The sequence below is a fragment of the Somniosus microcephalus genome, chromosome 25 (assembly GCF_052327205.1).
Source record: "Somniosus microcephalus isolate GS21.2 chromosome 25, FLI_Smic_1.0, whole genome shotgun sequence".
NCBI classification, from domain to species: domain Eukaryota; kingdom Metazoa; phylum Chordata; class Chondrichthyes; order Squaliformes; family Somniosidae; genus Somniosus; species Somniosus microcephalus.
In genome coordinates, this window is record NC_141011.1 from 30,295,134 (window position 1) to 30,439,312 (window position 144,179).

At 46.6% G+C, this 144,179-nt stretch overlaps 2 protein-coding genes across 9 annotated transcripts; one reads left to right on the top strand and one right to left on the bottom strand.

The window, feature by feature from the left end:
* The first annotated feature begins 2,527 nt into the window (after window positions 1-2,527).
* Window positions 2,528-8,371, top strand: htr6 (5-hydroxytryptamine (serotonin) receptor 6). The gene is made up of 3 exons (XM_085967062.1): window positions 2,528-4,220; window positions 5,193-5,351; window positions 6,546-8,371. Exons 1-3 carry the CDS (start codon window positions 3,489-3,491, stop codon window positions 6,978-6,980), a joined length of 1,326 nt encoding a protein of 441 aa, XP_085823188.1. The 5' UTR covers window positions 2,528-3,488; the 3' UTR covers window positions 6,981-8,371.
* Window positions 8,372-10,272: 1,901 nt separating this feature from the next.
* Window positions 10,273-111,426, bottom strand: tmco4 (transmembrane and coiled-coil domains 4). 8 transcript variants are annotated; one of them, XR_015073524.1, is made up of 15 exons: window positions 111,299-111,381; window positions 107,017-107,200; window positions 102,780-102,954; window positions 102,574-102,601; window positions 90,156-90,288; window positions 81,013-81,110; window positions 78,601-78,744; window positions 74,918-75,037; window positions 71,213-71,377; window positions 69,475-69,611; window positions 57,874-57,958; window positions 40,152-40,269; window positions 38,811-38,928; window positions 25,324-25,444; window positions 10,858-10,926 (listed from the first exon to the last, which is right to left on the bottom strand). XR_015073524.1 is itself a non-coding variant. In XM_085967059.1 (15 exons), exons 2-14 carry the CDS (start codon window positions 107,145-107,147, stop codon window positions 25,330-25,332), a joined length of 1,563 nt encoding a protein of 520 aa, XP_085823185.1. In that variant the 5' UTR covers window positions 107,148-107,200; window positions 111,299-111,381; the 3' UTR covers window positions 10,858-10,926; window positions 25,324-25,329. The 8 variants fall into 8 exon arrangements, 7 of the variants coding, with proteins under 7 accessions (XP_085823187.1, XP_085823182.1, XP_085823181.1 ...); XM_085967059.1 differs by having other exon boundaries at window positions 25,324-25,440; XM_085967061.1 differs by lacking the exon at window positions 25,324-25,444 and having other exon boundaries at window positions 10,273-10,926; window positions 111,299-111,426.
* Window positions 111,427-144,179: the final 32,753 nt, after the last annotated feature.

A 144,179-nucleotide genomic window follows, 5' to 3' on the forward strand; every position in this document is an offset into this window, starting at 1 on the left:
GCTGTAAAGCGCGTTGGGGTTATGAAAGGCGCTATATAAATGCAATTCATTTTTTTCTTACTGGGTAGGAAATGGATGTGTAATTTTTATTATTCAGGCAGGGCAATTTTTTCAGTAAAGACAAAGCATTGTCTTTCTAATTAGTTTATAATCCATTGTGGTAATTGCAGTCAATTCAGAAACTCATACGTTGTTTCATAGCAAAACAATGTACTTAGATTGCATCATAGTGCCGGTCAATGACCGTCTCCTCTAGCTGTATGAGTGACCCTGAGCTGAGCTTCCAACTCTATATCCTCTCCGTCACCAAGACCACCTACTTTCACCTTCGTAATATCACCTTTCTCTGCCCTGCCTCAGCTCATCTGCAGCTGAAACTCTCATCCATGCTTTTGTTAACTCTAGACTCGACTATTCTAACGCTCTCCTGGCTGCTCTCCCACTTTGCACCCTCCGTAAACTTGTGCTCATCCAAAACTCCGCTGCCCGTATCCTAACTTGCTCCAAGTGCCATTTACCCATCATCCCTGACCAGCATTGGCTCCCAGTCCGACAACTCCTTGAGATGGGCAATATTACCAAGGTAGAACTAAGCAGTCTTTGTGATGATGAGGATATGGGGTCAGAAGCTCAGCTCAGGACCAAAAAGGATTCCGAAGTTGCGAACAGTCTGGTTCAGCCCGAGACTGTGGCCAGGGAGTGGAATGGGATTCGTGCCATGGGAGCAGTTTGTGGTGGGGGCCGGAGACAATGGTTTCTGCCTTCCCAATGTTTAATTGGAGGAAATTGTGACTCATCTAGTATTAGATGTCAGACAAGCAGTCTGCCAACACAGAGGCAGTGGAGGGGTCGAGAGATTTGGTGGTGAGATAGAGCTGGTTGTCATCAGCATACATGTGAAACCTGACGTCATATCTTCAGATGATGTTGTCGAAGGGCAGCATGTAAATGAGAAATAGGAAGGGGTCAAGGATAGTTCCTTGAAGGACTCCAGAGGTAATGGTGTAGGTGCGGGAAGTGAAGCCATTTTAGGAGATTCTCTGAGTATGACAGGATAGGTAAGAGTGGAATTAGTGGAGGGTAGTCCCACTCAGCTGGACAATGGAGGAGTTGGTGGTGGATGCCATGGTCAACTGTGTCAAAGGCTGCAGATAGGTCGAGAAAGAAAATGAGGGATAGTGCACCATGGTCACATTCACAGAGAATATTATTTGTCACTTTGATTAGGGCAATTTTAGTGCTGTGGCTGGGACAGAAACCTGATTGGAGAGATTCAAACATAGAGTTCCAGAAAAGATGAGCATGGATTTGAGAGGCAACAATTCATATACTCTGGAGAGGAGAAGGAGGTTGGAGATGTGGGTGGTAGTTTGCAAGGACAGAGGGATCAAATATTTTTTTTGAGGAGGGGTGATGACAGCAGATTTAAAGTATGAAGATACAAAATTGATGGGCAGGAAAAGACCAGCTGGTCCATCAAGCCTGCCTTACACCATGATGGCTGGATCATCATGGCTAAACACCTCTTCCCACCTCCCTACCTCCCAGCCACCCCTGCAGCCATGTCATCTCCTGGGAAACATTCCAGTACCAAAAAGGGGGAAAAGATCCTCGCCGACCCCCTCAGGCAATCAAAACCAGTCCAAGAGATCACATGGACCAAGTCTCATTGATAAAGACATTTTCGTTCTATATAATGCGATCTCTGCCCCAGTCTGGAACCAAACTCGCTCCCTCTTGAAGGCATACATAGAGTCAGCCCCCACCACACCAGCTGGCAATATATTCCAGAGGCTCACTACTGTCTGGGAAAAGAAGAACCATCTACATCCAGTGTTAAATGGAAGAGAACAGTGCCTGAAGAGAGGAAACAGTTTACTATATCAGCTAGCATGGGGGCCATGAAGGGGAATTGGGTTATCAACAATTTAGCGGGAATAGGGTTGAGAGAGCAGGTGGTGGGTCCCAGGGACATGTTGAGCTTGGAGAGTGCATGAGAGGAGATAGAAGAGATACTGGAGAAAGATGTGGGGTTGGGGCTAGGGCAAGAGGGAACCTTGGGGGTAGCTTGGCTTGGTGGGCAAGCGGAAGGGAGGCATGAAGCAGAGGCAGCTGAGCTGTGGTCTCAATCTCAGTAACTATCGAGTGAGGTCTAACGGCAAGTGTGGGTATTCGGAGGAAGGGTAAGGCAGGGCTGGACTCTGCTCTGATGACTCGAGGAGTTGAAAGCTCCTGATGCTCACTGTTTATACTCTAAAAAGAATAGTCACTTGGGCAAAGTACTGGTGTCCCTCCCCGAGCATGAACCAGTCTTCGGGGAAGGGGTGGGGCGAGAAATGAAAGGGGATGAGGTCTAATTAAATGGGAATTTTCTCTCCTGTTGTGGGCTAGGGAACGGTCAGTGGCATTCCTTTTATCTCCACTCTCCTCCCAACACTTAGCTTTTCCATTCCCATAATTTTCAAACTTCTCGCTTCACCTGGAGAGGTGAAATCTCTCAGGGACGCGTTAATGTGCTTCACAAACCCGCAGTGATGAAATGCCTGAACCCCGCCGGCAGCCAGAGGGAGGGCAGGTGAGTCGGTAACTGGGCAGGATTATTGCCGGTTAGTGAGACTGGCCGCAGATTTCATTTTCTGTGAGGGTGAGCATTCTGTTTAAAGTGCGGGAATCCTGAACATTTTTTGACAGCAGATCCAGAAACCATCTGCAACTTGACTTTCTGTTGGGCTGTTTTTTCTAGATTGTTGTGTTTGAGTATCCAGTTGGCTGTAGGGATCTCCTGGGACAGAGGTTGAGGTCGTTTCATCCCCTTTTCTGGTCCAATTGATGGTGGCTTTGCTCCTTCAGTGTTCGGGTGGGTTCATTGTCACAAACCAATCACTTCTACTTGTTCAGGTTTTTTTTTACGCTTGTGTCGATAGAAGAGCGGCCAGTCCCTCCCATCACTCACTCCTCCCCAGGACCAGTGAGACTGGAGACCTGAATTCACGGAGGCCCCAACCAGCTCCATTTAGCTATTTATTAAAGAAATTCTTTCAGTCTGGATGTGTCTCATTAATAGCCTCGATCCTTTGCCAATCTTTCTCTCCCATCCATCTATCTAACAATATAAAATGGCCGTAGTCAAGATCAAAACCTTTGGATAAGGAATTGCACAGGGGATTCTGAATTCTAGAGTCTGTTCTGTACATCGCTGCTCACAGACACACCGTAGGCTGTAGTATTTTGCGTGTTTTCTGTGGAACAACCATCGCTTTTCTGTCCACATTTATAAGCCGCGGTTACAATTGGAAAGCAAACACCGCGTGTAGCTTCATTCCAACCTGTGCCACCCTTGGCAGGTCGGGCGGTTGCATGTGTCTCCTCCGGCTACACACTCGCTGCCCGGCTCTGCACTCCTGCCAGATGTGAGAGACAATTCCCCAACCTGATTTTGTTTTTTTTGTTGTTCTTGTTGCATTCACCGTCTTCATTCGCCTCTCCACATGGAAAGGGGACTATCCGCCGAGGGGAACGCCACCGAGCCGGAGCAGCGGGAGGCTCAGGAGGGCAATGAGTGGATCGCAGCCTTTCTCTGTCTCATCATCATCCTGACCACCGCCGGCAATTTTCTGCTGATCCTGTTGATCTTTACACAGCGCTCTCTGCGCAACACCTCCAACTATTTCTTGGTCTCCCTCTTCATGTCCGACCTGATGGTCGGCTTGGTTGTGATGCCCCCGGCGATGCTGAACGAGCTGTACGGGAGATGGGTGTTGGAGAGTGGTTTCTGCTCCATCTGGTCCTCCTTTGATGTGATGTGCTGCAGCGCTTCCATCCTCAACCTGTGTGTGATCAGCCTGGACAGATACCTTCTCATCATCTCTCCCTTGAAATACAAGCTGCGGATGACCTCCTGCCGAGCTCTCTTTCTGATATTCACCAGCTGGACCCTGGCCGCCTTGGCCTCCTTCCTGCCCATTGAGATGGGATGGCATGAGATGGACTTTGATGTTCAGGCTTTCAACTCCACCCCTGCGGCGGAGGTGGAAGCGGCTCAGTGCCGGCTCTTGGTCAGCCTTCCCTACGCTCTCATCGCCTCGTGTCTCACCTTCTTCCTCCCGTCTGTAGCGATCTCCTTCACCTACTGCCGGATCCTGCTGGCCGCCAGGAAGCAAGCGGTGCAAGTGGCCTCTTTGACCACAAACGTGGCCACCACTTCCGATGACCCTGTGCAGGTAATGGAGCCTCTTCCAACAGTTCGCAAATAGCATGTGGTTTGCGCAGGTTGTCCTGACTGAGGACCCCCCGGGACAGCAGTAGGCAGGGAGAGGTGATGGGGTGCCGGGTATGGGCCATGGCCATCGCCCCACAGTGTTTAACCGGTGCAGGCAGGGCTCCCACCTCGTATACAGGATCTAAATAGACGATCACAATGGCGGATGATTAGGGGGATGAGAAGGTTGATATTGTTCAAATCCAGTCTCCAGTTTCCAGACCCGTTTCACTGCAGGTGACAGGACTTCAGTTGGGTTCAGTTTGTGGTGTATTCAACAGCTGGACCCCGAGGGTTAATGTATTGGCGGGCGGGAGTTACTCTGCGGACACTGCAATCGGATTTAGATCAATTCTAATCGGGAGTTTCGGACTGACCACTAGCGCCAGGCTGGAGCAAGAGCTTTACTTTCAGCACCTCAGACAGCGACCGGGTTCCGCCCTCAGACCGGCGGCTCCGGCTCCGGCACTGGAGCCACAATCAGCCGCGGTCCCGGAGGCCCCTTTAGCGGACACTCCAAGCGCAGGTTTCTCTGTATTTGAGAAAATGTTTTGTTTCCCCATCGCGTTCACAATTCAGTCTGACAACAACACAATTCAAACAGATTGAGCGAAATACCCAACACTTTACAAATCTATGCTTTGTATTTTTTTTGGCGGATCTGCCAACTTTTTAACACAATATTTAATTTTAAAAACTCCAAAGTAATTTTACTTTACAGAGTCGAGCAAACTACCCCGGTCATAGATTTAATCTCTAGACAAAGTGGCCGCATAAAACCCGCAGAACCGGGAATAGGATACGCTTAGAGAGAACCTTCGGGTTTTTATTGACTATTTTAATGCATTGTTTTATATATTCTCGGATTTCCCTTTGGAGATGTCCCTGTCCAAAGCATCTATCGCTCAGATTCTGCCGCTGTTCTTATCTCCAGGTCCGGGGAGCTCCGAATCCATCAGCGGCAACCAGCGACAGCAGAAAATTCACAAACAAACACAGTAAGAGGGCTTTGAAAGCCAGCCTGACTCTGGGAATTTTACTGGGAATGTTCTTCGGGGCCTGGCTGCCCTTCTTTGTGGCCAATGTTACGCAGGTGAGCATGTTTGGGAGCGGAGGACGCGAATCGTAGGTCTCCCGCCGGCTGGAATCGCTCTGCATCTAGAGAACCGGAGCGGAACATCTCCTTTCAAAGTTGTTCTGTGGCCTCTTTAACCAGCTGGTGTCCAGCCCACTCCATTCGACGGCCTCTTCACTGGCACAGCTGAAAGGGAAAGTCCTAAATGAAAAGAATTGGACCAATCTTAATCCAGTTCCTAATAAGTGTGGGTCCAGAGTGCAACACTGGCCAATCTCACTCAGAGAGCTCAACAAGAAACCCGACTGACCCACCAGCTAGTAACTATGGGAGGGTTGGATTAAAGTATAGCAGTGTGAACATCACACTCGCCCGCGCTGTACTTTACCTGGGATTAATTTATACTAACACTGGGGTCAAACATGGGAGAAATGTCATTCCCTAGCATTGAATAACACATTGCGCTCTGTATGTCTGTCAGTCTCTATATTTGTGTGTTCTGCCTCTCACGCTGTGTGTTTCTTGCTTTCTGTCTGTGTCTATGCTAATCTGTCTGTGTCCCTCCCTGTCTCCCTCAGCCTTTGTCTCTGTCTCGTTCTATCTTTCTCTGTGTCTTTCTCCCATACATACAAAACACATCTTCATTATCGTTTCTAAAAGCAAGGCGACATGTGACCCATGATAGTGGATTCTTAGTGTACCGAGCGATTTCCAAGTCTCAACAACCATGTCAAATCTCGAACCTCGATAATCATTAACAATTGTCATTTCAGCCGGAAATATGGAACAGGATCCCGGGATCTCAGGCTTCTTGTTGCAAAGAACAAAATATGAGATTTTCTGAAAAGACATTTCTAAATATCCCAAATCACAGCAATTGCAGCTCGGAAGGTTCTCAGTTTCCGGCATTCGTGGAGCTCGCTGGGTTTGAACAGTCTGCTGTAAGGAGGCTGCTCCCAGTCATACCCAGATCTGGATATTAGTAAGCAGCCCATTTCCATCGTTTGATTCACCTGATTAGAATGGGCAAACTTTCCTGAACTAATTATGTTGCGCTGATCCATACCAGGCTGGGTTTTACAAGTTTTGAATCACTGTACATTGTAATTTCAACGAGATCCCAGTTTTCTCTCAGGCTGAGGAGCTGAATCACTATTACTCTGTTGTATTTTGCCGTTATCTGCCCTTTAACAGTCTGTCTCTTACCTGCAGGCGGTTTGTGACTGTGTCCCAGCCCTGCTCTTTGATGTACTGACCTGGCTCGGCTACTGCAACAGCACCATGAATCCCATCATCTACCCTCTCTTCATGCGGGATTTCAAACGGGCCATGGCCAAGTACCTGCCCTGTTGCCGGCGATGGTGGGAGCGGCGGCCGAGTGTCGTGTCCTTCTCCATGAGAAACTCCAACAGCGCCCCTCGGTTGGGCCAGTCCCTCAGAAATATGCTGGCTCTCCGGCCAGAAACAGACTCTGTTGAGTCTGTTATCCAGGTGAACGACCACATCCTCCTCCCAGCCGGCAAGGAACACAAGGTGGCCGAGGACAAGTTCTTGGAGGCCACGGGGGCGGATTCACTGCATCTCCTTGATCTGGAGCAGACTGATCAGGAATTGCAGGTAAACCAGCTGAACACACCCATGGACTAGAGATATCGCCCTCCAAGGGGTAGAGTCAGATCTCACTCAATGGCCTGTAGACCCTTGTCCCCCATGGACTAGAGATATCACCCTCCAAGGGGTAGAGTTAGATCTCACTCAATGGCCTGGAGACCCTTGTCCCCCATGGACTAGAGATATCGCCCAAGGGGTAGAGTCAGATCTCAATGGCCTGTAGACCCTTGTCCCCCATGGACTAGAGATATCACCCAAGGGGTAGAGTCAGATCTCACTCAATGGACTGTAGACCCTTGTCCCTCATGGACTGGAGACAGCAGACCCTACATTGCTCCCTTTTGGATTAGAGACAAGGCTCCACATAGACTGCAGCCAATGGTTGTCCCCCCCCCCCCCCCAAACCCCTGGGCTGGGCACACAGCACCCCTCCTCGGCTAGAGAGACAGCCCCCCCCCCCGCCCCCACAAGGGATAGAGCTGGGAATCTTGGGAGTTGGTGAGTCAACCTCAGCTCCACATCTGGCAGTGAATATTGAGTGTTTATGTGAAAGCCATTACAATTCATTAATTCCTCAGATCTCCCGGAAAACTTAAAAACCCCCCCACAAAATTCCTTGTGTAAAAACCACAGGAATAAAGTGTAACCAGCATGAGGAAACACAGGAACGTGGGAACCTGAAATAAAGAGAAAACACTGGAAACATACAGCAAGTCTGAGAGAAAAAAGGCAGGTTAATGTTTGGGGTTTAACCCTTCACCAGATCGGATTTCTGTTGGACTGTGCGACACAAGGTGGTACCTCATTCTACAATAATCTGACGCTGACATTTTTCTGTGCAAAAGAATTCCCTGTTTTTTCCACAGTGGTTTTAAACACAATTAACATTTCACTCGCTCAATTTTTGAAATCCCAGCATCCCAGTTAGGTTCTTTCCGGACATATTAATAACTCACATTGATAGGTCAGGTAAAACCAGTTTATAAAGGACACTCTGCCCATTACCCATTCCAGCCTGGTCGCTCAGTAATATCCAGCAATCCACCATTAAAAAGTGGGAATAGGGAAAGTAAAGAGCCGCAGAGGGAGCCGAGAAAAGCCCAGTGGGTAGAAAGTGTCTTTTTCTATTCTTTAATGTAACATTTCCTCCATTGTCCAAACTTACCCATTCCTGATACTATACACAGAGAGACTATAGCCCAGAGAGAATATACACTTCTTAGAGAATATACCCCACTGAATTTGCTCCACTGAGCTGGGCCAAACTACAATGGTGAATCGTGTACATTATAGTAATGTTAACATGATTTTGTTTCTTGCTAGTACACTATGCTTCTTTGAATTGTGAAATGTTCACAATTTCAGTCCAATGTTCCTCTGTATGGTTTTTAAACCCATTTATTTAAACATCGCCATTAAAATATCAGACAAAAGACTGTCATATGAATGTGTTAAACATTTGTCAGCTTATCACCTAATTTCAAGGCTCTGGTTTCAAAATGAATCACTGATACTACAATAGCATACTGCAAAACATACCTGCTCATTACAGTAATTGCCAGTCAGCCGTACCATTTTCATCTCCTTGACCTCATCTTATCTGCCATCTTGTGCTTTTGAAGCCACATTTGATGTATTTTTTTGAATCCCACAATGGAAGAGGTGGTTCATTCACATTCACAACCTGAAACTGATCGTGCTTGAGGGGAGGAATGATCCTCTACCATCATTCCTCTTTATAATTTCTCATTATAATGCTTTCCCTTTATGCTTCATATCAGAATTATTCTGACCTTGCATTAATATGAAACTCTTCAAAATTAAAAGTGGATTAATGAGCTCACTGGGAAATGCTACACAGATTCCTCTGAAAAAATATGAAACGAGGGCTCTGCTTTCTGTGGAGGGCCGACAGTCAAGGGTGAGATGGGCCTAAACCATTAGTCAGATGTCAGGTTTGAGCAATGGGTAGAGATAAATCGATTTATAGGTCAGAAACAATTCATAATTATCCATCTATATAGTTCAGGTTGGTGCAGAGTTTTCAGTCTAGCTCAACAACACATCACAAATTTCACACACACTTCAAGGACTGTTAGGGAAATCATGGCAAGGATTTGCTCCGAGTGCACATCCTCACTGTACTATAGGCACTGAAGTCCGTGTGACTGGGGGAGCAGGGCTGAGGTAGAGACTTCACAGAATTGACAGGCTGCCCATGTCAATCAAACTGCCTCTAATAAATGTGCAAAGAGCCCTCCGAAGGTCAACCCAACCGTACAAATTGAGTCAAACTCTCTCCTCCAGCTGAATATTAATACAAACAATCGATGGAATTTCACAATGTGCATTGCTGGTAGCTTTCTCTTTCCTTAATAATCAAAAGTCCAAACATTCATTTTGCCACCTTTTGCAAATCAACACATCAGTTTCACTGATATTATAATCTTTTGTCCTTTCCACTCACTCAATGCAGTCTGCTGTCTTCGTACGGAATTAATGTGTTCTGTTCTCTCTTCCCTGATATCGCAATCTGCTGTCCCCTTTCTCACTAATATTACACTGTTGTTTTCTGTCTCACTGATAATAGTTTCCAGTCATCGGTTCGCATGCTATTTACAGTCTTCTGTCCTGTTTCACTGGTATCATAGTCTGTTACCAGTTTTCTGTGCTCTGTCACACTGATACGAGAGTTAACTTATTTCCTCTCTCTGATATTATTGTCTGCTGTCCTGTCAGATTCAATGTTATCACACATCTTTTGTAAACAGGAACTCTGCTTTCAGGCCATAAATTTATGATGTCAAAGGATCTTTTGTACCCCAGCACCTCCACTCCTTCAGAAAACACCAATTCATGGTGTATAGATTTACGGATGCTAGCTTGTTCCTTACCCAAGTGGTCATTCCTCATGTGAGCCTAGACAGTGTGTCAGCAGAATATTCAAACAGGAATATTACAGTCAAGCCTGATCCTGTTGTCCCCTGACATTCACAATACTTCCCTACATGACAGCAGTGATCACACTTCAAAACTAATTGGGTGTGAAGCACTTTGGGATATCCTGGTGATGTGATAAACCATTACAGAAATGCAATTTTCAGCAGAGGTTGCTGGTGAGTGATTAGGAACCATGCCTGATTTCCCCGCTTCTTAACCCAGGGCACCAAGGCTAACTGTAGAATCCTAACTGAGACCAGCTAACTCAGCACAGATCAGGGATCAAAGTGACTCAGAAATCAAGTAAGAATCAATGGAACAGGAAAACATGGGGTGACAGAGAACCCAGTGATCTCTTTTTGTTGACAGTTCACTTCTAATACACTGATATTATCAAGCTCTTTATTAAATATTATTTCAGGCCAATATTAAATTATATTAGTTAATTAACTCTAAGGTTTTCACAGCATATATGCACCAATCACCTATTGGTCCAATCTCTCATTACAACAAACATGATGCGTGCAGCAGCTCCTCAGTCTGACACTCATTCCCCAGATTCTCAGAAGTGCCTGTCCATTATACTTGAATTTGAATAAATTTGGTGAAAATATTTGCTGTCAGACCCCAACACTGTTAGATCATTGGCAATTTGTAGTTAACTCTCTTTGTCTTTGGAGATCTCAAAGGCTGTAGATACTAACCCATGAGCAGTTCTGTCTTTATCAGGACAAAGTGTGGATTGCACTGCTGGTGTCAAATCTTCTGTACCAGAAGAGTGCTGACTTGCTCCTGCTGTCTCCAAAAGATCATCACCCAACAAGGAATCAGAGGGCTGAGTATTGGCCGCTTGTGACTTGTTCTTTCCATTTATTTCAGTGTCACCTATAGGTGCCTCTCCTTCTTCTCTTGCACACTTCTCACCAGTGTTATACATGGGGCTAATATTCCATTTGTCCTCCAAGCGACATTCCTTAGTTTTCATGCCTACAGCCTTTAATATTGTGTCCATTTGCTTCATATAATCTAAATGTCCATTTACCTGCAAAACAAAAATAATACATTTTTCCACAGATGAAACAGTTGTGTCTGTGGACACTCTTTGCCCAATACAGAGTGCATACTCACTCCCCATTGGGACATGCGTCACTTATTTAAGCTTAGGTGCAGGTGGTACAACACAGGTTAGGGATCCCCACATACGTGCAGTGGTACTGCTAAAGTTTGAAACCATGCAGCTTACCAGCACAGAACACTAAGCTTCTTTCTGTTTGTCCAGCTCGGACTACCCTATTTGTTAGTGCACTGGGTCTGCAGGCTTACCTGGAGGCGAGTGAGAAGAATTCCAACCTCCAGTGACAGGTCTGTCTTTTCAGGTTCCATTAATGAGCCAGGCTAGTCAATCATCAACAGTGCCCTAGAGTACTGCAGATCTGCTGGCTCAGGTATAGCATTACCAGGCCCGACACAGAGGGTTGACTTAGTTTTGAATGTTCACCTGTGCTGTGTCATCTTGAAGCTGTGTTTTACATTGATCCGAAAGAGATCCTGCTTGCCTTCCCCCCCCCCACCCCTCCAGGAAGGTAGTATGTTCATATATTTGGGTATGTCTGCATTATAAGAAAATATTGAGCCATTTAAATAAAAACAATAGTCTTTTGTTGGTCTAAGAGCAGAATGATGACATTTGAATGTGGGCACATTCCAAGGTTACACCAGCTCTAATGTGACCAAATCACTGTTTAGCTGGAGGTTATACAAAGCTCCCTGGAAGAGCCTGCAAATTAATTGCTAGAAAAAAGGATAGGAAAAGAAAAGCATCAGGGATTTAATGAGGTCCGATCAGCTAGCGTTCTTATTCTTTTCTTCAGTCTCCTTTCCTCCCCTTGTATCCTGAAGCCCATCTCATCCTGGGGAACGTTCTCCTTTTCTAAAGCATCGACTTACCCTGGGATACGGTTCCGGGGCACTGGCTGGGCTCTGGTACCAAGAGTATGGAGCCAGCTTACAGATGTGAGTCCAGATATTGGGTGCCAGCAGGCTATTCCATTACAAGGGCATCACAGAGGAGCACAATGTTGTCCTCACGAGACGCCACACAAAAGCATTTTACAAATGGAGTCAATGGACAGTAATCAGCAGTGGGATCCCTGGCTCATTTTGACCTGGGGCAGTGAAGCCAATTGCAGTGGTCCTACTGTTGCCCTACCTTAAACCAGTTTTTTAAACTTGTTTTTTGAACCTGGGGCTGTCCTGGTCTTTATGGTTCACTACTACACCAGGGAATTAATTTATTCACCGAGCACCCTAATTGTTCCTCCTTGTGTTTATGTTTCAAGATAAAACATCTTTCTCTTTTAGTGGCCATTGACCAAAGTGACTATCTGGTGCTGACTGTGCAGTAGCAGCATATATATTTATTATAGTCATGGTATCTTCAGGTTGAATACCTGTGTCTGGTTAATTGACCCACATTACAATATTCACAACGTTAAAGGCAAAGTCTGCTGCGTTTGCTTCAAGAACACAAATAAGTTCCTTTACATTGCCGCTCCGGGTTTATACAGAAATAGCTTGTACTTATCCAGCACCATCAATGTGGAAAAACATCCCAAGGTGCGTCACATAGGGAAATGAACAGCCTTTGCTGTAGAGTTGAGAGGTGACCAATAGCTTGGTCAAAATGAAGGTGGCTTTTAAAGGCAGAGAGAAATGGACGGGGAGAGGTTTAAGGCGTAAATTCCAAAGTGTTGGCAGAGACAGCGGAAGACTCTACCACCAATGGTGGAGTGGGGTTAGGGGAGAATGCACAGAAGTTCAAAGACAGAGAACCAGAGGGCATGGGAAGGGATATAAAACTGGAAGAGGCTGCAGAAGTAAGATGGGACAAGTCTGCGGAGGAGTTTGCAGATGAGGGAGAGGTTTTGAATTTGACCAGTTGGGGAACGGGGGGGGGGCCAGTGAAGACGGAGGTGATGAGTGAGTGGGTCAGGATATAATAGGTGGATTTTATGGAGGTATATAGAGAGAAATAGAGTCAACGTTTCGGGTCAAACCCTTTGACAAGTCTTGACAAAGGGTTTGACCCGAAACGTGGACTCTTTTTTCTCTCCACGGATGTTGCCTGGCCTGCTGAGTTTTTCCAGCATTTTCTGTATATATATATAGGAACTTGATTTTGTTGAACACGCAGCATTTTGCCCGAGCTCACAGTTGCGTTACTAATTTAAACTGTTAGTAACAGACGACTTAACAAAATACTTGTGGCAGTGTTGAGTCATCAGTTCTGCTGTATGACATTAAATAGCTACCTCTTCCAATTTGTAATTAAATGCGGCACAGACAATAAAAAACAAATGTGTTTAACTAGAGCATGGTGCTACCTGCTGTCTGACTCCATGCAGGGATAATGGAACATGTCCCTCAGCAGTGCTGCTCCAGACACACACAACCCTAAGGACATTCTGAAGGAAGAGCCAATAATACATGAATTTCAATCAGTTGGCTGCCAACTTTTCAAGTGTCTTGAAAGTACTGGGAATTTCAAAACTTTGTACTGTTAATAAAGTTGTGCAAAAGGAAATAATGTTGAAAACAGAGTGTGCCTCATGTGGTAAGGAAAAAGAGTCCTAAACACAACTTTGTAAAGCAGTACCTGAACATTGTGTATTGTACTTTAAACTGCCAATATCAAACTGTATATGTTTCATTCAAATACCACACTCCAGAAAAATTTATACAAAGTATATCTATTACATCCTTTTATGTCAATGATGAAGGTGTCTGAAGAATATTATTTCATTACTTAAATAGCTATGAGGTTCAACATACACACTGTTGCATAAATCTTTGCCATGTTGTGATAATTATATGAATGTGACATCAAGCTCCTGTAAACCTCTGATAAACATTTTCTAATATATTAGTGAAAAACGGTAATCTGCTGAATTGTTTTGTTAGAGGACTGACTTGGGCTACAGCTGATGGGAAATACTGCACTGATCTCTATCAGATTTACAAATAAAAGCTAGAACAATCTCTGCTTGGGAATGGGATGGAGGTTATAGGGATACATACAGATTGAGGTGATCAAATAGCCATGGCATATACTGCTTCTGGTGTTGTTGGAAGAGGGAATGCTGTCTGCTGAGGGGAGAAGGCCAGGATTGAATTGTGCAAATGTGAGAATGGAGGAGCATTCTGGATGTTAGTGTGATTATCTTTGGGTACCAGGACATAACTTTCTCAGGATATTAAATGAGCAGGTTAGAGTGCATGAGAGGGTAGATTGTACATGCTATATGGAACAGATTAAATGGGTGGGTAGTGTCCATGATCAAGTAGCTTGTACATAGGCCGGAGAAGGATACTCAATGGGTGGGGTAGAGTCCATGATAGGGTAGATCGTACATGGGCTGTGGAAAGAGCAGGTCTGATGGGCCTAATGGCTTTTTCTCAGTCCGTATGTTCTATAAATTAGTTTTATAGAAAGACACTAAAGATTGCCACAGGGACTGAGAGATTGTGATGACAGTTTCAGTGATGTGTGCAGACAAGCTGTTCCACACGCAGACTGAATCCTATTTCCCCAAGCTGCCATATTCATTTCATTAACTAATTATTTCACTCGCAAAACAAACTGGCTGGAAAGTGCCTAAATTTTCCCTGTGTGTCTAAATATTTCTCAGATTCAATTTGTTTACTATAATTAATGCAACTCACACGTTAACACCTCACAAATACCTTACACCAAGGTTCATATGACTCAAGCGATTATGAGAAGGAACGATTGTGATTTTGTTGCTGTTTACTGACAGATTAAGTGACCAGCGGCAAAGGTTGAATGTTTTACTCACTCCATCACTTTTTGAAAACCAAAACTGTTGGAGTCTTTGACTTCTATCGTCAATCTTTGTATTTTTTTTCCGCCCTCTCCTGAAGCCATCAATTGTTGCTGAGGTACAGTGCCACAGACGCTGGCCAAACTCCTTCAAGTAGCCATTTTTCATGTGTGAGCCGAGGCACTCATTGTCAACTGGCTATTTTATTGAGGGAAGCATCATAACCAAGCCTGATCTTTTTCTAACTTATTGTCCATGATGGAATAAATGGCAAAACAACTTTAGCATTGATATAAGTAAATTTGGCTGTTAAAATTAAGAACCATTATTACTTTAGGAGTCCAGGTTAATTTAGGACAGAGTCAGAAGTGTGAGCAGCTACACATCCTTTTAAAGTTCTGGCACAGATTTCACTACTTTATCAAGGTATGGCCTTTCACCCGGTGTCCAGCACTGTTAGACTGGGCCTTTTACTTGATGCCCTACACTTGTGGGGCTTGGTCCTTCACTTGCTGTCCTGCACTGTGTGGTTGAGCTTTGACCTGCTGTCCTGCACTGTATAGCTCGGTCTGTCACATGGTGTCCTGCACTGTATGGCTCGGTCTGTCATGTGGTGTCCTGCACTGTATAGCTCGGTCTGTCATGTGGTGTCCTGCACTGTGTAGCTCGGTCTGTCATGTGGTGTCCTGCACTGTATAGCTCGGTCTGTCATGTGGTGTCCTGCACTGTGTAGTTCGGTCTGTCATGTGGTGTCCTGCACGGTGTAGTTCGGTCTGTCATGTGGTGTCCTGCACTGTGTAGCTCGGTCTGTCATGTGGTGTCCTGCACTGTGTAGTTCGGTCTGTCATGTGGTGTCCTGCACTGTGTAGTTCGGTCTGTCATGTGGTGTCCTGCATTGTGTAGTTCGGTCGGTCACGTGGTGTCCTGCATTGTGTAGCTCGGTCTGTCACGTGGTGTCCTGCACTGTATAGCTCGGTCTGTCACATGGTGTCCTGCATTGTGTAGCTCGGTCTGTCACGTGGTGTCCTGCACTGTATAGCTCGGTCTGTCATGTGGTGTCCTGCACTGTGTAGTTCGGCTGGTCACGTGGTGTCCTGCACTGTATAGCTCGGTCTGTCATGTGGTGTCCTGCACTGTATAGCTCGGTCTGTCACGTGGTGTCCTGCACTGTATAGCTCGGTCTGTCACATGGTGTCCTGCACTGTATAGCTCGGTCTGTCATGTGGTGTCCTGCACTGTGTAGTTCGGTCGGTCACGTGGTGTCCTGCATTGTGTAGCTCGGTCTGTCATGTGGTGTCCTGCACTGTATAGCTCGGTCTGTCATGTGGTGTCCTGCACTGTATAGCTCGGTCTGTCATGTGGTGTCCTGCACTGTATAGCTCGGTCTGTCATGTGGTGTCCTGCACTGTATAGCTCGGCCGGTCACGTGGTGTCCTGCACTGTATAGCTTGGTCTGTCATGTGGTGTCCTGCACTGTGTAGTTCGGTCTGTCACGTGGTGTCCTGCATTGTGTAGCTCGGTCTGTCATGTGGTGTCCTGCACGGTGTAGTTCGGTCTGTCATGTGGTGTCCTGCACTGTGTAGCTCGGTCTGTCATGTGGTGTCCTGCACTGTGTAGTTCGGTCTGTCATGTGGTGTCCTGCACTGTGTAGTTCGGTCTGTCATGTGGTGTCCTGCATTGTGTAGTTCGGTCGGTCACGTGGTGTCCTGCATTGTGTAGCTCGGTCTGTCACGTGGTGTCCTGCACTGTATAGCTCGGTGATGCACTATCAATTGCTACAAAAGACTGGAGATTGAGAAAGTAATAAACAGGCTTTTATTACCAAAGAACAGAGCATGCCTCTTGTGGTTGCCTGGTATCCAAAAGGGCCGGAGGCTTCTGAGCAGCGACCTTTATACCCAGCCATGAGGGTGGAGCCAGGGGCGGAGTCAGCTGAGGCATGCACAGACAAGTACAACAATATGCAAGAGTGAACAACAGTACTAACAGTGAACAACAATACTAACAACAGTGGTTTACCACATTCACCCCTTGTTTAGAATTGAGTCCGGCGGGGTGAAGTGCACTAAACATTCGTGTACTGAAGTCTATCAGGAGGCCATGTAAGCCGTCCTGAGCGTCGCAGCAGCGGCGGTGATGGTGCAGCATCCAACGGTGAACCCGGTGTCTCGTTCAGAGGAGGTGTAGCAGGTGGCGGACCCTGGGGCTGCTGCATGCCGTCTACAGGGGTCAGAGCATGGGTAATGGGAGGTAGCGATGGTGGTCTCTCAGAGGCACCCGAAGGTGCGAGGTCTCGTGCGGGGACTGTGTCCTGGGGGTAGGCAGGAGTAGCGGTGGGTGGCGAAGAGGGTGTTTCAGGAGCACCTGCAGGTGCGAGGTCTCGAATGGAGACTGTGTCCTCCCGCCCGTCCGGGTACACCACGTAAGCATACTGCGGGTTGGCGTGGAGGAGGCTCACCCTCTCGACCAGGGGGTCCGCCTTATGGGTCCTCACGTGCTTCCGCAGTAGGACGGGACCTGGAGAAGTCAGCCATGTTGGTAGCGAAATCCCCGACGTGGACTTCCTGGGGAAGGAGAACATTCTCTCGTGAGGAGTGGCATTGGTGGGTGTACAGAGCAGCGACCGAATGGAATGGAGCGCCGCAGGGAGGACCTCCTGCCAGCGGGAGGTCGGAAGGCCCTTAGATTTTAAGTTTAAAAGGACTGCCTTCCAGACTGTCGCATTCTCCCTTTCCACCTGGCCGTTACCCCGGGGGTTGTAGCTGGTGGTCCTGCTTGTAGCAATGCCTCTCGCGAGCAGGTACTGCCGAAGTTCGTCGCTCATAAAAGATGAGCCCCTGTCGCTATGGATATAGCTAGGGAAACCGAACAAGGCGAAGAGGTCATTCAGACATTTAATGACCGTGGTACTGGTCATGTCCGAGCAAGGGATGGCAAACGGGAAACGGGAGTACTCATCAATTATATTGAGGAAGTACACATTGCGGTCAGAGGAGGGGAGGGGCCCTTTAAAATCGATGCTCAGCCGCTCGAAGGGGCGCGTGGCTTTGATCAGGCTCGCTCTGTCTGGCCTATAAAAATGCGGCTTGCACTCGGCACAGATCTGGCAGTTCCTGGTCATGGTCCTGACCTCCTCGATGGAGTAGGGCAGGTTACGGGATTTGATAAAATGGAAGAACCTGGTGACCCCCGGGTGGCAGAGGTCATTGTGGAGGGTCTGTAGCCTATCAACCTGCGCGTTGGCGCACGTACCACGTGATAGGGCATCTGGGGGCTCATTGAGTTTCCCGGGCCGGTACAAGATATCGTAATTGTAGGTGGAGAGTTCGATTCTCCACCTTAAGATCTTGTCATTCTTGATTTTGCCCCGCTGCTTATTATGAAACATAAAAGCCACTGAACGCTGGTCAGTGAGCAGGGTAAATCGTTTTCCGGCCAGGTAATGCCGCCAATGTCGCACGGCTTCCACAATGGCCTGGGCCTCCTTTTCGACAGAGGAGTGTCGAATCTCGGGGCCCTGGAGGGTCCTTGAGAAAAAGGCCACGGGTCTCCCCGCCTGGTTAAGGGTTGCAGCTAGGGCAAAGTCGGATGCGTCGCTCTCCACTTGAAAAGGAAGGGACTCATCCACAGCGTGCATTGTGGCCTTCGCAATGTCTCCTTTTATGAGAGTGAAGGCTGCACAGGCCTCTGCTGTCAGGGGGAAGGAGGCGGACTTGATGAGGGGTCGGGCTTTATCCGCATAGTTGGGCACCCACTGAGCATAGTAAGAGAAAAACCCCAGGCATCTCTTCAGTGCTTTCTGGCAGTGGGGGAGGGGGAGCTCCATAAGGGGGCGCATTCTATCGGGGTCTGGGCCGATGACTCCGTTCTCCACTACGCAGCCAAGAATAGCAAGGCGCGTAGTACGAAACATACATTTGTCTTTGTTGTATGTGAGATTCAGCCGCTGGGCCGTCCGGAGGAATTTCTCTAGATTAACGTCGTGGTCCTGCTGGTCGTGGCCGCAGATGGTGACGTTGTCTAGATATGGGAAAGTGGCCTGGAGCGCGTTCTGGTCAACCATCCGGTCCATCTCCCGTTGGAAGACAGAAACTCCGTTGGTGACGCCGAAGGGAACTCTGAGAAAGTGATAGAGCCGACCGTCAGCTTCAAAAGCTGTGTACTGGCGGTCCTCAGCCCTGATGGGGAGCTGGTGGTATGCCGACTTCAGATCAATCGTCGAGAACACCCGGTATTGTGCTATCTGATTGACCATGTCAGATATGCGGGGGAGTGGGTATGCATCTAGTTGGGTGTAGCGATTGATCGTCTGGCTGTAGTCAATAACTAGGCGCTGTTTTTCGCCAGTCTTCACTACCACCACTTGTGCTCGCCATGGGCTGGTGCTACTTTCAATAATCCCTTCCTTCAGGAGTCTCGCTACCTCAGATTTAATGAAGCTCCTATCCCCAACACTGTAACGCCTGCTTTTGGTAGCGATGGGCTTACAGTCGCGGGTGAGGTTAGCGAACAAGGAGGGGGGGGGGACTTTAAGGGTGGAGAGGCTGCAAATGGTGCACGGCGGGCGATTTAAAAGCTGCTGGCTGCAGACTGTGAGTGGGGGGAGGGGTCCGTCATACGCTAATGTGACACTCTTAAGGTGGCACTGAAAATCCAACCCCAGTAGAACGGCAGCGCAGAGATGGGGCAGGACCAGAAGTTTAAAATTTTGTATTCTGTGCCCCTTACTGAAAGGGTCACTACACAGTAGCCACCGACGTCCGCTGACTGGGCTTTGGAAGCCAAAGAGATCCGATGGCGCGTCGGCAGGACCGGGAGAGAGTAACTGCGCACCGTGTCGGGGTGGATAAAGCTCTCCGTGCTCCCGCTGTCAAAAAGGCAGGTAGTGGCGCGGCCGTTTACCGTAATATCCATCATGGACCTGGACAGTTGATGAGGGAGAGATTGGTCCAGCGTCACGGAGGCCAGCGTATGGTCGAGCGAGTCGATGTGGTCGTCAGATGAGGCGGTGGTTGAGTCCGGGTCCCCCGTGGTTGAAGTCGGAGGCGTCCAAGATGGCGGACAAAATGGCGGCGCCCACGGTCCCAATCCCCACGCGGCTGGGGGAGCCCAAGATGGCGGACAAGATGGCTGCGCCCACGGTTCGCACGCAGCGCTGCTGGCGTTAGCGGTCTTCCCTTTGCAGGCGCTAACGTAGTGACCTTTCTTCCCGCAGCCGGAGCAGGTAGCATTCTTCGCGGGGCAGCGTGCTCTAGGGTGTTTAGCTTGGCCACAAAAATAGCATTTTGTGCCTTGGACATCGCTGCAGCAGTCGGAGGTGGCGGTCCCATGGCCCAAGATTGCGGCGTCCACGGCGCGGGGCGATGAGGGGAAAAAGCGTCCATATTTCTGTGGGCCGCGTCGAGCGAGAGCGCGAGGGACACTGCCTTTGTCAGGTCTATTTCACCCTTCTCCAGCAGCCTCTGCCGGGAGTAGTCGGACCTTAGACCCGCAACGAAAGCGTCTCGTATCAGTCCCTCCGCATGTGCCGCGGCCGATACTTCCTTGCAGTCGCAGCCGCGTCCGAGTACCCGCAGTGCCCGTAGGAAGGCTTCCACCGATTCCCCGGGCTGCTGTCTGCGAGATCTTAAAAGGTGCCTGGCATAGACCGTGTTAACCGGGCGTGCATACTGCCCTTTCAGTAGGTCGATAGCCGCCGCGTAGGTCGTCGCATCTTGGATTAAAGTATAGACTTGGTGGCTCACCTTCGAGGCCAGGATTTTCAGTTTATTTTCATCAAGAGTCACGGTCGAGGCTTCCAGATACGCCTCAAAGCAACGCAGCCATTGTGCGAATTTAGTCGACGAACCCGCTTCTTGGGGGTCTAGGTCCAGGCATGTTGGTCTGAGGGCTCGCAGCAGCGCCTGCTGCTCAGCGTTTTGCGCCATCGGTTGATCAGCATCCGCAGCCAACATTTAACTTTGGTAATAAAATTGATGCACTATCAATTGCTACAAAAGACTGGAGATTGAGAAAGTAATAAACAGGCTTTTATTACCAAAGAACAGAGCATGCCTCTTGTGGTTGCCTGGTATCCAAAAGGGCCGGAGGCTTCTGAGCAGCGACCTTTATACCCAGCCATGAGGGTGGAGCCAGGGGCGGAGTCAGCTGAGGCATGCACAGACAAGTACAACAATATGCAAGAGTGAACAACAGTACTAACAGTGAACAACAATACTAACAACAGTGGTTTACCACACTCGGTCTGTCACATGGTGTCCTGCATTGTGTAGCTCGGTCTGTCACGTGGTGTCCTGCACTGTATAGCTCGGTCTGTCATGTGGTGTCCTGCACTGTGTAGTTCGGCTGGTCACGTGGTGTCCTGCACTGTATAGCTCGGTCTGTCATGTGGTGTCCTGCACTGTATAGCTCGGTCTGTCACGTGGTGTCCTGCACTGTATAGCTCGGTCTGTCACATGGTGTCCTGCACTGTATAGCTCGGTCTGTCATGTGGTGTCCTGCACTGTGTAGTTCGGTCGGTCACGTGGTGTCCTGCATTGTGTAGCTCGGTCTGTCATGTGGTGTCCTGCACTGTATAGCTCGGTCTGTCATGTGGTGTCCTGCACTGTATAGCTCGGTCTGTCATGTGGTGTCCTGCACTGTATAGCTCGGTCTGTCATGTGGTGTCCTGCACTGTATAGCTCGGCCGGTCACGTGGTGTCCTGCACTGTATAGCTTGGTCTGTCATGTGGTGTCCTGCACTGTGTAGTTCGGTCTGTCACGTGGTGTCCTGCATTGTGTAGCTCGGTCTGTCATGTGGTGTCCTGCACTGTGTAGTTCGGTCTGTCACGTGGTGTCCTGCACTGTATAGCTCGGTCTGTCACGTGGTGTCCTGCACTGTGTAGCTCAGTCTGTCACGTGGTGTCCTGCACTGTATAGCTCGGTCTGTCATGTGGTGTCCTGCACTGTGTAGCTCAGTCTGTCATGTGGTGTCCTGCACTGTGTAGTTCGGTCGGTCACGTGGTGTCCTGCATTGTGTAGCTCGGTCTGTCATGTGGTGTCCTGCACTGTGTAGTTCGGTCTGTCATGTGGTGTCCTGCACTGTGTAGCTCAGTCTGTCACGTGGTGTCCTGCACTGTATAGCTCGGTCTGTCATGTGGTGTCCTGCATTGTGTAGCTCGGTCTGTCATGTGGTGTCCTGCACTGTGTAGTTCGGTCTGTCACGTGGTGTCCTGCATTGTGTAGCTCGGTCTGTCATGTGGTGTCCTGCACTGTGTAGTTCAGTCTGTCATGTGGTGTCCTGCACTGTGTAGTTCGGTCGGTCACGTGGTGTCCTGCACTGTGTAGTTCGGTCTGTCACGTGGTGTCCTGCACTGTATAGCTCGGTCTGTCATGTGGTGTCCTGCACTGTGTAGTTCAGTCTGTCACGTGGTGTCCTGCACTGTGTAGTTCGGTCGGTCACGTGGTGTCCTGCACTGTGTAGTTCGGTCGGTCACGTGGTGTCCTGCATTGTGTAGCTCGGTCTGTCACGTGGTGTCCTGCATTGTGTAGCTCGGTCTGTCACGTGGTGTCCTGCATTGTGTAGCTCAGTCTGTCACGTGGTGTCCTGCACTGTGTAGCTCAGTCTGTCATGTGGTGTCCTGCATTGTGTAGTTCGGTCGGTCACGTGGTGTCCTGCATTGTGTAGTTCGGTCTGTCACGTGGTGTCCTGCATTGTGTAGCTCAGTCTGTCATGTGGTGTCCTGCATTGTGTAGTTTGGTCTGGCACGTGGTGTCCTGCATTGTGTAGTTTGGTCTGTCACGTGGTGTCCTGCATTGTGTAGCTCAGTCTGTCATGTGGTGTCCTGCATTGTGTAGTTTGGTCTGTCACGTGGTGTCCTGCATTGTGTAGCTCGGTCTGTCATGTGGTGTCCCGTATTGTGAGCCTCTAAAAATTCCTTCCAACCTTCAAATAGCTCCATTGTACATGCTCTTCCAATTCCCTGCATTCTCACCGAGTTGAAATCCAGAATTATGCCACCACCTCCTAGTCTAACTCAATTTTTTCCCAGGAATTCAAAACTGTCAAACTCCTAACCCCATTTAGTCTTCCCTTCCTCCTATAATTGACAGGTTTCAAAAACCCAAGCTTGGTGTCACTTAATCACTACTTTCTGATTTACCTTATCTTCTTTCCTACTTTTTTGAACCTTGCTGGTGTCCTACACCGTGAGGCTTGGCCCTTCCCCTGGTGTCCTGCACCGTGAGGCTTGGCCCTTCCCCTGGTGTCCTGCACCGTGAGGCTTGGCCCTTCCCCTGGTGTCCTGCACCGTGAGGCTTGGCCCTTCCCCTGGTGTCCTGCACCGTGAGGCTTGGCCCTTCCCCTGGTGTCCTGCACCGTGAGGCTTGGCCCTTCCCCTGGTGTCCTGCACGGAGGGGCTTGGCCCTTCCCTGGTGTCCTGCACCGTGAGGCTGGGCCCTTCCCCCGGTGTCCTGCACTGTGAGGCTTGGCTCTTCCCCTGGTGTCCTGCACTGTGGGCCTTGATCTTTATATACATTACAATTTGGGTGCAGCCTTTCATCCAGTGCAGTGCACTGTGGGGCGTGGCACTCTACAATGATTTCTCAATTAAAAAAAAAATTGGCCTCCACGTCACTGGGTTCAGGAGGGGGAAACCAGCCTGAGTTCTTCTTGCTCACTGTACAATATCCCATATAAAGTCATGTGTGTGGACACTGGGTGAAGAAAGGATTGGCTTTGGTTGTGAGGTCCTTCACAGTTGAACAGCCTACTCATGAAGAATGTTCACTTGGGCAAGGTACTCCAGGGTGACTGGCACTTCTGGAACTGTACCCTATCAAGGGTCAGTGCCTGTGAAACCAGTACCCCAGAGAAGGCCAGCACTTTCAGGAGAGGAGGGGAGAAAAATGGAAAAAGAAAATCACAAGGAAAAAGGGGTGAATGAGTTGATGTGAGCTAGAAGAGCACTATTACTCGCATTAAGAGTGTAATACAACTTGCAATTATGATTCTTCATCAAGAGTTGAATTGTGAGAGAGATTAGCAAAGTGAGAAGGAACCCGAGTATAGTCTAGCCTGAACTGGAGTTTGGCACTGAAGTGCAGTTGGCTTGAAACTACATTAAGTTATTTGAGTCCTTTCAGTCCATTTATCATGGCAGCACAGTGGAAACCAGTGTTGTAAAATTTGCAAGATGTGCCATTTCTGGGAACCATAAGTGCCCAGGACAACCTGGAAATATCTTCAGGTGGATTCAAAAGTTATTGAACTTGAGGCACTCTGCTGTAAATGGGAGGATGAAAGGTCCTTAGAGCACACACTGTAGGAGGTGATGACCCCAAATCTAGAAAGGAATAGGGAGGCAGACAAAGGAAAATGGGTGACTATCTTCTGGGGTGGGGTGGGGGGCGAGAGGAGAGAGGGGAGAATGACTGGGGAAACTTTCAGGGGCTTGAAATTGCCTACAAGGATATAGTATTGGATATTATGACAGATGAGGCTAATGGCTCAAGGTGGGTGAGGGGAAGAAGTGATATTGTTGAGAAAAGGCAAATGTTAGTTAAAGGGGATTCTATCATTAGACAGATAGATAACTTTTTTTGCAGCCCTTTTCTGTTGCCTCCCAAGTGCCAGGGTAAATAACAGTATGGGCGGAAAAGATTCTGGAAAGGGAGGGTGAACAGCTCGAAGTTGTGGAACCAATAACATACGGAAGAGCAGGATGAATGGAGCTCTTGAAAACAGAGTTTGAGGAATTAAGATTTTCAGATTAAAAAGCAGAACCTCCAGGTCAATGATCTCAGGATTACTCCCGGTGCCACACCATGTTAGAGAGAAGCACATCATATTGTGGCTGGACAGATGGCGTAGAGGGAGGGTTTGAGATTTCTAAGGCACTGGATGCGTTACAGACAGAGGAAAGTTTTACAGATGGGATGGGCATCACCTAAACCAACATCATTGTACTAGTAGAGAGGGTAAATCGTGCAGGGAGAAGGATTTAAACTAGCAAAGCAGGGGAAGAGACAGATCTTAGAGCATATGGGCGGAGTGGCTAAGCAGTCTAAATGAATAAACTCTGGACAGAGCGCTGTGGAAAGATGGACTTTAGGGAGAAACAGTGAAAGAATGAAGAAAAAATAGAAAGGCGAAAATTTTATGACGCCTATGAATGTGTCAGGGTTGCAGTGTTTATATGTGAATGTGCAAAACATTAGAAAAAAAGTCAGGGAATTAGGGGCACCAGTTACGATGGAGGAACATGATGTAGCCTCGACAGGAACTTGGCTAAATATTTTCCGGAGAGATAGAGAAGGGAAAAAAAGGGAAGAGGGGTGGACTTATTAATTAAAAAGATACAGGAAACTCTTTATTATCCGGCACCAACGGGACCAGCGTGGTGCCGGTTTATCAGAAAGTCCGGATTACAGAGAGGTATAGTTTAAAAGGTACGAGAGCGCCGTACACAGCAACAAATCCAGGCTTCCCTGTTGCTTAGCAACATGTGCAGGAACTCCGGCCACAGACCAAGCGCCCCTGTTGCTTAGCAACAAGTGCACGAACCCCAGTTACACAGCCACAGATCCAGGAACTGCTACTAATATGAAGTAAAACTTACCTGAACCTACTCCTGAATTTTGCCGGTTAACAGAGGTTTCTGGTTATTTAGGTGCCGGTTAAAAGAGTTTCCTGTAATTGCAGCCACTGAAAGGAAAGTTTGTATTGATGGTGGTACCTGTCTGGTTAAAGTTAGGAAATAGTAAGGAATCTGCTACTATAAGAGGAGTATATTATAAAGAAATTTGTTGATGATTCTGCTATACCCATTTACACCTCTTCTAGACCCATCTTTTGTTTCTTTACTTGTCCCATTACCATCTCCTTTTGCTTTGTACAATCATACCTCGTCATTTAATCGCTCCTGCCTTCCACCGTCACAGACCTTCCCTTTTGTTCTTTCCTCCCCATCCCAACTTTCCCCGCCGCTGCACTTGCTTAAAATCTGTTATATCTCTAACTTTTTACAGTTCTGACAAAAGGTCATCGACCTGAAATGTTTCCCTCTCCACAGATGCTGCCTGACCTGCCGAGTATTTCCAGCATTTTCTGTTTTTATTTCAGATTTGCAGCATCCGCAGTATTTTACTTTTGTGATAATGAAATTTGTGGTTGGAAGAGAGTTGTAAATATGGGTGGAATTTATCTATCCCAAGGTAGACTTTGTGGTCAAAATGGGGGAGGGGTTCTTAGAATGCATCCAGGACTGTTTCCTTAATCAGTATGTTGCGTGCCCAACAAGGAAGTATGCAGTGTTAGATATGTTCTAGGTAACAAAGTAGGACAACCTGAAGCTTGGAGAACCCTTGGGAATCTCTTTTCTAGATAGATAGCAGGTGCAGTTCAATGCAGAAAAATGTGAAAAATGGGAAAAAAAGAGTGGGAGTAAGTTAACCTAAATGGTGAGACTCTTAACAGAGTGGAAGAAGAGAGCGATTTAGGGGTACAGTTACATAGATCTGAGGAGGGGCGGTTGGTGAGAAGGTCACGGAAGGAGGAGCGGCTGGTGAGCAGGCCCGGGCGTTGGGCTGAAGATTGTCGGACAGGAGGAATGGTGGAAATGGAATGGCGGCGCGCACCGACGCAGCGGCTTTGCTTCTCCCAGTCATGGGAGCTTGCAAGATCACATTTCGTTGTTCATGTACTTGTGCAATGACAATAAAGTTGAATTATTATTATTATTAAAAGTGGGAGCGCAGGTTAAAAAGGCAAGTTGAATTCTGGTATTTATATGTAGGGGCAAGCAAGTGATGCTGAATTTGTGCAAGGCATTGTTTAGGCCACAGCTGAAGTATTATATGCAGCTCCTTTGAATCCCATTACAGAAAGGATAATCGAGCCATGGAAAGGCTACAGCAAAGATTCACTGGAATTATACTAGGAATGTGAGATGATATTAAGAAAACCTCCAAAAAATTGGAGCTTTTTCCACTAGAACAAAGACTATTAAGAAGGGATCTAATAGAGGCTTTTAAAATTATAAAAGGTACCGAGAGAGTAAACCGTGAAAGATTGTTGGTACTGGTTGGCAAATCATTAACAAAGGGTGTAGACTCAGGATTATCACTAGGGGGAGTTAGAAGATTTTTTTCATATGGAGGGTTATTAAAACATGGAATGCTTTCCAACAAGTGGCTATTGAGGCTGAGACTATAACATAATATAAAAGGTAATTGGAGAAGTATTTGAAAAGGAAGAATATAAAAGCAGAATTAGACAGATCCAGTTGAAGAGCTAGTCCTGGCAGAGGCACAATTGGGTTAACGGACTCCTTCTGTCCTGTATATTCTTTGATTTTATGAAAAAGATCTATGTATGTGTTCTAACCACACGAGGAAACGAATTAAAATAAAATCAGGTGGAAATGAAATCATTCAACCACAAGCAATACAGAGACATTCTCCAGCAATGTCCTTGTGAAGGGCTTTATGTCACAATCCCATTTGGTCTCTGCCATGATATTCCTAGACAGTGGTGACATTACTCTATGTAAAACACTAATTTTAAAATGGGGTCCAAGCAGATTCAATAGTAACTTTCAAAAGGGAATTGGATTATATATTGGAAAGGAAAAAATTGCAGGACTATGGGGAAAGAGCAGGGGAGTGGGACTAATTGGAGAGCTCTTTCAAAGAGCCAGCACAGGCACAATGGGCCAAATGACCTCCTGTGTTGTAAAATTCTAGGACCCTGGGGGGTCTGCAAGGGGACCCCAGGAGTTCATTGCATTTCTGTATTTGCTGACTTACTAGTTCTCAAAGCCAAACTGGATTGCAAAGGATTTATTTTTTGCACTTTGTTGCCAATGTAACTGAAAATATTCCAACAGGAAATTAAAGCCCCCCCTATCTGCAGCCTTTCATCCAAACCCTTTACACATGTACAAAATCAAATACTTAAAGATAATTGGAACAATTTGCATGTGGTAAATATTCCTATCCTCAGTGTAATTAAGCCCTGTATATCTGCACAGCAAAAACATCCTTCAACATCTTTACAAGGAATAAAACTGCACTCTGATAAATGTTTTCCCTGTGACCCCTGAATGTTTGACTATGTATAGGGTGTTCCCTTTCTGCATTCTGTTCCTCGCCCAACTATATAGAACTTTCCACGGTTTTGTGGATTGTGCTCTGGGGTTTATTCAGTGAGAGACAAATTTTCCATTGGCACAGTGCAGCGAGGACCATCTCTCTACTGAGCATGGATGGACACCTGCTTGTCATTCTGAACTGGCCCAACTCATTAGTTGCTAATGATAAGCATGTGCGAGTGTTGGTCTCGACAGTAAGAGAGCAAAGCCAACTCTCTGACCTCACAGTAACAAGACATTGAAAGGCCACACTTTAACCTCACCATAACAGGATATTCAAAGCCAACACTTTAACCCTCACAGTTAACAGGACGCTTAAAGCCAACACACTAATCTCACAGTAAGAGAACACAAAGCTAATACACTAACTTCACTATAATAGGACACCCAGAGCCGACACACTGATTTCACAGTAACGACACTCAAAAGACAATACACTAATGTCATGGCAACAGGGGACTCAAAGCCAACACTATGATCAATAGTTATTTTTTCTGCGTTTTGAAAGACAGAGAACAAACTGCTTCCTTTTGCAGAGAAAAAAAAATTCAAACTAGGAGCTAAACCAAATCTTTACACATCTCATTACAAACAGATGGTTCATATATCCCATCTACAGCCAGTGTAAGCTTCTGCCTCTCCACAAATAAACAGGTTGGATCTGTTGCTCGGATGCATGTTTTATTTTCCGAGAATTAAAATAGAACAAAACAAAGCAGCTATGTCTTGGCATTTAATGATGGGGTCAAAAATGGACTCCATTTGCAAACATATAAGCACATCTAAGCACATAGAACGGCAATAGATTGGGAGAAGGGGAAGTGCAACGAGACCTGGGTGTCCTTGTGCACCAGTCGCTGAAGGTAAGCATGCAGGTGCAGCAGGCGGTTAAGAAGGCAAATGGTATGTTGGCCTTCGTAGCGAGAGGATTCCAGTACAGGAACAAGGATGTCTTGCTGCAGTTGTACAGGGCCTTGGTGAGACCACATCTTGAGTATTGTGTGCAGTTTTGGTCGCCTTATCGGAGGATGGATGTTCTTGCCATGGAGGGAGTGCAGCGAAGATTCACCAAACTGATACCTGGGATGGCAGGAATGACGTATGAGGAGAGATTGGGTCGATTGGGCTTATACTCGCTGGAGTTTAGAAGAATGAGAGGGGATCTCATTGAAACTTATAAAATTCTAACAGGACTAGACAGACTAGATGCAGGAAGGATGTTCCCGATGGCTGGGGAGTCCAGAACCAGGGGTCACAGTCTAAGGATAAGGGGTAAGCCATTTAGGACAGAGATGAGGAGGAATTACTTCACCCAGAGAGTGGTGAACCTGTGGAATTCTCTACCACAGAAGGCTGTGGAGGCCAATTCATTAAATATATTCAAGGAGTTAGATATATTTCTTAAAGGCTAAAGGGATCAAGGGATATGGGAAGGCAGGGACAGGGTACTGAATTTGGATGATCAGCCATGATCGCATTGAATGGCGGAGCAGGCTCGAGGGGCCGAATGGCCTACTCCTGCTCCTATCTTCTATGTTTCTATAATGTCTATCAATGTTTTGGGATATATGCTACATAGTGTAGAGTACATTAAATTGGACTTGGGCCATTTTATCACATCACTGTTTAAAATTTGATTTGATGCCAAGAAAGAATACATTTTGAGCAGTTTGATTAACAGATTTAGACAGTTGTGATTACCTCCCACCTACCCCCATAATCGAACATCCTGCCGACACTCACTGTCTAGACTCACACTAAGAGTGGCCACTTGGGTAAGGTCCTGGAGCACAGGCACCTGCTGTACAATATTACCCCAGTGAAGGACTTGTGCCTTCATGAGAAGGCAGGCTGGCAAAAAAAAACATTGAAGTGAAAATAATGAGCGCTGTGTAAGATTTAAAACAGCATACAATACTAACAGCAATTCTGCTATTGAGGTCAGCGTGAATTCGTATTAACAGTGAAAATCAGCATGACTGACTTAACAGTCTGGTACAGGAAACTTTCGATTTACCGGCACCTAAATAACCGGAAATCTCGGTTAACCGGCAAAATTCAGGAGTAGGTTCAGGTAACTTTTATTACTTGCCTTCCTCCATCTGTTGCTGTGCAAGGATGTGGCTGCAGCTGTTGCTAAGCTACAGAGACGCTTGCAACTTGTGGCCATTGTTCTGAACCTGACAGGGTTTGTTGCTTTACACGGAGCTCTCAGCTCTGTATCTTTTACTATAGCTTTCGGTTATCTGGAATTTTTGATGAACCGGCACCACGTCGGTCCCATCCGTGCCAGATAACAAAAAGTTTCCTGTAACAGGTTTAACATTTTTGTATCATGGTATTTCCTAATCAGACTTTCGTTTTGTGTCAGTTCATTCATTTATGACCCAGCGTCACAGCCTCTTCCCACCACATCAGACGGAGAACCATGTAACATTCAGCGCTGTTATGGTAAAATGCAGCAGTGAAACACAAGTGGTGTTGACGGAAATGAAAACTGTGATGTTAAAATGTGAACAGGAAGCATTAGAAACAGGAAAAGTGCTGAAAAAAACAGTGGTATCAAAACAATGAATGATGCCCAGGGTGTGTCAGAAATTACCACACACCGCCAGTCTATTTGGGCTTCAGTTAGCTCCCAACAATACTTCATTTTCAAACCAACATTTAAATTGTGTAGAAAACCCCCAGCAGAACAGCGTCTTACAGGGAACTATCTCTCCTTCTTGCTGTGTGGATTAACGGAGGTTATACACTCACTGCTAAAATGAGCACCCCGCACATTAACACATACTGGTGTGCACACAAGCTACACCTCAACACTGGCATATGCTGGTGGGCACAGTACACTGCAAGTACTGATGTGCACTCCCATTACACTAGTGGCCTGCGCTTGAGCACATGCTGAGTTTTTTGTTATTCGCTTATGGGATGTGGGCGTCGCTGGCAAGGCCAGCATTTATTGCCCATCCCTAATTGCCCTCGAGGTGGTGGTGGTGGTGAGCCACCTTCTTGAACCGCTGCAGTTCGTGTGGTGAAGGTACCCCCACAATGCTGTTAGGGAGGGAGCTCCAGGATTTTGACCCAGCGACGATGAAGGATCGGCGATATACTTCTAAGTCAGGATGGTGTGTGACTTGGAGGGGAACTTGGAGGGGGTGGTGTTCCCATGCTCCTGCTGCCCTTGTCCTTCTAGATGGAAGTGGTCATGGGTTTGGGAGGTATTGCCGAAGAAGCCTTGGCGAGTTGCTGCAGTGCATCTTGTAGATGGTACACACTGCAGCCACGGTGCGCCGGTGGCGGAGGGAGTGAATGTTTAAGGTGGTGGATGGGGTGCCAATCAAACAGGCTGCTTTGTCCTGGATGGTGTCGAGCTTCTTGAGTGTTGTTGCAGCTGCACTAATCCAGGCAAGTGGAGAGTATTCCATTACACTCCTTACTTGCACCTTGTAGATGGTGGAAAGGCTTTGGGGAGTCAGGAGGTGAGACACTCACCGCAGAATACCCAGCCTCTGACCTGCTCTTGTTGCCACAGTATTTATGTGGCTGGTCCAGTTAAATTTCTGGTCAATGGTGACCCCCAGGATGTCGATGGTGGGGGATTCAGCGATGGTAATGCCGTTGAATGTCAAGGGGAGGTGGTTAGACTCTCGCTTGTTGGAGATAGTCATTGCCTGGCACTTCTGTAGCGCGAATGTTACCTGCCACTTATCAGCCCAAGCCTGAACGTCGTCCAGGTCTTGTTGCATGCGGGCATGGAGTGCCTCATTATCTGAGGAGTTGTGAATGGCGCTGAACACGGTGCAGTCATCAGCGAACGTTCCCATTTCTGACCTTTGTTGGAGGGAAGGTCATTGATGAAGCAGCTGAAGATGGTTGGACCTAGGACACTGCCCTGAGGAACTCCTGCAGCGATGTCCAGGGGCTGTGATGATTGACCTTCAACCACCACAACCATCTTCCTTTGTGCTAGGTATGACTCCAGCCAGTGGAGCGTTTCCCCCCCCCCCCCCGATTCCCATTGACTTCAGTTTTACGAGGGCTCCTTGATGCCACACACGGTCAAATGCTGCCTTGATGTCAAGGGCAGTCACTCTCACCTCACCTCTGGAATTCAGCTCCTTTGTCAATGTTTGGACCAAGGCTGTAATGAGGTCGGGAGCCGAGTGGTCTTGCCGCACACTGCAGGCCGACACACGAACACATGCTGGCGTGTGCACACAGTACACTGGACACAAACAGCTGGTGACATGGCAGAACACCCCTTCATTGCTGCCACTAGCATTGCCTGGCTTATATAAAGATAAAAAGGAAATAAACCAACAACCTATCCCAGATCCAACTATCTGTCAGTGCATTTTGCCTGTAATTCAATCTCAGCTTCTGCTGACACTTATAAGCCACTTGTGAAGTGCTCTTGTACTTTAGGATGTCACCAGAAACACTCAGTTGAATTGTCACTGATTCATTTTCATATACTGCATTTTGTATAATAAATATATTTGTGAACTGCTGCATGCCTATTCATCTACTCAACATGGTTTCACTGCTGTTTACTCCAAGTAACTAAGGTCACTGAGCTGAATCATGGCTCACTCCACCCTCCCACAGATAGACTGCCACTTTGCCGCCTACTGTTAACTACCAAGATTTAAAAAAAAATTAAATTCCCTAGTTAATTTGGATAAAGGAGAGGGAAACAGTACACAGATTCATCTATTTATTTCCTATTTTATAATTGTCATCTAAAATTTATAAAAATTCGTCTGTGCTGATCGTAGTGATACAGCGCAATAATAATGGCCCAGAATCTGCTGGGAGTAAACGGGTAGTTTAATGCACACGCTGTTACTGGTGTGTAAACTGCCCAGCAACACTCTCCGTATCTGTTCCTCGCCACAAGGCACAAGTCAGGAGTGTGATGGAATACTCTCCACTTGCCTGGATGAGTGCAGCTCCAACAACACTCAAGAAGCTCGACACCATCCCGGACAATGCAGCCCGCTTGATTGGCACCCCATCCACCACCTTAAACATTCACTCCCTCCACCACCAGCGTACCGTGGCTGCAGTGTGTACCATCTACAAGATGCACTGCAGCAACTCGCCAAGACTTCTTCGGCAGCATCTCCCACACCTGCAACACACGGACTGCAGCGGTTCAAGAAGGCGGCTCACCACCACCTTCTCAAGGGCAATAAGGGATGGGCAATAAATGCTGGTCTTGCCAGCGACACCCACAACCAAATTTTAAAAAAATCTGGAGTTTTGAGAATGACAAAGTTAACACACATCAGGAAAGCAAAAGTTGAACCATAGGTTGGTGAAATTACACAGCAATAAAACCTCAAGAAGAGAACACATGTCAGGAATATCAAAGTAGGGCGTGCCGGGGATACCGAGGGAGGGCGTGCCGGGGATACCGAGGGAGGGCGTGCCGGGGATACCGAGGGAGGGCGTGCCGGGGATACCGAGGGAGGGCGTGCCGGGGATACCGAGGGCGACAGTAGCAGTGACAGAGAGGAAGCACATGTCAGGAATACAGTGGTAGCAATTATCTGGAATACGGAGGGCAAGAGTATCAGGAATACAGAGGAAGCGTGTGTCAGGTGTACTGAGGGTGCATACGTCAGGTGTACAGATGAACCATGTGGCAGGAATACCGAGGGAGAGTATGTCAGGAATACCAATGGAGCACGTGTCAGGAATACTGCGGAAGATTTGTTATGAATGATGAGGGAGTGTGTGTCAGGAAGATAGAGGGACCGTGCGCCAGTGATAGAGAGGGCGTATGTGCAACCAATATACTGAGAGAGAAAGAGAGCAACTACCGGTGACTGAGGGGGCGTGGGCCGGTGACGGAGGGGGCGTGGGCCGGTGACGGAGGGGGCGTGGGCCGGTGACGGAGGGACCGTGTGCCGGTGACGGAGGGACCGTGTGCCGGTGACGGAGGGACCGTGTGCCGGTGACGGAGGGACCGTGTGCCGGTGATGGAAGGAGCGTGTGCCGGTGATGGAGGGAGCGTGTGCCAGTGCAATTGTGCTTCGCTGTGGTCTGGAACCAGTGCCCCTGATTTTCTTATATATATGGTGAGAGAGGATGGTGAAGGATTCAGAGATATACAAAGATAATCAACACTCCAGAGAACACGGGGGTTCATGTGTTGTTGCGGGGTGGGAGGAAAACAACTTGCATTATACAACACTTTTAACATGGAAAAATGTCCATGGTGCTACACAGAGGCATAATCAGATGAAAATGGATACTGAGCCAAAGGAGCGATTAGGAGAGGAATCTTGGTCACATTGGTGGGTTTTTAGGAGAGGCTTAAAGGACGAGAGGGTTTTAGGGTTGAAATTTCAGAGAATGAGGCCTGGATGGCTAAAGGCACCAGAGGAACAGTGAGTTCTGGGTAGGGTGGTAAGGCAGGAATTGATTACAGAAGAGTGACCGTCAAGGCTATGAAGGCATTTAAACATGAGGATGAGAATTTTAAATTGGAGGCGTTGGGGGACCAGGAGCAATGTGCGAGTAGGACTTGGTGTGGGATAGCATATGGGCATCCAAATCTTGGGTGAACTGAAGTTTACAGGTGGAGGATAGGAAACTGGCCAAGGGAGCATTAGAATAGTCGAGTCTGGAAGTGACTAAAGAATGAATGAGAGTTCAGCAGCAGATGGGCTAAGGTGGGGCGGAGGTGCGTGATATAATGGTGGTATGAAGTAGGCATTTTTTATGATGGAGAAGATATGGGGTCGGAAGCTCATCACAGGGTTGAATAGGACACCAAGGTTCTGAACAGTCTGGTTCAACCTGAGACAATGATTGGGGAGGGGGGGCTTAATTGGTGTTTGTGGCCGGGCCTGAAGACCATGGTCCTCCTAATATTTAACTGGAGGAAACTGAAGCTCATTCAAAATTGGCAGTCTGACAACAAAAAGAGGCAGTGAAGGATTCAAGAAAGATGGTGGAGAGGTAGAGCTGGGTGTTGTCAGTGTACATCTGGAAGCTGACCCCATGTCTTCAGATGATGTCAGCAAGGGGTTCCATGTAGATGAGGAAGAGAAAAGGGCCAAGCACGGATCCTTGGGAGATTCCAGAGATAACAGTGTGGGGGCATGAAGAGAAACCATTGCTGGAGATGCTCTGGCTACGGTCGGAAAGGTAAGAGTGGAACCAAGCAAGGGCAGTCCCGGATGTAATTTATGACTTTGATTAGGGCGGTTTCATTTCTGTGGCAGGGATGAAACCTGATTGGAGAGATTCAAACATGGAGTTATGGGAAAGACGGGCACAGATTTGGGAGCCGACAACATGTTCAAGGACTTGAGAGGAAAAGGAGGTTGGAGATGGGCCCGTAGTTTGCAAGGACAGAGGGGTCGAGGGTCGGTTTTTGAGGAGGGGACTGATGACAGTGGTTTTGAAAAGCAGGATGACACTACCTGAGGAGAGGGAACCACTTAAAATGTCAGGAGAGATGTTACCTAGAAGGCAGCAGGCCAAAGCTGAATAGTGGAGACATGAAGATGGATGAATATTCTGGGATTTTGCTTAATTATCTTTGGGAATTAGGGAGTATTTATAGAGAACTGTGTCGCAGGAGAGTAAGTGTGGGGCCTATGATAGGCTAAGTTGTATGTAGTGTATGGAGTGACTGGGCTTGATGGGCAGAATGACCGTTTCTCATGCTGTGCTGCTATTATAGTGAAGTACGTTATAGAAATGTTATTCGAGTTGTTCGGTAGTGCAGTATAACTTATGTTATTGGTGTGCTACATTTTGTGGAATAACATTTGTATTAAATGTTTTGACACATGCTATGCTAGTCAGAATTTGCTAGTCAGCTTTTCAAGAGTCTACATCTAAATGCATGATCATAAGGTTAGACAGGGTACCAAATTTCATGTTTCAGGGGAACTCGGAGTGTGGTCATTGATAGGTTTCTTCAGATAACAAGGACAGTGGATCTATATATACCCCTCATGTCTGGCCTCTTTGGACTAATTTTTTGACAGAAGTTGCAGCAACAGTAACTTGAAGCAAGAGTATCAATTAAACCCTCTACATTTTTGGAAAAATTAGTTGTACAGTCTGTTCTCTGCGTCAGCGTAAACTTTAACTTGTGATTTAATCTCCTCTGAATCAGAAGTTTGAATTTACATGCCAGGTAGCTGGACTGCGACTGCAAATCCTGAATGACAAAGTTACTTAAAACACCAGGACTGAAAAGGTCTGATAAAAAAGAGAGAAAAACTTCAGATAACCCCCAACTGTGTCAGGCAATCATTGTCACCGTGTCTTTCATTACTTAGTGTGAGATTAGAACTGACCCCTGTTTCTATGCCTCCTATTCACAGATCTAGTGGCATACACCGCTTCTCGTCATCTCACAATAATTAGTCTCTCTTTTAACCTGTCTGTGTTTCTCTGTTTGACTTGTTCCCACTCCCTGTGTATGTTTCTTTTTCTTTGTCTATCTGTCTCTCTATCTGAACTGCCGCTGATTCTCAATCTTTAGCAGAACTCCCAATGTTGCTATAAATTAAGGTGATTGGCAAAAAAAAGAGGCAACATGAGGAAAAACGTGTTAATGCAACGAGTGGTGAGGATTTGGAATGCATTGCCTGATAGGGCGGTGGATACAGAGTCAATCGGAGCCTTCAAAAGGGAATTGGATAATTACTTGAAGGAGAAAAAATTGCAGAGGTATGGGGAAAGAGTGCGGGAATGGGACTAGCTGGATTGCTCTTCGAAAGAGCTGGCGCAGGCTCGATGGGCCGAATGGCCTCCTGTAGTACTCTATGATTTAATGCACTTCATGTTCACTTGCATATCAGACTAAAGTTAAAGTCACATTGCTATGAAGTACAGATTGCATCTAATTTTTCCCAAAACAATTGAGGTCTAAACTGCCATAAAAAACTTGTGGTAGCTGCATGTATTTTCAGCTTTATTAGTCACAGTGTCAAATTTTCATTACTGTACTACAATGACTGTGTAATGTGATGAGGCTTGACATTAACTGCACTCAGTCATACTTACTGTCACAACACGGATTCTAAAGAAAGAACCAGCATTTACATAGTACCTTTCAAAACCTCAGTACATCCCAAAGCATTTCACAGCCAATAATGTACATTTTGAAGTGTAGTCACTGTTGTAAAGTAAGGAAACTTGGCACTCATTTTGCACACAGCAGGTTCTCACAAATAGCGATGAGATAAATGATCAGATAATCCGTTTTTAGTGATGTTGTTTGAGGGATAAATGTTGGCCAGGATATTGGGAGAACTCCCCTGCTCTTCTTCGAATAGTGCCCTGGGATCGATTAGATCACCTGAGAGAATAGACAGGGCCCCAGTTTAGCTTCGCATCTGAAAGCATTAGAAACTTTACACGAGTACTTTCCAAACCAGCATCTAAGCTAAACTGGGGCACAGGGATGCCGGGTGGGGAAAGCATGTTGTGGTAACAATTGGCATTGGGAACGGCTCACGTTACAGAAAAGCTACAATATATTTTCTTGTGAGTACTGGCACGGTGATCTGTAGGCACCTATATTATGTTTGTGAATAATTCTGTGATTGGATTTGCTGTTTGTTCATTCCTATGTCTTTAGATACTTAATCTGTTCACTATAGAAATCCAGAAAGCCAGTGCAGTAATGAAAATGTAAGTAATTTTGAGGAATGCGGAACATGAACATATGACTGGACTAACGGCATATATGAGGTGAAATACAATACTTGGATAATTATCAGAAGCAATATTTTCTGAACGCCAGCTCTCCTTCCCATAAATATTATTTAGGTGCTGACTACAGTTACTCCACTGGGAAGAAATGCTTTAATTGGTATGTGTCAAATAAAGTAAATGCATTTAAAAGCAGCATGTTTCTGGTGTTGCTACACAACACACCCAGAGTTTCTTCTTCATGATGTGCAAGAGGTAAAACTTCCTTCAGCTTATTGACTGCCCAAAGGATCTAGAAACAAACTGTAAGCTCATCTGACAGCATTTACATAGTAACAGTTAGAATTTGTTGATAATACTTTTGTTTACAGCAATAAAATGTAACATTTCAAATACACTTTATTAAGATAAAACCAAATGTTGCAATTTTATCTCACCAGTTCTGGACATTAAAAGTGTAGAAGGATTTCAAATTGTTTCCTGTTGGGAATTAAACTGACAGGGTTACTGAAGGGTTAACTGATCTCAAACTATCACATTCACTTGGAGGAAGTAGTCAACTTTATATCGCTGGAGGAATAAAAAAAATGAGGGGGCTACCCAGGTTTGAAAAAGAGATCCAATAGGATTAAAGCCTCGTCTGTTTGCTGACTGCAATTTGGGTTAAACATTTGGGTAATCACACTCTCAATTCTAAAAAGGAGTCCTGATGCATCATTCTCGTAGCAGTCCCAAGCTTGGATATGGTGTCGGGATTCCTTTTAAGAATCGAGTGTTGGCAATGCTGTTCAAACCAATTACTCGAGTGTGTGGCTGCACAGCACATGACTCCACACAAACTGCCATTCAATAGGGAGCTGTGGGAAATGGAAACATTCACACTGGTGCAACAGGGGCTGCCCTTCTAAGGCTGGGTCGAAGGGACACGGTTAGGGGGAAAAACATCCAACTCGTGTTATACCTGAACTGGGGAGGACAGCTAGAAGCCAACACTCGGTACCTGGAATGGAAAAGGGGATTTGAACCTTTACCTCACATGAAAAATGAACAAGAACCAAGTACGTTTGAAGTTGAAGAGGTTTCCGTGCTCAGAGTTACACACAATATAGTGGGACATCTTAAAATTAATTTAAGGTCTAAAATGGCTCCAGCATATCAGAAATAAACAGTCATCCAATAAAGGAAGACTGACACTGTCCTGTACATTAAAGTATATTCATGCGTGTCAAACAATACTCAAGACAGTGGAGATAAATACTCACAATGGATGAAAGATCCACATTCATCATTTTTTTGTCATCCATGGCAATTGGCTGTAGACCTGCTACATTCAGCTGTACTGAAGAACTACGATAGACAAAATTTAGAAGCCAGTCTCCCCTGTTGTAGCAGAAAGAATTCTCTTTACAAAAAAGATTTGGTGAAAAGCTATTCGTCATAGCATAACCTCAAAAAAATTCTGCCCTATTATTTTATTCTCTATATAAAATTGGGTATGCTTTGTGCTCAGTCTCATTCCTACTACCTTTTCCCACTATAAATAAAATTCATTTTTTTCCAAATAAACTATACCACCACATTAGAATCATATTTACAGATACGATGCCAATCAATTCAGGCTTTACATTGTCCAGGGTGTTTAGGAAGGGAGTCAGATTTCCCCAGTGAAATAAATTTACCACCAAACCTAGCCCACTGTACAAGTCTGGTTGGTGTCGTGATGAAGATACGTCAAAATCTTCCCGTTGGTTAAACGCTTTAACTCTAGTCTGACCTATAGAACCATAGACGTTTATAGCACATATATGAGGAGGACAATTGGTCCATTGTGTCTGTGCTGGCTCATTAACAATCCAAAACGAACTCCACTACCCTTCTCTCTACCGTATAGTCATCTGCTTCAAATGTTTATCTACTTTTCCCTTAAAAAATGCAATGGCCTTTGCCTCTGCTTCTTTGTCTGGCAAAGGATTTCCATGCTCTAACAACTCTCTGCATAAAGAACATTTCTCGTAACCTCTCGCATTACTCTCTTCGTGACAACTTAAATCGATGACCCCTCATCAATGACTCCCCAACCAAAGGGGTCTTTCTCGATTTACACTTTTTCAAAGTTTAAAAATTGTATTACATTTCCTTTTACAGAAAAAAAGTAACTTGCCTTTCATGACCTCAGGACGTCCCAAAGCGCTTCATAGCCAGTAGTGTCAGTGGAAATAGTCCCATCTCTCCTCATAACCATAATTTTTCATCTCTGAATCATTCTGGCAGACCTATGCTTTAAGCTCTCTTGCTTTAATGTACTTTCTATAACGGAAATCCCAAAACTGCACCTAATCATGGCCGAACCATTTTCTTGTACAAAGGTATACAAATTTTTCAATTCGACTGAGCTGTGGAATGCAGCGTGGCTTCCATAATTAATGATCTTAATGAGCATGAATTGTCTTTTTTTTTTAAAACTAGCATTCATGTTAGTGCTCCCTATCCCAATCCATCACTTTTTATTTATCTACTTTTGCGTTAAATTAGCAAAGTCAGGAATTTTGGCTCTTATAAGTCACCAATATTACAGCCTCAGAGCGCAGGACATGCTTGTGTACCTGCAGTAGCCGTTAATTATTCGCCCCGCAACCACTTTAGTGAGGGGTTTCCAATGTTTGGCCCCACCTTCCACTGGTGCTCCTAGCAACACAACATCTTCAATAATTCCTTCAGAATCTGAAAAACAGAAGGCAAGTAGGGCATGATGAAACCTCGTGTGCATTGTAAGAAAATTATCGACACCCTGCAGATTCATTACCCTGTTACTGTGAATGTCAATTTAGTATAAACTGGTGAATCTTATCAAAGCACCGACACAATCAGGGTTAATCTGATTATTTCAACAGCTTTCAGCAAAATAGCTCAGTTTCATATTGAACTCGGAGCTAAATTCTGTTTATTATGTGCGGGATGCATTTTGGATGCACTACAAGGCATTTGTTTATTTCTCGAGTAAATGTATGTTTCTGTTGCCATGTGGTGTAGAATGCATAATATTAAAGAATACGCTGTGTTATATCACCAATGCAGCAGCCATTTATGTACAGCAAAATCCAGCAAATGGCAATGAAACGAACGTTCAGTCAATCTGTTTTTGTTGATGCTGGTTGAGGGGGCAATGTTGGTCGGGACACCAGTAGTACTCCCTGCTCTTATTCTAGTAGTGCCATCGGATCTTTACTGTACACCTCAACCGCTGAAGCCGATGGCACATTGGTTTGACATCGCATCTGAAAGGCGGCACCTCCAACAATGCAGCACTCCCTCAGTACTGCACTAGAGTGTCAGCCTGAGTTGTGTGCGTCATGAATCTTATCATGACTCATGAAGTAACATTGGGCGGCCAGCTGGTGGCGCCGTCTAAGGAGTATAAATACTCGGGCATGGGCCCAGCTTGCTCAGGATGTTTCTGTAACCAGGAACTAGTGATTGTAACTGGAAATCTCATGGTTTTGAAACAGTTGATTAAAGCCTTGTTTTATACTTAAACCAAGCGCTCGGTAGTCTGTTTACATCAATGTGCTCAGGTCCTGGAATGGGATTTGAACCGGCAACCTCCCGACTCAAGAGGCGAGAGTGTTGGCAACTGAGTTAAGCTGACACACAAACTACATCAGGATGCCGTTGTATAGAATGTAGCTCACAATATTCACTTCTTACTATAGTGGAACTGCATGGTTTTTACTTTATGACTAGAAACCTGAGAAAATATTAATTCAGAGTAGTTGACCCCAGCAGTCAGGGCAGAGGAGGAAGAAAAAAACAATCAACCAGCGTTCTAACTCACAGCTACCTGGTAATCCCTGCTGGAATGTGCGTCCACGTAGACAACTGGTGAGGGCAGGATCGACTCAGCTCTGATGATTCTGGACTCGCATACAGAACGGCCAAATGGGAGAAATACCATAGAGTAGGCGATGCCCGTGGAACCCATACCCAGCATACACCAGGACCTGAAGCAGGGACCTGCTGGCCTGTGTGGCTCAGCACCAGAATGCTTGTGCAGCTCAAGACCTTTCCTTCCTCTTTTATTTCTCTCTGTGATTGACTACTAACATCCAACTTGTGATCTGATTAAAATGAACGAAACTCTGGATTTAAAAAAATGAATGGAACTCTGGGTCTATATCCTCGCATCACAGTAAGGAGGGGACTTCTGCTCCACAAGACAATTGCTGAATAAAGTTATTTACACATGTTGAGTTTCACAGTAAATATTTAACATGGAGATTGTTTAAAGGGACCATAAAACTATTTTCATTAATCGGCTCTGTCTGTCCCTCATGGCAACACCTGTTACACCTTGAAGACTGTGCTGTGCTTTGCAGCTTTATTGCAGCACTAGCTTACAATGTTTACCACTCTCAGAGCCTGAGCCCTTATCCTAATTCAACACTGAGAGGATGTGTCCACTTTATATGGTTTAGCAAATCCAAGAGAGAGTTCATTTGAAGACTAATTCCTCACCATCTCAATTATTTCTCCTCCTCCTCCTCTGAAGGCAATGGTTTAGTTCTCTGAATGGCTGTAATGGAATAATTAAAAGGCATAAGCAGTCCAGTGCTGAGCCTCAGACGAGCTCCCTGCAATTCCTGGTCTGTGCTGAGTATGGGTTTCACGGGCACTGCCTACCCTATGGCATTTCTATCAAGTGCCGTTCTGCCTCTGTGAGGCCAGAACCATCACAGCCGAGCTCAAGCCTGCCATCGCCGGATGTCTACACAAATTCACATTCCAACAGGGGTCACCAGGCAGCTGGGACTGGTTGATTTCCCGCCCCTGCCCAGCTGGGAATGGCTGATCCCCCCCTCCCACCCCGAGGAAGAGGAAACACCCAACCCAGCAGCGAAGTTGGGACTGCAATCAGTTTTTAACAATAACCAGGGTTTCCCACCTGCTGAATGCTGTGAGCTGAGGTGGCTGGAGCTCTGTGTCATGGAGAATGTCACTCCTGCAGACTAAAGCAGGTGATTTAAATAAAAGATGGTTTTTCGAACTGTGTTGTCAGGGGCTGCTTTATCTTTAGCATTCACACCGCCTCCAGTTCAATGTCAGTGTGCAAGTATGTGAGTGTGTGTGCACGACAGAGGGGGGAGCTGATGAGGATGACTTTAGGTCAGCTGACATCTAGCTGGAGGAACATTTAGCTCACCAAGGTGGACAGGTCGTTGTAATTAGTGGGGACAACCTTGAGGTTAATGGAAATGTCAGAGCTGAGTGACGTCAGTGTACACATGGAAGCTGACCCCATGCTTCCAGATGATGCTGGCGAGAATAGTATATAAATGATGAAGAGGCGGAGGCCATAGAATGCCTATGATGTGACAAGCAGGGGTACACAGCCAATTGTACTTACAGCATAGCTGTAGACAGAGATCATACAGCAGACTTTGCCTCACAGTGTAGCACGTCTGTAGGCAGAGATTATACAACAGGCTCCACTCAGTTAGCATTTTACATTCGACCTCATCCACAGTAGTTTCATTTAACCAGCAACTTTACTGGTGTGAAGGTAACAGTCTCCAGGAACAGAATGCTTCCTCTATTAATGTTGTCAAACTATGAATTTGATCCTGAATTCACAATCATACCTTGCATAAAGCAGGCAGACAACTTATTGTACAAGATACCAAGTTGTAAATCACTGCCTCTGCAGCCAGTCCCATGGAAGCTGTGACCTGGTTGTAGATTCAGACCTGTTTGGCTCTACTGCAAACATGAGGGAGTGACTGAACACCCCAGAGACTGATGCGCAATATAACCGAGCTACTGACCAGTGCAAATTCAACCCATGCCCCATCTCCGAAGTCATTAGACTTTAAAAAAAGCCTTTGAAGTCCATTTTACATAATAACCAACTGTCAGGTGGAGCTAAATGAACTGAACTCAGACCTGGGTCCTGCAGATGAGGAAATGCTGCTTCAAAAGCGATTATCTAAAGCATTTCCTCATCTGCAGGACCCAGGTTGCACGAAGAGAGGAGAACACTGAGAATACTGGGAGATGAGGGGGTTGGTAAGAGAGTGGGGTCACCGGGAGAAGGTGAGCACTGTAGCACTGGGAGAGGGAGAGGCAGGGTAAAGGGGGACAAAGAGAAAAGGAAGCAATGGGAGACAGGGAGAAGGAGGGCCTGTAAGAGGAGCAGTCCAAGAGTGTTTTTGATTTTATTTTGGATGGATTAATGGAAACAATGACTACACCAGATGCTGACATGGTTTTGCATTTTAATCAGAGGTTTCTTAATACTGTACTGCTCATGCATGAATGGTTGCACTGATGTGGCAACAGGAGATATTACAGAGATAAATAATTTTCCCTATATCCTGGACTAACGTCTAATTTAATTTGTTACTACACTGCATCATCAATGTTATGATTCAACTTTGTGGCTCATCTTTCATAAATCAGCTAGCAATTTGCAACTTGATTCGATGCTATTTTGCACAGCCTACATTTCTGTGCATCATGTAAAGCTGAGAGAAGGATGGTGACTTATGAAAGAGTTTGTGTGCGTTGGGATCTATTATACATTTATTTTTAGCTAAAAGCTGGAAATTATGATTACCTCTGAGGATAAACAAGTCAATTCTATACAAGAGCTTCAGAACACCCTATCCTGTAACAAATAGTGAGAATGTTTGTAATTACAGTACCTGCAACTACATTAACAACTTGCATTTATATAGCACCTTTAACGTAGGAAAACGTCCCATGGCGCTTCACAGGAGCGCAATCAGACAAAAATTAACACCAAGCCACAGAAGGAGTTATTAGAAATAAAAACAGAAAATGCTGGAAATACTCAGCAGGTCAGGAGAGAGAAACAGAGTTAACGTTTCAGGTCGATGACCCTTTGTCAGAATTGGAAAAAGCTGGAGATGGAACAGGTTTTTAAGCAAGTGTAGGGGCAGGGAGAGGGGGGAGGGGAGGAAAAAACAAAAGGGAAGGTCTGTGATAGGATGGAAGGCGGGAGAGATTAAGAGACAAAAGGGATGATGGTGCGAGGCAAAAGGAGATGGTAATGGGACAAGTTAAGAAACAAAAGATGGCTCTAGATGAAGTGTAAATGGCACTGGCAGAATGAAAGACAGCTGCCATGTGGGAGAGAGAAAAAAATAAAATAAAATAAAATAAAAGGAAAAATTGTTGAACTCTATGTTGAGTCCTAAAGGCTGTAAAGTGTCTAATCGAAAGATGAGGTGCTGTTCCTCGAGCTTACGCTGAGCTTCATTGGAACAGTGCAAGAGGCCGAGGACGGTGAGGTCGGAGTGGGAGTGAAGCGGAGAATTAAAATGACAGGCGATCGGAAGCTCGGGGTCACCCTTACGGGCTGAACGGAGGTGTTCCGCAAAGCGGTCACCCAATCTGTGTCTGGTCTCCCCAGTGTAGAGGAGGCTGCATTGTGAGCAGTGAATACAGTTTACTAAATTGCAAGAAGTACAAGTAAATCGCTGTTTCACCTGGAAGGAGTGTTTGGGGCCCTGGACAGTGGGAAGGGTGGAGGTAAAAGGGCATGTGTTGTGTCTCCTGCGCTTGCACGGGAAGGTGCCAGGCAAAGGGGAAGGGGTGATAGAGGAGTGGACCAGGGTGTCGCGGAGGGAGCGGTCCCTTCGGAATGCTGAAAGGGGAGGTGAGGGGAAGAGGTGTTTGGTGGTGGGAACACGTTGGAGGTGGCGGAAATGGCAGAGGATGATCTGTTGAATATGGAGGCTGGTGGGGTTAAAGGTGAGGACAAGGGGAACCGGGAGGGAGTGAGAGCAGAAGTGCGGGAAATAGAACGGACACGGTCAAGGGCCGTGTCAACCACAGTAGAGGGGAATCCTCGGTTGAGGAAAAAGGAAGACATGTCGGAAGCACTAGTATGGAAGGTGGCATCGTCAGAGCAGATGCGGTGGAGACAGAGAAACTGGGAGAATGGAATAGAGGAGTTATTAGGATGGGCAACTAAGTGCTTGGTTAAAGGGGTCGGTTGTAAGGAGGGTCTTAAAGGATGAGAGATGGAGAGGTGGAGTGCTTTAGGAAGGGAATTCCTAAATGCATTATTTCCGATGACAGCATGTATTCTGCTCTTAATTGCCAATTAGGATTGCCCCAGTGTCATTGATCAAAATAAAATTAATCTAATAAAAGTGCCCCCTTTTTAAAGGGGGACAAACAATAAACACCCAAGTTATACAAAACAAAGGAAACTTACCAAATTAAACCAGAATATTGTCACCCATCCCCACAATGCACTGCAGTCCTTCCGGTGCCCACTGGTCATGGAAAGCTTCAAGTGTACTGGCGGACACTGCATGCTCCTACTCCAGGGACACCCAGGCGCAGTCATTGCTGTGGAAGAGAGGCAGGCAGCCGGAGTGAGCAACCCCATTGGCTGCATCTAGGAGCAGACCTACGAGGAGGCCCTCTGACTTGCCCACCTCCCTCTATACCCAGCATGGATTCTAGTGCGGGGTGAGCCAGCTTATAATTTTCCATTTCTGGGAAAGGAATTCTAGGTTTTTAATGATGCCTCTCCCTTATGGTATAGTCAGTATTGGGAACACGATTCATCAAATGATTTATTCATCAATGTGAACCACACCTGGAACTCCGATTTGATTTCTGCTACATTCACTTATACACATTGAGTTCCAACCTAATAGTCAGTGGTCACTTGCAGCTCTTAGCAGACCTGCTGTCCAATATGTCTCTGGACCTCCAGCTGTGAGATGTTCATCAGAGCTGGGATTCAGCACTATTCGTTTGCCTTTTCTTTTAAAAAGAAAATAGTCTTGTGATGTGGGTGACGCTGGCAAGGCCACATTTATTGCTCATCCCTCTTTGCCTTGAGAAGGTGGTGATGGGCCATCTCCTTGAACTATTGCAGTCCTTGTGCTGATGATATTCTCACAATGGTGTGAAGTAGGGAATTTCATGATTTTGACCCAGTGACAATGAAAGAATGGCAGTATATATCCAAGTCAGACTGATGTTTAACTTGGAGGTGATGGTGTTCCCATGATCTTACTGCTCTTGCCCTCCTTGAAGCTTGGTGAGTTGCTGTATTGCATTGCGTAGAAAGTACAAGACAGTGCACTGGTGGCGTAGGGGTGGATTTGGAGTTCACAGGCAGCGGAACAGTTCAGGAGGACCACTTTGTCTTGGATGGTATTGAGCACTGAATATTGTTGCAGCTGCACCCACCCAGGCGAGTGATGAGTGTTTCATTACACTCGACTTGAGCCTTGCAGATGGTGGAAAGGCCTTGAGGGATCAAGAGGCGAGACAATTATTGCAGGGTACCCAGCCTCTGCCCTGATCTTGTAACCACAGTGTTGATATGGCTTGTTCGGTTAAGCTTCTGGTCAAAGTTGAGCCCGGGATGATGATGGTGGGGGGACTCGGCCATGGTGTTACCATCAAAGGTTAAAGGGAGATGGTCAAGCTTTTCCTTGTTGTAGATGGTCACTGCCTGGCATTTATGTGGCACAAATGTTATCTGCCACGTCAGCTCAAGGCTGGATTCCACCCCTCACCCTGGCCACCACCTTGGGCTGAACCGGCCTGTCTGCAACTTAGGCGTCCTATTCGTCCTGAGCGAAGCTTCCAACCGCATTTCCTCTCTATCACAAAGATTGTCTACTTCCACCTCCGTAACATCGCTCGCCTCTGCCTCAGTCCATTTGCCGCTAAAAATCCTCATTTCACACCTTTGCCACCTCCAGACTCGGCTATTCCACACTCTCCTGGCCTTCTTCCCATTGTCCACCCTCCATAAACTCCGCAAATCAAAAACACAGCTGCCGGTATCCTACCCTGCACCAAGTCCTGCTAAACCATCACCTCTGTCCTCGTTAACTTTTATTGGCTCCCAGTCAATTTACTGAAGTGGGACATTTCACTTTAGGTGAAAGAGAAAGGCAGCAGAGGGGTACAGCCCCACACCATCAAAGCTTTGTCTTTGACTGATAATGCACTGACATTGACGGTGGGGATAGGAAGCTTGTAAACAGGATTAGCCCACTGTTCTGACTAAAAGAGGGCTGCTTGGTAATAAGGAAACCACAAATTAAACATATAAATAAATTATATGAAGTGGCAACCCTGGGAGCATCAATATTTGGCCCAGTGATAGTGCAGTTCCTTCACTGCATCAAAGCAAGTCCCCACTGATGGAGAAACTGCAGCACAAGTATGGTTCAAAGTAACTGCTGTGCGTTCACTTCAATGCTTAAAAATGAAATTTAAAATCCTAACTGGCTTTGTAAGTTTTAGAGTACACATATGTGGAGTTCCACTTTACCTAGAGACAGAGCAGTGCAGTCCCACAGTACAAATGGTTGCGGCTGACTCTCATTGCGGTTAGGCATGTACTGGGGTCAAACTGCTATATATAGTATAATAGAGAGGCCAAATGGAAGAATGAAATACCAGTGCAGGATGTCATTAAGAACATAAGAAATAGGAGCAGGAGTAGGCCATTCGAGCCTGCTCCGCCATTCAATGAAATTATGGCTGATCTTCTGCCTCAACTCCATTCACCGGCTCCATCGCCATATCCCTTGATGCCTTTAATAGTCAGAAATCTATCGACTTCTATTTTGAATATACCCAATGACTGAGCCTCCACAGCCCTCTGGGGTAGAGAATTCCAAAGATTCACCACCCTTTGTGTGAAGAAGTTTCTTCTCATCTCAGTCCTGAATGGCCTACCCTTTATCCTGAGGCTGTGGCCCCTGGTTCTGGACTCCCCAGCCAAGGGAAATATTCTCCCAGCATCCATCCTATCAAGCCCTGTAATAATTTTGTATGCTTCAATGAGATCCCCTCTCATTCTTCTCAATTCAAGAGAATACAGGCCTAGTTTACTCAATCTCTTCTCATACGACAGTCCCGCCATCCCAGGAATCAATCTTGTGAACCATCGTTGCACTCCCTCTATGGCAAGTATATCCTTCTTTAGGTAAGGAGACCAAAATTGTACACAGTACTCCAGGTGTGGTCTCACTAAGGCCCTATATAATTGGAGTAAGGCTTCTTTACTCCTGTACTCAAATCCTCTTGTAATGAAGGCCAGCATACCATTTGCCTTCCTAATGATTTGCTGCACCTGCACATTCACTTTCAATGACTCATGTACAAGGACACCCAGGTCCCTTTGAGCATCTGCATTCCCCAATCTTTCACCATTTAGGAGATACTCTGCCTTTCTGTTTTTTCTACCAAAGTGGATAACTTCACATTTATCCACATTATATTCCATCTGCCATGTTCTCGTCCACTCACTGAGCCTGTCGAGATCCCCTTGAAGCCGCTTTACATCCTCTTCACAATTGCCACCTAGCTTTGCATCATCAGCAAATTTGGAAATGTTACATTTAGTCCCCTCATCCAAATCATTGGTATATATTGTGAATAGCTGGGGCCCAAGCACCGATCCTTGCGGTACCCCACTAGTCACAGCCTGCCATCCTGAAAAAGACCATTTATCTTTGTTTTCTGTCTGTTAACCAATTCTCAATCCATGCTAGTATATTACACCCAATTCCATATGCCCTAATTTTGTTCACCAACCTCTTGTGTGGGACCTTATCGAAGGCCTTCTGAAAATCCAGATACACCACATCTACCGGTGTCTACTCCACTAGTTACATCCTTAAAGAACGCCAATAGGTTTGTCAAACAGGATTTCCCTTTCATAAATCCATGTTGACTCTGCCCAATCTTACTATTAGTTTCTGAGTGCCCAGTTATTGCATCCTTTATAATAGATTCCAGCATTTTCCCAACTACTGATGTGAGGCTAACAGGTCTGTAGTTCCCCGTTTTCCCTCTCTCTCCTTTCTTAAATAGTGGGGTTACATTTACTATCCTCCAATCTGCAGGGACCGTTCCAGAATCTATAGAATTTTGGAAGATGACAACCAATGCGTCCAGTATCCCAATGGCCACCTCTTTCAAAACCCTAGGATGTAGGTCATCCGGTCCTTGGGATTTATCAATTAAAGCATTTTCTTGCTCACCAAGACGAACTCACCCTGCCTTAGGGCAGATTTAAGAGCCAAGAATCTAATCTCTGTATAGACTCTAGCCCTGCCTCTGTCTGTGGGATTAGAGACCTGGAAGTGGGGATTAACCTCCCAGAACATCATAACTCCAGTGAACTCTAGCAACTCCTTCTTTCTATAAAGTTGAAGAACATAGAAAATAAATCCTTTGTAATATTAAGAAGCCCTATGGAATATTTCAATCTATAAGTGGTTAACAGAGCACTAATACAGTCTCAAGCTGTAGTTACTTGCTGTTTTTATTACCTAATTTTCTCCCCCCCCTTCTTCTCCTGATGGTGCGGACCCAGGCTGGGGTATGGGCTCCACAGGGGCCAGTTGCCCTCTAGTACCTCAGCCAAGTGGCCACCTTCACTTGCGAACCTAGACAGTGAGTGGTAGCAAGCCATTCTATCACGAGAGTAGATCATCACAACCAAGCCCGATCCCATCTTCACAATATCCACACACACATACTTTCCAGGGCGGGTCACTGGATGCTGGGTGTTTCATTTCACAAAAGCCCCCCTCGGCCATGGGGCGGAAACTCTAGCTGGGGTTGCCTCTCCTAATCACTATCCAATGCCTCCTGCTGGAAAGTGAGTGCGTGTGGAATATTGGATGAAATCAGTTTTGGGCTTGGCTGTGATGGCCTCTGCAGTCATGTAAGCTGCTGATGCTCACTGCCCAGGCTCACAATAAGAATAGCAACTTGGGTGATGTACCCAAGGGTGGGGGGCAGCCAACAGCTGAGGAACCCATATCCCAGCAATAGTCAGCGTCTGTGGGAAAGGAGGTAAAAAGGAAAACATTGGAGAAACGAAACTGATCTTTAATTTCCTTACCACAAACAAGAAGAATTAGTTAACACTCTGGATATCAAAGCATGGAGCACTCGGGGCTGGAGTGTGCATGTCTTTACTGCTCCATAACCATCTATAGTCCTTGAACATCCAACAGTCTAAAAATAGCCCTCTCGAGGTTTTAAATTGCGGGTTTCATCATCTATGATTCATCTTTATGCTTCAAAGTATTTTTTAAAAAAGAGTAAGGAATTTTATTTATCTGGTGGGGTGGTCAAGTGTTAATTATAATCAGAACCTTTACTGTAAGGGGGCTGATGCAGGCAGGTTCATTGACATTCATGCTGCACACTTAAATACTCATTGAAATTCATTCACTACCAAGCAGTTTTGAAACACAATTCAAGATACTCTTTTTATATTAACGCCACACAAATCATGTTTGTTACAGTGAACAGTACAGGAAACTTTGGTTTATCCGGAGGTTAACTGTCCGGAATGCTCGATACACCGGCAAAAATCAGGAGCCGTTTCGTTAGGTTTTTTTTCTTTTCGTTGCTTTTTTTCCCCCCACTAGTCAGGCTCTGCAAGGTCTCGCTGAAGCTGTTGCTTAGCTAGAGAGACGCTTGCAAGCTGCGCCGACTGTTTTGAAGCTGTTGCTAAGCAACAGGGTTTGTTGCTTCAGACGGAGCTCAGAAGCTCTGTATGTTTTAACATAAGCGCTGGTTTCTCCGGCAGTTTTGATGGGCCGGCACCAGCTCGGTCCAGTCAGTGCCGGATAGCAGAAAGTTTCCTGCACAGTCATGATTCTATTCTCAAGACAGGTAGCCAACTGGAAAGTAATGCAAGTAACCACTGATCTTAGGATCTCAAACATCTGCAACCAGAACACAGGAAGAAAAAAAACTTCTAATCCTTCAACAGATCTATCAGCTTATATCTACCCCACCTGGTCCAGACACATTCAGTATGACTCAGTCAATACGAGTTTATTCAGGCACAGTCAAAATTTAGATTTTACCACAATAGCTGTTATCTCTGTGTGGTCACAAGAGCCTCGACACAGACCTGAATGTAAACTACTGGAATAAACAGATGCATCCCACCATAGAAATACATAGAAAAGTTAAAACCCGGCCAACAGGCCATTCGACCCAACCAGTCCGTGTTGGCGTTTATCCTCACACGCAAGCAAATCGTTCTAATCATGTTTATGATTAGTGCTTCTGTCTCAACCACTTACCCTGGCAGTGAATCCCACAGCCTCACAACTCTCCGTGAGAAGCAGTCTCTCCTTCCCCCTGTTCTAAATCTCTTACATTTAATCTTGTATCTGTGGCCTCTCATCCTTGACCCGACAACTACTGACATGTCTGTTACCTCCGTAAAGAATTTGATGAGGTTTTTAAACAACCTTGAATGAACACAAGACCCAGCCTGATGACGCCAGAAACGTAATGGCTCTTGATGCTCCAGGTGAAGTTTTACGAACAGCGAGATAATGATACATTTGAACATAGCAGAGATCGCCTCTTCCCCCACACCACCATGGACGTATTGTTGGAGAGACCCATATCACTGGTTGGTGATGAACTAAGTTTGGTTTACTCTCATCCTATTTGCTTTCAGATGTTTACAATGTCAAACATGAGCCACAATGTTATTTATCAATTGATCTCCCATCTGGCACAGTATTAAGTGGGCTTCACAGCAATCAGACTCCATTATTGCAACGATTGACACAAATATAAATAGGAATAAAGCCATTAGGGTCAGCATGCACGGTTTGACTATGTTAAACTACTTATTCATTAATTAGCATCCTAACGAGCAGCCCCATAGAAACTGCAATATTACATTCAAACCATCTTTACTAATTATTTCAAAACACGCAGCTTGTAGTTTTTTTTTTTTTTAAACTGTATCTGCAGAGCAGTATCTGTCCCCAGAGTGTTATCTGGAGAACTGCTCCTAACCATCCGAAAGACATCACTTTCAAGGTCAGGGTGTTATTAGCTCCGAGACAAATAAGCGAGTACGATACCATCTGTCACAGTATGTTCAGAAAATCAAACTTACTAACATTCAATGGCATTACCATCGCTGAATCCCCCACTATCAACATCCTGGGGGTTACCATTGATCAGAAACTGAACTGGACCAGCCATATAAATACTGTGGCTACAAGAGCAGGCCAGAGGCTGGGAATTCTGCGGCGAGTGTCTCACCTCCTGACTCCCCAAAGCCTTTCCACCATCTACAAGGCACAAGTCAGGAGTGTGATGGAATACTCTCCACTTGCCTGGATGAGTGCAGCTCCAACAACACTCAAGAAGCTCGACACCATTCATTCAGGATAAAGCAGCCCGCTTGATTGGCACTCCATCCACCACCTTCAACATTCACTCCCTCCACCACCGGCACACTGTGGCTGCAGTGTGTACCATCTACAAGATGCACTGCAGCAACTCGCCAAAGCTCCTTCAACAGCACCTTCCAAACCCGCGACCTCTACCACTTAGAAGGACAAGGGCAGCAGACGCATGGGAACATCACCACCTACAAGTTCCCCTCCAAGCCACACACCACCCTGACTTGGACCTGTATCGCCGTCCCTTCACTGTCGCTGGGCCAAAATCCTGGAACTCCCTTCCTAACAGCATTGTGGGTGTACCTACACCATATGGACTGCAGCGGTTCAAGAAGGCGGCTCACCACCATCTTCTCAAGGGCAATTAGGGATGGGCACTAAATGCAGGCCTAGCCAGCGACGCCCACATCCCATCAACGAATAAAAAAAATTCAGGTAACACCTGGGCGAAGAAATTGCTTGCCAATAATCTCAGCAATAAAGCTGGTTTCAACTCAATCAGGAGTACTCACGCTGAGTTTCCATAAATTATCACCTGGTGGAACTTCAGCCCCGAGATGTGTTGGGTTTAATCTACAGGAAACTCTCTTTTTACCGGCACCGACGGGACCGGCGTGGTGCCGGTTGATCAAAGAGTCCGGATTACAGAGAGGTATACTTACTAAGGTTCGAGAGCCCCGCACACGGCCACAGATCCAGGCGTCCCTGTTGCATGGCAACAGGTGCAGGAACCCCAGTTACACGGCCACAGATCCAGGAACCCCGGTTACACGGCCACTAATATGAAGTAAAACTTACCTGAACCGACTCCTGAATTTTGCCAGTTAAGAGAGATTTCTGGTTATTTAGGTGCCGGTAAAAAGAGAGTTTCCTGTAGTCTGTGAGGAGCCTGCATTAGTGCTGCCTGTCTCGCCCTTTACTAGGAACTGGCTAATGGGATACAATACGGTTTAGTTGTATTGCTGCTGTACAATAAACTCAGATTCTTAAAGATAGGCCAATTAATTTTTTTCCAAGCAAGGGTGAAAATTCTAATAGTGCTGAAATAAAAGAGAAAACTGGTAGAAATGCACATCTGAAAGGGAAAATCCAGGATAATGTTCAAGATTCTGAAAGGTCTACATCTGAAATGTTTTCGCTGCTGACGGACCTGCTGTATATTTTGAGCATTGTTATTGATTCCAGATTGCTAATATTCATGTATTTTTCTTTTGAACTTGCTGCTGGTTATCTGGTCATTCATTCAAACGAATTTCAGAGTGGATGAATGCTGGGACTTTTCCCTGACACTCGGAATTGCTCGTTTGTATGCGGTGTCACCACGAGTTAGAAATGCTAGTTGGTGAGTCAGTCACCTGCTTTTTCATTGTAAAGCCCCGATAATCCATTACTGGAATGTATTTCCCATCTCATCCCCCCGCCACCCCCACCTCCATTCCACACACAAAAAAAGGCCCGGAGAGAGGATTTAAACTAGAGCGGGGAATCAGAGCACTGAAACAAACAGAGGGAAGAACTTGAAAAAGTGGCATCACAGCTGGCAAGAGGGAGGAGCGACGGAGCCCGAGGAATAAAAGCCAAGTGTTCAATTATGGATTTACACTTTAATATTTAACTATATAGTAGATTGAGGGACCACTTTACTTAAAAAAAAAAAGTAAGAATTAATAAGAGGCAAAGGTAATAGCCCAACTTTCAGCTACAAATATGTAAATAATTAATTAGATTAAAATAACTGAAGAAAGACTTGCAATTCTATAGCGCCTTTCATGACCTCAGGATGTCCCAAAGCGCTTTACAGCCAATGAAGCAGTTTTGCAGTGTATTCACTGTTGTAATGTAGGAAACACAGCAGCCAATTTGCACACAGCAAGCTTCCACAAACAGTAACGTCATAATGGCCAGATAATCTGTTTTAAGTCAACCACTGACACAAGGGTTCAACCTCATGGCTGTTCTCTGAAGTTACCAATAGATGTAATAGGCTATAAATTGAGCAATGGAAGTAGCTAACAGAAATCAAATTAATCCAGCTGTTAATCATAATTTAGTATTAAAGGTGAATCCGTTAGCATAAGAAATTGATAAATAACTGCTGTACAGTAAATAAATATATAAAGTAGATAATGGTAGCACAGGCAGTGTGTCAAGACTGCTTAATGTTGGAGTTTGTGGACAGTGAGACTGTTCCGGGTGACCACACCTGAGAGAAATATCTATGCCTTGAGTCACTCTGGCTCAGAGTCGCTGAGCTGGAGCGCGAGATAAAGACATTTCGACATTTAAAGGAGGGTTAGGAATATCTGGATAGTTTGCTCCATAACACAGTAACACCACCGAGAGAGATACAGGTACAGAGTGGTGCGTGACTGACAGTCAGCAGGGTGGAGGAGAACGAAGTCCCGAAACTGGTCCTGTCCAACAGTTATGACGTACTCGCTACCAATGTTCGCCCTAATTTGTTTGGGGCCGCACGGGGAAGCCAGCTCACCGGCTGCGCGGGACCTCGAGACAGCTGCGCAACTGCGCAACTTAAAGGGAACGTTACCTCTGGGGATAAGGAGGAAGCCTGCGGGGAGGGTGCTCAGAATCCTGCTAGGACCCCAGCTATTCACAATATATATTAATGATCTAGACGAGGGAACTAGATGTAATATCTTCAAGTTTGCAGATGACACAAAGCTGGGTGGGCGTGTGTGCTGTGAGGAGGATGCAGAGAAACTCCAGTATGATTTGGGCAGGTTGGATGATTGGGCAGATGCAGTATAATGTGGATAAATGCGAAGTTATCCACGTTGGTGGCAAAAACAGGAAGGTAGATTATCTGAACGGCAATAGATTGGGAGAAGGGGAAGTGCAACGAGACCTGGGTGTCCTTGTGCACCAGTCGCTGAAGGTAAGCATGCAGGTGCAGCAGGCGGTTAAGAAGGCAAATGGTATGTTGGCCTTCATAGCGAGAGGATTCGAGTACAGGAGCAAGGATGTCTTGCTGCAGTTGTACAGGGCCTTGGTGAGACCACATCTTGAGTATTGTGTGCAGTTTTGGTTGCCTTATCTGAGGAAAGATGTTCTTGCCATGGAGGGAATGCAGCGAAGATTCACCAGACTGATACCTGGGATGGCAGGAATGACGTATGAGGAGAGATTGAGTCGATTGGGCTTATACTCGCTGGAGTTTAGAAGAATGAGAGGAGATCTCATTGAAACATAAAATTCTAACAGGACTAGACAGACTAGATGCAGGAAGGATGTTCCTGATGGTCGGGGAGTCCAGAACCAGGGGTCACAGTCTAAGGATAAGGGGTAAGCCATTTAGGACAGAGATGAGGAGGAATTTCTTCACCCAGAGAGTGGTGAACCTGTGGAATTCTCTACCACAGAAAGCAGTTGAGGTTAATTCATTAAATATATTCAAGAAGGAGTTAGATATAGTTCTTAAGGCTAAAGGGATCAAGGAATATGGGGAGAAAGCAGGGACAGGGTACTGAGTTTGGATGATCAGCCATGATTTCATTGAATGGCGGAGCAGGCTTGAGGGGCCGAATGGCCTACTCCTGCTCCTATCTTCAATGTTTCTATGTTTCTAACCAAAGCACCTTGGAGCAGAAGGGGGAAGGAGAAGGATAGGAAGAGCAGAATGGAAAGGTTGTAGTCTTTGCAGATTTGCTGCAGTCCCGATTGAGGGACCAGGATGATGTGTTGCCTACCCGATGCCAGGACAAAGGTTATTTCGAAGCGGCTGGAAAGAAACTTAGAAGGGGAGGGTGAAGAACCAACTGTCGTGGTCCATGTTGGAACCAACAACATAGGAAAGAGCAGGGTGGAGGTCCTGCTAAGAGAATATCAAAAGCTCAGAGCTAAATTAAAAAGCAGGACCTCGAGGGTGGGAATCTCTGGATTACTACCTGAGCCACATGCTAACTGGCATAGGGAGAAACAGATCAGGAAAGAGAATGCATGGCTGAAAGACTGGTATGGGACGCTAGCACCAGTACTGGGACAGGAAAGAGCTGTACCGCAGAGACTGGCTGCACCTGAACTAGCATGGGACCAAGATCCTAGTGGATTGGATAAATAGGATTGTAGAAACAACTTTAAACTAGTAAACTGGGGCAGGATGGGGTGGATATAATAGTATAAAAGATAAGAAAAAGGAGGGATGAGAGAAGAGGTCAGAGTTCAAAAAGGGATAAAGATAACCGATACTCAGGGAACAGAAAGGGTTATAGGAAGTAATAATAAAATAAGTTATTTTAAATGGAATAAAAATGTAAATGCTCATGCTGTTGGGAGTTGCCAGTGTTACTGATTTGCATTGAATCTGAAGTATGTGAAGTGGAACCAGAAGGAGGAACACGAGGGAAGCAGGTAATGACATTAAAGATGGAACTGAATTAATTTTCATGAATATCATTCCTGACTGAAAAGTATTAAATTCATACAGCATGAAAAAAAATTGTTTTAAATTCAGATCACGAAGTTAAAACAGAAAATGCTGGAAATACTCAGCAGGCCAGGCAGCATCTGTGGAGAGAGGGACAGAGTTAACGTTTCAGGTCGATGGCCTTTCGTCAGAAGTTAGTTATGATCTGTTACTAAAGATCGGCTGTCAGAACAATTTATTTGCCTGTGCGAGAAAAAAAATGAAATGTCAATGAATGCTTGGAATACATGGCAGGTTGGTCAGGATCCTGCAACTTGTATTTATATAGTGCCGTGGGACGTTTTACTATGTTAAAGGTGCTATATAAATACAAGTTGTTGTAGGGTCTGAAAGAGTTCAAAAGATTAATGTTTCAGGTGAGACTCTATCAGAACTGGCATGATCAGGCTGTGGAAACCCCTTTACAGGACTAACCAGGATAAATCAGCTCCTCTATTTCCTATCTGACTTGTCCTTGTTTTCCTATTAAAGGGGCACCTCCAGCCTGACTGGCAAATCTGATTAAAGGTCCCACCCGAAACGGTAAACCCTTCTTCCTCTTTCAGCTGCCAATTTAGCTGCTGGGCACTTCCAGCATTTTCTGTTTTTTTTATTTCAATAAAGAATGTTCTTTAGGAAGAATCCTTTGTGTACCTTTCTCTTGAACCAGCTCCTGAAGACAAAAGTAAATCACCCGTGCTCCAAGGCTAAAGCCAACCAACGTGACTGGTCTCTTGCCCTGCGGAAAACATCAATAAAAGGGGTAAAGTGAGAACGTTTGCTTATTATATCAACCCTTTGAAGGTGCACAGTCAGCCTCTGAGAAATACAATTGGCATCATCTTGCCACACTGCAGCCATCAGGTGCATATAAACGAGCACAAGAACAAAGCAAGGAACATACCGCAGTCTGCTCACCTGGGGTGCACTCAAAATTAAACACTCACATTTTCTATTAATGAAAGGAGAGCAATTGTCACTGGCAATGAATGTGAGAAAGTACATTTGCTCAGTAATCATTGTGTGTGAAACTATACTCTACAAAAACACTTCATTCAATATTATCAGAGAGCTCAGACTGCAGTACAGAATAGACTGACAGGTCTTCGATTAGAATACATACTGAAGAGATAGAATATTGGTGGGGGGTGCAGGTGAGATGTGGTTCAGATTGTTCTGAATGTCAAAGGTCCAAAACAGTTCAATTATTTTCTGTTGCCAAATAATTAAATTAGGTAAACATGTTACAGTATTTAGAAATAAGCTAGATATTGGAAACTTGAAAAAGTTGATCCAGCTAAATTCCTGTTGTGTCTGTGTGTTGATAGAGACACTGAAGACAGGAGTTGGTTTCATAGGTGTTTACTAAACAAAGTCTGGAGGGGAACTAACTGATACAACACAATATACAGGCTTATATAGCCCGAGTGGCCATTACCGGCATTACAGTACACGTGGGGCTCTTAAAGGCACATACACTACAATTCCTCCCCTTTTAGCCAACCAGTACATAATATTTTAAGTAATTATTAATTACATGTTACAAGAAAAATAATCTACACATTGCTGCAGTTAATTAATTATAAGTCAGTCTCTCTGGAGGCTTCCTGACTCGGTCCGGATAACGCCTCGGTGGTGTAGTAGTTTCTGGTGGTGTAGTAGGTTCTTTTGGCAAGGCTGATTCGGCTTGAATGCCAGTGTCGGGTTCATCGGGTTCCAGTATCACCAGATCGGAGGTAGATATGGGTATCTCTACTTCATCGTTAGGCGTATAGAGTTGTGGTGTAGGTTGTCCCTTTTCGGATGACTCTATGATTTGGTCAGCATGGCGCCTTATTATGCTTTCTCCGATGTCCACGGTATACATCAGCGGTCCTAGTCGTGTGCAGATAGTTCCAGGCTGCCATTTCTCAGTACGGTAGTCCCGGGCCAAAACTTGTTGACCTATCTGGAAGGTTCTAGTTGGCCTTTCATTCATGCCTTGAAACTGCCGGTTCTCCACGTCCCTTCTGATGTTGGGCTTGATCAAATCCAGCCGGCATCTTAGGCTTCTATTGAAGAACATCATGGCGGGAGTTTGGTTTGTAACCATATGTGTTGCATTCCTGTATGCGAACAAGAAGTTATCCACCTTGTGCTGAAGTTTTATGTCTTCATTACCCATGGCCTTTATGGCCTTCTTGAAGGTCTGGACAAACCTTTCAGCCAATCCATTGGTGGCGGGATGGTATGGGGCGGACATGTAGTGCTTAACCCCATTGTTTTTTAAGAACTTCCTGAATTCTTCGGACACAAATTGCGGTCCATTATCAGAACAGATCTGTTCCGGCAGCCAATTCCTGGCAAATATGGTCCTTAATACTGTGATGGTATTTTCCGTGGTGGTGGAGGACATCTTTATTACCTCCGGCCACTTGGAGTGTGCATCAACCGCGATTAAGAACATTGAGTCCATAAATGGACCAGCAAAGTCGATGTGTACCCTTTGCCAGGGAGATGAGGGCCACTCCCATGGATGTAGAGGGGCTTGGGGTGGAGCGTTTTGGACCTTCTGGCATCCTAGGCAGCTCTAGGTCATTTCTTCGATGTCTCCATCGATACCTGGCCACCATACAAACGCCCTGGCTAGGTTCTTCATTTTCACTCCACCCAGATGCCCCTCGTGAAGCTCCTTTAGAACTTTATCCTGGAGTTTGGGTGGAATCACCACTCTGGATCCACACATCAAGGTTCCTCGGCACACTGACAGCTGTTCTCTTCTTTGCGAGAATGCTGGCAACAGTGGTTCACCATATGCTGGCCATCCCTTCACTGTTAAATCGTAGACTCGTGAGAGAGTCGGGTCATTTCTAGTTTCCCTTTCAATGGCAGAATTTGTTACTGGTAGACATTCGACTATGGTAGAGTGGAAAATCTCCACTGGGTCTACGGTAGGTGCTTCTTCTACCGTTGGCAACGGTAGGCGCGATAACCCGTCAGCATTCCCATGCTGTTTTGATCCTTTGTATTCTATGTTGTATTGGTGTGCCCCTAGAAAAAGGGACCACCTCTGTAGCCTTTGCGCTGTCATAATGGGAACACCCTTTTTAGGGTTGAATATGGAGATGAGGGGTTGATGGTCAGTCAACAGGGTAAATTTTTGTCCGTGTAGGTAATGGTTGAATTTCTTCACTCCCCATACCAGGCTGAGTGCTTCCCTGTCGATTTGGGCATAGTTACGCTCAGCTGAGTTCAATGAGCGTGACGCAAAAGCTATCGGCCATTCCGAGCCATCAGGGAATTTATGCGATAATACTGCTCCTACGCCGTAAGGGGATGCATCGCACGCCAGTCTGATTGGCAGTGATGGGTTGTAATGAGCCAAAACTTCTTTGGATGTGATTAAGTCTTTGCATTTATGGAAGGCACGTTTACAGTCTTCGCTCCATTTCCAAATTACTCCTGTTTGTAGCAGTTCATTAAGAGGGTGTAGAAGAGTTGATAAGTTCGGTAAAAATTTATGATAGTAATTTATTAATCCCAGGAACGACCTTAATTGTGAAACATTTTCAGGTGCTGGGGCTTTTATGACCGCTTCAATTTTTTCAGGTGACTTATGCAACCCTTCCTTATTAATTATGTGGCCACAATATGATATTTGATTTTGGAAAAATTCACACTTGGGGCGATTTGCTCGTAGGCCCCGTTCTCTCAGCCTAGTGAGCACCTGCTCCAAATTGGCAAGGTGCTCGTTGTCGTTTTCTCCCGTTACAAGGATGTCGTCTAGGTAGCAATGAGTCCCCGGAATCCCTTGGAGGACTTGCTCCATAGCTCTTTGCCAGATAGCTGGAGCGGATGCTACTCCGAAAACCAGTCGATTGTACTGGTACAGACCTTTGTGTGTATTTATCGTGAGATATTTTTTTTTAGAGGCCTCTTCAACCTCCATCTGTAGATATGCCTGTGCCAAGTCAATTTTGGTGAAACGTTTCCCTCCGGATAGTGAGGCGAAAATATTTTCTATCCTCGGAAGAGGATACTGTACCGTGTGAAGGACCGGGTTTACAGTCGCCTTGAAGTCTCCACAGATGCAAATTTTTCTCTGTTCTTCAGATTTATCATTATTCAATGCTTTCTTCATGACTGGAACGATGGGTGTTGCCCACTCACTCCAATCTATTTTGGATAATACGCCTGCCTTTTCCAAATTCTCCAGCTCTGCCTCGACTGCTGGACGAATTGCGTATGGCACCGGTCTTGCCTTAATAAACTTGGGAATTGCTGCATCTTCCACTTTTATTGAAGCGGTGATGCCTTTCAAGGTTCCTAGTTTCTCTTGAAACACTTCTTTGGCGTTGGCCAAGATGTCTTTTAATCGTTCAGGTATGGCGTCATCATCGTTTTTTTTCTTACTGGTCACCGTCAGTGCCTGAATGGAGTGCCAGTCTAAACGTATTTTCCTGATCCAGTCACGTCCCAACAGCGGTGGACCACCATCTTGTAGAATGTATAAATACAACTTTTGTATTTCCTTGCCGTTGTATACAACAGGCACCCTTATTTTTCCTTTGGGGTATACTTTCTGCCCCGTATATGTTTTCAAGATAATGGATGTGTCTTTTAAAGGTATATGCGGAAATAGCCGCTCGTAATCCCGTCGATTTATGACGGTCAGAGCTGATCCTGTATCTAGCTCCATTTTAACTGGGGACCCTGCTATCGTGAGGGTAACCCAAATGGTCTGGTAATCATCTTTGGCAATTACATTATGTAATTTGAGACAGCTTAGTCTCTTGTTTTCGGAGTCGCTATCGCTCTTCTGGTCTTCGGAGCTACTGTCCGTCATCATTTGTACCTTTCTGTACTTTTCTTTATTGATTTTTTTTTTTCCTGTCTGTGGATTTTTTTTGTCCAGATCGGCATACCCGTGCAATGTGTCCAAGCTTTCCGCATTGCCTGCATGCTTTGTCCTTGAACCAGCAGTCCCTCTGGTCATGGGTGGATCTGCCGCAGCGATAACATCTCTCGAAACCCTGTGTCATTTCATGGGTGCCGAAGTCCTGTGGCTTTTGTTGTATCTCTGCAGCTCCTCTTGCGGCTGCTTCGTATGATACAGCCATACTGAAAGCCTTGTCCAGTGTTAAATCTTTTTCAGAAAGCAGCCTTTTCTGTGTTCCTTCGCTTAAGAGACCGCAGACGAATTTGTCTCGAAGATAATCTGCTAGTCCTGCCCCGAATTGGCAGTGTTTTGATAGCTTTCTTAATTCGGTGAGGTAATCAGCGTTACTTTCATTCTTGTGTTGATTTCTCTTGAAGAATTTGAATCGTTCCGCTATCAGCAGCGGTGTTGGGTTTAAGTGCTCCTGTAGGGTATCAACAATTTCTTTAAAATTCTTGTCCTTTGGTTTGGCTGGAGTGATTACATTTCGTAACAGCCCGTATGTCTTTGCGCCCATTAGATTTAGTTGTACTGAAGCTTTTTTTTCATCTTCTATTCCATTTGCGGTGCAATATACCTCCACTCTTTCCACATATGTGGTCCAATCCTCTATCTCGTTATCAAAAGCATCAATATTGCCAGACTTAGGCATCCTAGAAAAAAAATGGCGCTTCCCGCGCTTTTCTTTCTTTTCTGCAGTAAAGATATGGTGCTTCCCGCGCCGCTGCTGCCGATGACAACGCTGTTTCCGTTTTATTTATTTATTTATTTACAGTTGGAGACTCGTTCCCGCCAGACTCTCTCTCTAGGTCTGAACGCCGACCTGCTCGCAGCGCCGGCCGTCTCCCGAGTGCTCCCTCCCCGTCTGTTACTGCTTGCCTCCGCTTTCGCTGCTTTGCCCAGCTGTAGAGCCAGCCGCTGGAGCCCCAGCCCGACGCCCAGGAAGGATTATTGCAGTACCTGCCACCAGCTTGTCTAGCTGGTGAAACTACAGCTTTTTCTTTTTCTTGATTTTTCTTCAACTTTGGACGCCAGAGGAATCGATGTCCTTGAGGTGCTGCCGAATTGCAGGTAAGTCCGTTTCCAATTCGTCGCCACTGTTGTGTCTGTGTGTTGATAGAGACACTGAAGACAGGAGTTGGTTTCATAGGTGTTTACTAAACAAAGTCTGGAGGGGAACTAACTGATACAACACAATATACAGGCTTATATAGCCCGAGTGGCCATTACCGGCATTACAGTACACATGGGGCTCTTAAAGGCACATACACTACAATTCCTCACTATGATGAAGCGTTCAAATTGCAGGAGACACCAATTAAAAATGAGGAAGTTAGGAGTAAATGAAGTCAGGGGAAGCTTTTTCTCCCAAAGGGTAACAGAGTTGTAGAATATGGAACTAGGTAAGGACATCAAAGGTGATGGTGGGCTGCCTTCTTCAACCACTGCTGTCCGTGTGGTGAAGGAGCTCCCACAATGTTGTTAGGTAGGGGGTGCAAGAAGTTTGACTTACGGCGATGAAGAAATGGCGATATATGTCCCAGTCAGGATGCTGCGTGACGAAGGGAACCTGGAGAATATGGTGCTCCCATGCACCTGCTGCTCCATGTCCTTCTAGGTGGTGGAGGTCATGGGTTTGGAAGGTATTTCTCAAGAAGCCTTAGCGAGTCACTGCAGTGCATCCTGTAGATAGTACACACAGCAACCATGGTGGTGGAGGGGGTGGATGTTGAGGGATATCGTGAGGTGGTGGGTCGGTGGGATTGAGGAATATGGCGACAAGGTGGGTGGATGAGATTAAAAGATATGGTGAAAAGGTGGGGTTGAGCGATATGGTGAGAAGGTACCAGGGATATGGTGAAAGGATGGGTAGGTGGGGTTGAGCAATATAATGAGAAGGTAGGTAGGTGGGGTTGAGGAATACGGTGAGAAGGTAGGTAGGTGGGGTTGAGGGATGTAGCGAGAAGGTAGGTAGGTGGGGTTGAGGGATGTAGCGAGAAGGTGGGTCGTGGGGTTGAGGGATGTAGCGAGAAGGTGGGTCGTGGGGTTGAGGGATGTAGCGAGAAGGTGGGTCATGGGGTTGAGGGATGTAGCGAGAAGGTGGGTTGAGGGATGCAGTGAGAAGGTGGGTCGTGGGGTTGAGGGATGCAGTGAGAAGGTGGGTCGTGGGGTTGAGGGATGCAGTGAGAAGGTGGGTCGTGGGGTTGAGGGATGCAGTGAGAAGGTGGGTCGTGGGGTTGAACTAACTGGCCTTTCTCTGCTGTTGAAAATTATTTTGTTCCTGCTCACAGCAACTGAAGCTTAAGTGGGAGCAGGCTGCCTCAGAAACACAGGAAAATGTCTACAGGTACACAGTGCAAGGAAATATGTAAAATATACTTTACTACAAGTGCAATATCGAAGTTTTTCTGCTACAGAAAATATCTAATCCCCTGTATTAACAACTCAAGTAGTCTCAGCTAGGACCGTGAAACTGTCATTAATGTGTCATGTCAAATAGAAAATTGTCAAGTGGCCCACGCAGCTTCTGCCTTACATAATCCAGCTATATTTCTAAAAAGACAAATTTGTGTTTTGGGTATTGACCCTTCTTATGTTTACAGCTACTGACAGACCTGCTACGCATTTCCAGCATTATTCATTTTTATTTCAGTTTGGCAGCATTTACAATTTTTTAAATTTTAATTTTTTTAAATTTCCAACTATGTCTAACCAGACCTAAGCACTTAATTCCCTTATTTTATCTGTATCTCTAATATACTCCATTGGACTACATTTAAGAACATATGATTGATTTCTTTCATGAAAAAATGGAGAGGGTTGATGAAGGTAGTGCAGTTTATGTTGTGTGTATGGGCTGTCAGAAGGTGTCACATAATAGACTTATTAGCAGAATAGAAGCCCATGGGATTAAAGGGGCAGTGGCAGCCTGGATACAAAATTGGCTAAGAGGCAGAAAGCAGAGTAGTGGTGAACAATTGTTTATCAGACTGGAGGGAAGTACAGTGGTGTCCCCCAGCGATCAGTATTAGACCACTGCACTCTGATATATATTAATGACCTGGACTTGGGTATACTGGTCATAATTTCAAAGTTTACAGATAACACTAAGCGTGGAAATGTAGTAAACAGTGAGGAGAATAGAAGCAGACTTCAGGAGGACATACACAGACTGGTGAAATGGGCCGACACATGGCAGATGAAATTTAATGCAGATAATTGTGAAGTGGTACATTTTGGAAGGAAAAATGAGGAGAGGCAATATAAATTAAATGATACAATTTTAAAGGGGGTTCACATACACAAATCTTTGAAGGTGGCAGGACAAGTTAATAAGACTGTTAAAAAAAAGCATACAGAATCATTGGCTTTATAAATAGAGGCATAGAGTTTAAAAGCAAGGAAGTTATGGTAAACCATTATAAATCACTGGTTAGGCCTCAGCGAGAGTATTGTGTCTAATTCTGCGCACCACAGTTTAAGAAGGTTGTCAAGGCATTGGAATACCCCTGTGCTCCATGACCTACGTTAGCTCCGGGTCCGGCAACGCCTCGATTTTAAAATTCTCATCCTTGTGTTCAAATTCCTCCATTGCCTCACCCCTCCCTATCTCTGTAACCTCCTCCAGCCCTACAACCCTCAAAGATATCTGTGCTCCTCCAATTCTGGCCTCGTGCGCATTCCAATTTTCATCGCTCCAACATAGGCGACCGTGCCTTCGGTTGCGTAGGCTCGAAGTTCTAAAATTCCCTCCCTAAACCTCTCTGCCTGTCTCTCCCTCTGTAAGTCTCTCCTTAAAACCTACCTCTTTAGCCAAGCTTTTGGTCATCTGTCCCAATATCTCTATGTGGCTTGATGTCAAATTTTGTCTGATAACGCTCCTGTGAAGCACCTTGGGATGTTCTTACAACATTAAAGGCGCTATATAAATGCAAGCTGTTGTTGTTGAGATGGTACAGAGGAGCTTTACCAGAATGGTACCAGGGATGAGGGACTTCAGTTACGTGGCGAGCGTAGAGAAGCTGGTATTGTTCTCTTTAGTGCAGAGAAGGTTAAGAGGAGATTTAATAGAGGTGTTCAAAATTATGAGGGGTTTTGACAGAGTAGATAGGGGAAAAACTGTTTCCACTGTCAGGAGGGTCGGTAACCAGAGGACACAGATTTAAGATAATTGGTAAAAAAGCCAGGGGGGAAATAAGAGGTTTTTTTATGCAGTGAATTTGGAATGCACTACCTGAAAGGGTGGTGGAAGCAGATTCAATAGCAACTTTCAAAAGGGAATTGGATATACACTTGAAAAGGAGACATTTGCAGAGTTGTGGGAAAGAGAAGGGGAGTAGGACTAATTGGAGAGCTCTTTTTAAGAGCCAGCACAGACATGATGGGCCGAATATCCCCCTTCTTTGCTGTATGAGTCTGCGATTGCATGTACTTTGTCTTCCCAAATATGAATACTGACAAATCAATTGATTTAATTCAGTCTCCAATCCCTTTCTGGTAATTTAGTTCACGCAGGTTCATCAGCCTCTAGGAGAAAACATTTTCATGTGATTTCTGATTTTAATCACGCCCACTGTTGACTCCATATTTTGGACAAAACGTACTCGCACCTACCAAAATTACATATCTTACTTTAACTACTAAAATCAGATCTCCCATCAATAACCAGTAGAATATCTCGAACTCCCTCAGCCACTCCTTATGACACACAATACTAAACCCACAAATCAATCCAGCCTCCCTCCTCTACATTGGGGAGACCAAACGCAGATTGGATGACCGCTTTGTGGAACACCTCCGTTCAGTCCCTAAGGGTGACCCCGAGCTTCCGGTCGCCTGTCATTTTAATTCACCGCCCCATTCCCACTCAGACCTCACCGTCCTCAGGCACTGTTCCACAGAAACCCAGTGTAAGCTCGAGGAACAGCACCTCATCTTCCGATTCGGCACTTTACAGCCTTCCGGACTCAATATCGAGTTCAACAATTTCAGATCATAACCTCGGCCCCTATTACATTTTTATATATATTTTTTATCCACACCTTTGTTTTGTGCCCTTCCCCCTTTTTTTCTCTCCCACATGGCAGCTGTCTCTCATTCTGCCAGCGCATTTCACACCTCGTCTAGAGCCGTCTTTTGTCTCCACTAGTCCTATCACCATCTCGTCTGGTTTTGAATACCTCTTAATGTCTCTTCACTTCTCTCTTGTTCTTTCATCCCCATTTCCCAGCCCCCAAACTGGCCTTTTAATCTGTTTCATTTCCTGTGTTTTTTCAGTCCTGACGAAGGGTTTCGACCTGAAACGTTGACTCTATTTCTCTCTCCACGGATGTTGCCTGGCCTGCTGAGTTTTTCCAGCATTTTCTGTTGTTATCCCTTCTATACATATGGTCTGGAACCATCAATCTCTTTCTGGAGATGTGGAGACCAAAACTGGACACAGGAGATGAATGACTGACCCAGGGCTCCAGCGGAGGTGCATTGCGGTCTCAGGTGTTAACAGTGCACACCAGCAGATGCGATATACAAGCAGAAGAGCGAGGAGTAGCGAGAGTGAAACCCAAGGACCAAAAGCAGTGAAGTCCAGGGAGCCAGGGGAGGGCGAAAGGATTGGTACAGATAAGGGAGCAGTCCGAGGGGACAGCTGTAGGGGGATGAGGAGCCGGTCCAACCCGGTGCAGCGACGGTATGAGTGCTGAAGAATGAATGCAGTCAGTGGCCAAAGGAAGCAAGCAGATAGCAGCAAAGCAGAGATCGTTTGGCAGCATGGAAGCAGAATCCAGAATAAGATTAAAACCAACAGGAATGGATGAGAGCTAGTTCAGCATAAAGTGAAAATTCACAGCCGAGCAGAAAACAGAGCCCGCAAAAACAGACCAGTACTAACTAGCACCTACCAAAATTACATATCTTACTTTAACTACCAAAATCTGGTACTGGAATAGAGGCAGAGAATATTATGTTAGTAGAAAGTGGTAGCAAAGGTGGAGATCACAGTAATGCCCAAAAGACAGTGGCGAAATGGAACTCAGATCAGAAGAAAGCAGATTTCTGTCCAGGCCAGGACCCAACACAGCAGCAGAGTGAGAAGCCAGCAGTGCATTGAGGTACAGTCCTGAAGCTCAGCAGGTAACAACAGCAGGCAGGTGATGGGCATTGCAGGATCGAACAAGTTACTTTATATTTGAAGAGATTAAGTGGCAGAGGAGAGTCATAGTAGCGGAGACATACAGTGCAATCCAGTAGAGCAGCACAGGGGAGTCCAGGGAATCAAATGTCCTTGGCCTCCTCATTTTCCTTGTTTACATGCTCTCCCTTGGCAAGATAATTCCTAAGCACAAGGATCCACTGTTATATATACTTGAGGCGTAACCTCAGTGTCCTGTTTGATTCGGAGCTGGGCTTCAAACCCCACATGCTAACCGCCGCCAAGAATGCCTATTTCTACCTCCGCCTTCACCTCACCCCCATTACTGTTGAAACCCTCATCCATGGTTTTTACTATTCAAGGCTCAATTGCTCTAATGCTCGCCTTGCCAACCTCTCGAGTTCCACCCTGCACAAACTGCAAGTTGTCCAAATATCCAGCGCCCACATCCTATCCCACACTACGTCCTGTTGCACTTTCAACCTTGCCAACCTCCACCCACTGGTTCCCCATCCCCCAATCTATCATATTCAAAATTCTTGTGCTCGTCTACAAGTCCCTCAGGATCCTTAACCCTCCCTACTTCTACAAACTCTGACAATGTGCGTCCTCCGCTCTTTGCATCCCCCCCCTCTTCCTGCTCCACCTTCAGTGGCAGGACCTTCAACTGTCTTGGCCCAACACAGAAAATCTCTCTCTAAACTCTTGTTACTTCTCTCTACCCCTTCAAAAACATTCTCCTTAACCATGCCTTCAATCACCACTGATAACACTTCTTCCAACACTGCCTGTCTCTTGTCTCTGTAGAGCTTTGGGATGCTTTGTTGCATGAAAAGCTCTATATAAATGCAGCTTGTTTGCTATAAAGTGACCTCAGTGACAAGTGTATGTTTGTGAATGGCAGGTTTGGACTCAAAAGCAATACTCAGGCATGAATAATAGTCACTTGGGTGAGGTACTGGATGTAAGGTGTGGAACTGTGCTCCAACAAGGAAATCACAACTTTCAGAAGAGAGGAAGAAAGAAACACTAGACCGTAAAAAATGCTGGGGTTTTCCACACTGAATGCTGGGTACATTTTACATCAATAATTTTACTAATTGGTGCTTTGACAAATTTAGAGAATTTGCTTTAGCTTATGTTGATAAATCTGTCAGTTACATCACCCAACTCGGAATATGCCTTTTACCTGCTGTCTGCTCAGTAGCACCTGGGCCAGATGTTTTCCAACTTCAGCCGACCGACTGAGGCAGACTCCCCAGGGGTTGTCGATGACATTAGCAACAGTCAGTAGTGAGGCTGGCCATGATAGTGCAGTCACGATACCTAGCAAGTGCAAAGATGAGGTTGTTAAAGATGTGACCTGGGTATGAGCCAAGTTCAACATCACTGCTGCTGCCTCTGGAGAAACCCGAGGCCCGTGCACAGCTGGTTTCCCCTTGTTCAGGTTCTGGTCCCCAATGTAACCTGCAGCAGTGGAAGAATCATTGTTCGAAGCGGCTGTGTAATACTGTACAAATAGGACATTAGAGATTGTGTGTTCTACTTCAACTCTCGGGTAGGAACACGGAAAAAGCGAGCAGCCAACTCACCCGGGAGCAGTAGCAAAACCCAAACGGCCAGGAAGTCAGCGGGAAGTGACTGACCAGCCGTTAAAATCAGGCGGCGGAAAGCTGCTGCCAGGGACCCAGGGAACAGTCCCGCCACAAGGCAAGTGCTCCGGGAGGGAAATCCTGATCAGAGAGAAGGTGGGAAAGCCCAGGGCAGGGGATCCCCTTGCTGGGTCTCTTCTTCCCCTGGTTGCTGTTGCCATCAGCTTTTGCCTGGCGGGGAAAGCCACCATCACTCCCCCGCTCAGGCCTCAGGTTAAAAGAGCAGAATGGACCCCGATGTCGTCGGAGCCCAATCTGCATATTTAAAGAGGACGCCACCACCTGCAATTTCAAATTGCAGTCAGCCAGATCAGGGCGGGAAAGGAGGGGCAAGATCCCATCTCCATTTTAACTGCCCTCCCACCTAGTTTCAGTTGTGGGGAGGGGGGGCGTTAAAGGTGACCCCCAGTGCAAAGTATAGTGAACTCACACTATATCACAATACTGTACAGTTATCTAACAAGAATCATGATTTTATTCTGAATAGCTTCAGCAGAACTGCACTTTTCTTCAGTGCAACAAACGAACCCGTACACCAAATCAAATATTCACAAGGAATTACATACTGTAGATACACAAAAACTATTCACACAGAAATAAGTTTTTCTTATAAGTTTTGAGAGTATCAAGGTGCTTTCACATATAGTCTCAAAGAATTTCAAACTTCAAATTGCAACAAGTGACATCTTCACCACATTCCTCTTAATTAATGTCATCAATCACATCGCATACTCAGAATTCAATCACATTCTGACTTCCTAAAAGTTTGCAAAAAGCACAAGGAAGGACAATAATGAGAAAAGAAACCTCACAATTAGAATACTGCTGGGAAATGATTACTAACTAGAATGCAGGAGCTTGTCAAAAATTAGAATACTATAAGGAGGCTATTGGAATACTGCAGGCAACATATTAAAAATTAGGATACTGCAGGGAGATTAACAATTAGAATACTGAATGGAGATCATTAACAAATAGAATAATGTAATGAGATTATTAACAATTAGCATGCCAGAGAGATAATCAAAAATTGGAATAGTGAAGGGCGATTATTAACATTAAATGGTTGTTATTTTACTGGCCATTAAATGTGGTCCATACTACCAGCTGTTCTGGTGCTACAATTTGTTATTAAAAAATCACAATTTATTATTAAAAAAAATCAATCTACCCATTTTTTTTCTGTGTCAGATATCTCATTAGTAGCAAAAAAAGGAATGAATCCTGTTGAAAATGTCACTAGAATACAATAGTCATTGTGGGTGTTTGCCTTACCTGACAGAACAGTGTATTTTAGAGCTTCCTGTGCCACAATATTGACCAGGCCATTCAGCAGAGAAACGAGGGCATTACCCAATTCCATCAAATACTTTGATTCCCAGGCTAGGCAGTACTGTTCCTTGGACTGCAGCAGGCTTCGCCAGGGTGCCTCAAAACTTCCTGATGGAGCAGTGGAGAACAAATGCATGATTTAGGGAGAATATAAATGAACTTGCATTTATATAGCACCTATCATGACCTCGGCATTCCAAAGCGCTTTACAACTAATGAAGTATTTTTGAAGTGCAGTCACTGTTGTAGTGTAGCGAAACAGGGCAGCCACTTTGCGCACCGCAAGATCCCAGACAAATGAACTTCTTCGAATAGTGCCAAGAAATCTATTAAGTCTACCTGGGAGAGCAAACTTAACAGTTTAATGTCGCAGCCAACAGTGCAGCACTCCCTCAGCACTGCACCGAAGTGTCTACCTAGATTACATACTCAAGTCCTGGAGTGAGGCTAGAAACCCACAACCTTCTGACTCAGAGGCAAGAATGCTGCTACATGTCCAAGGTTCACGTAGCTATCCTGGGGAGACTGGACACCTCGCATAAAATCAGAAAAGCAAATCTGCAGTGTCTGAAAGAGATGCGACAGATTAACATGCCAGGTCTTCTTTTCGCTCTGATCCCTCGCGTCAGCCATCGATTTTCTCATCTTTTCATATGAAAATGAAGGACAAGAAAACAGCAGCTGATCCATCAAGCTTGTGTCATTCTGTGATGGTTCAATTTATGCACACCATGCGCCCCGTCTAAACATTTACATCAACCAACTGCCTTGTTTCCACTAGTCAGGGCAGTAAACTAAATTACAACCGCCTTCCCATTGGATGTACCATAAATTGGTGAGCACATTGTATTCTGTCTCAATGAAGCATGATCTGATCTGTAGATTCACGCTCCTGTTGGTATTGGTGACAGTCTTTGCGCACTCCTCATAAAATATCCTCCCTCTGGCTCTAGCAGAAACATCAGACTCCTCAGCAACACAAAACAAAACCTCATCTTAAATATTGTTAAATTAGAAGTTTCACAATGGTTTAAGCTGTGTTATCACTGAAAACATTATTTATTTTCTCAATGTTTTTTCTGCTGTTTATGCCTCACAGTTGTACATTTTGCTACTTTTAATGTGTTCACATTTCAGATATTTAATTGATAGCTTAACAGAACATAATTTTTTTGCCCTACGGATGTGTGATGACTGAGGCCACACATTTGGGCGAGACTGAAAGTCGTGTAGCTACGGATGGTCGCTAAACACAAGATATACAATCTTTCACCACGTGATTTTTGACTGAGAGATGACCGTGTCTGTAAGCTGCAAATACATTAATAAAAATAATTTAAAGATTTGTAAAAAGTGGTTGTACCATGAAACACAGCTCATACAAACTCCTTGGTCATTACCAGGAGCTCCGACTTTTATCTGACAGCTAGCCAATTAGTTTGTTGAATCACAATATGCCTACAGGAATTGGCTGCAGCTTTTGCTCAATTTTCTCCCCATCTTTCCTGAAGTCACTGACTGTTGCTGGAGCACAGTTCAATGGGCACTAGGTGAAGTAATATGCCTTACTACCTGGTTGTTTTTCATGTGTGAGTCTATACAGTGATTGTAGGCTGCTTAACCATGGACGGCATCACAGCTGAACCTGATCTTGTGGAAAAAGTCCAAGCACTGCAACTGTCCTTTGTGCTCCTGAGCTAGGGAGGCGCAAAGTATCGAGTAGTATTTGCACTCCTGACTGCTTTCTAGGCGTCCCCACTCATTTTCTTTCATATGACTGATGTTGGATGAAACATGGGCTGCAGTTTACAATTTTGCCATACTCTATTTAGTCAGTTCAATCCCAAGGGCTATGCCTGCCCTCTAGTGATAGATTAGTTAATTCCACTCCCAAGGAATACAACCTATGCAGTTTTACTCTCTAAGCTCAAACACCTCTATTATTTGCATTATTGTAACATCCAGATTTATAATCAGAAAAGTCATCAGTTTCTCGCTGTGTCCAGACACCTCATTGTTGTTCTATCTCACCCGGCATCTCATTTACACTTTTATTTCTAGTCGGAAGCAATCTTGCCAGTATAACCTGCTGCAGCATACACTCTCTGTGAAAATGCAGCTCTTTAGACCACAGTTTTCACAGAATCACAGAAACCCCACAGTGCAGATAGAGGCCATTTCGGCCCATCGAGCCTGCACCGACACATATCCCACCCTATCCCCGTAACCCCACGTATTTAATCCCCCTAACACTAAGGGTCAATTTATCATAGCCAATCAACCTAACCCACACATCTTTGGACTGTGGGAGGAAACCGGAGCACCCGGAGAAAACCCACGCAAACACGGGGAGAATGTGCAAACTCCACACAGACAGTCGCCCGAGGCCGGATTGGAACCCGGGTCCCTGGCGCTGTGAGGCAACAGTGCTAACCACTATGCCACCGTGCTGCCTTTGTGCCAGCTTTGACCCCAATTTGCCGACATAACAACAATGACTGCGCTTCTAAGTAATTCATTGTAAGTGAAGTGCTTTGGGGCAGCCTGAGAGATGTAATAAGATGCTTTATAAATTCAAGTTCTTTCTTCCTTCATTCTGGGGTTCGAAAAACAAACAGCTTCCTCCAAAATCTCTGTCCCGAAAAGCAGAGCAGTTCCCTGGCAACAGAGATGCTAATATATGACAGTCCGTAGCACCGACATCCTCGTTAGCTATTTTTATATCTGAAGGCTTTCCAGGCAAGCGTAGCGGCCTATCGGTAACTGAGTTTGACCTGCTGTGAAGACTAATGTGAACCAGAGCAGCTACAACGCTTCCTAAGGCAGAGTGACTCAAGGTACAAAAATAAAAAGAGTTAGTAACCTTGTCACATACAAATTCCTGTATCTGAAATTAATGCCAATCTCTAAATTCGATTTCTGCCGGCCAAAGCCTGTTAATTGGAAATACCACGCTACACGATATTATCCTTTAATAGTGTGTGGGCAGTAAACATAGAAGATAGGAGCAGGAGTAGGCCATTTGGCCCCTCGAGCCTGCTCCGCCATTCAATGAGATCATGGCTGATCATCCAAACTCAGTACCCTGTCCCTGCCTTCTCCCCATATCCCCATGAGAAGAAAAAAGTCACTTTAATAAATTTGTGCAGTGTTTTGCATTAATTTCACATTTGCCACTTGGAGTAAAAGGAGATTAGCTCAACTGGGATGGGTGGAGAGCATTGCAGCAAAGTTTCAATTACTTGCCTCACTCAGGTGAGGATCATTTTCTCTTTTATGGATAAATACATCTTTTTACCTTTTTGTAAAAGGTTGCCTGGAACCTCCCATATAGCTCAGTGGGGAAAGGATCCACCTGGAACAGTACCGAGCCGTACAGATCAGGAAGGTCCCAGATTCAATCCCTGGCCTGGGTTAAATTGGATGACTGTAGCTAGGGCAGCAGCAGCTCAGGCTACAACTGCCGCCAAGGCTCGTGCGCTACGGAGGGGAAATTCCGGCATGAAAACATTTTTGGAACAATTCCTGGGGAAAGCTGAACTATGCTGCCAGACAATTTCCTGAGGCAAACTTTGTCTCTGGAGCCAATACAATTTTAAAAAATGGAAGAGAATTTGCTCTTGATTTGTGCTTTATTATTCTCCGTACCATACTTTCCCGTGCACAGCCAGCCAGTGACAGCTATTGTGATGTGCAGTTGGTTTCCATCAGTCAGTGGAAGGAACTCAAACTCTTCGATGGCTCCCACCCTCTTCTTCATTTTATATCCTGGAAAAGATTAAAAACCAGATTTAACTATCTACACCGACAAAAGATTACACCAATGAAAAATGTTTGTCAAAAATAACTTAGAAAAATAAATGAATTCCTATCATGACAGAATTTAATTGATGAGAGAGATTGTTGTGTATTGGGTAATACCTGGAAAATGCATAAAACTTGCATGCGCATCTTGCAGTTTTACGCCAGACAGTTTTCGTACTCAGATTAAAATTACACACATTACTGAGAGTGATTCTTTTTCCCTCCAAACTTTGTAAAGACAGGAAGTTTTGTTAATGAAAATGTAGACATGTTAATGAGCATTTCCCTCTCTTCCACGCTTGCACAAGCAAAGCAACGCCAGTACTAGTTTGCTTTTCTAGAAAGTAATTTTGGCCAGGTGTGTGCCACAAAGGGTAAAATTTATTTAAGAATATATTTAATTTGATTTTAGTAAGTTTTAAAACAGCAATAAATCCCCAGAAATGAAAATGTTTGAGCGTGCTCTTGGAAATGCCTTCCTTTAACCAGTAGCCTTCATCACTGCTGTCCGTGTTGTTTTCTGTTTAACAAGGCAAAAATGAGATCAGCTCACTTTGGTTCCTACCCACTTCAATTCTTTTTCTCTTCTCTCTTGTCTCTGATTCTTTATTCCCAGATGGTACTCCATCACGTGGCTGAATTGGGGGTGACTAAATTGACCCAAACAACATAAATAGGTACACAAGCGTCTCAGTGCCTTGGACTTGGTCATACTCCCAAACCCGCGACCTCTTTCACCTAGAAGGACAAGGGCAGCAGGCGCATGGGAACACCACCACCTCCAAGTTCCCCTCCAAGTCACACACCATCCTGATTTGGAAATATATCGCCGATCCTTCATCGTCGCTGGATCAAAATCCTGGAACTCCCTCCCTAACAGCACTGTGGGAGTACCTTCACCGCATGGACTGCAGCGGTTCAAGAAGGCGGCTCACCAGCATCTTCTCGAGGGCAACTAGGGATGGGCAATAAATGCTGGCCTTGCCAGTGACGCCCACATCCCATCAACGAATAAAAAAAAACAAGTTCATAACCCACCAATCTTGGCAGCCTCTGCTCCAGTTCCTAGTTGCTGTCGGCCCACAGCACAAAAATGACCTAATTTGGTACAAATTGGCACTAAGTTGGCAATCGCATTCAGAAAGGGCACAAGGATGGTTAGGGTGAGAAATGGATATGTGGCACTGAAGGAGTAGGGGGCGATTTCTTGGATCAGTTTTTTTCCTCGGTTTCTTTCCTCCTTTCCTGAAGGGGCTGGCTCTTACATTTAGTGATAAGTGTAAAGTCTTGTTGATTAGTTGAAAAAAATGACCATCATAAACATACAATGAATGGGATTGAACTCGTCGAAGGAGACTTGGAAAGATGCCCGAGAGCAATACCAGAGTCAACACTTTCAATGTCTGGACAATGTGGTGAAGCAGTTAAAAAGCTAACGGAAAGCTGGGATATACAGCCAGAACAGTACAAGTCTACATAAGGAATGCTGATGTTCTACAGTCACTATACAGACCTCACCTGGCATGCTGTGCACAATTCTGGTTACAATGCTACAAAAAAAAATAAACATCACCAGTGAGGCTGCAAAGAAAAGCAACAGTACTGAGGAAAGATTAGTGAAGCTCAAATTGTATCGTCTACAAAGAGTTCAGTTAAAGGGGAACCTCTTCATAAATATTAAATGTACAGATAAGGTAAACTCACAATATTACTTCAAATTAAAGCAGAAAAGTAGGATCAAGGGCAAAAATGTTAATTTAAAACAGATATTCGGAAGAGTATTTGAAGAATGAGAAAGACTTGGAATAATCTGCCGAGCATTAAAGAGAATCAAAGTGCAGCTGGATGTTTTAATGGGCGCCTTTGGATTTGTGAAACTCCAGGCATGTTTATATCATACAGAGGTACCTGCTAAAAAAATAAAGATCAAGAGAGAGACACAATTGATAAATCATTAAAGGTGCTCAAGGAGTATGACAAGACCACTGGGAGGCAAATAGGGGTTTGGGGCATATTACTAGAACAGTATAATATAAAACGACTTTGGCTGCACAAGACATTTGGACACTTGGCGTATTGTGTCCCATTTTGACTCCCCATGTGGTGGGAGATATTGAGAAGATACAGAGGGTGATACCAAGACTTAAGGCTTACAGTTATCAGCATCGACTCCAGGAGTTGGGACTATTTTCTTTATAGCCATTCAGACTTAGAGTGGATGGGTGATTGAGGTTTTTAAAATGATGAAGGGATTAGATTACATCCAGTTGGATAGATTATTTGAGAAGCATGGAGACAGTACGACTAGGGGGTATGAATATAAATCCTTAGGCAAAGAGGTAGGAAGTATTGCTTTTCAGAGAGGCATCAGCTTCTGGAACAGATTACTGAAGCGTACGGTGACTATGGATTCCCTACAGTCCTTCAAAGGGGAAGCTAAACAACATTTTTGAGACAGGACTACAGTTCCAGTTATAGAGGGCAAGTTGTAGGTTAGCTGGGAACAGAAGGATTTATAAGTTACCATAATTTCCCGGAGCTTTGCCCGATTGCCTTCGGGAACTGGGAAGCAATCTAAACTGACATCAGATTTTTTTCCCTCTGCTTTTTTGGGTGATGGGTGTGATGGTCTTTCACTGTCCTTTTTGTGTGTTAGGGTACTGGAGGGATGGGGTTCGACAGGCGAGCTTGCGGACTGGAGAGGGGAGCCTCAATGGGCAGAACGGCCTTTTCTCATCCTTGGTGTCTCACCCAGGGAAAGATACAGGGCTATGGTGAGAAAGCAAGGCAGTAGGATTAGTTCGGATTGCTCTGGCAAAAAGATGGCCTAGACACGATGGGCTGAATGGTCTCCTTCTGGTTCTCTGTGTTCATTCTTCAGGTGGGAGCTGAGTGCGTCTCAGTTGAGCCACTCGGCATGCAGCCATGTTACACCTAACCTTGGAATGCGTTATACAGGAAACTCTTTTTTATCCGGCACCAACGGGACCGGCGTGGTGCCAGTTTATCAAAAAGTCCGCATTACAGAGAGGTATAGTAAAAGGTACGAGAGCTCCATACACAGCAACAAATCCAGGCTTCCCTGTTGCTTAGCAACAGGTGCAGGAACTCCGGCCACAAGATCCAGGCATCCCTGTTGCTTAGCAACAGGTGCAGGAACCCGACCACAAGATCCAAGTGTCCCTGTTGCTTAGCAATAGGTGCAGGAACCCGACCACAAGATTCAAGTGTCCCTGTTGCTTAGCAATAGGTGCAGGAACCCGACCACAAGATTCAAGCGTCCCTGTTGCTTGGCAACAGGTGCAGGAAGTGGCCACGAGATCCAGGAACGGCCACGAATATGAATTAAAACTTACCTGAACCTACTCCTGAATTTTGCCGGTTAACAGAGATTTCTGGTTATTTAGGTGCCGGTAAATCGAGAGTTTCCTGTACTGACAACGAGTAGCCAAATTGAAAAAGCGTTCCATTCTCCAACATTAACATCGCTCACCTTGATGAGCAGAAAAAAATTAAACCGTGCCTACCTGTCAGTCCTGCGCCTGCTGCCCCGAATAAAGATGCTATTATGGCAATTCCTGCTGTGGAACCGATTGCAGCTGCTCCTGCCGTTCCTACAATAGCTGCGGCTCCAGCTGCCACGAAAGGAGCAGCAAGGCCACCAGTGAGGCCTGTCGGTAACAATTAGAATACGTTAGTGGCTTCAAAAGAAAAGAACGAGTGGCTGTGTCACGACATTACCGAGCTCAAAGGTGCAGCTTTCTTTTAAATGAATCACCACAAGAGTGTGAGTGCTTTGCCAAGCATGAAGCAGCATCAAATCTCATACATAAGCCACTGACTTATTTACAATTGCCTACCTACCAGGTGATTCACCAACTTAGGCACAGGTGATACAAAAACATGAAGGTACAATTCATACACCATATTTTTAATTGCACAATAGAATGCTGACATTCACGTAAAAGTTGAGCTAACTTTCACAGATTTAGATTGCCAAGTGCCACATTTTGCTGCTTTGTGTTGGCTGACAATTTCTAACTTTGCACTAATTTTAATTATTTCCTCCCAGTGTTGTGGGGTCCAGAGCACAGTTAGAGGGAACTCTCAGCCCAACAGCACTTTTCAGTCAATTAGTTCAGGGTAATCTAAATATTAAACGGTCGCTTTTTTTCCTCTCGCTCACTAAATTAAATGCTGTATAAAGCTGCATGCAGCTGTTCATTAAGTGAAACTTATAATGGACAGGATCCCCACCAAGCAAGTGATGAACTGCACAGTCACAGATCTTCCAACTGTTCCCTGAAACCTCAAAAAAATCACTCAAGCAGCAGCCTACTCAATGCTCCAAGCTCCTAATATTGATGAAGAAATAAATGTCCCGTTGGCTCCTTTATAATATTCAGTTTAAGTATCTATGAGGAACCTCTAATCTGCCTCAGTGCATTGAGAGTAGGCAGTAGAAGTGTGTGCTGCCTATTTGCACCTGCTCTCAAAGCAGGTACCACATTTATATCTGTCTTTCCCTTGTCAATCAGTTGAAACATGTTACTGTGAAAACTCTGATGAGCCACAGGAGAGTCACTAACTATACAGACTGACAGCTTTTGTCATTAATCTGCAGCAGCTTCTAGATTAATTACTGCGTCTCCAATTTCAATTTTCAGACTCTGCTTTGATTTTTAATGTGCTTTCAATTATAATGCACTCACATTTACATCTACTACTGTACTGTAACCGATTTCTGTTACAACATACCCATCTGTCCCATCTCTCAGTATAACCTGGTTTTAGTAGAACATACATACCCATCACAGTCCTATCTCCCAGTATAACCTGGTTTTAGTAGAACATACCCATCACAGTCTCATCTCCCAGTATAACCTGGTTTTAGTAAAACATACCCATCACAGTCTCATCTCCCAGTATAACCTGGTTTTAGTAGAACATACCCATCACAGTCTCATCTCCCAGTATAACCTGGTTTTAGTAAAACATACCCATCACAGTCTCATCTCCCAGTATAACCTGGTTTTAGTAAAACATACCCATCACAGTCTCATCTCCCAGTATAACCTGGTTTTAGTAAAACATACCCATCACAGTCTCATCTCCCAGTATAACCTGGTTTTAGTATAACATATATACCCATCACAGTCTCATCTCCCAGTATAACCTGGTTTTAGTAAAACATATATACCCATCACAGTCCTATCTCCCAGTATAACCTGGTTTTAGTAAAACATACATACCCATCACAGTCCTATCTCCCAGTATAACCTGGTTTTAGTATAACATACATACCCATCATAGTCCTATCTCCCAGTATAACCTGGTTTTAGTAAAACATACCCATCACAGTCCCATCTCCCAGTATAACCTGGTTTTAGTATAACATACCCATCAGTCTCATCTCCCAGTATAACCTGGTTTTAGTATAACATACCCATCACAGTCCTATCTCCCAGTATAACCTGGTTTTAGTAAAACATACCCATCACAGTCTCATCTCCCAGTATAACCTGGTTTTAGTAAAACATACCCATCACAGTCTCATCTCCCAGTATAACCTGGTTTTAGTATAACATATATACCCATCACAGTCTCATCTCCCAGTATAACCTGGTTTTAGTAAAACATATATACCCATCACAGTCCTATCTCCCAGTATAACCTGGTTTTAGTATAACATACATACCCATCATAGTCCTATCTCCCAGTATAACCTGGTTTTAGTATAACATACCCATCACAGTCCTATCTCCCAGTATAACCTGGTTTTAGTATAACATACCCATCACAGTCCTATCTCCCAGTATAACCTGGTTTTAGTTATAACATACCTATCATTTCTGTAATCCACTGTAATCTGGTTTCAGTTATAACATGCCCATCACATTCCCACCTCTCACTGTAACTTGGTTGCAGTTATAGCATACCTATCACGGTGCCGCCTCCCACTGTAGCAAGTCCGATAAGGAAATACCTTTTCAATTTCCTTCTCCGATCTTTTTTTTTCCGAGAAATTTCAAATTCTCTGGAAATGTTGAAAAGAGGACAGGGTTAGCTGCAGTGTACAAAAGTCAATTAGCGAAGCAAGGAAACAGTTCAGAAATTTCTCAGCGATTTCTCAGTATCTAAAATGTGTGTAGTCAATTAAGAATACTTACAGTGAGCACCATCCTTATGGAAAGGCAATTAAGAAGAAAAATGCCATCAGTATAAATTCAGTTCAAGGCACCTTTATAATGCGAGATTACTGATGGTAAAATCAATATTATCTCCATTTAGTAAACAAGCATGTTTATAATAGATTACTGGCAGAGGTCTGGTCTGCTCAAGATGTTAAGCTCCAGCTATAAACATGATGTTCCCATCATTGAGAACTAACACTACTTTGGTCACATGATTTCATGCTATGGTTCACTTTGAATACAAGGTTTTTTTTTAAGAAACAGAAGGCCATTAAGCCCAACAACCCTAGCCCTTTTCCATAGATTAAACCCACCTACCTTCTCACCATATCCCTCAATTCCTTCGCTTTCCAAACACACGTTTAATTGTTTCTTGACCCCATTGCTACTGTTTACTTCAATGCCTTTCCTGGATAATTTATTCCATAACTCAATTATTATCCTTTAAGTGAAAAAGTTTGCCCTGGCTTCTCTTCTTACTTCAAATGTCCTCATTTTTAACTTGTATCCCCTGGGATTTGAACGCTTCACGATTCTGAATAATTTGCCTGAATCAGCTTGGTTAGTTTCTTTCATAACTGTAAAAATTTCAATCCGATCACTCAGGGTCTTTTTTTCCAAATGAAGCAGCACCGAGACTTCAAAAGCAACAACGAGGCAAAGTAATGGACAATTCAAACATCAGATCCACGCAGCCCCAGGTCAAATTGAGACGGCAATTGAGGGAGAAACTGGGCAGGAGCTTTGTCCGAGGAGGTTGAACATCTTTCAGAGTGTGAGGAAGACGACACCTACAGTAGGCAGTCTACATGTCCGTCTCATCTGTTCTCACATCGACACACGAATGGTTCAATTGAAAGGGTTTTAAAAAAATCAACATTATTGTTTCATTACTACAAAAGATTAAGTGGGGGCCCCTGCAACATTGTCAGAGTTTTCATAACTGAGCAATAGAGAATAAAGCAGTGACACACTATTTTCTGCTCCTATTCCACCCAACGCTCTCCCCATTAAGAGTGCGCAGGTTGATTTCAAAAATTGATGAAATACAGAAAAAGAGCGCATTACAAAAATGTATTATATTGCTAACATTATATGTGAAATAGAAGCATTGTAAAGCATTACATTCTCTCAAAACTCAATCACAAGTTGATTGATTGCCTGGCAGCCCACTGCTCCACGATGCTGTGTAATTTTGATTACGTGGCTACCTAAAGCATCAAAAAGTGTTAGCAAATAAACATAATCACACAGATGATTAGTAGAATGTTACAATATGTGTATTGGATAATTGGCATCTGTTTGGATACAACAGCATGACTGCTGCTTCAGCCCCTCTATTGTTCTCTGGCATAATCACACCAGCTGGGGAAATCACTCCCTTATCGAGTCCTTCACACAATTCACTGCATTTAAAATGGGATACGTGTTCAGAAAACTAAGTGAGCTGCAGAAATTACTTGAGAAAAACAGCTAAAATGTCACCAGAATAAAGTGCACACAGACATGGAAATGGTATGTAAAGTATGAGCCCAGTGAATCATGGAATCATAGAAATTTATGGCACAGGAGGCCATTCGGCCCGTCGTGTCTGCGCCAACCAAAAAAGAGCTATCTAGTCTAATCCCACTTTCCAGCTCCTGGTCCGTAGCCTTGTAGAACACAGAGTGCATTATCCTGTAGCATAAATACAGCACGATTTTAATACTGCAGAATAGATTTCTTTCCTGCATTGCCAATTATTGATTGTTTTGTTGTCCAGACTCACATTCACAAAGAAGTGAGTTGAGACTGCACCAAACTCATTTCACTTAGAAGAGAGACTTTCGTCCCACCAGTCAGGGCTTGGCCGACCCTGGGTCCCTGATTAAAAAGACAGGGATTCTAGGCTTCCGTGCCGTGCAGACCCTTGGAACTCAGCATTTCATTTGAGAAAGACACTGGTGTGTGACACTGGGCCAAGATCTAGTGAAACACTTTCAAGTCACTGAGGAGACAGGATAGTGCTCATTGACAGAGCCACATGAATCAGCTTTTAAAAATATGTAGATATTGTTTATTTAAATATAAATGTTATGTTTTAAATGTCCTTTACTTGCCAGTGTGTAGCTTGTACCACTGCAGTGGGTGGTGAATTTATACACGTAAAAGAGCAAAGACTCATGAAAGCTCCTGTGTTACTATTCTCTGAAACCGTACACCATTTAATCACATATTAATATGCACAAGGAGCATGTAATGAATCTTACTGTACATTAGGGGTCAGCCTTTGAGCTACTGACTGAAGCCACCACAGTCAGTGCTGGTTTTATACTGGACGTCAGCAATTTCGGTCAGGGTCAATATTCCAGTTCCAATAGATTAAATATGAAAGACTGCTGCCAACTGGAAATATCAATCCAACGTATGCAGATGACGCAATAGCCTGATCGACCGTCAGCATCACTCAGAGACCGGAGGTTGGCTGCGGCGGCGAAAGGGAAAATTTGTACTAGTGCAGCAAGGGAGGTTCTTCTAAAGCACATTGCTGAACTCTGGCCTGCATTGGCAAGACAGAGCAAATGGAGCTTTACTCTGCATTTAACAGTGTACTGGACCTGGGTGTGTTTCATGAGGCTGTGTCGATCAGCTTTACTCTGAATCGAATGCATGTTGTATTTTAGAGATGTCCAACCTTTTTGGAGCTGGGGGGCACGATACATATGCCAAGACCAGTGAGTGGGCCTCGTAGAACTAGGCAAAAATGTGAACCACCATTAGGAAAAAAATTGCAAGTCCACCACATACAAACAAAGAGAGAAATGACTGAAAGGTTGTAGGGTTAGGGTTAGAAAAAATCCAGAGACAAAATGTGCGAGACCCTCATACACAAGAAATGCAAGGTGACCCATTCAAAAAAAAATCCATCCTCGCCCTGCTCCCCCACCACCCCCCCCCAACCAATGATCATCCTTCCCCCCACCGCTTTCCTCATCCTCCAGTCCCTCATCTTTTCCCCCTTGTTTTCTCCCTCCCCCAAAGCTTTGAAAACTCGGAAGAGCCAGCTCTTTAGCTGTCCCGGGCCTGGAGGACTGGTAAAAACTGAGACTCCGTTGCTGTAAAAAGGTCTCAATCAGGGTGCAGTCTTTTCCAGACCCCAGGGCCCAGAACATTTAAAAGAGCTCAAATTGAAATTGGTTTTGTATACCCATGTTGCACTTGACAGTGTTGATTGCTGGGCGGTGTGGAGGGAGCATTAATTAGCTGATTCATGTTGCACAATGAGAAATTACATCAAAATTTAAAAACTGCCATCGATTGGAATCGGAAGTACAATGTCAAAATTTGCAGATGACACCAAATTGGGTGGTATAGTTAATACTCAGTTATAAATTAGGGGTGCCTAAAAACGTATATGGTTATGCGAATGAAACTGTGATGCGAATATTACTGTGTTTAAATGATTGTATGTTTCTGCTCAAGACAAGTAAGGGGTTAATGTACAAGTTGTGTCTTACTGGAACTGCGTAAGTTTCAATTTCCTGGAAAATGTGTATTAGAGTCGAGACAAGTGTTTTAGTTAGATTAGATGATGCACAACATTCCACGCAGGGGCCCACAGCATGACCTTGCCTGCCAGGCGAGCTGTCTGTTGTTTGTAAGTTAGGATTTTGACTTTGTATAATGTACTTTAATTTGGCCAATGAAGGCCCAACCTATGCTTCTTCCATTATTGTAATAACCATATTATAATGCTAGGGTAGGAATTGGAGTTTGTTTAACATAACTGCTTGCAAAGATAATTAAAAGTTAATTAGTATAAAGGACATAGAATAGAAGGAATTTATGGGAGTTAAGGTATCATCTCAGGATGGAATGGTCTGTAGATTAAGGGGAGATAGTTTGGATAGAGGCTAGTTGAGCAGACAGCACTAGCTTCGGGCCTTTGATTTAATGGCCCAAAGTTGTGCCTGGCATATGCTCTGGCTGCACCAGGGAGGACAAGACAGGATGAGATAAGAGACTATAGCTTTGGAAGGAAAGGGCCAGATGATAAGGGAAGACAGTCCTCAAGATGCTGTAAGGCCATGATTGGTGAAGTACAAAAAGCACGTGTAATGGTTGTGAGAAGATCCCTGACAGGTGGGAGATAACGGAAGGGTTGACCCTTTTTCCATAGTTTAGACAAAGAACTCAACATGCCATTGGGCACCTTGTTTTAATGGGAACCTCTGTAGGTTAAATGGTCCTGTCCATATTCTACTCCAGGCACACCCCTAAAAAGAGAATAAAAGAAAGACCTAGAGTGCCTTTAGCTCAGAGCGTGGAGCATGGGGCTCCCAAGAGTGAAATCAGTGGTCTAACACTCTTCCCGAGGGTGGACCCATGCTGACCCTAGTCTAACACTCTTGGGTAGTTCAGACAGAGAGAGAGAGAGAGAGAGAGAGAGAGAGAGCGCGACACGTGAGACAAGAAGAGCGAATAAGAGTTGTTCGTGCACAGCAGCCATCTGTCCGATCGGGTTCGGTACCAGCTACTTGTCACGGTCGTATGCTTTTGCTGTATAACTAGTGTGTTATATTCCATCCTGGTGTGGAGATGCCGGAGTTGGACTGGGGTGGACAAATGTAAGAAGTCACACGACACCAGGTTATAGTCCAACAGCTTTATTTGAAATCACAAGCTTTCGGAGCGCTGCTCCTTCTTCAGGTGAAGTGGAGAAATGCATAAAGACACAGCTTATATAGTCAGAGAATCATGTCAGATGTTTACAGGTAACCTTTCCAACTGCCATTTATCACACCTCGGCAGAGAGATAATCACAGCAGTCAAAGGTGTGAATGGTGTCCAAACAGGTCAGTCAGGGAAACATTACATCAAAGAACAATGAGGTGGGGTCACAAGGGGTCAAATATTGCAGATGCTGGGGTCTGTATGAAAAACAAAAAAAGACAAAAAACATTTTTTTTTTTTGGCTGGAAATCACAGCAGGTCCGGCCGCATCTGTGTAGAGAGAACAAGCCAATGTCGACTCGAGTCTGGATGACCCTGCATCAGGTGGGGTTACATGTAGCGTGACATGAACCCAAGATCTCGGTTAAGGCCGTCCTCATGGGTGCGGAACTTGGCTATCAGTTTCTGCTCGACGATTTTGCGTTGTCGTGTGTCTCGAAGGCCACCTTGGAGAATGCTTACCCGAAGATCGGAGGCTGAATGTCCTTGACTGCTGAAGTGTTCCCCGACTGGGAGGGAACACTCCTGCCTGGTGATTGTTGCGCGGTGTCCGTTCATCCGTTGTCGCAGTGTCTGCATGGTCTCGCCGATGTACCATGCTCCGGGGCATCCTTTCCTGCAACGTATGAGGTAGACAACGCTGGCTGAGTCACATGAGTATGTACCATGTACCTGGTGGGTGGTGTCCTCACGTATGATGATGGTATCTGTGTTGATGATCTGGCATGTCTTGCAGAGGTTGCTGTGGCAGGGTTGTGTGGTGTCGTGGTCGCTGTTCTCCTGAAAGCTGGGTAATTTGCTGCGAACGATGGTCTGTTTGAGGTTAGGCGGCTGTTTGAAAGCGAGTAGTGGAGGCGTGGGAATGGCCTTAGCGAGGTGTTCGTCGTCATCGATGACATGTTGAAGGCTGCGAAGAACATGGCGTAGTTTCTCCGCTCCGGGGAAGTACTGGATGACGAAGGGTACTCTGTTGGTTGTGTCCCGTGTTTGTCTTCTGAGGTCTATGCGATTTTTCGCTGTGGCCCGTTGGAACTGTCGATCGACGAGTCGAGCGTCATATCCCGTTCTTACAAGGGCGTCTTTCAGTGTCTGTAGGTGTCCATCGCGTTCCTCGTCTGAGCAGATCCTGTGTATTCGCAGGGCTTGTCCATAGGGGATGGCTTCTTTAACGTGGTTAGGGTGGAAGCTGGAGAAGTGAAGCATCGTGAGGTTGTCCGTGGGCTTGCGGTAGAGTGAAGTGCTGAGGTGTCCGTCTTTGATGGAGATTCGTGTGTCCAGGAATGAGACTGATTCTGAGGAGTAGTCCATGGTGAGTTTGATGGTGGGATGGAACTTGTTGATGTTATCGTGTAGTCTTTTCAGTGATTCTTCGCCATGGGTCCATAGGAAGAAAATGTCGTCGATGTATCTGGTGTATAGCGTTGGTTGGAGATCCTGTGCAGCGAAGGAGTCTTGCTCGAACTTGTGCATGAAGATGTTTGCGTATTGGGGTGCGAATTTGGTCCCCATGGCTGTTCCGTGTGTTTGGGTAAAGAACTGGTTGTCGAAGGTGAAGACATTGTGGTCAAGGATGAAGCGGATGAGTTGTAGGATGGCGTCTGGAGATTGGCTGTTGTTGGTGTTGAGTACTGTGTTGATGATCTGGCATGTCTTGCAGATCGTCGATCGACAGTTCCGACGGGCCACAGCGAAAAATCGCATAGACCTCCTCAGAAGACAAACACGGGACACAACCAACAGAGTACCCTTCGTCGTCCAGTACTTCCCCGGAGCGGAGAAACTACACCATGTTCTTCGCAGCCTTCAACATGTCATCGATGACGACGAACACCTCGCTAAGGCCATTCCCACGCCTCCACTACTCGCTTTCAAACAGCCGCCTAACCTCAAACAGACCATCGTTCGCAGCAAATTACCCAGCTTTCAGGAGAACAGCGACCACGACACCACACAACCCTGCCACAGCAACCTCTGCAAGACATGCCAGATCATCAACACAGATACCATCATCACACGTGAGGACACCACCCACCAGGTACATGGTACATACTCATGTGACTCAGCCAGCGTTGTCTACCTCATACGTTGCAGGAAAGGATGCCCCGGAGCATGGTACATCGGCGAGACCATGCAGACACTGCGACAACGGATGAACGGACACCGCGCAACAATCACCAGGCAGGAGTGTTCCCTCCCAGTCGGGGAACACTTCAGCAGTCAAGGACATTCAGCCTCCGATCTTCGGGTAAGCATTCTCCAAGGTGGCCTTCGAGACACACAACGCAAAATCGTCGAGCAGAAACTGATAGCCAAGTTCCGCACCCATGAGGACGGCCTTAACCGAGATCTTGGGTTCATGTCACGCTACATGTAACCCCACCTGATGCAGGGTCATCCAGACTCGAGTCGACATTGGCTTGTTCTCTCTACACAGATGCGGCCGGACCTGCTGTGATTTCCAGCCAAAAAAAATGTTTTTTGTCTGTTTTTTTGTTTTTCATACAGACCCCAGCATCTGCAATATTTGACCCCTTGTGACCCCACCTCATTGTTCTTTGATGTAATGTTTCCCTGACTGACCTGTTTGGACACCATTCACACCTTTGACTGCTGTGATTATCTCTCTGCCGAGGTGTGATAAATGGCAGTTGGAAAGGTTACCTGTAAACATCTGACATGATTCTCTGACTATATAAGCTGTGTCTTTATGCATTTCTCCACTTCACCTGAAGAAGGAGCAGCGCTCCGAAAGCTTGTGATTTCAAATAAAGCTGTTGGACTATAACCTGGTGTCGTGTGACTTCTTATATATTCCATCCTGAACGCAGATTAAACACAATATACCCACCATATTGGTTTGCACTCGATCCTGATTATTTGAAAGGCTAAAGATAAGTTAATGTCAACAGAGGAAGAATGCGACAAAGTACAAGACGTTAATAAACTTGCAGAATGGGCGTGTAAATGGCAAATTAATTTTAATATAAATAAGTGTGAGGGGGTGCATTTTGGTCGGAGGAATAAGGAGGCCACTCTTTGGAAAATAAGAGTCTAAATGGGGTAGAGGAGCAAGGGGATCGAGGGGTACACAGTCACAAATCATTAAAAGTAGCAACGCAAGTTAACAAGGCCATAAAAAGTGTAAACAGAGCACTGGGGTTCATTTCTAAAAGAATAGAATTGAAAAGCAGGGAAGTTATGTTAAACTTGTATTGAACCTTGGTTGACCATACTTGCAGTACTGTTACTGTGCTGGTCTCCATATTACAAAAAGGAAAAAGAGGCACTGGAGAAGGTGCAAAAGAGATTTACAAGGGTGATACCAGAACTGAGAGGTTATAACTATCAGGAAAGACTGAACAGGCTGGGGCTCTTTTCTCTGGAAAAGAGAAAGCTGAGGGGTGACCCAATAGTGGTCTTTAAATTATGAAGTGGTTTGATAGGGGAAACGTATACACACACACAGTAAATTTAATATATGCTATGCTAAGTAATAAACTGAACAATGGAGCTCCAGTACTGCAGACGCAAATTGTCGTGACTTTTAAACAGCAATATAATTTCAGGGCTCATGGGAGAATTATAAAATACAACTGCAAAAACCTGAGTGCTTTTTAACCATCATCAAAACCCTTGGACGCGGCATGTAATTACTTCATTGTTCTCTTAATCTCGATCCTCACCCTGGACCCTGTCACCTTTCAAACTGCGTGTGAACGACAGCTGCTGGGAGCCAATCAAACAGAACTCAATCCCCGAGTGACGCAGACAGATATCGTGATCTCAATAGGAAGACAGTTTGTGGTGCTGGTATTTTGCTTTATGATTTGATTATTTATACATTTTATTTTGCAAATTAGCAAGCTTGGGGTATGGGGAGAAAGCAGGGACCGGGTACTGAATTTGGATGATCAGCCATGATCGCATTGAATGGCGGAGCAGGCTCGAGAGGCCTACTCCTGCTCCTATCTTCCAGCTTGTGACCTCGCCCTATTTCCCTCCCAATGGAAAAAAAAAAAATCAAAATCTGCCAGTTCATAAATGGTGTTGTTTGAAGGTAGGGCTGATTATTCGGGGCTCGGTACCCCTCTGTTTAAGTGGGCAGGCTGTTGGTACTCAATTATGGAACACACTGGAATTGTGAAATGTTTTCTAAGTCTAGGTTCTTCTCTTACTCTGACTCGTATTCTTTATGTTCTTTCAGACTCTCTACCAATGATTCCTCAAAGGTCTCCAGTTCTTCAAATGAAATTCGTAAGAGCCACGTGATGTGACGGATGAGGACCCTCGCACGCGCGTCGTAATATCCTGCAACACAAACATGATATGTTGAACGGCTTATTACAGTTATATAAACCCTCGGAGCAGCTGCAACTTTTACTGCTTTGAATTAGCCTGACCTCGACATGTTGTATTTGAGAACAACAAAAGTGTTAAACCTTGGGTGGCTCCAAGTTTCAGTGGACAGATCTTTCAAATGGTTCCATAACAAGCAATACAGACCAGGATTGCGCTGCTCAGTGTGACGTCGAGCCATACAGACCTGGAGTGTGCTCTCTGTTGGGGTACTGAGCCACACAGACGAGGACTGTGTTGCCCAGTGCAACAGTGAGCATTGCAAACCATGAGTGCACCATCCTGTGTGCTACTTGAACACCCAGACTGTTCCAGACAGGCTCCAAACTACTATTTTTCAGATTAAGAAAACATGATGATTTTAACATATATGATTTCCGTCAACTGATATTTTGATAAATTCAATTAGATAAAGGGAAGGTGTGATAGCATGCTTACTGGGACCATCAGCAATGCCTCCTCCAATACTACATCTCCTCTAACACATCTACAGTCAATCTGAACTTGCCCTCCCTGTAAACCTACACCACAGTGGCCCCACCATCAGGCCAAAGAGTGAGAGTGTGGTACAAGCAAGCAATTCATTTTGTGTCTTGGAATAAAGCGTGGTACAGAAATACAATGCTTTATTCTAAGACATAAAATGAATTGCTTGCTTGTCCCACACACTCACTAGGACAGTAAAGAGCCAAGTTCCCCCCTAACCCAGCACCAGATTTAAACCACCCACTGATGACCAACGTTCCCCCTAAGCTGTGTGGGTGCGTGGCTGTGCAGCAATCGGGAGCTCCCACATAGGCCACTCACAAGCTGGATGAGATGTCGCACAGCAAATTTAAAGGGATCGCGCACAAAAACAAAATCAGAGGGAACAGTGCTGATGACAGTTAACTTCCTCTCCAGTGACCTCAGACCATTAACTTTACCACACTCTTCTCAATTCACTCCTGAAATGTTAGTGATGTATTCATGTATAACCGACCCCTTTTATAGTATTACTGTCAGGCTGTGCCGGATTAACCCCGTGAAGCTTGCAATTGGCCGAACATCTATTCGACTGGGACATTTTATTTCCTCTCTCCCTGATGCTGCTCTGCGAATGGGAGTACAGCCACAGAATGATTGAAGCAGTCACCAAGAGACTACAGAGCACTGTGGCAAACTCTTTTCTTTCCACAGTGAGTGCTCCTCTCATAATCACAGACAACAAAAATAGAAAAAAATGTAAGCAAAGGAGTTTTTAAGCATGACATTTAAAAATGATATGCTCATCAAGGTGAGGAATTTCTCTGCTGGGGATGGAACATTTTCCATTTCAGGCACTTGGTATCAGCTGGGGCACAGCCCCATTAAACACTTCCAGGTCAGGTATAGCGCAGGTTATATACAGGGTAAAGCTCCCTCTGTGCTGTCCAAGAATGTGCACCAACCTCAGGAATGCCCTTTAATGCACCAATTCTACAATTCTCACTCCTACACCAGCCAATCTGAAACCTCTCTGAGCGAGACCAATTTAGTGTCAATTAGCACCAAAGTAGGAACTGTTCTGTGTTGTGGGTCCATGCCCACTGGGAACTGGGCTGCAACCAGAAATACATGGAAGTTACAACATGGAAACAGGCCATTCAGCCCAACCAGTCCGTGTCGGCGTTTACCCTTCACGCGAGCAAATAATTCTAATCACATTTACCCGGCCTGTTCCAATATCTCTTTCGCCCCTTTTCCTTCATTCACCTGTCCAATCTAATCTGGTTGTTGACATAGTTTCTGCCTCAACCACGAACCCTGCAAGTGGATTCCACAGCCTTGCAACTCTCAAAACTGGGCAAACTCATTCCATGCAGGACCCAGCCAACAGAGGAGACTTTTGCCGTGCCAATTTCAGCTGGATATGAACGCAGGTCCCAGAGGTGAAAGACTGGCGTCGAATTGACTATACCACCCAGTTCCCTTAAACAAAATGTTTCTGCTGTATACACAGATAATAGTCTTTGGGAAGCAGGTTGAGCTTATAGGAAAAGTATGCGCATTACAGCTCATGCAACACAATTTACCCGTAGATAACAAATCAATAACAAGCACCTTAAACACTTGACTGAATGATTAATATTGCTGATCTTTAACTTGCACACGGAACTACAGCAAATAAAGATTATTTAGTTTCAGCTGGTTTAATTTTCCGTTTAAATACAAGGATTCTTTGCTTTCATCTGGGCATGGGCAGTAAGTTTATTTTTCAATGTTCTCCCTCTCATCGTGAAGGTGCTGACTCTGGCTGGGTACAGTTCGATGGAGACCGGCAGCTCTGCAATACCTCACAGAAATTGTTCATCATGCTTCATGTGAGCCTAAACAGCTAGTCTTCACAGGCTATTTAACCACAGGGACACATCACAGCTAAGCCTGAACCTGTTCTCACCCAATGTCCGCACACACTTTCCACCAGAAGTCACTGGATATTGATCAGGGGCAGATTTTGTGGCTGATTTTAACCCGTCCGCAATCCAATGAAACCAAGACCAATTGTTACACCAGTTGCCGCCTGACCCAAGATCAGCTAACCCTCCAGAGACCAGCAATCGAACCGGTGACATTCCTGGTCATTGCCGCTGAGCACTGCAGTGGATAATAGAAACATAGAAGATAGGAGCAGGAGTAGGCCATTCGGCCCTTCGAGCCTGCTCCGCCACTCAATGAGATCATGGCTGATCATCCAAATTCAGTACCCTGTCCCTGCCTTCTCCCCATATCCCTTGATCCCTTTAGCCTTAAGAAATATATCCAACTCCTTTTTGAATATATTTAATGAACTGGCCTCCACCGCCCTCTGCGGCAGAGAATTCCACAGGTTCACCACTCTCTGGGTGAAGAAATTCCTCCTCATTTCAGTCCTAAATGGCTTACCCCTTATCCTTAGACTATGACCCCTGGTTCTGGACTCCCCGGCCATCATAAACATCCTTCCTGCATCTAGTCTGTCCAGGCCTGACAGAATTTTATAGGTTTCGATGAGATCCCCTCTCAATCTTCTATACTCCAGTGAGTATAAGCCCAATTGACACAATCTCTCCTCGTACGTCATTCCTGCCATCCCAGGTATCAGCCTGGTGAATCTTCGCTGCACTCCTTCCATGGCAAGAACGTCCTTCCTCAGGTAAGGCGACCAAAACTGCACACAATACTCAAGGTGCGGTCTCACCAAGGCCCTGTACAACTGTAGCAAGACATCCTTGTTCCTGTACTCGAACCCTCTTGCTACGAAGGCCAACATACCATTTGCCTTCTTAACCGCCTGCTGCACCTGCATGCTTACCTTCAGCGACTGGTACACAAGAACACCCAGGTCTCTTTGCACTTCCCCTTCTCCCAATCTATTGCCATTCAAATAATAATCTGCCTTCCTGTTTTTGCCACCAAAGTGGATAACCTCACATTTATCCACATTATAGTGCATTTGCCATGTTTCTGCCCAATCACCCAATCTGTCCAAATCGTACTGGAGTTTCTCGACATCCTCCTCACAGCTTACCCTCCCACCCAGCTTTGTGTCATCTGCAAATTTGGAGATCTCTTGGCTTGTATGATTCGGAACCACAATGGACAGCTCACTGCCAGTCTGTGTGTTTCAGTAGCACACAGGGTGGTGCACTCATGGTTTGTATTGCTCAGTGTTTGACTGCGCAACACATTCCTAGACTGTATGGCTCATACCGCACCAGATAGCACACTCGTGATCTATGGGGCTCAGTACTGCAACGAATGGCGCACTCCCGGTCTGTATGGCTCAGTATCATACGGGGCAGCGCAATCCTGGTTTGTATTGCTCGGTACGGAACCATTTGAAAAATCTGTCCTCTGAAAATTGGTGGGGGGGGGGGGGGGGTGGGTGGGGGGAGCCAACTGACAGGAGGAAGATCGTACCAGTAAATCAGCACACACACTGATGTTGGCTGAGTATTGGGAGAGATGCCAAATGTAACACATAGGATTCCCCACAGTGTGAAAATCAGGGAGGGAGAAGTCAGAGCGTGAGGAAAAATCAGGGAGCGAATATAGTTTGGACAACTCTTCCTCAACCTCTGACAACCACAAGAAGGAGGAATAGCAAAATTTGTAGGAGTCTTATCTGTCCTCTCTACGACAGAATAATGGGTGGGGCCGACGAGGGTGCTTTAAAGAAATTCTAAAACATGGCCCATATGTCAGTGTGGCAGCGAGGCATTGTCACAATATCAATTTAGGAGACTATTAAAAAGAGACAGAATGGCATTAATTTCCTTGGTTGCTTTGGCTACCTCATACTTGGTATGTGAAGCCAATGAAGAATATCTGTAATCTTGCATTGTCTTTGTATAGATGCTACTTCCCTCTTTTCAAGTTTCAAATATCCAGTTCTACTCACTCTTTCTTCTCCCTACATCCTCACTCTGTTGAAAACAAGTCATCGCATTATCCCCGAACAGAACTCATTCTTTCCCAGATCCTCAAAACTGTGGAACTCCTCGTCTCCCTTAATCTTCCTTTCCTACTATAATCCACAGGCTTCTAAAATCCAAGCTTGGTGTCACCAAATCACTACCTCCTGATTTACCTTCTCTCCAACTCTTTTCAACCATGGTCCTTCACCTGGGTTGCTTGATTAAAACAAACAAGCACTTAACACTTGAATGTCATTAAGCAGAACCAGACACTGTCTCCATACATCACTGAAAGTAATCCATATACCAGTTTACCACTTCTGTTTATTTTTTCATTCTCGGCTTCACAAAGCCTATAATGTAGCAGTGGGTTGGCAGTCGCTCCTGCTGATACACAGCTAAGAAGGTGTTACATGATTTTAACCTGGTAGTGAATGCCTTATTTGATTCATCAGTTTGGGAACTCTGAAAGATGCATTTTACACAACTGTAATTAAACACGAGACATTTGACCCTTTCTGTAATACAACATTGTAATTTCAGTCAGAATTAGATGCCAGTTTAGAAACAACACCCATTTCTGTTAAGTTCATATCGAATCTTCGTGACCTCCCTGGTACCTGGGAGTTGAATGACACTATCTGTATTACACAGCACCTGATAAAAGCAATGAGGGCAAAAGAAACTATAACTAATTACAATGTGACCTAATCAAAACAAAGGAGGAACAACTTTTAAAAATGTAAAGATGACACAGATGCTCCCTTGATACATCAGTGGGTACTGAGCCATGAAGCTTTTAATTCCTGATCTGTGCTGAGTTAGAAGATCTCAGCCACGACAATGCTCGGAGCAAAATGAAAAATATCAGCCTGGCTTCCTGCTTCTAATCGTTAACCAGAGACCCCTTCTAGAAAGTGTGCAGGTGCGGTCATTAGATGAGGACACGATCAAGCTTGGCTGTGATACTTTCCATATTTAAAAAGCCTGCTGACACTCACTGTCTAAGCTCACACATGAAGAATGGCCACTGGGCGAGGTAGTGGAGGATTGCCAGCTCCTGTGGAGCTATACTCCAGCAAAAATCAATGCCTTTTCCCCTCTCCTTTCCTTTCCTTTCCTAGCAATTTTCTCCCGTCCTCCTCTTCTCCTGAAGGCCTCAGCCCCTTGGTGAGTTACGGTTACACAGAGGCCAAGCATCTCAGATGCACAAATGGCCATTCTTTATTTACTTATTTCCCCCTTGATTTCAAGACAAAGATCTCACTTCTAGCAAATGGAAGACTTTTAATTTTGGGCACTCAGTATTTGCATCAAGTACCTCCAGGTTATGGACATCATGTGTCAGATGTAGATTACAGCTACCACTACGCTCAGGTCAGGCACTGCACGTTAGATACAATAAATGTCTGAGGTGAAAGGCCAGCATCTAACTTACTGCATCACCCAGTCCACTGAAGTGGTCATTCTTCATACTTGGGACGAAGCAGAGTATTTAATTGGTCGAGCCCGATCCGGTTCACCTAATGTCCACATACACTAACTTCTAGTAGTGATCATTAGACAGTGATCATGAAGATAAACACTGACTGATTTTCTACATCAGCTAACTCAGCACAAACCAGGAATTGGACCTGGGATTTTACTGGTTTTTGTGACTCAGCTGTTCATTGCCTTAACCACCGAGTCAGCATTTTTAGAGTGGCAGGCAGAGGAAAGAAAAGAAGGCCAAAGATCCATGCGGAGCTCTGGGCACCGTCAGGTACTGGACAGAGCGCGCTGTGCGCCGTCAGGTACTGGGCAGAGCGCGCTGTGTGCCGTCAGGTACTGGGCAGAGCGCGCTGTGCGCCGTCAGGTACTGGGCAGAGCGCGCTGTGCGCCGTCAGGTACTGGGCAGAGCGCGCTGTGCGCCGTCAGGTACTGGGCAGAGCGCGCTGCGCGCCGTCAGGTACTGGGCAGAGCACGCTGCGCGCCGTCAGGTACTGGGCAGAGAGCGCTGCGCGCCGTCAGGTACTGGGCAGAGAGCGCTGTGCGCTGTCAGGTACTGCACCGTCAGGTACTGGGCAGAGAGCGCTGCGCACCGTCAGGTACTGGGCAGAGAGCGCTGTGCACCGCCAGGTACTGGGCAGAGCGCGGTGTGCACCGTCAGGTACTGGGCAGAGCGCTGTGCGCCGTCACTTACTGGGCAGAGAGCGCTGTGCACCGTCAAGTACTGGGCAGAGCGCGCTGTGTGTTGTCAGGCACTGGGCAGAACGCTGTGCACCGTCAGGTACTGGACAGAGAGCGTTGTGTGTTGTCAGGTACTGGACAGAGCTCGCTGTCAGGTACTGGGCAGAGAGCGCTGTGCACCGTCAGGTACTGGGCAGAGAGCGCTGTGCACCGTCAGGTACTGGGCAGAGAGCGCTGTGCACCGTCAGGTACTGGGCAGAGAGCGCAGTGTGCCATCACTTACTGGGCAGAGAGCGGTGTGTGCCGTCACTTACTGGGCAGAGAGCGCTGTGTGCCGTCACTTACTGGGCAGAGAGCGCTGTACACCGTCAGGTACTGGGCAGAGAGCGTTGTGCGCCGTCAGGTACTGGGCAGAGAGCGCTGTGCACCGTCAGGTACTGGGCAGAGAGCGCAGTGTGCCGTCACTTACTGGGCAGAGAGCGCTGTGTGCCGTCACTTACTGGGCAGAGAGCGCTGTGTGCCGTCACTTACTGGGCAGAGAGCGCTGTACACCGTCAGGTACTGGGCAGAGAGCGTTGTGCGCCGTCAGGTACTGGGCAGAGACCGCTGTGTGCTATCAGGTACTGGGAAGAGAGCGCTGTGCGCCGTCAGGTACTGGGCAGAGAGCACCGTGCGCCGTCAGGTACTGGGCAGAGAGCGCTGTGCGCCGTCAGGTACTGGGCAGGCTGCCCACAGCAAAGGTGGGCATTTTTAAAAAATCACAATATTAGAAGCAGTAAATGAGATAAATTGCCTCTCAAACTGTTCCTGATTGAATTACTAAATGGGATTATTTCCTTCACACGCTATTCCCGATTGAATCAGTAAGTGTGATTATTGCCTAGCACGCTGCATCTGATTGAATCAGAAAGTGAAATGATTGCTTTGCACATAATTCCTGGGTAGAATTAGTAAATGGAAGTAGTGCCTCAACCACTATTCCTGGATTGAATCAATAAATAGTATTATAGTGCAACAAACGTCTATTCAGGAATCTGTTCAAGGCACCAAAGTGATAGAGAAGGCAATCCTGATCTCAGTGCTCCTGGACTAGGGAGGGATAAAATCAGTTGAGGGTCAGGCTCTTGATCACTATCCAATGATCCTTTCTAGAATATGTATAAGGACAGAATCTGACTTGGCTTAAATATCCTTTGTGCTCAGACAGCCTGGTAACACTCACTGTCTAGAATCACACATGAAGAATGACCACTTGGGTGAAGTACCATGGAATGTCTGGTGTCCATGGAACCATACCATACATACAGCAGCGAGTTACTGCCTTCAGGAGAGATGGGGAGAAAATTGGGGAAAAAACACCCTATCAGGCAATAGCTTATCTCCAATGCAAAACAGACTGTGATGTGTGTTGTACTTGAGAGATCGGCATACCTCCTCCCACTGAACAAAGGGATTGCCACTTTGCATTCTACACACGCACTATCCAGATCTTACAACCTCCCATATTCCCAGCATATGGAATTTTCTGGTTATAAAGTTGCAGGTTTTATGAGGTTTTTAAATTGTTCCGTCCAAATACAAATCAGAAATGTAATTACTCAACATGACTTTAAGCTTCACCAGCTTCTAGTTTGGGCACTCAAAGCTCATGAAAGAGAATTAGAGCTGGGAATTGTGTTTGTGGGGCTATAACCCAAAGAACTGCTGAACTTCAACCCTGCCATTTATTTCACCGAGAAAAAAATTCAACAGCCATCTGTGTCAACGCAATTTTGACAAAGGTTTCCATCTGAAATGTTAATCGGTTTTATTTTTTCCTCAAATGTTGACTGACCTGCTATGTACTTTCAGTGTATTGTTTTTAATAATTTCAGTGTCAGCTCACTATTAATTTGGGCAGCTATGACAGGCATTCAACTACAGTGCCAGCCTCAAGTTTCCAAATAGGTTAGCTTTGATCCCTGCGCATCTGAAACTATCATACAATAGAATTTCAGAGGGATCCACTTTTTGTTGGTATTTGCCTTACCCAACATGGAACTAATGCCATACAGAACAGAAAGGTCACAGGTTTTACCCCTGGTTTTCACTCAATTGGCTGGTCTTAGCAAGCGTGGTGGTCGGGGACGGCAACGGGCCTTAGTGCCCCGAGCTACCAAAAGTGAAAATTTGGCCAGGGTTCCTGCTGATCAGATTAGGTCAGTGGTGGCACCCTCACCTCTGTCAGAAGGTTCTGGGTTCAAGCCCCGCTCAAGTACTTAATCTAGGCAGACACTCCAAAGCAGTACTGATGGGACGCTGCATTGTCAAGAGGTGACGTCCTTCCAATGCTTCAGATTTAGATTAAAAATCTCATGGAAATATTCAAAGAAAAGCAGGGAGTTCTTTCAGTGTCCTGGCCAACATTTCTCCCTCAACACCAACAGAAAGTAGATTAATTGGTCATTCATATCATTGCTATGTACACAATGGCTGCCACACCTGCCTACATGACACAGTCACTGCATTCCTATGTAATTTGAAGCCCCTTCAGGCATTTTGGAGAAATGTAATAAAGTGCTATATAAATGCAAGCTCAAAGGTATTAAATATTTTAAAGAAAGAAAAGACTTGCATTTATATAGCACCTTTCACGCCCTCAGGACGTCCCAAAGCGCTTTACAGCCAATTAAGTACTTTTGAAGCGTAATCACTGTTGTAATGTAGGAAACACGGCACTCATTGCGCACAGCAAGGTTCCGCAAACAGCAATGAGATAATGACCAGATAATGGGCTAAAAATTGAGTAGCGCCCCAATTGAGGCGCTAACTTCGCTGCGGCGCTAAAAGTAGCGCCCCGGAAAAATTAGCGCCCCCGCGCTGGAAATTGAGTGGTTGCGCCCCAAGAGGGAAGCAGGGCACTACTGGAAGCGCCCCACCTCCTTCTTGGGGCGCTGCGAGTGAATATCATGGCGCTACGTGCCGCAGCGGGTATTGCAGACCTTCCTCCCCTTCTTAAAGGGGAGGGGCCTTGTGCAGCGCGACCTGGGGCCCAGCTGGGCCCCCGGGGATCGGGAGTGCAGGCAAAAGAGCCCGGCACCCAAGAGAAGTGCCGGGCTCTTTGGAGCGCAGCCGGCACTCCGTGGGGGTGGGGGGGTTCAGGAGGTCTGGGACGGGAGCGCAGGCAGGTGCTGGCAGGCGGCCAGCAACAAAAATGGCCGCCCCGCACCTCGCCTTTAAATTACGCCCCCCCTGACCCCATCGGACATAGCGTCCGGCGGTAAATCAGGGGGCGCTCCCGAAGATCGTGGCCGGGGCATGAGTGGGGCGCTGCGCACACCAACGACGTCATCGCCAGTGGCGCAGCGCGCTACCGGTTAACACCACCACTAACCTCCTGCTGAATTTTGCGGGAGGCGTGGGCAGTGCCGTGCCAGGGCGCTAGTTGGTTTGCGCCCCACTTAGCGTCCTCTTAAGGCGCTACCCACTGCATTTTTCCCCCAATCTGTTTTAGGGATGTTAGCTGCGGGTTAAATCCTGGCCAGGACACCGGGAGAATTCCCCTGATGATCTTCGAATAGTGCTGCAGAAACGCAAATCTTACTTGGATCACTTTCCAATGACATTGCTGGAGACTGCATGGGAATGGAGATTAGGTAAGGAAAAGACAGCGGTGATGTTTTCCCTCCCACTACATATGCTCATACATAAAAGATGGCTATGTAGGTGAGGTACTGGAAAAGACAGCTAGCACCTTTAGAACTGTACTGCAAACAAGGAGTCAATGCCTTCAGGAGAGGAACGGAGAACACTGAAGGTGGTTAAAAAAAATATTCTTTCCAAAATAAAGAGAGAAAATTATGGAATTACACAGTAGGTAGGTCAGCATCTGAGAGAGAAAACACAGGCGAACATTTCACGTGACCCTTAATCAAAGCCCCAAACTTTAAACTTTTCTTTTCGAGTGCTAACAGACGTTCTGTGCCTTGCCATTATTTTTTGGTTTTTACGTTTACCAATTTGCAATTTTTCTTTCTCCTGTAATGTTATTTCCTGTTCGCTGTCAGGTTAGCATGGCAATGGTGAAGGAAGTGGCTCATTTAAAAATCAGGAACTGGGTCAAGTTTGGTGATAGGAGAGAGTCCGTAAACGGTCTGTGTAAAACTCAATTTATCGGAATCCTGAACTTTGTTCAACCCCTCCCAGGTTAGTTACTTCCTCAAGCAGTTTATCAAAACAACAGCTTTGATGCTTCTCTGTAATCAGGCTGGTGATTTACAAGCTGTATCAGTACTTTGGGGATTTTCTGCATCAGGAAAACATCCAAGGCTAGGCACACAGCAGCTGCACTGTTCATGTAAAGCCAGGGATATGAAGCTCTTCTATGAATAATAATGACCTAGTTCAGAATGTTTTGCAGTATGGCAATACAACAATCCAAAAACACTGTGCACAAAGAAATCCAATATTTCAGACACAAATAAAAACTCAACTTCACATAATTCTCTGAATACTAAGCATTTTATGATTCCACAATAAGCAAATCATTTGCAATCTTTAATGCCCCACGGTCAGATTTGTTGGTCTTAATAAATCCCCTCCTCCCCCTGCAGATCCGCAACCTTCACTGACCCGGATTGAAATCGGAGCTTCTGGGGCAAATTCGCCATTGTCAAAATTACTGTTACTGCAGAGGCCAAGTAAGGAGCTTCAGAATATTGCAAAGATGATTGGTGATCATTTTGACACCATTGAATCCTGCACTCTAGGTGATGATATGCACCAAACAAATACTGTAGCAGCACAGGGAAAGGGAGGGAATGTCATAGCACGAGGAGCGGCCTGGCGGGGGGGGGGGGGGGGGGGGGAGCAGGAGGGAATGGCCTGGCAGGGGGAGCGGCCTGATGCAGGGAGTGGGAGGAAGTGCTCCACAATCAGAGAGCAGCCATTTCCAGGCCCAAGAACTTTAAATGGCTTCAAGGTGCTGAAGTTGGCTTTCCACACAAGCTAAAACATCCCAAGGCGCTTCAAAGGAGTTTCGCAGGCCTGATCAAAGAAGCGCATGGGCTGCCTCCTGGACATCACTGCTGTAGAGCAATGGAATTGTCAACAAATGTATATCCCATGGCTGCTGTATATGGTCATGACACTCGGCTGTAGGATATTTGGATAGTTGGTCCAGGTCCTGGAGTACGGGGTGTGGGTGCATTTGGTGCTATTACTAGGGAAAGGCATACCCAAGATGAGACTGGTGATTTTTGCATGGTAGAAGAGAGATGGAGTGATTGACATTTAGGATAAGGAAGTTTATGGGCATAATTGTGAATTTACTGAATTCTTGTGCGTTGATTACGTGAGATGTATTATTAAGGGTATATAATGCGGTGGGTGATGAACCATCATGGCAGCTGTACGATAGAGAAATGTGGATATAATGTGGCGGGTCATTTTTGTGATGGAAGAAATCAGAAATGACACTGCAGAGATGGTGCTAGGATCTGACTGCTTCCTGATTCTGGGATCTCATTGCTTGAATAGCTAGACTGAAGTGAGTATGGTCTCTGGTTCAGTGATCTGATTGGTTGAAGGGAAGGGACGTTACAACACTACATTTATCTGCTGGGTGTTTCCAGCATCGTCTGCTTTTACAGTTACAGAATCCAGAACTCACCGTCTTTTAGTGAAAAGGAAACAAGATCCTGAAACAGAAGAACAAAAACTGGATTGAGTTTCTTCCAATATAAAAGCAAAAATTTCAGAGAAATCGTCATAGAAACATATGCAGCATTCATCAACGGAACAGCAAGAAAACAATCAAAACTACAATCAGGGACAGCAGACACAGCAGCACACCAGGAAGCCGTACAGAACATGTACCTGAGTGATCAGGATTGGACTGTCCTTCAAAGCCGGTTCTTTTAGCAGCAGGTCTGCAAATGTGTCTGCTCCTTCCCCTCCCATTCCATTGGCAAAGGCCTCCATGACGGGCAAGACAGACTCTGAAAGCTGCAACCATGGTACAAGCCCTTCAATAAATTCCATCCTGAACAGCCTACAAAAGCAAATAAATGTATTTCGTGACCTTGCTTTAACAACCCACATGTAAAACTGTCCAGTACATGCATGTATATATATGCGCACCCATAATACACAAGCATGCATGTACACTGACACACCTCTGTACATGCACATGTGCAGTCACACAAACGCACATGCATGTATACACATGTACATTGACTCATCGGTGTGAAATGATTGTGCGCATCCACATTCATGTATGCACCTCACACACTCATGCATACATACCAACCTGGAAAACCATTAAAGGCTAACCAACAGCTTCATAAAAACTGACACAGCCCCAGAAACAGTTCTGAATGTAGACCTATGGTATGTGAAAACAAGGGGTTAGACTGAAAGTTCTGTGGGACATGGGCTTGCCATAACCTAAATTGCAGGTGTACCCAACACTGCATCACTTTTATTACAGTACATAAAGCACAGTTAGCAGCAGTGGTGATTTAGAAATTACTGAAGCGGGTGTGACTGCTGAAGGTATGAGAATTATTTTCTGTGGGGACATACTTGCAAACATTTCATAATTTGACAACTGGTTAGCTGCATTTAATGGCACTTTGGAACCAATTGTAATAATGAAAGCAAATCTCAGTATTTTCTAATGAAAGACAAATCCCACTCCCCATTTATTTCCAAACCATGGCAATTCCACAAGTTTAGTGACATGAAATGATCAAATAAAGCCAGTTAATACAGTCACACCAGGAAACATCCACCTTATCTCAAAAAAGCAGCTGCAACCAGCATCAAAGAAAATAAACTTCACATAAGGCAACAGCAGGACATACTCCCGAAAGTACCTTTTGAAGATAGTTTTTAGAAGCTGCATTTTTATATATAAAACTTGGGGGAACTTTGGGGACAAACTCTAAATAAACACACCCATAACCTACAGCTCAGTTTAATTCTCCCTGCCTCAAATTTAGATAACAAACAATGGGAGAAAGTAACATCGAATTAGTTCCAGTCCACCATTCAATTTATCTGGCTCTAACTCTAGTCTTACGTTCTAAACTCCAGTCTACATAGGATTACAACGGATATACGGCACAGAAACAGGCCCTTCGGCCCAACCAGTCCATGCCAGCGTTTATGCTCCACTCGAGCCTCCTCCCATCTTTCCTCATCTAAATCTATCAGCATAACCCTCTATTCCCTTCTCCCTCATAGGTTTGTCCAGCCTCCCCTTAAATGCATCGATACTATTCGCCTCAACCACTCCCTGTGGTAGAATGTTCCACATTCTCACCACTCTTTGGGTAAAGAAGTTTCTTCTGAATTCCCTATTGGATTTCTTGGTGACTATCTTATATTGATGGCCTCTAGTTATGCTCTTCCCCACAAGTGGAAACATTCTCTCTGTATCCACTCTATCAAAATTTTTCATAATTTTAAAGACCTCTATTAGGTCACCCCTCAGCCTTCTTTTTTTCAAGAGAAAAGAGACCCAGCCTGTTCACCCTTTCCTGATATGTATACCCTCGCATTTCTGGTATCATCCTTGTAAACCTTCTCTGCACCCTCTCCAGTGCCTCTGTATCCTTTTTATAATATGGCGACCAGAACTGTACGCAGTACTCCAAGCGTGGTCTAACCAAGGTTCGATACAGGTTTAGCACAACTTCCCGACTTTTCAATTCTATCCCTCTAGAAATAAACCCTAGTGCTTGGTTTGCTTTTTTTATGGCCTTGCCAACCTGTGTCGCAACTTTTAATGATTTGTGTATTTGTACTCCTCGATCCCTTTGTTCCTCTACCCCACCTAGACTCACACCCTTCAAGTAATAAGTGACCTCCCTATTCTTCCAACCAAAATGTAATACCTCATTTATCTGTGTTGAACTTCATTTGCCAATTATATGCCCATTCTGCAAGTTTATTAATGTCCTCCTGTAACTTGTTGCAGTCCCCCTCAGTACTGACTATCCCGCCCAATTTGGTGTCATCCACAAATTTACAAATTGTGTTTTTGATTCCCAAGTCTAAATCGTTAATGAAAATTGTGAACAGTGGTCCCAGCACTGATCCTTGTGGAACACCACTACCCACCTTCTGCCACTGTGAATAGCTACCCTTTACCCCATCTCTCTGCTTTCTGTCCTGAAGCCAGCCAGCAATCCATTCTGCTACTTATCCCGACTCCACATTCTCTGACCTTATTCATCAGTCTATTATGGGGTACTTACCGAAGGCCTTTTGAAAATCTAGATAAATTACATCTACTACATTACCATTGTCTCCTCTCTCTGTTAGCTCTTCAAAAAATTCAACAAGGTTGGTCAAGCAAGACTTTCCCTTTTGAAATCCATGTTGACTATTCATTATTTTATTTTTGCTTTCTAGATGTTCTTCTATTTTCTCCTTCAGTCAGGATTCCATTATTTTTCCTACCACCGGTAGGTAGAAACTGACTGGTCTATAATTCCCTGGACATGTTCTATCCCCCTTCTTAATTATGGGTATTACGTTAGCTATCCACCAGTCCTCTGGTACTATACCTGTTTCTAACAATTTATTAAATATGCGTAGTAATGCCTCTGCTATCTCTTCCCTAGGTTCTTTTAAAATGCGTGGATTCAATCAATCCGGACCAACGATTTTATCCACTTTGAGTCTGATTAATTTATTTAATATATCCCCTTTTTTATTTTAAATGCACTTATCTCGTTATTAATCTCATCATCCAATGTCATGTCCACCTGTTCTATCTCCCTGGTAAATACAGAAGCAAAATTATTATTTAATATTTCTGCCATCTCTCTATCGTTACCTGTGGTATTATCCTGACTATCCCTTAATGGCCCTATTCCCATCCCAACCTTCCTTTTTTTATTGATGAGCCTATAAAATATTTCACTATTTTGTTTTATGTTCCTTGATAACTTAATTTCATAGTTCCTCTTTGCCTACCTAATTATTTTTTTGACTTCTCTCCTAATCTTTTCGTATTCTCTCTTATCATGCACTCCCCTGCTGTCTATGTACTTAATGTATGCCTCTTTCCTTACCCTCAATTGTTCCCTTATGGCTTTATTCATCCATGGAGTCTCATTATTGTTTAGTTTGTTCTTTCCTTTTAGCGGAATATATTTTTCCTGCACTCTGTTGAACACCGTTTTAAATGTTTCCCATTGCTCTTCTACATCATTGTTTGCCAATATTGTTGCCCATTTTTCCTAAGTTCTATTGTCAGCCCCTCAAAATCAGTATAAACCAAGCAGTCTTTACGATCTGCTTGGTTAATACTGATAACCTCCAATGCCAGTGAAGGAAGCTACTTTTTCTTGTGAAACACTAACACCTGGGTTGAAAAGCTGACATTCAGTATATATGAATATACCCATGCCTGTACACGCACACACCCATGTTTGTGGATCAGCTTGCTCAGAACTTCTCCAGCCCTATAATCCCCCCGAGATTTCTGCACTCCGCCTATTCTGGCCTTTAGAACATCCCCGATTGTAATCGCTCCACCATTGGTGGCCGTGTCTTCAGCTGCCTGGGTCCCAAGCTCTGGAATTCCTTCCCTAAATCTCTCCACTTCTCTTTCCTCCTTAAAGCCTACCTCTTTGACCAATCATCTCCCTTAACATTTCCCTGTATGGCTCGGTGTCAAATTTTTTTTTTTTTTAAACTCTCCTGTGAAGCGCCTTGGAACGTTTGATTACGTTAAAGGCACTATATAAATATAAGTTGTTGTTGTTGATACTTACTAGCAGACATGATACAAAATGCAAATCCATTAGAAACTGACCCCAAGTGCTCAGTATCTGCTACTGCCCCATATGGACTACTCTCGAGTTCCATCCCTGGTGTGTACTGAGTTACCTGACCTCAGCTAGGACAGCCGTGGAGCTACAACAAGTGACCTCAGTGGCCCAGGGTTAGGGAGGGAGAGAGATATAAAATCAGCCAGGGTCCCCTCGTCTGATTGCTATTCAGTGATCCCTGCTGGAAACGTGTGTACGGTGGATGCTGAAATGAGACATTCGGTATTAATCTGCTGAGTGTTAGCGTCTTACACCAGAGTACTAACCTGTGCTCCCCTCCAGGAAACAGCAATGATAGTGTAACACCGCACAGGCCGCCATACGCAAACCTTCCTGGTTCACTCAGCAGTCGGCCAACCAACTCCAGGGGCTCTTTCCCTTCACCTGAACGGCTCATCTTCACAGGGCTTCGAGCTGCTCCGTCCTGGTCAGTGGCACGGTCATTTTCAGCTGGTGTTAGAGAAAAATATGTTTTTTAATTACATTAACTAACAAAAATAAAGGGACAAAGCAAGAACAGCAGAAGCAGTGTGAAGCATTTCCTGATGATTATTCTGCAATAAGCTGGCTACAATAAATCACACTCGTTAATTGTTCTGTGTAGCTAATAGAGCACATCCGCAATGCACAACACAGCATCGTGCTGATAGCTGCTGTCAATAATAAACTGACCTTAAACAGAATAAAAAGGAACCCATGAAATTCACACTATATACTACAGAAAATATCAAACACCCAGAGTGATTTCAAATCGAATTTTAGGGTTCAGATAACAGTAATAAACTCAGTAATGACGCAAACTTCGTTCTTGTAGCTTAAAATGTCACCGACACTCCTCAAACAGACCACTACCTTCTAATCAGATCCAGTATGTATTGTTCCATCTTGAAATTTTTCCACACAGTTTAGACAACATGCATACTAAACTGCAGAGGAACTTCTTACAATGTCCCGCATACTTGAGGCCGTGAAAAATTCAGCACGCAGTGTTGCGCATTAACCTTGTGTGTAGGTGGTGACCTTCAGATTCACACACGCCCGACAGCGAAGTATGAAATATGATCCAACTGTACAAAAAGCTGCTCCACAACTCAGCGAGAACTGCATCGACCTGGCACCCAAACCCGAGCAGGACTAGTTTGTTTTCATTAACTGCTGTGACTTAAGAAATCCGAGTTTGCTACATTTCGATATGTAACTGCTGTGCACAATCAATTGGCAACCGACTAATTGCTAATAACACAGAAAGGCTCCCGACACAGAGGAGGGGGATTATTTGCTTGATACACTAACTCAAATGAGCTTCAGGATGGCGAGAAGGCTTCTGAAGACAAGTCTCCCACAACAGTTGTTAAAGTGCGTTCAGTTTAAACAGTTTAAGATCCAAAATTCATAGGGCCTCCATCTGGACTGTGACCAACCCCCCACTCCCAGTTCAAGAGACCACATGCATTTCACGTGATGGACTATTTCACACTGATCTCATACAAGATTGACTGGTCCTTGTCCATCAGCCACCACCTGCCTAGGTACTAAAGCTGAAGTGTGTAGTCACTGCTGTAATGTAGGAAACACAGTACAGGAAACTCTTTGGTATCCGGCACCGACGGGACCGGGATGGTGCCGGTTGATTAAAAATTCCGGATGACGGAGAGGGTTATCTACCGAGGCTATTTTTAACAAACAAAAATTAAAAAATCAAGAAATGTGCAGTATACAGTAATTGGATTTCTGACAGTGCCAAGAAGCCGAGTAGTGGCAGTTTGGAGAACTACCCCCACTGACTAACTCGGCCACCGCGGGAGACTCGGACTCGGCAAGATTTCCGGTTATTGAGGTGTTGTTTTTGGAGTATGAATTTTGCCGGTTAATAGAGAATTCCGGATATTTAGGTGCCGTTTAAACGAGAGTTTCCTGTAGCCAATTAGCACACAGCAAGGTCTCACAAACAGCAATGCGATGATGACCATGTTGGTTGAGGGATAAATATTGGGCAGGATACCAGGAGAATTCTCCTGATCTCCTTCCAATAGTGCCATGGGATCTTTTACATCCACCTAAGAGGGCAGACAGGGCCTCGGTTTAACGTCTCATTCAAAAGACGGCGCCTCCAACAGTGCAGCACTCCCTCAGTACTTGTCCATGTGTTTGTCGGCTCCAGACTTGGACTACTCTAAAGCTTGCCTTGCTGCCCAAGTCATTATCTCAGGGACAGTGCACAGTACTCCAGTTGGAGCCAAGCCAGTGCTCCATACAAGGTGATTATTACCCCAGGGACTGTAACACAGCACTCAAGAGGAAAGCCAATTGAATGCTCTGTAAAGCTCACTTTTATCATGGTCTGTCTCTGGCAAAACAACATGGGATCTCGTTTCCCCCAATGTTTCTTCTTTGCTAAAATAGTGCTTTCAAGCTGATAGCTTCAAAGCTAAACTGTCAGCTTCCTTTGCTTTTGCGCTGTCATCACTTGAGTTGGATCAAAAAAGGAAGATTCATTGCACACGTTAGTTTCACAGCAAATTTTGGTGTCATCAAAAACATATGCTGCATATTTGGTCATGTGCTCCACACTGGATGCTGCAAGAGGTTGCAATGGAGGACGGAGCAGTGAAGTCCAAGACTTCTCCTGCCATTGGACCTGGAACCTATTTGTATAAACAAAGTGATTTTCCCAATCAGATTTGGATCCAATGGTCACCAGCTCAGCAGGAAATGGCATTAGTTAGGTATTTGCCCTGCAGAGGGTAGTACTCCTGCTATTTACCCAGGGAGTATTATTGCTTTGTGTATTTAGCAAGATGATGGGTTTTACTCGGGATATTTACCTAGGTGATTGCAGCTATTATTCTGCCTGAGGGGCAGGTTTTACTCTGGATATTTACCTAGCCAAGAGCAGCTATTATTCTGGCTGAGGGGACAGGTTTTACACAGGATATTTACCTAGCTGAGGGGGCAGGTTTTACTCAAGAACATGAACAGAGACACCTGGGGGTGTATGTGCACAAATCATTGAAGGTGGCAGGGCAGTGGTTAAAAAAGCATACAGGATCCTGGGCTTCATAAATAGAGGCATAGAGTACAAAAGCAAGGAAGTTATGATGAACCTTTATAAAACACTGGTTCGGCCTCAAGTATTGTGTCCAATTCTGAGCACCGCACTTTAGGAAGGATGTGAAGACCTTAGAGAGGGTGCAGAAAAGATTTACCAGAATGATTCCAGGGATGAGGGACTTCAGTTACATGGATAGTCTAGAGAAGCTGGGGTTGTTCTCCTTAGAGCAGAGACAGGCGAGAGGAGATTTGATAGAGGTGTTCAAAATCATGAAGAGTCTAGACAGAGTAGATAGAAACTGTTCGCATTGGCGGAAGGGTCGAGAACCAGAGGACACAGATTTAAGGTGATTGACAGAAGAACCAAAGGCGACATGAAGAAAAACTGGATTGACATGAGGAAAGACTGGATTGGCTGGGTTTGTTTTCCTTGGAACAGAGGAGGCTGATGGGAGACCTTATTGAAGTGTATAAAATTATGAGGGGCATAGATAAAGTGGATAGAAAGGACCTATTTCCCTTAGCAGAGGGGTCAAAAGCCAGGGGGCACAGATTTAAGTAATTGGTGGAAGGTTTAGAGGGGATTTGAGAGGAAATTTCATCACCCAGAGGGCTGCCTGAAAGGGTGGTAGAGGCAGAAACCCTAACCACATTTAACAAGTACTTGGACGTGCACTTGGGATGCTGTAACCTGCAGGGCTACGGACCAAGAGCTGGGACGTGGGATTCGGCTGGATAGCTCTTTGTTGGCCGGCACGGACACGATGGGCGGAAGTGGCCTCCTCCCGTGCTGTAACTTTCTATGATTCTATGAAAAACTTTTTTTACGCAGCAAGTGGTTATGATCTGGAATGCACTGCCAGAAAGGGTGATGGAGGCAGATTCAATCGTGGCTTTCAAAAGGGAATTGGAGAAGTACCTGAAGGGAAAAAAAATGTGCAGGGCTACGCGGAAAGGGCGGAGGAGGGTTGTGGGACTAGCTGAAGTGCTCTTGCAGAGAGTTGGCACGGGCTCGACGGGCCGAATGGCCTCCTTCTGTGCTGTAACCATTCTATGATTCTATATTTACCTAGCTGAGGGCGGTGGTGTAAGCTGTTCCAGGTGGAGTATTTACTGAGGTGAAAGCCGGCATTACTCTTGTGTGTTTACCTGCGACAGGTGGGCGTTACTCGAGTATTTTCCCGGTAAAGGCAGCTATTACTGACTATGTATCTGTGTGAAGGGACGGCGACTGTTGTGGGTGTTTGCCCCAGCCAGCAGCAGTCAGTCAATGCCAATTTTGCCCCGGGGTTCCTGCCCCAGCATCAGGTACAAGGGCGGTTTCGGGGGTGGAGGGTAGAGGAGCCTCTTCGGCGCGGGGCACAGCTTTACACCACCGCCCGGGGCCCCCGACAAATGGCCGAGAGTGCCGCGAACTGGGAGCGGAGACAGGCCGCTGCCCCAGGCTGAGGTGGAAAACGCCGCAGGAGGCCAAGTGGGCGAGGCGGCGCCGATTACCTGCAGAAAACCCGGCTGCGTGGCCTGGGATCGACTTCCAGCTTCCCGCCGCGCGCTTACGGTGCGGGAGCGCGCACGCATGCACGTACCCGGCGGGTGGAGCGCGCACGTACGGAGCCTGCCTCCCGCCTGGAGAAGTGTGAGATTGTACAACGCAGCGAATATATTCATTACAACAACAACAACTTGTATTTATATAGCGCCTTTAACGTAGTAAAACGTCCCAAGGCGCTGCACAGGAGCGATTATCAAACAAAATTTGACACTGGGCCACATAAGGACACTTGCCAGCTTGTTAACTCTAATTAAATTAAATACAAAAAGCTACGGCAGGTTTAATTCATTAGACTCAGTTATTTAACAATAAAAATAATTCTGATCCTTTTGCAAAGCAAATCTTAGAATGATACAGCGCAGAAGGCACTATTCTGCGCCGTTATGACTCTAAGGCGGCCATTCAGCCCATCGTGCCGGCTCTTTGAAAGAGCTATCCAATTAGTCACACTCCCCTGCTCTTTCCCCATAGCCCTGTCATTTTTTTTCCTTTCAAGTATTTAAACAATTCTCTTTTGAATGTTACTATTGAATCTGCTTCCACCACCACCCTATCAGGCAGCGTGTTCCAGATCACAACAACTCGCTGTGTAAAAAAATGTTTCCTCACGTCGGCTCTGGTTCTTTTGCCAAACACCTTAATTCTGTGTCCTCTTGTTACCGGCCCTTCTGCCACTGGTAACAGTTTTGCCTTGTTCACTCTATCAAAACCCTTCATGATTTTGAACACCTCTATCAAATCTCCTGTTAACCTTCTCTGCTCTAAGGAGAACAACCCCAGCTTGTCCAGTCTCTCCACATAACTGAAGTCCCTCAGCCCTGGCACCATTCTAGTAAATCTCTTCTGCACCCTCTCTAAGGCCTTGACATCCTTCCTAAACTGTGGTGCCCAGAATTGAACGCAGTACTCCAGCTGAGGCCTAACCAGTGTTTTATAAAGGTTTAGCATAACTTCCTTGATTTTGTACTCTATTAATAAATCCAAGGATCCCATATGCTTTTTTTAACAGCCTTCTCAACTTGTTCTGCCACCTTCAAAGATTTGTGTACATACACCCCCTGGTCTCTTTATTCCTGCACTCCTTTAAAATTATACCATTTAGTTCATATTGCCTCTCCTCATTCTTCCTACCAAAATGTATCTCTTCTCACTTTTCTGCATTATATTTCATCTGCCATGCATCTGCCCATTTCACCAGTCTGTCTATGTCCTCCTGAAGTCGGTTACTATCCTCCTCATTATTTACTACATATCTGAGTTTCATATCATCTGCAAACTTTGAAATTATGCCCTGTGTGTACCCAAGTCCAGGTCATTAATGTATATCAAAAAGAGGAGTGGTCCTAATACCCACCCCTGGTCCTAATACCTACAACTGTTTACTCCTACTCTCTGCTTTCTGTCCCAATTTTGTATCCATGCTGTTACTGTCCCTTTAATCCCATGGGCTTTAATTTTTCTAACAAGTCTATTGTATGATACTTTGTCAACCATCTTTTGAAAATCCATATGCACAACATCAACTGCACTACCCTCATCAACCCTCTCCGTTACTTCATCAAAGAACTCGATCAAGTATGGGCTAATAAATTAAAACCAGCACGGTTTAACAAATAATCTGTGCTGACTTTCATTTATTAGCCCATACTTTTCCAGATGCCAATTAATTTTGTTCTGGATTATTGTCTCTAATAGTTTCCCTACCACTGACTGGGCTGTAGTTGTTGGGTTTATCCCTCTCCCCTTTTTTAAACAGAGGTGTAACATCTGCAATCCTCCAATCCTCTGGCACCACCCCCATATCAAGGAGGATTGGAAGATTGTGGCCAGAGCCTCCGCAATTTCCACTCTTACTTCCCTCAGTAACCTAGGATAGATCCCATCTGGACCAGGTGACCTTTCTACTTTGAGGACTACCAACTTGTTAAGTACCTCCTCTTTCTCTATTTTTACCCTATCCAATATCGCTACTGCCTCCTCCTTTATTATTGCCAATATATTGGCAGCATACTCTTCTCTAGTGAAGACAGATGCAAAGTACTCATTTAGAACCTCAGCCTTGCCCACTGCCTCCACATTTCTGGTTCCTAATCGGCCCCACTCTTCCTTTGACTACCCTTTTATTATTTATGGCGAGTTTTTTATTGCTCCTTTCCTCCAATTCACTCTCCTCTTCCGAAGGTGCTGACTCCTGTTGGCGTACGGGCTCCACGAGCACTGTCCACACTACCGTACCTCAGCATATTGGTCATGGCTACGTCTGGACAATTATGGTGAGCGGGATATTTGACTGTGGGGAGCATCACTTACCTCGGATCCCACCTTCACCACACGTCCTTACACGAATGCACTTTCCAGTGTGAGTCACTGCATAGTGATCAAGAGGGGGAATCCAGGCTGAATCATCCCTGCCTAACCCATGGTGCTTGCATAAAGGCGTTCCAAAGGGTTCAAAGAAAAGATACAAGGGTGTTACCCTGTTTAAGGCTACTGGAGTAAGATAACAAGTTAATTTGTCCTAATAGATAAGAAAAAAGACATGGCTGAAAACCAAGTTTTTAAAATTATTAACAGATCTCCCACAACATTGCTCACCGTGAATTGGTTCAGTGGTTAAAGTGGAATTTGTTACGGGGTGCTCATGTCCATTCCCATGTACCTTTGATCCCCTACCATGCAATGTTTGACCTGCCCACAATCTCATCCCTTCCCTGCCCAGCCGTAGTGCTTCATCCGTGTCAACTTAAAAAAACTAGCAAACAGCTAAGACAGCCCAAAAAGAGCTGACAACTTCACCCTGATGTGAAAACAAGTAATTAGATTGAAAGTGCAGTGGCGTTTGGGCTTGTAATTTAAGCTGTAAGTAAACCAATCATTACTTCACTCTTAAGTGCACGAAACATGAAAGAAGATGCAAGTGTTGAAGGCACCAGGATTATTTTCTGGGAGAGTTTGCGGGTATGTTCTCCCAGATAAATTAGATTTTTGATCCTTTATTTGATGTATTTGCCAGTATTTTAGAAACTACAAAGGACATGGGTATTATAGGCCCTTTACATCTCAAGAGGAAAGTGCTTTCGCTACTTTATATCCAGATACACTTTGAAGGATTTTCTGTAGATCATAAAGATGCAGAAGTGGAGCATCTGAAAACCATCAAAGTTGGGTTAAATCATATTAACAGTCAAGCCATTTTTTGAACAAGAACTGACGTTGGCAAAGTTCTGTCAAAATGCATAGCGCATGATCAATTGAACACCCTATTCTTCATGATTTTCAAAGGACTTAACAACAAGCAAAGCAACAACTCCTGCAAGGCTACTATTGCCACGAATGTCTCATTCCGATTATTGGATAGTTCAAAAACAAATTCGTGCAAAAAGAACTTTGAATTGGACTGTAACCTGAATAAAATGTTTCATTTGGGGTGAAGGGTTTGTATTGACCATTTTTTAAAATTTCCAAATGGATTGATGATTCCTGCCATATTGAGAGCAAGAGATTTGTGTTAGTTCAGGTTAACTTTGGGGGCCGCCTGGGTGCAGCAGAGAGGGGGATACACCTGAGATATATGAAGTTTGGGGAGACAAAGGAGGTGGGAAAATCGAGGAGTAAATGGGGAAAATAGGGACCTTTAGAGGAAGAGGAGGAGTGACTGAGGGACAGATCGGGAATTCTTGTGGGGATCATGGAACTCGGGGTCTGGCCGTAGCACAGGTAGCAGAACGATGTAAGTAAAAATACCACTGCTCTAATGATCACTTGTGTGACATGCAATTTGATGGTTTGCTGAAGAGGAAACAAAGACAAATGCTACAGATCACACCAGACTGTGTTGTGTTCCTTTGCCGTTAAACAGGGCATACAGAGGCAAAACTCATGAGGTGAAGAAAACACATAGGGCGCGATCCTGCCAGCCCTGGGGAGGTGGGTTTGGAGGCGGGACTGCTGGGAAAATGGCAGAATCTGGGGGCGGGTGCCCATCCCGTCCCCAACCCACCTCCGTGCCATCTTCCCAGAAGGTGGGTAGCCGTCCTGCGCCGGGTCCCGTCTCCTGGAGGCGGGAAGGGGATTACAGCCACTTAACTGCCTGTTAACAGGTAGTTAACAGGCAGATAAGAAGATTATCCCCATTTTGCCCACACAAGTGCGGGCTTCCCGAAGGCTGCGAACCCCGCTAGGGTCACCGAGGCGAGCAGTGGGTCTGCGGGGGTTGGAGGGGTGCAAAAGTGCGCTGTGAAGGTAAGTAATGGGTGCAAGTGTGGAGAGGTAAATATGTGAGGTGAATGGAAAGTGATAGAAAATGTTTACTTACCTTTGTTTTTTCCTGCAGGCTTCAAGAGTTGGGGATGCGGAGAGTCTCGCATCTCACCGGCAGAGATGACAGATGGCTGCTGCATTCTCCAATGCAACAACCATCTAATTTCTGCACACAAAAGAGGTTTGATGAGTCTTGAATACAAGAACTCATCAAACAATAGAGAATGTCAGTGTTTGACAGCTTCACAGAACTGTCAAACGATGACAATTCATCTGTCAAAATTTTTTGACAGATGAAACGTCATACGCTGACGTTCTCTGTAACCAGCTTCCCCTTAATTGGCCTGCTAAACCCGCTGGGCGGGCTTGACAAGGTCAATCAAGGGAAAATAGCGTGGGGTGGCCAGAAGTCAATAGAGGCGGGACTGAAACCCGACAAGTAGGAGTCCCGCCTCCAAAAGCTCCCCATTGGCAAAATCCAGCCCAATGATTTCAGGAAACCTTACATGTTGGACGGCCTGTTAATTTGGGGGTAAAAAGTGGATGAAAATGGTAAAAGAACCGTAAGTATCAAGAAAGAAAGATTTAATTTATGTAACACCTTATCACATCTCCCAGAAACATCCCAAAGCACTTCACGTACAATGAATAATTTGAAGTGCAGCGACTGCTACGCAGGCAAATTGGGTAACCATTTTGCGCACAGCAGGAGTTCACAAACAGCAATCGGATGAATCTCCAGCTAACTTATTCTGGATGGTGTCGGTTGAGTAAACAACGTTGGCCAGGACACTCGGATAAAATCCCTTTGAATATTGCCAAGGGATCTTTAACATAAATGGAACAGGCAAGCGAGGTCTTAGTTTAACATTATCTAAAAGACAACATCTCTGACAGTGCAGCATTCCCTCAGTATTGTACTGGAATGTCAGGTTACTATAATTCTGCCTTTCAAGCTAAAAGTAATTTCTCCTGGAAGGGCTGCATATATAATTTAAATATGAAAATAAACATAGTTGTACAGACTACAGTACAATGTTACAAGGTAAAGTTAAAACAAATGGGTTAGATGGGCTACCTGTTAAAATAGTGGATGGAGAACACATTGAACATTCATGCACTATTGCTGTAAACGGTAATTTCTAGCTTATGTTGTTCTTTTGAACTTTTCAAAAAGGTTTATATTCTTGTACTATGTAAAAAAAAGTTATTACACGGTAAAACATTAAAAAAAACACTAAAATGCACAAAAATTGTGGTTTGTTGGAACAGTCTTGGGGAGCTGAATGTTTTTTGCAGTTGCAGGTTAACCTAACTAAGTGTCTCCAGTCCAGGGTTCGCAATCTAGTATATGGTTTTGGATTATTAATGTCACCCCTTACATTTCTAACACGTGGTGTAGACTCCCTCGCACAGTAGCTGAGCTGTAGCAAAGGAACCTCCACCATACACAACACACATAAACAAACTGAAAACAGCTTTCAAAGTTACTGAATCTAACTAGGCACTGCAATGTCGACATGGGAATTTATCATTGTAAAGTTGACAGGAAGTGAATGCAAATGTTAAGATTTTTAATATAGAACATAAGAAATAGGAGCAGGAGTAGGCCATTTGGCACTTCGAGTCTGCTCCTCCATTCAATAAGATCATGGCTGATCTTCTACCTCAACTCCACCTTCCCACACTATCCCCATATCCCTTAATTCCCTTAGTTCCCAAAAATGTATTGACCTCTGTCTTGAATATATTCAACGGCTGAGCCTCCATAGCCCTCTGGGGTAGAGAATTCCAAAGATTCACCACCCTCTGAGTGAAGAAATTTCTCCTCATCTCAGTCCTAAATGGCCGACCCCTTATTCTGAGCCTGTGACCCCTGGTTTTAGACTCCCCAGCCAGGGGAAACATCCTCCCTGCATCTACCCTATCAAGCCCTGCAAGAATTTTATATATTTCAATTAGATCACCTCTCATTCTTCTAAATTCTAGGGAATATAGGCCCAGTCTACGCAATCTCTCCTCATAGGGCAATCCCCTCATCCCAGGAACCAGTCTAGTGAACCTTCACTGCACTCCCTCTAAGACAAGTATATCCTTCCTTAGGTAAGGAGACCAGAACTGTATACAGTACTCCAGGAGCGGCCTCACCAATGCCCTGTATAATAGTAGTAAGACTTCTTTACTCTTAAACTCTAATCCCTTTGTAACAAAAGCTAACATACCATTTGCTTTCGTAATTGCTTACTGTACCTGCATGTTAACTTTCTGTGATTCATGTACAAGGACACCCAGGTCCCTCTGAGTGCAAACATTCCCCAGTCTCTCACCATTCAAAATATATTCTGCTTTTTTGTTTTTCCTACCAAAGTGGATAACTTCACACTTCCCCACATTATATTCCATTTGCCATTTTCTTGCCCACTTAGTCAACCTGTCTATATATCTCTCTGCAGCCTCTTTGTGTTCTCCTCACAGCTTACTTTCCCACCTAACCTTGTATCATCAGCAAACTTGGATACATTACACTCAGTCCCTTCATCTAAGTCATTAATATAGATTGTAAATAGCTGAGGCCCAAGCACTGATCCTTGCGGTACCTCGCTAGTTTCAGCCTGCCAACCCGAAAAAGTCCCGTTTGTTCTTACTGTTTTCTGTCAATTAACCAATTCTCAATCCATGCTAATATATTACCCTCAATCCCATAAGTCCTAATTTTGTGTAAAAACCTCTTGTGTGGCACCTTATCGAATGCTTTTTGAAAATCCAAATACACTACATCCACTGATTCCCCCTTATCCATCCTACTAGTTACATCTTCAAAAAACTCTATCAGATTTGTCAAACATGATGATCTGCCATGGTTTGCTCTTGGCCAGTCGGATGGTGCAATATTTACATCAGTGCAAAGTAGTTTCAGCTTTGACCCGACATTAAACTTGTGGAATGTAAATCGGGTGCCTAGGACCGCACTGTCTCATCTCATTGCTCCAGTGCCAGGTCGGGCAATAACTGCAGCATTGGTATGAAGTGAAGCTGCTTCAAACTGATGTTACAGTTACTGAGGCCTCAATTTTGCCAGCCGTGGCAGGTCCGGTGCGGCCGGGGCAGACAGCGGCCTCAAACTCCGCACCCGTCTTCATCCCGCCTCCTCCAAGTGATTTTGCCCTGATTGGGCTTGTTAAGCCCGCCCTACAAGGTTCCTGGCCAATTAAAAGGAAGCGGGTCTGATGATATCATCTGATGACATGTCATCAGCTGGTTTCCTTAAAGGGGCCATGTCCACATTCATTTTGACAGTTGCGTTGTCAGTGTTCTGCAGCATTGAGGTGCTGCAAACAATGACAAACACTGCACAGAGGTGCACAGCTACACCCAGGCTCTCCCATGACTCCTTCCATATGCTTGTGGGGGGAGTCAGAGCACGCAAGGAGGTTCTCTTCTTTTCCAATGGACGGTAGAGACTTCCCCAGGAGATCAACGCAGCCTGGTTGCACATTGCACAGGAGGACACAAGCAGGGATGTTATCAGGAGGACCAGGCTGCAGTGGCGCAAACCTTTCAATGATCCCAATAGATCACAAAATGTTACTGCAAAGCCACACTCAACCTCATCCTCCTGTGCTACTCATCACATCCCCATCACTCTGCCTTCCCTACCCTACTCCTGCACATCCTTACTCACACCAACTTACCTTGCACCTCCACCCATCCCTCTCTATCTACATTATCACTTCTCCATCTCACTAGCCACACCTCACACTCACCCTCATCCTAGTCCAATCATACCAACTAACAACACTTCACTGCTTTAGCCAATGTTCGTGTAAACTTTCTGTTAATGTGTTGTCAAGCACTGAAATCCTTATTGTCACCACTTTGCCTTTTTGGACAGATTTGTGTGCACCTTTGAAAGTGCCTTAGTGAGTTCCAGTGAATGGTGAGACAAGGGCACCGATGCTGATGGAATAGATGGCAGGTGAGGTTGAGATGACAGAAGTGATCTGTCAATGTTGAGATAGGTTGTTCCAAGGAGGTGACAGTGGATAGAGAGATTACTCCAAACACTTCAAAAGTGCATAAAGCTCAAAAGTGGGTTCCAAATCATTAATGGTCTAGCTTCTAAGATTGGGAAGTGAACAGCTGTGAAATGGTAGGTTTTAGACCACTTTTGCAGCCTTCACCTATTCACAGCAATCCACCGTCATCGAGGACCCGACATACTGACCTGACATGATAGCCACTCTCCGGGAACCTTGTTAAAAACCTGGTAAAATGGTAAGTACATGGTTCTTAACTACCTTTTATTAAGCTTTTAAATATCTAAATTGGCTGACCCGCCGCTTGGTGTCGGGTCTGTTCAGGAATGACAGACCCGACACTTGGGAAACTGACAAGGAGGCGGGTTTACAGCAGGATACCGACCCGCTGTCAATCTTTGTGATTTTGACAGTGGATCCGCCTCCAAACCCGCACTCTGAGCGCCGGTAAAATTCCGGCCAGAGTGTCTACACCCAAAGGTGGGAGTGGAAGTTCGAGAGGGATACATATATCAAGTGAAAGAATGTGGAATCAAGTTTGTAAGAATTATCCTGTTTTGCTTGATTCCTGGAAAAGAAATAATTAATTCTTTTCTTACCCACTCAGGAGGATAAATTCATACCTTTGTTATGTAATATGAAGGAGCAGCTTTTTATTGTTCACCTCTTTATAGGAAAACTTCTTGTTTTCAAATTCTCAGTATAAACAAATGAAGGACAGTTGCTGCAATGATATAGAATAAGTTCTAAAATAGAAAGAGTTCACTTTGAAATTTGACATTGTTCAATGTTTCATTTGTCATACAGACATAACCTGCTATAAACAGCCCTTGAATATAGGAACTTACATTTTCTTCAGGAAAATGACCACAGAAAAGGTTAATGCATTACCTTATCTTTGAGATTTTATACCATAAACAGATATTTAAAATAAAAATTCATATAAAGCATCAACACAGAAGCATAAAACTATGCTTTAGTATTTTTGTTAAAAGCCACACAAGCAGTAAGTACAGGAAACTCTCTTTTTACCGGCACCTAAATAACCGGAAATCTCTCTTAACCGGCAAAATTCAGGAGTAGGTTCAGGTAAGTTTTACTTCATATTAGTGGCCGTGTAACCGGGGTTCCTGGATCTGTGGCCGTGTAACCAGGGTTCCTGCAGCTGTTGCCATGTGTAGGGGGTGGTGGTGTGTGTCAGCTTCACCCCTGACTTATGAGCGGTTTGAATCGCTCCCACTTCCTTGGTTCTAGACCTTGGACTTACTTGGGGGTTGTGACAAAAGTGCAGCAGACAACTGGTTTTGGTGCAAGAAACTTTGATCTTTATTCAAGAGAGAAAATATAACACAACAATCTTAACACTCTAACAAAATGGGGAACACTTCAATACACACGAGGGAAATTACAATAGAAAAATACCTCACCCCTCTCAATCCCACTTTACTAGCTAAGTCGGGCTCTAGAGGACCAGGGATAATGCTCACCAAACGAATCCTTGACAGTTGAGCTGGTTCGCGGTTTCAGGGTTCGCTGGATGCGTTGGTTGCTGCCTGCCATACCCCGGACGTGGTAGAGGACTTCGACTGCGTGTCTGGTCAGTCTTCGCGAGTCCGCTGATGCGGTAGGGTACGTATTGGATTTATCGGGTGAGTACCCACTTTTCTTCTGTTAGAGATAGGGTTTAGCGTCTTTTTAAGTAAAAATCTTACCCAGGGGTAAGTCAGGAATAGATTGCAGAATGGAAAACTTGCGAATCTTTGGTTTTCTCCCGAGTTGGTTTTCTTTGGTCGCAGTGGCCCAATATTACCCGGTTGGTTGGTGGTAATATTCGGTTGGTTGTTTCGTAAGGCCCTTGTTGCCGCGAGGTGTCTGATGGTCACTGAAACTGTTGCTCTGGTTCCTTGTGTGTTGACCTGCCTCCAGAACTGTGAACTTCTTCGAACTCGATGAACTCCTGAGAACTGCCGAGAACTGTAGAGCTTGTAGAGAACTTGTTGTAACTGTGTAACTGCTGAACTGCCTTCTCGAGAAAACAGGCCTTCAATTATACTAATCGGGGCCTCCTAATCTGCGCGCCAAATCAGTCCCGGTTTATTTTAAGATTTTGGCGGGCTCGTTAATAGTAACTTGTTTATGAATGTGTGAAATGGTTTCGGGACGGTTCCATGAGCTGTTGAGCTTTTGATTGTAGTCATTGTGCTCAGGTTTTGAGTTTCCTGACTGGGCATGAGATTTCTATGGAGTTGGGCGAGGTGATTTGTTTTATGCATGTTTTGGATGGGTCCTGTAATTTGGGTGGGGACTGCTCTTCCGTGGGTCTATTGTTAGAATATAAATTGTCTGATAGGGGCTGAGTGACGTTAGACAGTTCCCCAGACAGTTTGATTAACTCCAATACTCAAACTGTCTATTACAGAGGTTGATCCCATCTCCTGTTGCAGCCTTTTCCTTTACAAGCCCAAACATGCCTTTTTAAAATACCAAAACTTGTTTTTTGACCTTGAATCTCCCTCTGTCAGGCCCAATACATTTTATCATCCTGAAATGGTTAGAAAAGAGTCCAAAGTCCTTTTCTTTAGGGTTTTTCTCCGAGTTTTGAGGGATCTGTGAATTTTGAGAATCTTACACATGTAACAGGGCCGCCTGGATCTGTGGCCGTGTACGGGGCTCTCGTACCTTAGTAAGTATACCTCTCTGTAATCCGGACTTATTGATCAACCGGCACCACGCCGGTCCCGTCGGTGTCGGTTAAAAAAGAGTTTCCTGTAGTGTGATATTTCACAGAAGACAAAACTCTGCAAAATGGAGGTAATGAAATGAGAAATAAAATTCAGTCTATGGCATCTAAAGTATTAAACAGTTTCCATGTCTTCAATTTGCAAGTAAGATGCCATTTTATACAGTATGATACAGCAGTGGCACGTTTTAGGATGAATCCGTAACAGCAAAATCCCAGTAAATTCTGAGTTTCTTGTCGATACAGCAGAACAGTGTTCATCACTCAATATGGTTTGGCTGGGTGTTTTCTTAATTTTCCATTGGAGGGGTGGAGCACCCTGTCCCTCTCTGTGAATGGTCAGTCTCGCTGTCAATCATAAACATGTCTAGAATCTTTGAACACCTGTTGCTCATGATAATTCAGGTGATGCATTGGTTTATAAGGACAGGAGTGTTCTTCCATGCAATGTGCAATGTAATATATAGCTATGGTGGAGCTGTGTCCCTTTAAGGCCCAAACATTCTAATTGTTGTTAAGTAAACAAAGGCTCAGGTCAGTCAGAGTTTAATTGCTGTTTGGTCAGGGAAATTTACAGGTTGGATTGTGGGTATTGGTTTCATGCTGTATCAAAGGAATATATGTAAAATAAGTGCCATTCATTCAAAGTGTTACATCTGGAGTTAAGTCTGTACATGCTAGATGCACTGTTTTGAATATATTAGTAACAGATCTCCTGTGGCGTTGATCACATTAAATCAGAGAAAACGCTGTTTATGGATGTTATGCCATGTATTGCACAATATGTTATCAGGGTTCCTGATTAATGGTGACTGAATAAGTTAACTTGTGTTTTTATTACATGTTATTCTAGGATTTTTATCAGCGCCTTGGACATTGAATTCCATGACTTCATTTTTCCATGAAAACTGTAAATCAGTGGCCCTGATCATTCTTATATTCGCAACTGAATGGTGTATTTTTTACACACATTCCTTTGCCCACGCCTTTAGTTTTTTGTCTCTTACCTGAGAATACACAGCAAGGTGGTACGCAGGATGCATCAGGTTAGAGGTAAGTACCAGGTGTTTAGCAATACTGAGGAGGGCTATGAAAGGGGGTTAGCAGCACTAGGGGGGGTGGTCCTGAGCCTTGGCAGCACCGGAGTTGGTATTTTACAGTTCCGCAGCATTAGGGCGTGTGTTTGGCAGCGTGGAAGGTTTTCTGTGGTTTGGCAGCTATGAAGACTGGGAACCTGGGGTTGGGCTGAACTGGACAGTAGGATGTAGGTTTTGGCTCAATGGCGAATTCCTGGATTCTGTCAACAGTGGAGTAGGGGGCAAGGGCAAGGTTTTGAGAACACCGCAGGGGAAGGGACTGATCTGGCAGCACTGGTTTGTAAGTTTCTAACAGATCTATGCAAACATTGAATTAATTATTTTGTGATATGGTCTCTGGAAAAATGTTGGCCTTCAATAAATAAATATCACAGCTGCACAAATATCACACTATGTATGGTATTATGTAAAACACTGCTTTGTGTATTATATTTAACATCACTCATATATATGACATTGCTCTGTATATATAACACCACTGTATATGCTTATATACATATAAAACAACTCTGTATTATGAATAATATTGCTGTATTATGTATAACATTGCTATGTGTATTTATAACATCGTGCAGTGTATCATATACAATACCATATGGTCTTACAGGTAACATCACTCTATTGCATAATACATAGCGATTCTAGACAATAACATCACTATAAAGAGAAAAACACTGCCGTGCATATTACATATAAATATGCAGAGCTATTGTATATAATACTTAGATCAGTGCTATAAATAATAGAGCAGTGTCATATCAAAAATACAGAGCAATTATTTTGTATATTACAACAGTGACTGCCCTTCAAAAAGTACTTCATTGGCTGTAAAATGCTTCGGGACGTCCGGTGGTCGTGAAAGGCGCTATATAAATGCAAGTCTTTCTTTCTATCTAACAGAGAGTTGGAATATATAATAGTTATAGATAATTGGACACATCAGTATTTTTGTATATAATAGAGGTGTTATATATAATACAGAATGGTATTTTGTATATAATCGTAATTATTTGTATATATTACACAGACAAGTGCTATTATACATAATATATAATATATACTAAATTGCTCTTTGCGTTGCCCACCGTTTGTTGATGAATATGTTTTTTTCTAATATATAAGATGGCAATGGAGGTGGAAGAGTGTATTCAGAAATTCACTCCACAGAGCCACCTAGTGTCTAGAGCCTGCATACATTGTGGGAGTTGACATAGCAAAATTGAATGGGAAATGTTGACATAATGAGCTGGATTTTATCAATGGAGGTGTGTAGGAGGCGGGACTACAACTTTTGGGGGTGTAGTCCCGCCTCCATCGAGTTGTGGCCAACCCACTCGATTTTCACTTGATTGACCTTGTTGAGCCCGCCCAGCGGGCTCAGCAGGCCAATTAAGGGCCACCCGGCAACAGGTGACGTCACAGATTGATATTTCATCTGTCAAGAGCTTTTTGAAGCTGTCAAACACTGACAATCTGTACTCTAAGTTAATTCCTTCCTCTCAGGCTGATTTAGAGATCTCTCCAGAACAGAAAGCTGAATGCTGCAGATTTTGACAGCTCGCGGCCATTCTGCTTTCTGTGCCAGTGAGATGAGGGACTCCTGAGACCTGAAGGAAGGAAGGCTGCATTAGTAAGAAAAGGTAAGTAAAACTTATTTAAACACTTTACACACACCAAACACACTTACCTCTGCACTCATGCACCCATCACTCACCTGAACACCGGACATCTCGAACCCTCCAAGTCCTTCAGCCCGACGGTCCACCTCGCTAACTTGGCATGGTTTGGAGCCATCGGGAAGCCCACATTTCAGGGATAAAAATAGGGATTAGGCTAAAAACTGCCTGTTAACTACCTGTTAACAGGCAGTTAATTGGCGCTAATCCCCTTCCCGCTTCGGGGAAGCGGCTCCCAGCACAGGTCGGGTACCTGCCTCCTGGGAAACAGGCATGGAGGCGGGTTGGGGGCGGGATGGGTTTGTGCCCTACCCGATTTCACGATTTTAACCCCCCACACGCCTCCAATCCTGCCTCCATGGCCCGATGAAATTCGAGCCCAACAATGTACAATGGGAAATGTTGACAGAAAAGCATGAGCAAAAATCAAGACAACAGGAAGTAAGGTTTGTGTACAGGAAATGTGGGCTGTACACAAGTTTAAAAAAAAAACATTTAGGTAATATAGAGTGTTGTTATATATATTACACAGTGATGTTATATATAACACATGGAACAGTGTTATTGTATATAATACACAGAACATTCTATATAAAATATACAGAGCAGTGTTGCATATAATTCCTAGAGCAGCAATATTGCACATTATACATAGATTGAGTATAAAGTGGTCTAAATACTTTAGCCATCTAAACTGACAGAGGTAGTGGGCATCTATGTAATCTCCAGTGAGCAATTTATCGTAATCAGAGTTAACTGTTAGGAATTGAAATTTGCATTTTTTATACTTTGCTAACAGTTGAGGTCTGCTTACAGAAACTGTTGTCATCCTGTTTATGAGGAACAGGTGTAGGATAAAGCCCAACACTGTTCAATAAATGCAGCATCATATCTGTGGAATGGAGTGTCTTAGAACATAAGAACACAAGACATAGGAGCAGGAGTAGGTCATTTGGCCCCTCGAGCCTGCTCCGCCATTCAATAAGATCATGGCTGATCTGATCTTGGCCTCAACTCCACTTCCCTGCCCACTCCCCGTAACCCTTGACTCCCTTACCTTTCAAAAATCTGTCTATCTCCACCTTAAATATATTCAATGACCCAGCCTCCTCTGCTCTCTGGGGAAGAGAATTCCAAAGATTCACGAGAAGACTCTGAGAGAAGAAATTGCTCCTCATTTCTATTTTAAATGGGTGCCCCCGCTTATTCTGAAATTATGCCCACTAGTTCTAGATTCCCCCACCAGGGGAAACATCCGCTCTGCATCTACCCTGTCGAGCCCCTTCAGAATCTTATATGTTTCAATAAGATCTCCTCTCATTCTTCTAAACTCTTGTTGGACATGACACTTGCTATAAAAACTAAACACAACAAAAAAAGGGTGACTTCACTTTTATGGTTAAAAATAATGCTGCTGTATATATCAAACGGGTATGTGGGAGGGATTATGCTGAAGATGTCGCCTACACTTTACTCCTGCTCCAGTCACTTTCCATCCACCTGTCCAGACGCCCTCAATTAAAAGGGTAAAACCCGAACGACTAACACCGCAAAATGAATGTTTTAATGCTGCTTCGATCCAGGTTTTCAAGAAATTGAGACAAGGTGCGTTTGTTAAAATCACTTTATTATTTTAAATAGACCCCACCCTGTGGGGAGAGTGTCACAATCACTTCCACCCTGCTATGACTTGGATTTGTACCAGATGTCAGTAGAACATACATGCCCTGGTGACAAGACCAGACTAAGGAGTCACAATCAGGGCCTTTTATTTATGGTGACTGAAAGTTAAATTCCGTTTTTATTACATGGGATTCTGGCTTTTTTTTAACCAATGTTTTTGGGATCACACTCTGCAATTTCACCTATTTTTTTTAATGGAAACCATAAACCAGCAACCTGGTCGGTCATCCCTGTACACTACACTAGATTGCAGGAAAAGGTTTTGGAATGGAGTTTTTACAAAATGGAGTACATAATTAAGTACATTAGACACCAATCGCTTGTATCTGTGGTTTATATTATGACTGATGCACCTTCTGTTCACAAAGTGTCTCCTACTCAAAGCACAGAGACACGACAGGCAATTCAATTTATTTCTGTTGTAGCTGCAGTCCCTTGCTGGGTATGGTTGCTCCAGATACGGAACGGTAGCATCGTGGTTATGTTACTGGATTCGTAATCCAGAGGCCTGGACTAATGATTCATGATTCATGAGACGTGAGTTCAAATCCCACCACAGCAGCTGGGGAATTTAAATTAAGTTAATTAAATAAATCTGGAATAAAAAGCTAGTATCGGTAACGGCGACCAACTATCAGATTGTCGTAAAAACCCATCTGGTTCACTAATGTCCTTTAGAGAAGGAAATCTGCCGTCCTTACCCGGTCTGGCCTATATGTGACTCCAGACCCACAGCAATGTGGTTGACTCTTAACTGCCCCTCTGAAATGGCCTAGCAGCCACTCAGTTGTACACAACCACTACGAAAAACAATAAGAAGAATAAAATCAGACAGATCACCCGGCATCGACCTCGGCACCGGCTTCGGACACGACAACGGCACACCCAGCCCAGCTGACCCTGCAAAGTCCTCCTCACTAACATCTGGGGACTTGTGCCAAAATTGGGAGAGCCGTCCCACAGACTAGTCAAGCAACAGCCTGACATAGTCATACTCACAGAATCATACCTTTCAGCCAATGTCCCCAATTCCTCCATCACCATCCCTGTGTATGTCCTGTCCCACCGGCAGGACAGACCCACCAGAGGTGCCGGTACAGTTGTATACAGTCGGGAGGGAGTGGCCCTGGGAGTCCTCAACATTGACTTCGGATCCCATGAAGTCTCATGTCTTCAGATCAAGCATGGGCAAGGAAACGTTCTGCTGTGAGAACAGATCTAGCAGCTCAAAACTGGGCATCCATGAGACACTATGGACCATCAGCAGCAGCAGAATTGCATATCCCTCACTCTACCATTACAATCAAGCCAGGGGATCAACCCGGGTTCAATAAGGAGTGTAGAAGAGCATGCCAGGAGCAGCACCAGGCGTACCTAAAAATGAGTTGCCAACCTGGGGAAGCTGCAACACAGGACTACATGCATGCTAAACAGCAGAAGCAGCATGCTATAGACAGAGCTAAGCAATCTCACAATCAATGGATCAGATCAAAGCTCTGCAGTCCTGCCACATCCAGTCATGAATGGTGGTGGACAATTAAACAACTAATAGGAGGAGGAGTCACCATGAATATTCCCATCCTCAATGATGGTGGAGCCCAACACGCGTGTGCAGAAGACAAGACTGAAGTGTTTGCAACCATCTTCAGCCAGAAGTGTCGAGTGGATGATCCATATCGGCCTCCTCCTGAGGTCCCCACCATCACAGAAGCCAGTCTTCAGCCAATTCGATTCACTCCACGTGATATCAAGAAATGGCTGAGCGCACTGGATACAGCAAAGACTATGGGCCCCCGGCAACATCCCAGCTGTCGTGCTGAAGACTTGTGCTCCAGAACTAGCCGCGCCTCTAGCCAAGCTGTTCCAGTACAGCTGCAACACTGGCATCTACCCGACAATGTGGAAAACTGCCTAAAAAGCAGGACAAATCCAATCCGGCCAATTACCGCCCCATCAGTCTACTCTCAATCATCAGCAAAGTGATGGAAAGTGCTGTCGACAGTGCTATCAAGCAGCACTTATTCACCAATAGCTTGCTTACCGATGCTCAGTTTGGGTTCTGCCAGGACCACTCGGCTCCCGACCTCATTTCAGCCTTGGTCCAAACATGGACAAAAGAGCTGAATTCCAGAGGTGAGGTGAAAATGAATGCCCTTGACACAGAGATGAAGTCTAGAACAGAGAAGTGTTGTATAGAAGCCAGAATCAGAGCGAGCATAAGGATCAACAAAAGCGTGAGGCGTTTGGCAGCAACTTCATTCCAGTTGTCTTCAGAAGTTTCCTCATCTTCCTCACAAAAGCAGGAGGGTACGGGCCGGCTCTCTGTTCTGATATGAGCGACTGAGGTGATAGCAGAAGTTTTTTTAATGTAAATGTTCCCTCAAGGTCCCCATATGAGGTAAACTGCTGATTGACCCGTTGGAAGCCACCGTGAAATACCTACACAATGGGCATTGGCCAACCCATCATCTTTTTTGACCATTATTTTCAGGCAAATGGCGCATAATACATGATGGCGAGTCAAAATCTTGGGTTTTGGAATAATTCCATCGTAGAGACTGAAGCAAACGGTGCAATCAGCATCAGCCAGAAAGTCCCTGGGAGCAATCCCAATCCCAATCCCAATCCCCAGTAGAGTCCATTGAATCTTGTCAAGAGGCTCCAGCAAAGTGAGCTGGAAACCAAAAGCATTGTTCAAAAACTTACACTCTGCGAAGTTTTGGGCTTTGTAGTTTATTCCCTTTACATGTCACTTTTGCCAGTCATGGTGCATGGGTTAGTTATGTTACCTGAGGTCGGCTGGTTTAATGATTAATTGGAAATGGTTATTTTTTGCACACGTTTCCATTGCGAATATTGTACACAGTCATAGCTTGGAGCCTGTTACCGCAATCATGGGTAGAACTGCACATAGCCGCTTTATTGGACAAATCAAAACTGTTGGAACTATTGAGTGTCTATCAGAGAACATTGCAACATCAGGAACTGAATATGAGCACTGTTCATTGTTAACAGCCTCATATTTCTGATAACATACATTCTGTCCATATAAAGACAATCAGTGATGGTTCAAATCGTCCGTATCTCTTCAAGGGCCCCTTTGCTTTCGTACTTCTGACAGCAATATGATTGAGATGCGGATTAATAATTAACCTGGACTCAGTAACACTCCCAGGTCACAAAATAATCCTTGAAATAATCAGTCATCAAAAGGTGAACCCGATCCAAATATATATCTGATAAATACTGTATCTGCCGAGAGTGTTCGCCTCATCATTATTGCTGCTATGGAATCCCTGTATGTTTGCCTAAGATTGGCCAACTCAACAGGAACCAGAAATATTTAGATCTTCTGGTCTGTAGGGCTGAGTAGATGGTGCATTTACAAACTAAACCTTGGAGGGCAACATTTTAAATCTCAATGCCAATGCTCTTCAGTGCCCCTTTTCTTCAATCCTCCATTACCTTTTAGATCCCATTACAGTGCGTCAGCTTGGCTCTGTTGCTGAGTCAAAAGGTGATGGGTTAAAACCCAACCCTAAGATTTAAGCATATAATCTAGGCTGACACTCCAGTGCAGTAATGAAGGAATGCTGCATTGTCAGAGATGCTGGCCGGAATTTTGCCTACCGGTGCAGGCGGTGTCCGCGGCGGGTCGCGACCCCGCTGCTGGCTCCATCCCGCTGTTGAAAATGAACTTACCTTAATGGGGCCTATTAAGCCCCGCCCAGAGCGTTACCCGGCCCAATTAGATGGAGCGGGTCTGGTGACGTCATTCATGATGCGCTTTAAGCCGGGATCCTTAAAGGGACGCTGGCCACATTACATTTGCCGTTTAATCTAACAAAGTGGGTGTTAAATCTTCACTCTACAATAATATAATAAAAGTTATATATGAGTGCCAAAGAAATATTTAAATAATATTATCATTAAGTACTATGACACCATCTACAAATATGATCAAGAACATAATTTGAAAAGTACATTAATTGGCAAGTTATTGGTGCTTTAGTCACAAATTTATAGACTTTTGTATCAGTAACTGGTACAAATAAAAGATGTGTGTGTATAGGTAATATATAAAATTAAGCAGATTTTAAATGTAATTGTAAAGGAGTGGATTTATAATCTTATGCAAGTTCAGCGGAAGAGCTGCAGAAACCCTGACAAACAGTGTAAGTGGTGCTTATATGTTTACATAAGAACATAAGAAATAGGAGCAGGAGTAGGCCAATCGGCCCCTCGAGCCTGCTCCACCATTCAATAAGATCATGGCTGATCTGATCCTAACCTCAAATCTACTATCACTCTACATCCCTCCCAAACCCATGTGATCTCCTGGGAGAGGCAAAAAACCAGATAAAAAACCCAATGGCCAATTTGGGAGAAAAAATCTGGGAAATTCCTCTCCGACCCATCTAGGCGATCGAAACTCGTCCAGGAGATCACTGTCCCTATATTTTCTACAGTACTTACCTTCTGTAAAAGGTGATCTCCACCCCAGCCAGGAACAGGAATAGAACCATCTCCTGAGATCTAACACATAATTAGAACACAAGAAGTAGGAGCAGAACCAGGCTACATGGCCCCTGCGCCCACTCCGTTACCCACAGGGCCATGACCGTTCCGAACATAGACTCATGTCCAATTTCCTGCCCACTCCCCGTAACCCCTAATTCCCTTTACTTCTAAGAAACTGTCTATTTCTGTTTTAAATTTATTTAATGATGTAGCTTCCACAGCTTTCTGGGGCAGCAAATTCCACAGACCTACTACCCTCTGAGTGAAGAAGTTTCTCCTCATCTCAGTTTTGAAAGAGCAGCCCCTTATTCTAAGATTATGCCCCCTAGTTCTAGTTTCACCCATCATTGAGAACATCCTCACCGCATCCACCCGATCAAGCCCCTTCACAATCTTATATGTTTCAATAAGATCGCCTCTCATTCTTCTGAACTCCAATGAGTAGAGTCCCAATCTACTCAACCTCTCCTCATATGTCCACCACCTCATCCCCGGGATTAACCGAGTGAACCTTCTTTGTACTGACTCGAGAGCAAGTATGTCTTTTCTTAAGTATGGACACCAAAACTGTATGCAGTATTCCAGGTGCAGTCTCACCAATACCTTGTACAATTGCAACAATACCTCCCTGTTTTTATATTCTATCCCCCTAGCAATAAAAGCCAACATTCCATCGGCCTTCTTGATCACTTGCTGCACCTGCATACTAACTTTTTGAGTTTCGTGCACCAGGACCCCCAGATCCCTTTGTACTACAGAACTTTCCAGTTTCTTGCCATTAAGATAATAACTTGCTCTATGATTTTTCCTGCCAAAGTGCATAACCTCACACTTTCCAGTATTGCATTCCATCTGCCAAATCTCTGCCCACTTACTTAGCCTGTCTATGTCCCTTTGCAGGTTTTTTATGTCCCCCACACTCACTACTTTCCTTCCCATCTTTGTATCATCTGCAAACTTTGATATGTTACACTCGGTCCCCTCCTCCAAATCATTAATATAGATTGTAAAGAGTTAGGGACCCAGCACTGACCCCTGCGGAACACCACTAGTTACTGATTGCCAGTCAGAGAACGAACCATTTATCCCAACTCTCTGCTTTCTGTTAGATAGCCAATCCTCCACCCATGCCAGAATATTACCCCCAAACCCATGATTTTTTATCTTGAGCAATAATCTTTTGTGTGGCATCTTGTCAAATGCCTTTTGGAAGTCTAAATACACTACGTCCACTGGTTCCCCTTTATCCACCCTGTATGTTACTTCCTCAAAGAACTCAAGCAAATTTGTCAAACATGACTTCCCCTTCATAAAACCATGCTGACTTTGTCCTATTAAATTATGTTTATCCAAATGTCCCGTTACTGTTTCCTTAATAATGGACTCTAAAATTTTACCAACCACAGATGTTAGGGTAACAGGTCTATAGTTTCCAGCCTTCTGCCTACTACCCTTTTTAAATAAGAGTGTTACATTAGCAGTTTTCCAATCTGCCGGGACCTTTGCTGAGTCCAGGGAGTTTTGGAAAATTATTACCAATGCATCCACAATCCCTACCGCCACTTCCCTCAAGACCCTAGGATGTAAGCCATCAGGTCCAGGGGATTTATCCGCCTTGAGTCCCATTATTTTACCAAGTACCACTTCCTTAGTGATTATAATCGTATTTAGCTCCTCCCCCCCAGAGCCCCCTGTTTGTCCAGTGTTGGGATATTCTTAGTGTCTTCCACCGTAAAGACTGATACAAAATAATTGTTCAGCGTTTTTGCCATCTCCATGTTTCCCACCATTAATTTCCCGGTCTCATCCTCTAAGGGACCAACATTTACTTTAGCCACTCTTTTTCTTTTTATATAACTATAGAAACTTTTGCTATCTGTTTTTATATTTTTTGCTAATTTACTTTCATAATCTATCTTCCCTTTCTTAATCAATCTTTTAGTTATTTTTTGCTGTCTTTTAAAGACTTCCCAATCTTCTATCCTCCCACTAGATTTGGCTACCTTATATGCCCTTGTTTTTAGTCGGATACTATCCTTAATTACTTTACTTAGCCACGGATGGCTGTCTTTTCTTTTACACCCTTTTTTCCTCAGTGGAATATATATTTTTTGGAAGTTGTAAAATAACTCCTTAAATGTACACCACTGATCATGTACCATCTTACCCTTTAATCTATTTTCCCAGTCCACTCTAATCAATTCCGCTCTCATACCTTCATAGTCTCCTTTATTCAAGCTCAGCACGCTTGTTTGAGATCCAACCTTCTCACCCTCCAATTGAATATGGAATTCAACCATGTTATGGTCACTCATTCCAAGGGGATCCTTTACTAGGACATTTTTAATTAATCCTGTCTCATTACACAGGACCAAATCTAAGGTTGCTTGCCCCCTGGTCGGTTCAGTTACATACTGCTCAAAAAACCCATCCCTAATACACTCAATGAACTCATCCTCAAGGCTGCCCTGCCCAATTTGATTTGTCCAGTTAATATGATAGTTAAAATCCCCCATAATTATAGCTGTTCCCTTATTACAAGTTTCTGGGATTTCTGCAGCTTCTCTGTTGAAGTTAACAATGAACAAGTGAGAGAACATCTGCAAAATTCACCCTAAAGTCTCAGACTGAAAAAGTAAATTCGTTATATTCAGGGACTGAAAGCAAATTGAACCAGTGGAATGAGTGATGAGAATGAAATTGTTACAGTTGATGACTTGATTTAATGTGTAACTGGACAATCACAGTATATGGTGAGAAAAACCTGACCAGAAACAACACAAAAATGTATTTAAATGGTATATGTCATTTTCTATAGTGCAGATCAATTCACTGCAACTACTGTTGAGTTGGAAGGCAACAGCCGAGAATGGCCAGTGAAAAATGTATTTCCCTCACCATCCTGGGTAGGAGGGGAGCCTTCAGTACTTACATCTCTTCAGGAATTTCTGAATTAACATTTACCAGTAGCTTTTCAAGTAGAACAGAATCTCCACCAATCTGTTAGCTGATGTAATCAACATGTTTTTATTTTGGTTTGTTTTTCATGCTGTCATGTAATCAGCTGGATCAATGGCCACTGAACTCCCGCCTCAGGTTGACAGGCGTGGTTCACAATTTGCATGAATCCCGTGGCCATGCAGGGAAATTAAAAAAGTAAGTGAAAAAAGGCTCTTCAGTGCCTGTAAACTACCTGATAATCATCTTAATTGGGTCGCCCACCGCTACCGGTCGGGTCGGCTCCGTGATGACAGATGTGCCTGGGGGGAAGGCGCGTGGGAGCAAGATGACAGCGGGTTCCCGACCCTTTCCTACCCGACCCGCCACCGATCGCAGCCGATACCACCCCAGAAAATTCTGGCCGCTGTCTTTCAGATGAGATGTTAAACTATGGTCCTATCTGCTGGTTTGTTTGAATGTTAAAGACCCAATAGCACTTTTTGCAGAGGAGCAGGATGACATCCTGATCACCATTCCTCCCTCAAACTACTCAACTAAATAGTAGAGGGACTTAAAGGCACCATAAGGAAATGGGATAAAAGAAAGACGTATTTATAGAGCACTTTATCACTGGACGGTAGCCAATATAACACTTCTGTTCAAGAAAGGAGAGGAGAATAAACCAGGTAACTATAGACCAGTTAACCTAACTCAATTGTGGGCATGCTCATAGAATCTGTAATTTGAGATCAAATTAGTGAGCACTTATAGGTGCATTTCTACATATGAGAATATATTAATGGGCCAAAAATTCGGGTCGGGGGCTTCCCGCGGGTGCAAGCCCCCAATCTGCACTCACCCTGCGCGCTGACATCTGAAGCCCGGGCCTGCTTGCATTTCCTGTCACTGGCCCGGTTCAGATGTCAGCGCGCAGTGCTTACCTGATCCAGCGGCGTAGTTAGTGCAATGTGCCGGCTGGGATCAGGTGAGCACTGTAGAGGGGAAGGTTCATTCATGAGTTTGAGTGTAAGAACTGTCAAACTCATGAAAACTACGGGGGCCAAAAACACTATTTAAACTTTAAATAAAAATTTAAAAAACATCCCAATCATTAAATCTATATATATAAATCGGTCGTTCTGTCTGTCCTTCTGTCTGTCCTTCTGTCTGTCTGCAGGTGTGCGTCTGGGCGGCTATGCGCTCAAAAGTTACAGGGCGTACCTACGCGTGCGTTACGTCGAAAGAAAGCTTACCTTTCCAAAACGGTTTTAAGCGTATTTACGTTTCAGCCGGGCTAAAATCGCGCCCGCGGTATCCGAAAAACCTTAACATTCCGCTCATTAGCATCTCATTATCCGCTCATTAGTGACAGAGTGACCTCGAGCTCGACCAATCGTACGCCGGGTTGCTGGCGTGTGCCGCCGGGCCAATCGGTGCGTGTGTGGGCGGGCCTTATCGTTCTGAACCGAGGTGAGTAGCCGCCATCTTGCTTCCATTCTTTTTCCTGCTTTCTGCGTCTTTCTTTTCAAATATACATTTCCAGCAAAATAAAATTGAATTTATTAAATTGTTTTAAAATAAATCACTCATTTGTAAATATTTTATCTAACCTGAAGATTCTTTTTCCTACCTTTCCCCGTTTTTTTCTTAGGCCTGAAAGCCTGGGCCTTTCTTGCCCAGCCAGGCCCGAGCTAGATAATTGGGCTGCTGCTAAGCTCCTCACGCCCCCCCCAACCCGGTGTCATGTTACCCGGGGCAACGGCGTCAGCCACGAGGGTCAGGGTGCGCGCACAGCAGGAGCAGGTGAGACTCTGTTCTGCACTCGGCTCGGGCGGGGGGGTGGCGGGGCTCTCGAGAGTGCGGATCTCAGCTTTGGTGAGCGGGAAGGGTTACCCCGGCAACGGGAGTGCGGGGCGGCTGGGGCTTGGAGAGCGGGGCTCTCGGGAGTGCGGGGCGGGCTCGGAGAGCGGGGCGGGGCGGCTGGGGTTTCGAGAGCGGGGCTCTCGAGAGTGCGGGGCGGGGCGGCAGGGTTACCCCGGCAACCGGGCGTGGCCGTCTCTCAGCCTCAAGCCCGCCCTTCCTCCCTCCCCCCTTCCCTCCCTTCCCCTCCCGCCCTTCCCCCTCCCCCCTCCCCGCCCTGCCGCCCGCGCCCCACCCCGCCCCCCCCGCCGCTCCCCCCGCCCCCCTCCCGCCTCCCCCCCGCCCCCCTCCCGCCCTCTCCCCCGCCTCCCTCCCGCCCTCTCCCCCCCGCCCCTCCCTTCCCCCTCCTCCCCCCGCCCCTTCCTTCCCCCTCCTCCCCCGCCCGCCCCCCTCCCCCTCTCTTCCCTCCCGCCCCCCCCGCCCTCTCTTCCCCCCCTCCCCCCCGCCCTCTCTCCCGCCCTCTCTTCCCCCCTCCCCCCCGCCCTCTCTTCCCCCCCTCCCCCCGCCCTCTCTTCCCCCCCTCCCCCCGCCCTCTCTTCCCCCCCTCCCCCCGCCCTCTCTTCCCCCCCTCCCCCCCGCCCTCTCTTCCCCCCCTCCCCCCCGCCCTCTCTTCCCCCCCGCCCTCTCTTCCCCCCCTCCCCCCGCCCTCTCTTCCCCCCCGCCCTCTCTTCCCCCCTCCCCCCCGCCCTCTCTTCCCCCCTCCCCCCCGCCCTCTCTTCCCCCCGCCCTCTCTTCCCCCCCTCCCCCCCGCCCTCTCTTCCCCCCCTCCCCCCCGCCCTCTCTTCCCCCCCCTCCCCCCCGCCCTCTCTTCCCCCCTCCCCCCGCCCTCTCTTCCCCCCCGCCCTCTCTTCCCCCCCTCCCCCCGCCCTCTCTTCCCCCCCGCCCTCTCTTCCCCCCTCCCCCCCGCCCTCTCTTCCCCCCTCCCCCCCGCCCTCTCTTCCCCCCGCCCTCTCTTCCCCCCCTCCCCCCCGCCCTCTCTTCCCCCCCTCCCCCCCGCCCTCTCTTCCCCCCCGCCCTCTCTTCCCCCCCTCCCCCCCGCCCTCTCTTCCCCCCTCCCCCCGCCCTCTCTTCCCCCCCGCCCTCTCTTCCCCCCTCCCCCCGCCCTCTCTTCCCCCCTCCCCCCCGCCCTCTCTTCCCCCCCGCCCTCTCTTCCCCCCCTCCCCCCCGCCCTCTCTTCCCCCCTCCCCCCCGCCCTCTCTTCCCCCCCGCCCTCTCTTCCCCCCTCCCCCCCGCCCTCTCTTCCCCCCCTCCCCCCCTCCCTCTCTTCCCCCCTCCCCCCCGCCCTCTCTTCCCCCCTCCCTCTCTTCCCCCTCCCCCCCGCCCTCTCTTCCCCCCTCCCCCCCGCCCTCTCTTCCCCCCCTCCCCTCCGCCCTCTCTTCCCCCCCTCCCCTCCCCTCCTCCCTCTCTTCCCCCCCTCCCCCCCTCCCCTCTCTTCCCCCCCTCCCCTCCCCCCCGCCCTCTCTTCCCCCCCTCCCCTCCTCCCCCCCGCCCTCTCTTCCCCCCCTCCCCTCTCTTCCCCCCCTCCCCCCGCCCTCTCTTCCCCCCCTCCCCTCTCTTCCCCCCTCCCCCCCGCCCTCTCTTCCCCCCCTCCCCTCTCTTCCCCCCCTCCCCCCCGCCCTCTCTTCCCCCCCTCCCCTCTCTTCCCCCCCTCCCCCCCGCCCTCTCTTCCCCCCCTCCCCCCGCCCTCTCTTCCCCGCCCTCTCTTCCCCCCTCCCCCCCGCCCTCTCTTCCCCCCACCCCCCCGCCCTCTCTTCCCCCCCTCCCCCCCGCCCTCTCTTCCCCCCCTCCCCCCCGCCCTCTCTTCCCCCCCACCCCCCCGCCCTCTCTTCCCCCCCACCCCTCTCTTCCCCCCCTCCCCTCTCTTCCCCCCCTCCCCCCCGCCCTCTCTTCCCCCCCTCCCCTCTCTTCCCCCCCTCCCCCCCGCCCTCTCTTCCCCCCCTCCCCCCCGCCCTCTCTTCCCCCCCTCCCCCCCGCCCTCTCTTCCCCCCCTCCCCCCCGCCCTCTCTTCCCCCCACCCCCCCGCCCTCTCTTCCCCCCCTCCCCCCCGCCCTCTCTTCCCCCCCACCCCCCCGCCCTCTCTTCCCCCCCCCTCCCCCCGCCCCCTCTTCCCCCCCACCCCCCCGCCCTCTCTTCCCCCCCACCCCCTCGCCCTCTCTTCCCCCCCACCCCCCCGCCCTCTCTTCCCCCCACCCCCCCGCCCTCTCTTCCCCCCACCCCCCCCGCCCTCTCTTCCCCCCACCACCCCGCCCTCTCTTCCCCCCCCGCCCTCTCTTCCCCCCCGCCCCCCCGCCCTCTCTTCCCCCCCCGCCCCCCCGCCCTCTCTTCCCCCCCTGCCCCCCCCGCCCTCTCTTCCCCCCACCCCCCCGCCCTCTCTTCCCCCCCTCCCCCCCGCCCTCTCTTCCCCCCCTCCCCCCCGCCCTCTCTTCCCCGCCCTCTCTTCCCCCCCTCCCCCCCGCCCTCTCTTCCCCCCACCCCCCCCGCCCTCTCTTCCCCCCCGCCCCCCCGCCCTCTCTTCCCCCCCCGCCCCCCCTTCCCCCCCGCCCTCTCTTCCCCCCCGCCCCCCCGCCCTCTCTTCCCCCCCGCCCCCCCGCCCTCTCTTCCCCCCCACCCCCCCCGCCCTCTCTTCCCCCCACCCCCCCCGCCCTCTCTTCCCCCCCTCCCCTCTCTTCCCCCCCTCCCCCCCGCCCTCTCTTCCCCCCCTCCCCTCTCTTCCCCCCCGCCCTCTCTTCCCCCCCTCCCCTCTCTTCCCCCCCTCCCCCCCGCCCTCTCTTCCCCCCCTCCCCCCCGCCCTCTCTTCCCCCCCCTCCCCCCGCCCTCTCTTCCCCCACCCCCCCCGCCCTCTCTTCCCCCCCTCCCCCCCGCCCTCTCTTCCCCCCCTCCCCCCCGCCCTCTCTTCCCCCCCTCCCCCCCGCCCTCTCTTCCCCCCCTCCCCCCCGCCCTCTCTTCCCCCCACCCCCCCGCCCTCTCTTCCCCCCCACCCCCCCGCCCTCTCTTCCCCCCCACCCCCCCGCCCTCTCTTCCCCCCCACCCCCCCGCCCTCTCTTCCCCCCCACCCCCCCGCCCTCTCTTCCCCCCCTCCCCCCCGCCCTCTCTTCCCCCCCACCCCCCCGCCCTCTCTTCCCCCGCACCCCCCCGCCCTCTCTTCCCCCGCACCCCCCCGCCCTCTCTTCCCCCCCGCCCCCCCGCCCTCTCTTCCCCCCCGCCCCCCCGCCCTCTCTTCCCCCCCGCCCCCCCGCCCTCTCTTCCCCCCCGCCCCCCCGCCCTCTCTTCCCCCCCGCCCCCCCGCCCTCTCTTCCCCCCCGCCCCCCCGCCCTCTCTTCCCCCCCGCCCCCCCGCCTCTCTTCCCCCCCCGCCCCCCGCCCTCTCTTCCCCCCCGCCCCCCCGCCCTCTCTTCCCCCCCCGCCCCCCCGCCCTCTCTTCCCCCCCCGCCCCCCCGCCCTCTCTTCCCCCCCGCCCCCCCGCCCTCTCTTCCCCCCCGCCCCCCCGCCCTCTCTTCCCCCCCTCCCCCCCGCCCTCTCTTCCCCCCCGCCCTCTCTTCCCCCCCGCCCTCTCTTCCCCCCCACCCCCCCGCCCTCTCTTCCCCCCACCCCCCCGCCCTCTCTTCCCCCCACCCCCCCCGCCCTCTCTTCCCCCCACCCCCCCCGCCCTCTCTTCCCCCCACCCCCCCGCCCTCTCTTCCCCCCACCCCCTCTTCCCCCCACCCCCCCCGCCCTCTCTTCCCCCCCTCCCCCCCTTCCCCCCCTCCCCCCCGCCCTCTCTTCCCCCCCCGCCCTCTCTTGCCCTCTCTTCCCCCCCGCCCTCTCTTCCCCCCCGCCCTCTCTTCCCCCCCGCCCCCCCGCCCTCTCTTCCCCCCCTCCCCCCCGCCCTCTCTTCCCCCCCGCCCTCTCTTCCCCCCCGCCCTCTCTTCCCCCCCACCCCCCCGCCCTCTCTTCCCCCCACCCCCCCCGCCCTCTCTTCCCCCCACCCCCCCCGCCCTCTCTTCCCCCCACCCCCCCCGCCCTCTCTTCCCCCCACCCCCCCGCCCTCTCTTCCCCCCACCCCCTCTTCCCCCCACCCCCCCCCGCCCTCTCTTCCCCCCCTCCCCCCCTTCCCCCCCTCCCCCCCGCCCTCTCTTCCCCCCCCGCCCTCTCTTGCCCTCTCTTCCCCCCCGCCCTCTCTTCCCCCCCGCCCTCTCTTCCCCCCCACCCCCCCCGCCCTCTCTTCCCCCCACCCCCCCGCCCTCTCTTCCCCCCCGCCCCCCCGCCCTCTCTTCCCCCCCGCCCCCCCCGCCCCCTCTTCCCCCCCGCCCCCCCGCCCTCTCTTCCCCCACCCCCCCCGCCCTCTCTTCCCCCCACCCTCTCTTCCCCCCCTCCCCCCCGCCCTCTCTTCCCCCCCGCCCTCTCTTCCCCCCCTCCCCCCCCGCCCTCTCTTCCCCCCCGCCCCCCCGCCCTCTCTTCCCCCCCGCCCCCCCCCGCCCCCTCTTCCCCCCCCGCCCCCCCGCCCTCTCTTCCCCCCACCCCCCCCGCCCTCTCTTCCCCCACCCCCCCGCCCTCTCTTCCCCCCACCCTCTCTTCCCCCCCTCCCCCCCCCGCCCTCTCTTCCCCCCCGCCCTCTCTTCCCCCCCCTCCCCCCCGCCTTCTCTTCCCCCACCCTCTCTTCCCCCCCTCCCCCCCGCCCTCTCTTCCCCCCACCCTCTCTTCCCCCCCTCCCCCCCGCCCTCTCTTCCCCCCCTCCCCCCGCCCTCTCTTCCCCCCTCCCCCCCGCCCTCTCTTCCCCCCCCTCCCCCCCACCCTCTCTTCCCCCCACCCTCTCTTCCCCCCCTCCCCCCCGCCCTCTCTTCCCCCCCTCCCCCCCGCCCTCTCTTCCCCCCCTCCCCCCGCCCTCTCTTCCCCCCACCCTCTCTTCCCCCCCTCCCCCCCGCCCCCCCGCCCTCTCTCTTCCCCCCCGCCCTCTCTTCCCCCCCTCCCCCCGCCCTCTCTTCCCCCCCTCCCCTCCCCCCCGCCCTCTCTTCCCCCCCTCCCTCTCTTCCCCCCCTCCCCCCCCGCCCTCTCTTCCCCCCCTCCCCCCCGCCCTCTCTTCCCCCCCTCCCCCTCTTCCCCCCCTCCCTCTCTTCCCCCCCTCCCCCCCGCCCTCTCTTCCCCCCCGCCCTCTCTTCCCCCCCTCCCCCCCGCCCTCTCTTCCCCCCCTCCCCCCCGCCCTCTCTTCCCCCCCCTCCCCCCCGCCCTCTCTTCCCCCCGCCCTCTCTTCCCCCCACCCTCTCTTCCCCCCCTCCCCCCCGCCCCCCCGCCCTCTCTTCCCCCCCGCCCTCTCTTCCCCCCCTCCCTCTCTTCCCCCCCTCCCCTCCCCCCCGCCCTCTCTTCCCCCCCTCCCTCTCTTCCCCCCCTCCCCCCCGCCCTCTCTTCCCCCCCCTCCCCCCCGCCCTCTCTTCCCCCCCTCCCCCTCTTCCCCCCCTCCCTCTCTTCCCCCCCTCCCCCCCGCCCTCTCTTCCCCCCCGCCCTCTCTTCCCCCCCTCCCCCCCGCCCTCTCTTCCCCCCCTCCCCCCCGCCCTCTCTTCCCCCCCTCCCCCCCGCCCTCTCTTCCCCCCGCCCTCTCTCCCCCCCCCTCCCCCCCGCCCTCTCTCCCCCCCTCCCCCCCGCCCTCTCTCCCCCCCCTCTCTTCCCCCCCCTCTCTTCCCCCCCCTCCCCCCCGCCCTCTCTTCCCCCCCCTCCCCCCCGCCCTCTCTTCCCCCCCCTCCCCCCCGCCCTCTCTTCCCCCCCCTCCCCCCCGCCCTCTCTCCCCCCCCTCCCCCCCGCCCTCTCTTCCCCCCCCTCCCCCCCGCCCTCTCTCCCCCCCCCTCCCCCCCGCCCTCTCTCCCCCCGCCCTCTCTCCCTCCCCCTCTCTTCCCCCCGCCCTCTCCTTCCCCCCCCCTCCCCCCCGCCCTCTCTCCCCCCCGCCCTCTCTTCCCCCCCCTCCCCCCCGCCCTCTCTTCCCCCCCACTCCCCCCCGCCCTCTCTTCCCCCCCCTCCCCCCCGCCCTCTCTTCCCCCCCCCTCCCCCCCGCCCTCTCTTCCCCCCCCCTCCCCCCCGCCCTCTCTTCCCCCCCCCTCCCCCCCGCCCTCTCTTCCCCCCCCCTCCCTCTCTCCCCTCCCCCCGCCCTCTCTCCCCTCCCCCCCCGCCCTCTCTTCCCCCCCCCCCCCGCCCCCGCCCCCCACCCGCCCCCGCCCCCCACCCGCCCTCTCTTCCCCCCCCCTCTCCCCTTCCCCCCCCCGCCCTCTCTTCCCCCCCCTCTCCCCTTCCCCCCCCCTCTCCCCTTCCCCCCCCCGCCCTCTCTTCCCCCCTCCCCCCCGCCCTCTCTTCCCCCCTCCCCCCCGCCCTCTCTTCCCCCCCCCTCCCTCTCTTCCCCCCCCTCCCTCTCTTCCCCCCCCCCCTCCCTCTCTTCCCCCCCCCTCTCCCCTTCCCCCCCCCGCCCTCTCTTCCCCCCCCCTCTCCCCTTCCCCCCCCCTCTCCCCTTCCCCCCCCCCGCCCTCTCTTCCCCCCCCCGCCCTCTCTTCCCCCCCCCCTCCCTCTCTTCCCCCCCCCTCCCTCCCTCTCTTCCCCCCCCCTCCCCCCCGCCTCCCCCCCGCCCTCTCTTTCCCCCCCCTCCCCCCCGCCCTCTCTTCTCCCCCCCGCCCTCTCTTCCCCCCCCTCCCCCCCGCCTCTTCCCCCCGCCCTCTCTTCCCCCCCCTCCCCCCCGCCCTCTCTTCCCCCCCCCCCCCCCGCCCTCTCTTCCCCCCCCCTCCCCCCCGCCCTCTCTTCCCCCCGCCCTCTCTTCCCCCCACCCGTGGTCTCTCTCTCTTCCCCCCAGTCGCTCTCTCTCTACCCCCCAGTCGCTCCCTCTCTTCCCCCCCAGTCGCGCGCTCTCTCTCTCTTCCAACAACAACATGCCCTCGAAAAAGCCTCAGCACCGCCGGGCACTTCAGCTAGTTAAGTATAAATAAGTTAAAAAAACATTTAAACAATAATTTTTTTTTTTGAAAAAAATAAATTTTTAATAAAAAGGGTCTAAAACTAAACTTACCTTATTGTAGATTCTTTAAAATAATAAACCTGCGGGAAAAAAAATTCTAAATTACACTAAAACACCACTTACCTGTAAAAATAAATACTTACGTGTGCTTTTTACAAGCGTAAAGACCGGAGGCCTTTAGACATGCGCAAATCCCCCAAAACAGAGGAAATCCAAGACGCACGCGCTGCCTCCTACAGCGCACGCGTTAGCCTCTTCAACTCTTGGGTTAGAGGAGAGGAAATGCCGGTTTTCAGCGCATGCGCTGTGCATGCTGAAAACCGGCATTTCCTCCGGCCAGACGCATGAGTACCCCTTCCGTACTCACGCGTTTGGGGAGGAATTTCTGCCCCATTATATGATTTGGACTTGCGCATGGGGAACTCAGTCACAAAAGTAGCTGATGACATGAGTAGGGAGTTTGGCAAAAAACGGGGAGGATTGTCAAAGACTTCAGGAGGACATAGGCAGGTTAGCAGAGTTTGCAGATGTAATTTAAACCAGAGAAGAAGCATTTTGGCAAGAAATACAAGGAAAGGGACTGTGTACTTAATGCGGTGGTGGGGCGGGGGGAGCTGAAAGGTATAGAGGAATACAGAGACCTAGGGGTTCAAATTTATTTCTCTGAAAGTGTGAATGCAGGTAGATAAAGTCTTAAAAAGGCCAATAGCATTTTGGGTTTTATAAATAGGGCCATAGAGTACAAGAGCAAAGGAGGTCAAGATAAGTTTATACAAGAGAATGGTTAGGCCACATTTAGAGTACTGTGTGCAGTTGTGGGTTCCTCATTAATAAAGGACATTACAGCCACAAAGAATGCACAGCATAGATTCAACAGGATATGGTATTGTAATGGTTATTTTATTGGACTATTATAAATTATAAATCCAAATACAAGTTGTTGTCCGTCTAGCAATCCGGGCGCCTGGACTAATAATCCAGAGACTGTG

What these genes read in the sequence shown, in the direction of transcription:
- htr6 (XM_085967062.1), top strand. Translation starts at nt 3,489, where the DNA reads ATGGAAAGGGGACTATCCGCCGAGGGGAACGCCACCGAGCCGGAGCAG. An exon ending in CTTCCGATGACCCTGTGCAG is followed by an intron (nt 4,221 to 5,192) that starts GTAATGGAGCCT and finishes TCTTATCTCCAG; the next exon opens with GTCCGGGGAGCTCCGAATCC. An exon ending in TTGTGGCCAATGTTACGCAG is followed by an intron (nt 5,352 to 6,545) that starts GTGAGCATGTTT and finishes TCTTACCTGCAG; the next exon opens with GCGGTTTGTGACTGTGTCCC.
- tmco4 (XM_085967061.1), bottom strand. Translation starts at nt 107,147, where the DNA reads ATGAGCCGTTCAGGTGAAGGGAAAGAGCCCCTGGAGTTGGTTGGCCGA. An exon ending in TGCTACTGAGCAGACAGCAG is followed by an intron (nt 57,959 to 69,474) that starts GTAAAAGGCATA and finishes TGTTTTCCGCAG; the next exon opens with GGCAAGAGACCAGTCACGTT. An exon ending in ATAATTAACGGCTACTGCAG is followed by an intron (nt 38,929 to 40,151) that starts GTACACAAGCAT and finishes CTGCTACAACAG; the next exon opens with GGGAGACTGGCTTCTAAATT.